The sequence below is a fragment of the Schistocerca gregaria genome, chromosome 4 (assembly GCF_023897955.1).
Source record: "Schistocerca gregaria isolate iqSchGreg1 chromosome 4, iqSchGreg1.2, whole genome shotgun sequence".
Taxonomy (NCBI): Eukaryota; Metazoa; Arthropoda; class Insecta; order Orthoptera; family Acrididae; genus Schistocerca; species Schistocerca gregaria.
This window is the reverse complement of record NC_064923.1, coordinates 504,878,318-505,008,582: the sequence shown is the minus strand read 5'-3', so window position 1 is coordinate 505,008,582 and position 130,265 is coordinate 504,878,318. Positions and strand designations below refer to the sequence as shown.

Sequence of the window (130,265 nt, the reverse complement as noted above, 5' to 3'; positions counted from 1 at the left end):
TAATGGGACTTAAATAATTCTTTGTGTATGGACATTAACATCAACGCTAATATCATAAATAAACCCAGCAGCACCCTCACAAATATCCTTCAAAGTTGCCCCTATTGGTGAATAGTGCAACATAGGTTACTACAATGACGGCATCAGTAATTGACATGTGGCCACCAATATGGACTGGGAAAAATGTCATGTAGCTGTCAAAGATCGCAGACTATCAGAGCATCTCTGTCAAATAACAACAGTGAAATCAGGTATCGAACCATTCCCTAAATTATAAACCTATGGACGACATCTATCAGAAATCAAAATGAAAGATTTTTCAAAGAAACTTGCAAAAACATAGCTGGGATGAAGCGGATAAGTAAACCAATGTGTATATGAAATTTTCTAAATCATCCACATTATTTAAACTGAACTTTGAAAAGGTATTTTCAAAAGTCTGCATGACTGTAACAATATCTCACAAAAACAGATGGATAACAGCAGGTATTAAGAACTCCTCCCAAACACTTAAGTACGTCAAATCCATGAAAAAGAGTCGCAATTATCTATAATTCTTAAATTTCTATCATAGATACAAAAAGATCTATAGGAAGGTGCTGATTGCTGCAAAAAGACATTTAATGAAAAAATAATATATAATACAGAGAATAAAAGCAAAACAGCTTGAGATGTTATAAAAAAGATAACAGTTAGAGGCAAAGAAACGCAGAAAAAGATAATGCTAAGGCAGGGGGATAAGGTAATAAATGATCCATAACACTTAGCAAACTATGTAAATTATCATTTTTCAAGTTTTGCAGAGAAGTTACAGCAAAAAAACCCGTAAACAATGTTGCACTAAATACAATGACGTTACTTCCAACCACAGAGAATGAAGTCAGTCAAACTGTTCAAAAACTAAAAAAATAAGAAGTCAGTGGGCTTAGCTGTAGTATCAATGTGTGTACTGAAACAATGTATAGAGATTATACAAGGCCCCTTAACAAATATAATAAATGAATCCTTCACGTCAGAGACATTTCCAGAGCAGTTAAAACAGGCAAAAGTTTTACCTTTGCTTAAGAAAGGTAATGCAGAAGACACAGAAAATTACCAGTCCATTTCCCTGCTGTCATGATTCTCAAAAATAATAGAAGCAATTATGAAAGACACATTAATGAATTACCTGAATAAATACAACCTTTTAAGCGACTCACAGTTTGGTTTCCAAATTGGAAAAATACAGCCATAGTAGAATTCACAAAGGTTGTACTCTTGACAAAGATGAATATGTCACAGGCATATTTTTGGATCTTTCTAAGGCCTGTGATACTGCTGATGACAAGATTCTGTTAAATAAATTAGAAGCATTAGGAAGAAAAGGGGTAGCTAATGACTGATTTTGATCATACCTAGTAGACAGAGTACAAAGAGTAGAGATAACACATATTTCAAATAGATCTAAACATTTAGTAAAATACTTATCAGAACCAAAATACATTGATGTAGAGGTTCTGCAAGGTAGCATACTAGGACCAATACTATTCCTGATATACATCAACAACTTTCCCAGTAGTGTTACTCATGGTGAAAAATTCTCTTCGCTGATGATTTCGATATTATTGCTACTGATAAAACAAGAGAACTCCTTGCAGAGGAAGCAAATGAAGCTCTCAAAGAAGTTTACAACTGGCCAATAAGCAATAAAGTGACATTGAATATGAGGAAAACTAATGCCATGCATTTCAGTTTGAATAGGGAAAATGACAATGTTAAATTAAATGTACATGGCACCTCTATAGACCGTCTAACAAATGCAAAATTTCTAGGAATGAATACTGATTCTCAGCTGAAGTGGAGCGAACACACAAAGGTACTTGCAAACAGAATGTCATCAGCATGTTATGCCCTTATAATCATATAAACAGTGCGTACCACTGTGTCTTTTAGTAACATACTATTCATATGTACACACAATTCTTAGTTACGTCATTCTTTTTTGGTGAACAAATGCACAAAATATGAACACAATTTTCAAACTCCAGAAAAGAGCCATAAGAATCATAACCAAAAATGGTAGTCGAGCTCATTGTAAAGATTAGTTCAAAACATTCGGGATTTTAATTTCTTTGTATGAATACACTTACCAGTCAGTCGTAGACATCAAAAATAACACTGGTAATTATTGCACAAACAGCTCTCTCCATGACCATGGAACAAGAGCTAGACTAACCTTACATTTTCCAAGACAAATTAAATTTAAAACCTAAAACAACATTTTCTACCAAGGAATAAAACTGTATAATAAATTACCAAAACAGATAAAAGAAATTGCAAAAACACACTTATTTAAAAAGGCAGCTAAAAAGTATCTGTTACGCAATACATTTTGTATATTGAAGGATTACTTAGATAAAACAGATTAGGAGTTTGGTAAAAAAAGTTATACAAAAAAATAAATATTATTATTATAAAACATCCAACATCAGACATAGCACCTTCACAACTATGTTTATATCCTTCTTTTTTCCTGTGTGTGTGTGTGTGTGTGTGTGTGTGTGTGTGTGTGTGTGTGTAGTGTTATGAAACAATGTGTGTACAGTGACTACTAATGAGATATGAGTGAACGGTGTGGCATTACATAATTTCTAAATTATTTGTAAAAAAAGAATTGTGTACCAGGAGTAAATCTAATGATTGTCTGTAACTAGAAACCTTTAAACGTATTTGTATACAAATTAGCTTATTTTAAATTGGTTTAAACTTGTAAATTCTTTGACATGGCCTATATCCTTGTGAGAAGAGATCTACTGATGAATAAACCTACTATTACTACTACTACAACCTGTTGGCTTTTCCCAATGACGTCATAGTTTACTCCAAGACATTAATATCTTTATTTTCGGGCCATAGATAATAAATCGGTTATCTTCTGTTGCTAGGCGTCATCATTGTAAGTTGATATAAATGGAGGTAGTGTTTTAAAAATGTACTAGACATTGTGTACTATTTGTGGCACTTGTATTAATTTAAATCATTTGTTCATTTCGATTCATTCGGTGCTGATCATTCATTCTTAATGAGTTTGAGATATTTTGGAAGAATTTTTTGATTCTGGACATATTTTTCTTTTTGATTTTCGTCTGTAGGTATGGATTTATGAGCTCAACTGAAGAATGGGATACTTGTGCAAAAAAGAAAGAAGTGACTGATGTAACTTAAGCATGGAATACCTCAGTTGTCATATGTGAGTTTTATTCCAAACTTCATTTGGACTTTATAGGTTAAATGTAGTGGGGGATGCAAATTTAATATATGTTGACTTTTCTGCTTTCGCTAGCACTACTACACTATTCTTCAGCTGACCTATGTAGGTCAGAAGTGCTAGCGAAGGCGAAAACTAGCAACATACATAAGATTTGTATCGCATTCTGCAGTTGACCTGTATATGTCAAATGAAGAAAAGTATACTACCTTAGTAGTTCAGTCGTGTTACAGGATGCCAATGTTAATGTATGTCGCCTTTTTCGTCTTTGCTAGTGCTAATATCTTACTCTTCTGATGACCAATAGTGGTGAATGGAAGTACGGGATACAAATTGCTGTTATTTCGATCTTTTCGCCTTCCATAGTACTAGTATTGACTGAAAAATTTCGTAGTAATACTAATGCTAGCGTACGAGAAAAAAAGAGGCATCTGTAAAATTTGTATTCGTCCTGCAGTTGACGAACACTGCTCTTTCATATTCATAGGAATAGATAAATCAGCTCAATTGAAGAACAGGATACTAGGACTCAAAGAAGTGATATGCTTCACATTATGTTCGAAATATGGATGTACATGCTATATGTCTTCCATATGCTGGCCAGTGTGGCCGAGCGGTTCTAGGCGCTACAGTCTGGAGCCGCGCGACCGCTACGGTCGCAGGTTCGAATCCTGCCTCGGGCATGGATGTGTGTGCTGACCTTAGGTTAGTTAGGTTTATGTAGTTCTAGGGGACTGATGGCCTTAGAAGTTAAGTCCCATAGTGCTCAGAGCCATTTGAACCATTTTTTGTCTTCCATGTGTTTTCTCTGTCCTACATTCCTTTGTTTCTCAACACGCGTCTTTGCTGTTGACTCGATACAGTGCATCATTTCTGGTAAGTGTGAGATCACTGAGTATGAACTCCTGAGTTCGATTCCACGTGACATTGAATATTTTAATTCTCCATAAGTGTTCCAAATTTCGTTTTCTTTCACACTTCTACTACGAAAGGGCGTTTTTTTTCTAGAAGGTAATATATCTTTAAAGCTTTATCCAACATATCATATACATTTATCAAGGGCTGTCCTTATAGATTTCAGTAAAAAAACTGTCAAGATAACGTCTACACAGTGTTCCATCTTCATATAAATTTGCCACTTGTTTTATGAAATCAATTTGAAGATGGGGAACACAGACATAGAAGGAGTCCTCTATGAAGAAAGTCGAACTGGAGACAAGTGTCTAACATTAAAACTTAAAGTATCACTTTCCAAGCTAGTTTAGGCCTTCTGTTAAGTTGTTGATTAGTCTGTCCACAGCAGTGATTCCAAAAACTGTATATAAGCTGGAAACAAGGGAGTGTTATTAGTGTTCTGTTTCCTCATCGTTTCTTGTCGCTCTGCTTGTACTAAAATTCGCGTCATGTAAGAAGGCGGCCCAATTTTCAGCCATTCTGCGCACTCCACTCCACTAGCCACTGGCAGCCAATAATATTCATTCATTTTATGGGCAGTTAGCAGTGAGTTACAGCTAGAGAGCGAGAATCTCCCTCCTACATACTGCACTCTAGCCTTGCAACAACCGAATTATTCATTCAACTTTCAATTTCTTTTGTTTCCTTTTTTTTCTTGAAGCAGTATAGCTGTGAATGTGTATTTGTAAATGTTTAAGTACAATTTTAAAAAAGTCAGATGACGGCATTAAATGTGAAGGGCTTCACAAGCAGGTGAGGCAGAAAATTTTACCCCTTGTATGACTTTTTCAAAAGTGAATTTGAAAGCAGGTCTTCTACTGTTGACATCTGGAAACACAAGAACGGACTGCAGAAACATATTTTGTTGGCAAGAGATCTGTAAAAAGAATTGTAAACCAAAGTGTCATAGCTGTAGGAACAGTAGAAACAGTTGGTGTTGTGTCGCTTGGAAAGCATCGAAATTGCGAGGAAACTGTCACACAAATGGATGGTTTTAACAACGGTCTCTTAAAGTGCTTCATGTGAATGATGAGTGCCCGACATCATAAAAGCTTGTTACAGTTATGCAGCTTCGTCAAGGTAAAGAATTTTAAAAGCGTTGGTTCCAGATAGGTTAAGAAGAGAGTTTTCAGTTCAAAGAAGTGACATAGTTGCAGACAAACTATATCCCATACAAAGATTCACGACACAAGAGGAGATGGTAGTTCAGCAGTGTATTACATTGATGAAACATGGGTCAATTAGAATCATTCAAAGAAGATCTGTTGGAAAATGGGTGATGATACTGGCACTTTTAAAGTTCTCATAGGAATAGGTCCTCGGATGATTATTCTGACTCTTCTTCTGGTTTTATTTCCATTTGGAAATGAACACTGTCATTTTCGTGATGTAATTCACAATTCTTGTCATACCTTGCTTTGAAGTCTGTCATTGCCAATTATAATTCAACTGTTATAGAGAAAACATCAAGTACAAACACAAGAACAGCGGATTTTTTCCCCATCTTAAAAATAAAGGTATTAAGCACCGTATAAACCAGACTCGTGCCGATCTCCTGTAACTCGTTAATTTATACAAGTCACGTGGCAGAACTTGACACAGTTTTCCGTTTACTCCCATGTCACCGTCAGTGTACCCCATAGAATTAATTTGGGCAAAGGATTTTAAGGATATGTGGGAAAAAAAACAAAACTTTCAAGATAACATACAGTGAATTGCTTGTGCGTGAGACAATAGAGAATGAGGCAATAGACAACATTCCACCTGAAGCGAGAGCACTACCTGTGCGGCATGCTGAAATGCTTCTGAAAGAAGAATCTGACAGGGGAGTGATGATGGATATAAGCCTTGAACCTATCATCGTAAATTTACTATCAGATTATTGAGAAACAGACTCAAATAGAAGTGACGATCATATCACGATATAGACTTTGGAACAAAGTCATACAATTTTTAGTTTTAAAGACTTGTGGTTTAAAAAAATGTGTTTGTCAACATGTCAGTTACATACATAATAATGAGAACTTCCTAGCCTAGATTAGGGATTTGTTTTCTTTTAGTTATGCAGACTATGACATTCAAACTATTGCGCAAGAAGAAGTTGCGCTTCTCCAACCATGTCATTTTGTATGCTTTAATAACACGTGAGAATGCAGCTGAATAAATTCGTCAGAAGTCCGATATTTTCTCTTGTAAACTTCTGTCATTTTCAAGGCATGAACTGGTAAGGCCCTAATATCACAGTAACTGTTACTTGCGAGATATCGGTGGTTTTCGATGTTATCAGTGAGCAATCCCTGGAGTTATTCCAGATGATGGTTAATTGTTTGCTTGTTCAATGGATTATAAATGCAGTCTCTCATTGTAATATCAAATGTTTTAGTTTACACGCATAATGCTTGTTAACAGCGAAAAGTGTGACAGCTTACTGACAATTTTTACAGTAGTCTTTTCTACCACTAATTCATTTCTACAAGCAGCGATTACACTTACCTATCATCAAACACATCCACACACATACACACACAAACATATTTTCAAAAATTATATTAAGTAGAAGCAATTGTCAAGCAGATATAATGATTTAGGTTTGTGCTTGAAAATAATTTTGTTGTGTATTAAATTTTTACTTATAATGCAGTTCAAATGGTAATTATTGTAAGCAGTTTCAATGACCTTACCGTTTGACTACTGTCATTTTGAGAAGAATCTTACTTAACGTCTTCACAAAGCTGTGTCAGCTGTTCTCGCCTCCCGATGTCACTCAGAGTAAATTGGTGTAGCAGTGGACGCAGCATCATCAAGGCGTGAATTAATATTTCTCTCATAACAACTGATCGAAATTGGTTTGAATATTTATTATTCCCCACATAGATTTGAACGTTTAATACTATATACCATAAGCAAACGACCCTGGCTGTTGTCCACAGCAACGCAGTTCGGCAACAAGGACTTTGTTTGGCCACTCTTTGCTGCAGCGCATGCGCAGTTCACATTCCACCAAGCTTCCTTTCCACTCTGCCTCTATGCACGGAAGCGCTGTCCTAGGTGACATGATCTATAGTTACATCGAACAATTTCTAAAGAAACCGTTGCAGCTACCCCTACATGTAATTATTATCTTTTCCTCTATCCAGACTTATCTATCATGAAGAATTGAAGAGTAGAGTGATGGGAAGCACAAGAGAAATTGAGAACAAAGAAGAAAGGCCAATCTACTTCGTGCATAAAAAGAAAAAATTATTTTATTATATATAGCAGTAACTACATTTAATAATAATGTTTAATTGATTCAACTGTAAGTAAGTTATAAATACTCCTTTTTCCACTCAGATAAATCAGTTTTCTGGATGTTTCTGGGTGAAATGAATTGTCAGAAATAATTTCTCCAGCTTTTGAAAATATTCTTTCGGCTGGTACAGATGTTGCTGGAATGCTCAAGTACCACTTGACAACATCACTTAACCCTGTCTTAAGATTTTCCCAGCACCAGCATTCCACAGGATTTGTCATCTGTGGCATACATGAATTCTCAACATACTGATGCACACATATTGTGGCATCGACTGCAGTTGACGATGGCCACTGGGCCTTTAATTTCTCTGCCATAACTCTAGTAATCCTGCACTCCAGGAACTACAACCAGTAACTGATTGCATTGTTTGCACAAATTTTATCTTCCTGCTTCTTTAGGAAGCACTGTATTTCTGACATCGCCATACTTCTCGCTTCTTCAGCACACAGGGAAGATTGAAACGCTAACTTCTTGAAGTGTGGAACAAAAAAGGTAGCCAACTTTGTGACAATGCGTGTTTAGAAGGAAACAGGCGTTTTTCAATCGATTCTTTAATAGATGTTAAATACAGTTTAGCAGTGTTGGTGGTCAGACTGTCATTCATGTGAGTGAGTTTAAAATAGACACTGTGAACTAGTGGAATAATTTGGGAGGCAGTCACATATTCACCTGAGAGAACAGTAATCATTGTATTTAACGACTACTAATTAAACTCACTGTCCAATCCTCTGCTGAAACAAAACAAGTGGGGTTCGTTAATTAAATAAATAGTAACTGGAAAACGTTATATGTATTATAATCACACATGTATAGAGACCTGTAAGAAACCGAGGACCGTTTGCCAAATGCGACTGAGCGAGGACCAATTCATCTTTCACTTTTAGCAAACGTGTGATCATAGCCAATGTGGTATTCCATCTTGTCACAACATATTGCACTTGACGTAATCGCTGTTTCCCTGCGATATCTTGCACATTTGTTGATTCTGCGTTAGCAATATTGCTTTGCCTGACACGAATTTTAAAAATTATTGTTACGCAGACATCTTACATGTGTTAGTGACGGAAATAAAAAATCTGACTTACCTGAAATAACGTCACCACAATTATATAACAGCACAGCCAGTGTGGGAGTATTTTTTATATCGTCCAACAAAACTAAATTTATTGTGTGTGCCACACATGAATATGGCAGATGGACAGATGTTTTACGGCTGCAACCATATTTTCGCCATTATCTGTGACAATGGCAGTTACTCTGCTCGAAATACACCATGTCTCCATTATTTCTTTACGTTTATCAGCGATATTATCTACCATGAGGTCTTCTTTAAAAACGGAGCAGTCATAACATGCCGAAGTCAGCGTTGCATCTTTTATGAATTATGTCGTCACTGCTATGTAGCTAACTTGCCTACTGAAAGTCCATGAGTCAGTGTTCAGCGTCACTGTTTTAACCTGAGATAAATCTATGAGTACTGCATGTTTTATAGCCATATATTTTTCTTGTAAAATATCCTGTGGAAGTAATTAGTAATTGCAAGTTAATATCACGAACGGTACTTACACAAATAGTTACATTACAAAGGGAATAATGTTTTCGAATTGTATGTTAGCCGATATAACTAGCGCCTCTGATATTTCTCGCAGTACAGCTACAGAAATCCATTAACTGTCATAAACTTACATTTTAAAGAGCATGCCTTCCAGGTAGTGCATAGCGAGTATTTAGAGCCTCCACTGATTTTTGGAATGCTCTGTTGTTCACAATTATGAATGGCTGTATTGTGGAAATAATGAAATGTGTCGTTTATTTTCTTTTTTTCGACACTTTTATTTCCATAGTTTACGACTTCTATGTTGTTTTGCACTTCATTATTATAGGAGTCATCCTGAAATCTTTTTAAATGGTCGTAAAATGTAAATGTCGTGTAACTAGGACCTCCTGTCGGGTAGACCGTTCGCCGGGCGCAAGTCTTTTGATTTGACGCCACTTCGGCGACTTGCACGTCGATGGGGATGAAATGATGATGATTAGGACAACCCAACACCCAGTCCCTGAGCGGAGAAAACCTCCGACCCAGCCGGAATCGGACCTGGGCCCTTAGGATTGACATTATGTCGCGCTGACCACTCAGCTACCGGGGGCGGACTAAACAGTAGTAAAGATTAGGTGTTCCTCCACGTGTGGCATATAGTCGTCCACACAATCTACACGTAGCTTTTGGCATCGTTCATCCCCTGTCTCAAAGAACTGCCACTTAACCGATCTACGGTTTGACATACCTAGAAACGAATTATTTTACAATTAAAAAAACAGTGATTACTCAATTAACTTCAAAATACCCACTACTATGTGGGATACAAAAATACGTCATATACACGTTTCCATCGGTTTGAAACAACCGCCTCATTTGTTTCGCCTCCTGCGCTAGTTTCAGAAAGGCCCGGGTGGAGCACACTCGTCGGAAACTCCATTTGACCAGCGATATTCCACCGCGACGCTTGTTTCCTCCGGCTACCCTTCAATTAGCTTGGCGATCACCGGATGTGGCGCACTAGTTGCACCTTCGATTTACCCGCCATTAAACGCATCTGCAGACCAGCACTAGTTTTACACCATTCTTCAGAAATCCCCAATTGGTTTGCATCTTGCAGGGATAGCTTGTATATTACAGAGGGGTGTAATGGTACCGTACTGTGGAAACTTGGGAGTAGCCAGTTACGTGTACTTTGTTTATTCCTTGCAAGTGCAGCGAACGTTAGATTTAAGTCTTTACTCTTTGACGGTTAGATCAGTTAATTTTTTTTTTTTTTTTTGCTAAGTCGGAAAAAGAAAGTATTTTTGTGCGAAGCTCTATGTGGGTTTAATTTGTTGCCTACATAATTGGTGATCCCGGGAAAAATAAGAAAAGCTCTCGGAACTTTATATTGTGCGGCAGTTTCGCCGAAAATGGAAGAAGCTAACAAAATTCTGCAAGCAACAAACGACGAGATACGATGGCTACAGCAAGAGACTGGGCCTTTGGAGCTTGCAACACCGAAGAATGGTAGCAAAACTGAATCCATTAATTTTGCAGATTCCGGTAGTAACAGCCACACCACGAGCATACTCACATGACGAAGATTTTTCAAGCGCGAATGCGCCGTTATCAACCGCGCCACGGTTGCAGTTCAGAGCGCCTCAGTTCACGCCTGCGCAACCAGACGTATGGTTTGCGATAGTAGAGAATATCTCCGAGTAACAATGCATAACCGAAGACCGCGAAAAATTCACTCTCGCAATTAGCAACCTGGATCAGAGGACAACAGCGGTAGTCTCTGATATGATCATACAGCCACCGCTCCAAAAATCATACACCACACTTAAAACGGCGTTGATCGCTAGCTGCATGAAATTACCTGAACACCGTCTTTCCCGGGTTATGTATCAGGAGAAACGCGGGGACAGAAGTCCATCTGAATTTTGGAGACATTTACGCACTATAGTCGACACAAGCATGATATTCAATGAAAGACAGCTTCCTCATCAAGTACAACTGACGTTGATTGCATACGAAGGACAGTCTCTCGACAGGCAACTACAAATAGCTGACAGAGCTTTCGCTACACTACAGTCGACGCTCTTAGCGTATGTAGCAACGTCATCTGCCACCTCTGCAACGGAAGCCAATGATGACTCATCAGAATGGGATTGTAGTATATTCCTAGTCATCATTTAAGGCTAGTTCTTGAAACGCTGTTAATAGGCTTTCTCAGAATAGTTTATGTCTATCTTCAATAGTCTTCTAGATCAGTTCCTTCACTATCTCTGTGACACTCTCCCACAGATTAAACCAACTTGTGACCATGTGCTGCCCTTCTCTGTATAAGTTCAATATCCCCTGGTACAGATTTCACACACTTCAACGATGTTCCAAGATGGGTCGCACAAGTGATATGTAAGCAATCTCCTTTGTAGTCTCATAGCACTTCCCCAGTACTCCACCAATGAAATAAAGTCTACCATCTGCTTTACCCATGACTGAACCTATGTGATCATTCCATTTCAGATCCTTACAAAGTGTTACACTCAGGTATTTGTATTCATTTGGCAATTCCAACAGTGATTCATTTATATTATAGTCATAGGATACTAAATTTTGTCGTTTTGTGAAGTGCACAATTTTACATTTCTGAACATTTAAAGCAAATTGCCAATCTTTGCACCACTTTAAAATCTTATCAACATCTGACTGAATATTTATGCAGCCTTTACTTCACTATAGATAACTGCATCTTCTGCAAAAATCCTAATGTTGTTATTATTACTATTGTCTGCAAGGTCATTAATACACTCCTGGAAATGGAAAAAAGAACACATTGACACCGGTGTGTCAGACCCACCATACTTGCTCCCGACACTGCGAGAGGGCTGTACAAGCAATGATCACACGCACGGCACAGCGGACACACCAGGAACCGCGGTGTTGGCCGTCGAATGGCGCTAGCTGCGCAGCATTTGTGCACCGCCGCCGTCAGTGTCAGCCCGTTTGCCGTGGCATACGGAGCTCCATCGCAGTCTTTAACACTGGTAGCATGCCGCGACAGCGTGGACGTGAACCGTATGTGCAGTTGACGGACTTTGAGCGAGGGCGTATAGTGGGCATGCGGGAGGCCGGGTGGACGTACCGCCGAATTGCTCAACACGTGGGGCGTGAGGTCTCCACAGTACATCGATGTTGTCGCCAGTGGTCGGCGGAAGGTGCACGTGCCCGTCGACCTGGGACCGGACCGCAGCGACGCACGGATGCACGCCAAGACCGTAGGATCCTACGCAGTGCCGTAGGGGACCGCACCGCCACTTCCCAGCAAATTAGGGACACTGTTGCTCCTGGGGTATCGGCGAGGACCATTCGCAACCGTCTCCATGAAGCTGGGCTACGGTCCCGCACACCGTTAGGCCGTCTTCCGCTCACGCCCCAACATCGTGCAGCCCAACTCCAGTGGTGTCGCGACAGGCGTGAATGGAGGGACGAATGGAGACGTGTCGTCTTCAGCGATGAGAGTCGCTTCTGCCTTGGTGCCAATGATGGTCGTATGCGTGTTTGGCGCCGTGCAGGTGAGCGCCACAATCAGGACTGCATACGACCGAGGCACACAGGGCCAACACCCGGCATCATGGTGTGGGGAGCGATCTCCTACACTGACCGTACACCTCTGGTGATCGTCGAGGGGACACTGAATAGTGCACGGTACATCCAAACCGTCATCGAACCCATCGTTCTACCATTCCTAGACCGGCAAGGGAACTTGCTGTTCCAACAGGACAATGCACGTCCGCATGTATCTCGTGCCACCCAATGTGCTCTAGAAGGTGTAAGTCAACTACCCTGGCCAGCAAGCTCTCCGGATCTGTCCCCCATTGAGCATGTTTGGGACTGGATGAAGCGTCGTCTCACGCGGTCTGCACGTCCAGCACGAACGCTGGTCCAACTGAGGCGCCAGGTGGAAATGGCATGGCAAGCCGTTCCACAGGACTGCATCCAGCATCTCTACGATCGTCTCCATGGGAGAATAGTAGCCTGCATTGCTGCGAAAGGTGGATATACACTGTACTAGTGCCGACATTGTGCATGCTCTGTTGCCTGTGTCTATGTGCCTGTGGTTCTGGCAGTGTGATCATGTGATGTATCTGACCCCAGGAATGTGTCAATAAAGTTTCTCCTTCCTGGGACAATGAATTCACAGAGTTCTTATTTCAATTTCCAGGAGTGTATATAGCAAGAACAGCAAGGATCCCAACACACTTGCCTGGGGTAGATCCGTAGTTACTTCTGCATCTGACAATGACTTTAAATCCCCCTATCAAAAAGTACTCATTCCAGTCACAAAATTTCCTTGATACTCCATATAATCGTACTTTTGATAATAAGCGTAAGTGTGGTACTGAGTCAAATACTTTTCGGAAATCAAGAAATACAGCATCTACCTGATTGCCTTGATCCAAAGCTTTCGGTAAGTCATGTGGGAAATGTGCGAGTTGGGGGTTTCATATGATCCATGTTATCAGAATCCATGCTGGTTCTCATGGAGAAGGTCATTCTGCTCAAGATACCTCATTATGTTTGAGCTCAGAATATGTAATAAGATTCTACAACAAATTGACATCAAGGAAGTTGGACAGTAGTTTTGTTGATCAATTCTACTATCCTTCTTGCAGACAAGTGTGATCTGTGATTTTTTCCAAGAACTGGGCACTTTTTTTGTTCGAGGGATGTACAGTAGATTATAGAAAAGGGGCTAATTCAGCTGCAAATTCAATACAGAATCTGACAGGTATCCTACTGACACTAATACTTATTTCATTCATGTTTTCAGCGGTAAGTGGATTAAATTGGGAGGATTCTCGTGGGTTTTCCTTTATAACGGAACATTTGCAAACGGAGTTAAGCATTTCAGCTTTTGCTTTGCAACACTCAATTTCAGTTCCTGCCTCATTCGCTAGGGACTGGGCACTAACCTTGGTGCCACTAACAGTCTTTACATACGACTAGAATTTCTTTGGGTTCGGTGAAAAATCACTTGATAATATTCTGCTATGGCAGTCAGTGAAGGAATAACGCATTGCTCTCTTGACAGCCAAACGTGTTGTCTCATGATTTATTCTTCACCTACTGTGTTGTAATCTCTGTTTCTTTAGAAGTTCCGTTACAGTGACTGTATACCTTGGAGTTTATGGACTGTTATAGTATATTGGGTGCATATTTATACAGTGAATGGGTAACATTCTTTTAAACTTGAGCCATTGTTCTTCTTCATGCTCCTGTCCTGTACTTAAAAGTTTGAAGTACCTTATTGAGATATGACACTACTGATTTTTTATCTACTGAACTGAGCATATATATCTTTAAACTTGTTTTAGTTATCCTTTGGACTTTGGTAATCATTGTTACCACAACTGCGTCATGGTCACTGACACCACTTTCGATTTAAAACATCAGCTATATTTGTTGCCATTATATTTCCATCATGAGTGGGATTCCTAGGTGCCTGTTGTAAATTATCTCTTGTTTTGCCGATACAATTAACTTTGTTATAACAAAATCCATCGATATTGCAAAACACGATACTGAATTGATAAGTAAGATCTGACATATTGTCAAATATATTAAAGAGAGCGTCAGTGCAAGTGACTAGTTACTCAAGGGACAGGTAGAGAGAGAGAACTGAAAGAGGCCAAAAGCCGGGTAAGGATGTGATTTTCTGCTGGGTTCCAGGGCACATAGGAATTCCTGGAAATAAACTTGCAGACGCGGCTGCCAAGGAGGCTTGCTCCATCCCACCTCCTGCTCGCTGTTCCGTCCCCCTGCAGGCAATAACATCATTCGTGACTCGGAAGGTCATGCGGGCTCAGTGGCTGGAAGTGAGGGATAATAAGTTGCGAGCTGTGAAGGATTCTGTCCAAGCGTGGCTTACCTCCTTCCGACAACGACGAGCTGAGGAAGTAGCCCTTACACGGCTTCGAATAGGACATTGTCCATTGACTCACGGTTTTCTGTTCCGTCGTGAGGAGCCACCAACGTGTCAGACATGTGGGACAGAGCTGTCTATACGACATATTTTAACTGAGTGTGTTTTATATGCGGATTTGAGGGAAGATTTCAATTTCCCACCAGACCTGCCCTCTATTTTAACTAATAATGAAGCGAGTGTGGCTAGAGTTTTACGTTTTTGTGTGATGTCTGTACTTCTTCCCAAAATATTGGGATTGAGATCTTAATGTGCTGTAAATTGGTTTGGTCACTCATTATTTGTACGTTGTCACCCAGACACAGTTAATTATTTTTACCTGTTTTGTACTGGTATTTTAATTTTAGTTTTATCTGCCTGTTTTGATGTGCTGTGTCCAATCTTGAAATTTGAGCATTTACAATTCTCGCAAAGATCGGCTCTGAATTGATCCTTGTTTAACAGATCTTGGCTGCACTCGTCAACATTTATTTTGGGAACGGGCGATGATAACCTCGTTGTTGTGCGCCCTAAAACACTAATCATCATCATCCAGACCGTAAAAGAGACGAGCGAAGAGACAACATTGCTTCGAATGTCATTTAATTTTTAAGAGAATGAAATAATATTCGGCAAAACTCCAGGATTACCGCATGCTTCTCAGGTGGCCAGACGAAAGGTATAAAATGCTCTCGTGTTCACCTGGCATAGTATCGTAATTATAAACAAAATGATGAAAATTCATAACTTTTTCACGGGGTAATTTTTCTGAGTGAGCTATGTGAGATGCAAAAGCATACTGCTGGGATTTCACAGTATTGTTGAATACTGAAGCCCACTACAGGTATTAATTACAGTTAGTCGTCTGGAACTCTCTTACATCCTTCCTTATCTGAATCAATATATTTCAGTTCTGGAACTATCAACTGCTACGTTGATAATGAGTCGATCAACAACAGAATCCACGAAGATGCCGCATTTTCTCCTCTTCTTTCATGACATGCCGTTGTATATCACGCCAGCGTTCGGCACTGACTTGTGACAGCTTCTTGCATTAGTTCCAGTACGTCTGGCAGTTTAATAGTCTCGTTATTTCTCACGACAAATCCCTTAACTTGGCTCCAGTTGAATTCTGTTGGGTTCATATTGTAATGATACAGTGGCAAATGTGAAAATGGGCATTTTTTACGGTGTGTTCGATGATTGTTTTTCATGTTTCTGTGACACTTATCTCACTGGTTCGTGTGAGACTACGTCAGTGGTATAAAAGACTATTTACCTTTTCATTTTGGTCCTAAAATTAAGTTGTTATGTTTTCTTAATAAAATATAGACAGTTAAGAAGTTATATTTGAAATGAAAACAGAAATTTCGCGGGCAGTATGCAATTAGGAACAACAAGACGTGTTTTATTCATAAAAAATGACGACGAATTTCGCAATTACGAGATGCAGGTATTTCAAATTGAACGAAAAAGGAAAAGGACAACCATGGCGAGACTTGAACGTGCAATCCATGAACTGCACCAGATTACCAATTCACTACGCTACCGATTCCGCTATACATGCGGGATGTATTTAAATCTCGACTGAACCAAATACAATCCTTTGGATAACTTCAAGGCCTATTTTTTTCTTATATTTATGAAAAACATATTTCTCGTCACTTTTTAACCGTGTGTCCACACGCATGTTTCACTAAGGAACAGGACGCAGACTCACTGTCAGCCATTTTCATACTGCGTATTAACGGCGCATCGATCAGAGCAAAACAGTACTGTGTCCGTACACGAGTTTTGAAATAAAAACTACATAAATAAAGCGTGATCTAGAAAAACGTTGATGCCTTTAGAATATCTTTCAGTTTCGTCTTATGTAACTTAATCTAATACCTACTTCCGAGAGCGTAACAATGCGTGTGTACGTGTGCTACGGCTTCTGACCAATCATCGCGTTTGTGTTTGTCTACACCATGTTTATTTCTTTGATTGAGGGAGTAGAGCAGAGAATTAGAGTGTGTCAAAGAAATGGCTGTATAGCCACGACCATTTGAAAAATTAAAAAAAAGAAATTTCAAGGGGAGCTTGCATTACTATAAGCAAAGTAATCCCATTAGTCTGCCATGTTCGGGACGCGATCGAAAATGCAAAACCTAGAAATGAAATTCTTGTTCAATTAATAAATAATTCAAATGCCACGATCGCTTAAACACTGTTTACTGGATGAGCGGTATCAACACAATAACGGTGCCATCATCGGATCTGTGAAGATATAACATGACAGGTTTGAGGGAAGGCTTACATGAGTTACACTATAAACATTACTATTAGTACAGCACCACATTCCTGAATATAGCTTATGTGGTGCTGTACTAATAGTACCCTGACTCGTGGAGGGAGGCGATTTTGATTCCCCTCCTCAAACCAGGGAAGGACCGAACGCATCCCAGTAGTTATCGCAGTATTGCTTTGACAAGCTGTGTCGGGAAGACGTTGGAACGCATGGTCAACCGAAGCCGGGTTTGGCTGCTCGAGACCAGGCAGCTCCTTAGCCCCTCTCAGTGTGGCTTTCGGAGATGTCGTTCCACTGTAGACAACTTGACCCTGCTTGAGGCCGCCATCCAGCAGGCCTTCCTACGTAACCAGCATTGTCTAGGTGTCTTCTGTGACAATAATAAGGCGTATGACACTACTTGGCGCCGCCTTATCCTCAATCAACTCTATGAGTGGGGCTTTCGTGGCCGTCTCCCCATCTTCATTCGGTCCTTTCTTTCTCACCGCCTCTTTCTGTATCGGATTGGAAATGTGATCTCTGATTTGTACGTGCAGGAGAATGGTGTTCCTCAGGGCAGCGTTTTAAGTGTCACCCTCTTTGCCGTCGCTATTAACAGTATCACGTCCACTATCCGGAGTCCTGCCAAATGCTCCTTGTTTGTGGACGATTTTGCTGTTTTCTGTTCTTCCTCCAGTCTTGTCACTGCTAGTCGGCAGCTGCAGCTTACGATAAAGCGCTTAGAGGCATGGACTGCAAAGACGGGTTTTACCTTTTCTGCGGACAAATCTGTGTGTGTTCATTTTAATCGTTCTCGGCGTCCTTTTACCTCCCCTGAATTGCGTCTGAGGGACACCGTTCTTCCTTTTAGGGACACTGTGAGGTTCCGGGCCTCACTTTTGATTCCAAGTTGTCGTGGTTGCCTCACCTTAAAGACCTCAAGGTGCGGGCCCTGAAGGCACTGAATATTTTGAAGTGTCTGAGCCATCGGTCCTGAGGAGCAGATCTGGCGCGTCTGCTGCAGTTTTATAGGGCTTTCGTCCGATCGCGTCTTGACTATGCTTGCACCGTGTTTGGGTCAGCAAGGCCTTCGTATCTGATGATCCTTGACGCAGTACACCATGAGGGTATCAGGCTGGCCACTGGTGTCTTCCGTACCAGTCCCATCCCCAGCCTGTGTGCTGAGGCAGGGAAACCGCCGCTCGCCATCCGGCGGAAAATCCTCATGGTGCGACGGGTGTGTCATTTCCTTGCCTGTCCTACCTCCCCTGCGTACCTTACCGTTGCCCGACCGCCTATGGAACGCCTCTTTTCCAGTCATCCCAGGGCAACGAGACCATTTGGGATTCGTGCCGAGCATTTGCTTGAGTCCCTTGGTGTGGAGCGTGTGGCCCCCCAACGACAAGGTTTTACTCGCCTGCCTCCCTGGTTGCTCCAGAGGCCCAGCATCCTTCTAGACTTGTCGGAGAACCGGAGGAGCTGCACTCCAGCGTTTGTTTTTACCTCCTTATTTTAAGATATTTTAAACCAGCATCCGGACCATGTACCTGTATTCACGGATGGCTCTAAACAGGGGGACTCTGTTGGTTGTGCTGTTGTTTTCCCTGATTGAGTTGTCAAGTTATGGCTTCCTGTGGTGTTTACCATCTTTGATGCCGAATTGTTTGCAATCTTGCGGGCATTGGAGCAGATGAGATGTGTTCCCAGTCTTAAGTTCCTCATCTGTTCTGACTCCCCGAGTGCCCTTCAGACCATGCAACACTTGTACCCAGCGGATACTGTCGTCCAGAACATCCATGATACCCTACTCCACCTGCAACGGCAGGGGAAGGAGGTTTCTTTCTGCTGGGTGCCGAGGCACGTGGGTATTAGGGGAAACGAACTGGCGGATGTGGCTGCCAGAGATGCATGTACTCTCCCTCACGATGTTGAATGTGCCGTCCCCCTCCATGCTTCGTGTTATGCGTCAGTGGGAAGAGGAGTGGCTGGCAGTTGGTGACAATAAGCTGCGTCTGGTAAAGGCCACTACGCGACCATGGCGTATGTCCTACCAGTCATACAGGCGGGATGAGGTTCTCCTCACTCACCTCCGCATCGGGCACAGTCCCTTAACGCAAGGTTTTTTACTCCGGCGGGAGGACCCCCCAATCTGCAATGCTTGTGGCGTCCAGATTACTGTCCGCCACATCTTACTTGACCGTCTTTTATTCTCTGACCAGAGGGCGGTGGTTTCTTTGCCACCGCATTTGCCCTCCATTTTGCAAGACGACGCAACGACTGTGGTTAAGGTCTTACGGTTTTGTGTCCAATTTGTTGGCTCGGATTTTAGGGAGAGGGTTTTAATGTGCTGCTGGGTGACTGGCTCACCCAGGTTTTAGGTAAGAGGTCCGCCAGTCACGATTACCTCCTTGTTTCCCTTCGGTTTCTGTTCTCTTTTCCTTGTGTTTCCTTTCCTTTTTTAGTGTGTTCCTTCTCCTCTTGTTTTGCCTCTGTATGTGGGGATTTGGAACTGCGTCAGGTCTGCGTCTTTTAGCCATTCTCCTTGATCGCTGTTCGTCTTAGTCCCTTCACTGCATGTGTTCCTGTTTTTATGTGCTTGGGCGCTGATGACCACGCTGTTTAGCGCCTTTAAACCTCAAACACACATACACACACAACTCCTGCAAGCTCTCCCTCAAAACTGTCATGTTATATCTTCACAGATCCGATGAAGGCACCTTTGCTGTGTTGAAACTGGTCATCTAGTAAACAGTGTTTAAGCAGTCTTGGCTTTTGAATTATTTACACAACAGAGTGATCGCCCCACAAAACACTGTGTGTTCACTACAGAATTGTTCAATTAAAAACGAAATTAAATTAAAAAACGGAATAAAGAAACAAGTGGCAGGAAGGTTTTGCAACTTAGAATATTTCGCCATTCTCGTAATTTCAACTCTTGATCCAAGACTCAAATTCAGGCACTTGAAATATGCCGTCGCTAAATCAGTGGTTAATTAAACAAATGTGCACAGGATTTAATGTATCTGTGATGAAGACACATACGATAATTTTGATAAAGAAGGTTCAAAGTTTGACATCTGGAAACGTTGCATGTGGTTGGAAAATAAAATCATGAAAATTAAGGTATCAACATCTGCTGGAAGCATTAATGCAGCAGAGGTTCAGATGTACCTGTCGTCCCCTGTTACACCAATAAAAAGAGACCCTCATGAAATTTGTGAGGACACGAAGCTACTTTTCCAAAAGCTGCAAAATTGTGTCTTCTCGTCATCACATCTGTGCCTGATTACTGCCGTTTTCTTCACAAAATCCATTTTATTTAGTTTCGTAATAAGATTTCTACGAAGATAGATAATCGCCGCGTCGCTCAGTAGCATTGTGCCTAATTTAAGATAATATTAGGGAAGCTAGGTAGATGTAGGTTGGTATAAAAAAAGGTTGGTGACTATTTTCAGTTCCTCAGTTCTTTAAAATATCTCTGACAGCACTGCTTAAATTCTTTTACTTTAGTCTAACAGTAGTACTTGTAAATAAAATCATTTCGATGTGCTTTTTCCAATACTTCGAAAATGTATAGAAACACTGGAAAAACATCGAAGTATTGGTTTTATGAGCGATGTCTTAACTTTGACACTTCGCCGTTTCAACATTGATGTCTCAACATCGATGTTTTTAAGAGTGATGTTGCAACCCTAGTCAAGGAGTATTTGTTTACACTAGAGAGCCAATTATAATGAAATTACTTAAGTCTGAATAAGGACCTACGACAATATATTAAAATATTTCACTAGAAAAATGCTATATTTACAAGTAACCTAAACATTGATTTAGACGTTATTTCAGGCATTGTTACACTTTTGTCATTTGTACTGTGTACTATTTAAACACCTTGCTGTACTTTTTTATTGACAGCTACAAAACAATATACTGTACCGATGTATGGTCTCTTGGTAGTATGAAGCCATAAGACCAGTCATTTAAGGTGCATCCACACAATGCCTTTCTTCTGTTGAACTTTGCACATGAGTATAAATTTCCAAGCTATGCATGCACGTTGGTGTATGCATAATTTCCTGGAAATAGTGGTCGTGCGTAAAGCACATTGCTTCCCGCCTTTCGGTAGGAATCTTTTAGTTTTTTGGCAGATGACAGGCAGCTGCGACTCATGAATTTTATTGTGTAGTGTGTCTAAGTTATGCTGTGAAGCGATTTAAGATCGATAATGTCTGTTGGCTTCAAAGAAAGTATACTTAAATTTATAGCTCGTTACAGACAAAAAAAAGTCGTGTGGAATGTCGCTTCTAAAGATTATTTGAGATGTAATGTCCTGAGCATCAAGTAATAGATAAAAAGTCTCCGGTCATACTACTTTATAGAATAAGGCACTGTCAGATTCGAAGTAGAAAATGTGGCTCCTCCTCTTTTTTATAGTCTTTCGTGGGTACTAAATTTCAGTTTATTAAGTTATCGGGTGACGATGTCTTCTATTTCCAGGGTTGTGCTCAGTTTATTTTTATTTAAAGCTGTGAGGACGAGTCTCAAACTTCATTAAAATCTCTTGAGAGAGTAATAGCGGACGTAACACAGCTTGACATCAGTATTGGGGCAAGGGAGACACCACACCAAAGTAGCGTTATCCAAGATGGAGGCGATGACGTCATCCAAGATGGCAGCCGTGACATAATCCAAGATGAAACTTCCTGGCAGATTAAAATTGTGTGCCCGACAGAGACTCGAACTCGGGACCTTTGCCTTTCGCGGCAAGCCCGCGAAAGGCAAAGGTCCCGAGTTCGAGTCTCTGTCGGGCACACAGTTTTAATCTGCCAGGAAGTTTCATATCAGCGCACACTCCGCTGCAGAGTGAAAATATCATTCTGGATAATCCAAGATGTCCGATTTTGGTGGGAAGATATATCAATTGGACTACCTTCATTAACCTAACTCCCCTCCCCCAGAAAAATTCCAATGGGATAATACATCACACCACGGTTATCTCTACCAACCTAAGAAAATTGCGGGAAGATAGGTCACTTGGGTTACCTCCACTAACCTAAGTCACCCGACCAATACCTCACCTAGGGATTGCTGGGAAATTTGAATTTTGTGGTCAAGAAAGGTCAATTGGACTATCTCTAGTAACCTAAGAAAATGGCTGGAAAGAAAGGTCACCTCCACTAACCTAAGTCATCCGACCGCCACCTCTACCTAGTAGGGATTCGACGGACTCGACCGGTGCTGGACATATGTCTTTATTATTTTACATGCACTATTTTATTTAACCCCCCCATGAACCATGGACCTTGCCGTTGGTGGGGAGGCTTGCGTGCCTCAGCGATACAGATGGCCGTACCATAGGTGCAACCACAACGGAGGTGTATCTGTTGAGAGGCCAGACAAATGTGTGGTTCCTGAAGAGGGGCAGCAGCCTTTTCAGTAGTTGCAGGGGCAACAGTCTGGATAATTGACTGATCTGGCCTTGCAACATTAACCAAAACGGCCTAGCTGTGCTGGTACTGCGAACGGCTGAAAGCAAGGGGAAACTACAGCCGTAATTTATCCCGAGGACATGCAGCTTTATTGTATGATTAAATGATGATGACGTCCTCTTGGGTAAAATATTCCGGAGGTAAAATAGTCCCCCACTCGTATCTCCGGGCGGGGACTACTCAGGAGGACGTCGTTATCAGGAGAAAGAAAACTGGCATTCTACGGATCGGAGCGTGGAATCTCAGATCCCTTAATCGGGCAGGTAGGTTAGAAAATTTAAAAAGGGAAATGGATAGGTTAAAGTTAGATATAGTGGGAATTAGTGAAGTTCGGTGGCAGGAGGAACAAGACTTTTGGTCAGGTGAATACAGGGTTATAAATACAAAATCAAACAGGGGTAATGCAGGAGTAGGTTTAATAATGAATAGGAAAATAGGAATGCGGGTAAGCTACTACAAACAGCATAGTGAACGCATTATTGTGGCCAAGATAGACACAAAGCCCATGCCTACGACAGTAGTACAAGTTTATATGCCAACTAGCTCTGCAGATGATGAAGAAATTGATGAAATGTATGATGAGATAAAAGAAATTATTCAGGTAGTGAAGGGAGACGAAAATTTAATAGTCATGGGTGACTGGAATTCGTCAGTAGGACAAGGGAGAGAAGGAAACATAGTAGGTGATTATGGATTGGGGCTAAGAAATGAAAGAGGAAGCCGTCTGGTAGAATTTTGCACAGAGCATAACTTAATCATAGCTAATAATTGGTTCAAGAATCATAAAAGAAGGTTGTATACATGGAAGAATCCTGGAGATACTAAAAGGTATCAGATAGATTATATAATGGTAAGACAGAGATTTAGGAATCAGGTTTTAAATTGTAGGACATTTCCAGGGGCAGATGTGGACTCTGACCACAATCTATTGGTTATGACCTGTAGGTTAAAACTGAAGAAACTGCAAAAAGGTGGGAATTTAAGGACATGGGATCTGGATAAGCTGAAAGAACCAGAGGTTGTACAGAGTTTCAAGGAGAGCATAAGGGAACAATTGGCAGCAATGGGGGAAAGAAACACAGTTGAAGAAGAATGGGTAGCTCTGAGGGATGAAGTAGTGAAGGCAGTAGAGAATAAAGTAAGTAAAAAGACGAGGGTTGCTAGAAATCCTTGGGTAACAGAAGAAATATTGAATTTAATTGATGAAAGGAGAAAATATAAAAATGCAGTAAATGAAGCAGGCAAAAAGGAATAAAAACATCTCAAAAATGAGATCGGCAGGAAGTGCAAAATGGCTAAGCAGGGATGGCTAGAGGACAAATGTAAGGATGTAGAAGCTTATCTCACTAGGGGTAAGATGGATACTGCCTACAGGAAAATTAAAGAGACCTTTGGAGAGAAGAGAACCACGTGTATGAATATCAAGAGCTCAGATGTCAATCCAGTTCTAAGCAAAGAAGGGAAGGCAGAAAGGTGGAAGGAGTATATAGAAGGTTTATACAAGGGCGATGTACTTGAGGACAATATTATGGAAATGGAAGAGGATGTAGATGAAGACGAAATGGGAGGTAAGATACTGCGTGAAGAGTTTGACAGAGCACTGAAAGACCTGAGTCGAAACAAGGCCCCCGGAGTAGACAACATTCCATTAGAACTACTGACGGCCTTGGGAGAGCCAGTCATGACAAAACTCTACCAGCTGGTGAGCAAGATGTATGAGACAGGTGAAATACCCTCAGACTTCAAGAACAATATAATAATTCCAATCTCAAAGAAAGCAGGTGCTGACAGATGTGAAAATTACCGAACTATCAGTTTAATAAGTCACAGCTGCAAAATACTAACGCGAATTCTTTACAGACGAATGGAAAAACTGGTAGATGCGGACCTCGGGGAGGATCAGTTTGGATTCCGTCGAAATGTTGGAACACGTGAGGCAATACTGACCTTACGACTTATCTTAGAAGAAAGATTAAGAAAAGGCAAACCTACGTTTCTAGCATTTGTAGACTTAGAGAAAGCTTTTGACAATGTTGACTGGAATACTCTCTTTCAAATTCTGAAGGTGGCAGGGGTAAAATACAGGGAGCGAAAGGCTATTTACAATTTGTACAGAAACCAGATGGCAGTCATAAGAGTCGAGGGGCATGAAAGGGAAGCAGTGGTTGGGAAAGGAGTGAGACAGGGTTGTAGCCTCTCCCCGATGTTATTCAATCTGTATATTGTGCAAGCAGTAAAGGAGACAAAAGAAAAATTTGGAGTAGGTATTAAAATTCATGGAGAAGAAATAAAAACTTTGAGGTTCGCCGATGACATTGTAATTCTGTCAGAGACGGCAAAGGACTTGGAAGAGCAGTTGAACGGAATGTACAGTGTCTTGAAAGGAGGATATAAGATGAACATCAACAAAAGCAAAACGAGGATAATGGAATGTAGTAAAATTAAATCGGGTGATGCTGAGGGAATTAGATTAGGAAATGAGACAATTAAAGTAGTAAAGGAGTTTTGCTATTTAGGAAGTAAAATAACTGATGATGGTCGAAGTAGAGAGGATATAAAATGTAGACTGGCAATGGCAAGGAAAGCGTTTCTCAAGAAGAGAAATTTGTTAACATCGAAGATAGATTTATGTATCAGGAAGTCGTTTATGAAAGTATTTGTTTGGAGTGTAGCCATGTATGGAAGTGAAACATGGACGATAACTAGTTTGGACAACAAGAGAATAGAAGCTTTCGAAATGTGGTGTTACAGAAGAATGCTGAAGATTAGATGGGTAGATCACGTAACTAATGAGGAGGTATTGAATAGGATTGGGGAGAAGAGAAGTTTGTGGCACAACTTGACTAGAAGAAGGGATCGGTTGGTAGGACATGTTTTGAGGCATCAAGGGATCACAAATTTAGCATTGGAGGGCAGCGTGGAGGGAAAAAATCGTAGAGGGAGACCAAGAGATGAATATACTAAGCAGATTCAGAAGGATGTAGGTTGCAGTAGGTACTGGGAGATGAAGCAGATTGCACAGGATAGAGTAGCATGGAGAGCTGCATCAAACCAGTCTCAGGACTGAAGACAACAACAACAACAACATTTTATTTAAACAATTAGAGGCACTACCACCATCCAGTGTGGTCGCCAAGGGGTCTGGACTCCAATTGACCTAGTACACAGTACTACCGCCAGAGGGTGCTCTCATCCCTCCTGTGACATAATTCAAGATGGTGGAGGGGGGATGGCGCGAAACAGTGTGGTCGCCATGGGGACCGGACTTCAACTGACTCAGTACACAGTACCACCACTAGACGTCGCTCTCATCTGTTACATAATCCAAGATGGTCACCATGATGCAAGTACTGTTATCCAAGATGGCGGGAAACAGTGTGTTTGCCACGTGCTCTGGTTCTAGTCCACAGTACCACAACCAGAGGGCATTGTCATCCCTCATGTTATATAATCCAAGATGGTGGTCTGGAGGGGGAAAATGGTGCGAAAATGACTCTGCCTGTGCTGGGCTGCTGAAGAGCAATTTATTTAGGGATGGAGTGTACTTATCACACTGATACAAAACACATGCTCTGACATGCTTGGAGTCACGCCATACAGCCCACAGATCTGTAATGTACTCCTAAATATTGCACTGCAGACAACTCCTAACTTACCCAAACAATTTTAGTACAGGCATGCAAACCCCCCTAAATAATGCAATACACAGATGAGTAAACACGAAAACCATCAACATAACGCAAAGCGTAGCCCACAGACCCGCTCACAAAATAATGCAACAGATACGCAAACAACGTAAGCAGACAACGCCCGCCACCCCCCTGTCCACTAGCCCACACAAGAGACTACCGACAGCCCCACGAAGTGATGCGGCCATCAGCTGTCAACCACACACAGGTGCCCTTTCGGGTCCCGCACACATGAGGCAGCGACATCCCTTTCATACTTGGTACCTGAGAAATTCCAGTCAAAATACGTGTTCACCTAGGCACTGTTCCTGACGTGACCGGATGGGAGCGAAGAACTATTTACAGAGCGCAGATGCTCCAAAGTGGGCCATGCATGCGTGTGTTCACTGCTGCTGGCGTTAACCCTGCCTCTACTTGCAGTCCGGCGAAGAGCTTATTGCTGAACGACACTGCAGAAATCAGTTCCAGAATAGTACAAGCTGCTTTCTAACAAACAATTCTAACGGACCATTTGTGATGTGTGGCTATTGCCTCGCCGTGCGTAGCTACATGTCATCACACGCACATCTAACAACATTCTCAATGTTATACTGAAGCCACATGGCTATCTAAAATAATAACCAAGTCAAACTCTAGTAAATTGCATAGTGGCCCAGAAATACTTAATGTGCGCTTTTATAGGAGTTTTTGTGATGTCTCGGCTTGTATGCATGGGAATTCTTGCCCTAACAGTAGCTCTTTACGAAAATAGCGCAGAATAACATCGAATGCACTCTTCCCAGCGGCCCTAATGTGAAACCTTGTCCATCACATGTTACCCTCCCTGCTTTCAACACACTCAAACGTTCTCGCCGCTATGTAGAGACTCCTATATCCCAGCACAAAGGATGTCTTGTGAATGAATTGAGCATTATGATTGGCTCTTATTGAATTTACCCGCTGGATTACTGATGCCGCCGATATCGAAGCACCATCCACCTTTTCTGTTTTCCTGCAGACGAGACTTTCAGTGGTAAAATTATTATGCACAGATCGCTAAATTTCATTGACAAGTAAATCCACAAAGTTGTCTACAGATCATCAAATATATACGAGACTCACAAGAATATTGGAAGCCAGGAACATATATACCAGTATATATACCAGTGAAACTAGAATTAAATATTATGATTGCTGCTACTGTTTGACACTGAACTATGCACAGGTAAAGTCTCCTAGTGACAGCTGTGCTTCAGGAATGAATCTCATTATCTGTAGCACACATAATTTTCTGCATAACAAATCTCTCCCATTCCCTAGCGGTTATCGATGTGCTGAATCTATACATCCCTCATGATAAGACATACAGTCATCTTCTCTAGTCATGCCAGAACATAAACCCCAGTAACTTTACAATGCAATACATACACATTTTACAGAACATAAGCCACAGTAACGTAACAATGCAATATACACAAATTTTACACAAACAGTACTGTATCTTTTATATCTGTACAGCACCTGAAAAAATTATGGAATGCCTACAATCACATATATGGGATGGAAAGGCAAAAGTTTAAGTTGAGGTGCACATCAGCAATGAGCTGTATAGTCTGGGGACAGATTTACCAATGGAGTCAGATAGTAAGGTACAACCGCAGCCATTGATGGCATCAGCAATGTGGTTGTAGCATCAAACTTAGTGTCAACATTGCACAACAGATCTGTGTGTGAAACAGCAGTGTCGAATAATAATGATTACAGTGTGGTAGGTGCTGAAGACACAGTTGGCATGCTCTCTACCCACAGGAATACGGATTACAATTAAAACTTGATGGAGTTGGTTCAGAGAGCACATTCATTAATAATGGCTGTGTTTGTGACAGTTGTTGTGTCAACTCATGCAACTCACAAACCAACCTTTGCACTAGCATTCTGGTTGATTTTGCACACTGTCTGCTGCTAAAGACAATGAGAACACTGAGTGGCAGCAGGTCCTGATGAAATCAGAGTAGTAAGGCCGTATGGGACGGCCAATGAAACAGGTTTCATGTCTAATGGCTGCATTGTTAATATACAATAAGGTGACAGGGGACAGTATTTCGTGGTTATCATGGTGTCCACAGACAGCGTCACCAATGTAGGTAATTTCCCTCATATAGGATAGGGGAACTTACTGGCAGCCCACATATAAGGCTTTTATTCACACCTGAAAGAACACAATGCACACATCTCATAACATATACTACAGCGAACTGCCTCTCACAATTGCAGACATTCCACTCTCCCGAGCAAGAATACTAGTCAGTTGTTATATCTGTGTTGGTGTCTCCAAGCTCCTCAACAATCTACTAGAAATAGAAATGAGCAACGCTGATCATACAAAAAATACAAAATTGAAAAACACAATGTGTATTCCAGTGAATTCAGGCAACTGTGAAATTCCCAGTTTTGTTCAGTACAAGGATGTTACTGTATGTACAATATTTGAAGATTAGAGTTATGTAAACAACTATTTTTATAAAATAAAATACAAATTACATGTTGAGAGTTAGTTAACCCTCACATAACAACTAAGAATCTCCCTTAAGTATTTTTCAGTTTCAGTAGTAATCACTGACATGCCTTATTTTGAAATGTGAAACAAATTGTTGAAACTGGTATAAAGTCAATTTTTGCCAGGCTTATTGCTGTAGTTTCCCAAGTAGAAAGCCTAAAATTTAACTGAAATTTGCAAACAAAACATTGTCATCACTGTGTGTGTTTCTCATGCATATGTTGTTTAGGTACTTCTTTGCTTACAGTCAATTTTTAGTTTTCTTTTTCTGCCACCATTTCCTAGCAATAAATGTAGCACAAGTTCCCAGGCAAAGAAAGTGATCCATACCAGACTGCTTGCACAATGAGGCAACATGTGGACATGAGAGCACCCAAAAGAGGAATTGTGTGGACATACCTTTACAGCAATACTTGATAACAGCCCAGGAGCACTCAATCAAGACCTCGTGGACATAAATAATCACCAAAAGCTGGAAGCCCAAGAAGATTTTGTTACACAGTATAATGTTGCACAGCATAGCATAAGACATGTGATCCACTCATCCAGGTGTACTACACCCAAGAGTGCAGATTAGTCTGTAACATCAATGTGTTCTTACTTTCACATTGGTAGGCTTTGCCAATTCACAGATTATCCTAGACATTGCAGCAAATGTTGGGATAACTCCTTCAGTTCCTGTCCTTGTAAAATTTTCTGTGTTTTTGTATGTTTTGAGATACACATTTTTCATTGATTTATATATGACGAATCCTATAACATTATAATGTGATACCTGTATGGATAAATAAATACATATGAGGATGTGCTGAAAAGTAATGCCACTAAATTTATTATGCTGTTCTGAATATCAGTTGAGACATTACATTTTATGCATATTACTCAGTTGACTTTTCCACTTTGCTGACACAAGCTGCAACGCTCTGCATGCTAGAGGGTCCCGAATTGTACTGTGTAACATGGTGATGTGTACCGTAACTACAGGGTGTTTTACTAAGTTTTGACAATGTAGAATTTGAATAACACACAAACTAGCTGTGAAAGAAAGCTGATCATTTTACTGAAGGTACAACACAGTGACGGCTCGTAACCAAAGAAGATGGTGGTGCACTATGCTCACGAAGGAAAACATCAAGAAAAGAGAGAAAGTCAGTACACTGCTCATGTTTTTGTAACGCCTGATATAAAAAGACCGCTCGCTCATGTCACTCCTGTATCTACTCATAATAAAACCAAAAGGTGTACACAGAAAAGAGTACTACTTTTGCAGAATAAAAGGAATTAAAATCAACTGCAGCTCTATGTACTCAAAAAGTGGTGGGCATGTCTTACGAACCTTTTTCAGCAGGACTGATGCTAACGCCGCTCGATTTTTATCTCTGAATTTGGATGTGGTGGTGATCACTTGTAAAGGGATTCTATTCTTCTTTCCTTCATATTCGCAAATCTTTCAATCACTCTTTGATTGAAATCTGCAATTCCTAAAACGAGGTCTCGGTCAGTAGAGAGCATTGTGAGTTCTGGTAGTCTTTCTAGGTCCATAGTATTCCGCAAGAAGGGTTTGATGCGTTTCAGCGAAGAAAAATAACGACCTGCTTCTGACGTGGTCATTGCAATTGTAATTATCGCTTTCAGGAGCTTCACAGATTCGCTCAGTGTATCACAATGATTATTGTTTGTTATGTAATCCACAAAGCTCAAAGCTCCACACGTACTTTTGAACTCCTCACTTTCATAAATAACAGAGAGTTCTGTTCGAAGTTTCTTTGCTTCCAAAAAAGAGTAGCATTCAATAGTAGCTCTGAAAGAAACTGGAAGAGTAAGTAGCGAATTTCTCTGGTAGAAAGAGAGAGGCTGCAGCTAGGACTCCAGTGAACTTGAATCTCTCTGCTGCCTCGTAACTTATGACATCACGTACTTCTTTTGCCTTCCACACCAGATTACACATCGCTGCGCCATCTTCAGTTCTCCCTCATTTATAGTACTAGTCTAAACCTGTTGAATTTTCACTCACTCCTTCCCTAATGATCGCAATTTCACACTCAAAAGCTGTCGACCGATTTTGAGCCTAAGTTGGGTAAATATCCCTTTTTTTTGTAGCTGGTTATACAAAATATCCACATGGATCATGATTTAATGAAAAAATAAAATCCAAAAAACTTTTCATCCTCCAAAATTGTTGCTAAGCCACAGGCTTGCAGGATCGTGTTCTCTGGCTCATATTATTCATGCACGTGTTAATATCTTCCCTATATTCGAAAACGGTATTGACGCTCCTTGACTGAAAATTCCAACTGAACGTGGCAGTCGTTTTCGTAATATTTCGTCGAGAACTGCTGTTGTTTGAGGAGATGCTGAAAAGAAGCTGCAAAGTCCCTGAAGCTTAGTGAAGAATATTCTCACATTTTTATTAATGGAAGCGGCTTTAAGCATAATGAGATTCAAATGTTGGGCATAACAATGAATGTATGAAACATTGGAAAACTTTTCCTTAACAAAAGGTTGCATGCCACATGACGAACCACTCATGACTGCTGCATCATCATATGTTTGAGCTATTAGCTTATGTGGACAGTTCCCCAAATGATTATTTATCTGTTCGATGATGGACGTTTCCAAAGACTGGGCATCATGCTTCTCTGGTGCTATGAAGTCCCAAAATCTTTCAGCAGGTTTTCCGTTAATGATGTACCTATATACTATAACCATCTGGAAAACACAAGCTACATCACTGCTTTCGTCAGCTATTATGGCCAAAAATTCAGCACTCTTAATTTCCTTTCTAATTTCCTCTTGGAGGACTTGAAGAATACACTGGAGTAGTTCATTCTGGATGGTTTTTGAGGTTCTTTTGAAAACTGTAGCTTTCGCTAAATGCGTTTTTAATACAGATTCTAATTCTGTACTAAAATTAATCAAGGAATGTAAAGCACCAGGACTGGAAGATGAATCAGTGTCATCATGACCTCTAAGGGCAAATTCCAACACACCACAGAAACGAATGCAGTTAATAATTATATTCAATATGTACCTATTACCGGTAACTTTTTGCTTGTGTAATGTTACGGACCTTCTGTGCCCACTATCTACTTGGGTAGCTATATTCACATTGCCCAGACTTGCCACATTCAAAACGTTATTTACATGGACTGAAGAAAGTTCGTGTTTTCTAATTTTGTCGTGTAGGTGTTGAATGTCACAGACTCCGTGTTTAGACCATAAAATATCGCCTCCAAATAATAAACAAGGAAAACAAAATACGTCATTTTTCATGTCACGACCACACAGCCATTCATGCTTGTTGTACAATTCAGAGTTAAATTTCCTACTGAATTGACGACTTTTCGTTTTAACGGTTTGCGAAATTGTTAAAGCAGGAGTCAGCCTACCCAGCCTCTTGATTTCTAATTTTTCTTCAAATTCCCATGAACTGAAGTGCTCAGATAGCAATGAAATTACCTCATTCATTATTTCACGTACTCATTTTTCACTTGAGCCTCAAAATTCACTGTAGCACACGCTAAAATAACTAGCACACCGCACAGGAAATAGTTAGCTCGCAGCTACACCTGAACTGGTAAGGTGGCGTGAGAATCTCGCTTTGTTCGAAGATCCGATAGTTCCGTTTCCCTTCGGAAGAGTTCGGGCCCTCTTCCTGCGGCTGGCAGGGTGGCCCGGGTGAGGTGTTTATACACACAAGGCCCGCATAGGAGTACAGCGTTGCCCCCACACCCCGCACCCCCTCCGAGACACCCAAGTTCACGTTTGCAGCCACAGTGCAACCCCCTGTCGCCGTCGGCACATTCCGTTCAACTCCGCTGCATTCGGCGTTTGGAGCCCGGGCATTTCCAAAGAGATAAACGGAGCGCTACTTCTCCACTAGTATAGAACGCTCAGAAGGCGAAGATAGTTGAACTATTCCTTGGGGGTAGCGCAAACCTGCAAATCTATACAGGAGCCGCCCCTGGTACAATATTTATTCAAATTTACTTTTGAAATACTGCATGGGACAAATGATGACCATTGGTGGCTACACAATACTGGAGTCGTTTTACCCAGTTTTTTTAACAAATCTTTTATAACTGCTGGAAGAATTATGGAATATCATCATCAATGCAGTCTTGAAAGATTCTTGGCCAGACGGAGTACAGTCTTGTACTATCAAATCAGACAAGTGAGTCACCATTTGACACAAACATATTTGGAAATTATGTAGTTACCAAATGCGTCACAGAGAACTTACAAATTCTTGTTGGATGTGTGCCATTTTCAGCATTTGGACACGTTTTCACAGTGAACGACATGGGCTTGCACGTCAACTGCTACACATACATTTGATATTCTCCGGAGTTCGAACGGTTCTCCGAGCCTGTTCAGTTCCTATTTGATGCACTTTCAGTTGCACAGTACTTTCTTATTTAATATTTTTTCATGAGCAGGAATTGGATATTGCAGATGAATCTAGAAATGCTTATGAAAGACACATTGCACATGCATGACAGATTGATCATAGTGAGAGTAGCACTGCTCCAGGAACAGATGATGTCGCTATGACCAGTATGACATGATTACTGACCTGTATATGGGATGGAATGTGAATTCCAATTGGAAACCATCTGAACATTGTGAAACAGCCTGTATGTCTGTACATGAGAAACTGAAAGCACGAATTTCAAATGTTCATCTATACATAGACCACCAGCTCCTTCAGTATGACAATGCCAGACCACTCCCGCACACACACAATCACTGAGACATTGGCAACAATCTGACACCTGAGTTCACTGTCATCAATTATTCTCCTACAGTCCCAACTCAGACCCATCTGATTTTCATGTGTTTCCAAACCTTAGAGAAGACCTTTGAAGACTTCGACTGGAATATTCTCTTTCAAATTCTGAAGGTGGCAGGGGTCAAATTCAGGGAGCAAAAGGCTATTTACAATTTCTACAGAAACCAGATGGCAGTTATAAGAGTCGAGGGGCATGAAATGGAAGCAGTGGTTGGGAAGGGAGTGAGACATGGTTGATGTTTTTCAATCTATACATTGAGCAAACAGTATAGGAAACAAAAGAAAAATTTGGAGTAGGAATTAAAATCCAGGGAGAAGAAATAAAAACTTTGAGGTTTGTCATTGACATTGTAATTCTGTCTGGGACAGCAAAGGACCCGGAAGAGCAATTGAACGGAATGGACAGTGTCTGCAAAGGAGAATGAACATCAACAAAAGCAAAATGAGGATAATGGAATGTAGTCTAATTAAATCGGGTGATGCTGAGGGAATTAGATTAGGAAATGAAACACTTAAAATAGTAGATGAGTTTTGATATTTAGGGAGCAAAATAACTAATGATAGTCGAATTTGTTAACGTCTAGTATAGATTTATGTGTCAGGAAGTCTTTTCTGAAAATACTTGTATGGAGTGTAGCCATTGTATGGATGTGAAACATGGACGATAAATAGTTTAGACAAGAAGAGAATAGAATGTTTTGAAATGTGGGGCTACAGAAGAATGCTGATGATTAGATGGGTAGATCACGTACCTAATGAGGAGGTACTGCAAAGGATTGGGGAGAAGAGGAAGTTGTGGCACAACTTGACTAGAAGAAGGGATCGGTTGGTAGGACAAAGGTCACAGCCATTGCAGCATTGTGGACCTCCTTTGCCATCTACAACTTTTATCTAAAACATTTTGCTGTATCTCATCTTCATCCCAAGTTATTCCCCATTACGGATTAATATTGTCCACTCTATATAACTCCAGTCAAATTTCTCATCACAAACATCTGCACTGCAGCCATTATTATTATTATTATTTCTGTCTTTCCTATTGACAGAATATTTATGGAATTCCATTTCTAAAATGAATAAATAATCAACTTCCAATACATTAAATCAACATATGTCCTTTGAGGCTAACACTCACACTGTTCTCTTTCACTCTGTGTAATTTTTTTTCCTTTATCATGTTACTATTTAGCATAATTGTGCAATATTTGTTAACATTTTCCTTGACCTTAGAGGAGGTCACAGAGAGTGAGGGTAATCAGCTCAACCAAAGACGGATTCCAGCAGGAAGGAGAGAAGAGCTGAGAAGCAAATAGCAGTTCCATCATATAGAGCTGGCAACTTAAGAAATGGTGACTGTGTTTTGCTCTTAAGTTTGCGCAATTGTGAATTTGAAACTAACTTGCAGAGATAAAAAACTGCTAAAAAGTAAAATGAAATGACTAATTTTCAGATGCTCAATTAAGGACTCTATATTGCTGCATCAGAATATTCTTAATATGAAAATTAAAAATAACAATGTACATGCTTGTCATCACAATACCAAAGCAAGAAAATTAACAATAAAAAATAATCATGATCAGTTATCACCATCATTGTCTGTAGGTGATTCCTCATGGGAGGAGGCACTTTTGTGGACAACAGTTTCACAAAGTAATTTATAGCTCCAGTGTTGCTCTTGTAGTCACAACATTTTTTCTTAGGTAGTCTACCTGTGTTCTGTAGTACCAGCTTGGTTAGAATCAATTGCAGTTTTGTTACTGACTTGTCTCCTGTGTTCCCAAATAAATTGAATTATTGCCCATGCTAATTCTACTGTCATATGGCAACAAATGGACAATTCCACTGCCTTTTTCTGGAAGTGTGCTATTGAGTAGACAGAGCTTCTAAGTTTATTACCTTATATCAACACAAACATGGCCACTTTCCTCATTATGAGGATACCTCTCCTTTGTAACTATTCATTCATCTTTAATTTCATGTATTGTAGAAGCCCCAATAAATGATTTGTCATACTTTACTACGTTTTTTCTCGTATTTGACGGAATGGTGCTGTTTTATGTGCTGTCAAACTGTGTATTTGAGGTATATTTTGACTGACAGTAAATGTGACTAGATGGCGGACATTGTTTATTTTAAGAGTTTCACCACATATGCAGTGGCAGAATAGTGTGTGTGGGGGGGGGGGGAGAGGGGCGGGGGTGTCCCGCCCCATACCTCTGGTCCTGTGGGCCTCAAGGTTTGAAGGCCCTCCAGGATCAGGCCATTTTTAATCAAATGCCAAACAAGGTCAAAATATGCTCAGTAAACAAGTTTTTAGAGTTTGAGGCCCCTTATATACGTAAAATATAAACATGAGTACCAAGTGACCTATTGTCAGGCCATGAATTAGACGATTTCCCCCTACCACCTTTCCTGCGGGTCCACTTTCATGCGCCTCTGTGGTCCATACCTCAGCTACAGCTTCGCCTGGATCTATCACAAGGCCCAATAAGCTCCATTCCACCTGAGTTCCTCCAATGGTAATTTCTCTTTCTTCTCGCCAAGTTCCAGGTCTCACAAATAGTCTACACTGATCGATCAATGGTCGACAATCTTGTTGGCTTCACTTACACTCACGATGGACATACTGAACAGCTTTCCTTGCAGGGAAGCTGCAGTGTTTTCACTGCAGAGTTGGTAGCCATTTATCGTGCCCTTGAGCTTATCTGCTCCTGCTCCAGTGAGTCCTTTGTCATTTCTTAGTGACTCCTTAAGCAGCCCACAAGCTCTCGACCAGTGCTTCCCTCGGCATCCTTTGGTAATGAGTATCCAAGAGCCTCTTTATGCCCTCAAGAACAGTGGACATTCAGTGATTTTCATCTGGACCCCAGGATATGTCAGGATACCAGACAATGAACGTGCTGACCACCTGGCCAAACAGGCTACCAGTAAACCAACTCTGGAAACAGGTCTGCCAGAGAACGATTTGCGATTGGTCTTCCGCCACAAAGTTTTTGCAATCTGCGATACTGAATGGTGCACCCTCAATACACCAAATAAACTCAGTGTTATTAAGGAGACAACAAATGTGTGACAGTCATCCATGCAAGCCACTTGTAGGAAATCTGTTGTCCTTTGTCGGCTCTGTATCGGCCATACGGGGCTAACACATGCCCAGCTCCTCCGTCACGAGGATCCACCCCGATGTTGCTGTGGCTCCCCTGTGACTGTCGCCCACATCTTGTTGGACTGCCCAATTATAGCCCCTCTGCGGTGGAATTTTAACCTTCCCAGCACCCTGCCTATGGTGTTGGGCGACAATGCCTCAACAGCAGATTAATTTTTACATTTTATTCGTGACAGGGGTTTTTATCATACTATATAAGGGTGGGCATCTGGCCTTCTCTCCAAGGCCTCCACCCTCCCTACGATTTCACTCACTGTCATCATTTCTGTGCACTTTGTTTGTCTTGTTGTTCATCTTTTTCCTATGTGTGTTCATCTCACCTTGTCTTTTTACTGGACATTTTCATGTGTCTAAAAGTGGTCAGCGGACCCAGCATGACCCAGCATTGAAGGAGCACTGTTTAAAACTTAAAGAGTCTGCTGATGAGTCAGACTGAGTTCTTTCTTTTTTTATACAATATGAATTTATTATTATTTGGCGTAAACTAATTGAAGAAAAAATTATTACAGATATACAAAAGGCTAAATGTAACGGAATAATTTTTGATGGCACTCCCGATTAAAGCAGAACTGGCCAAATAATTACGTATGCCCTTAGACACGACATCATCATAGAAGTAATAGAATCCTTCTTAGGTTTTTTTAATGTTGGGAAAGACTACAGAAGATACGTCAGAAGATATTTAACAGCAGGTGGAAAAAGATGAACTGAATATTGTGTTGTGCAGGGCTCAAGATTATGTCAATGCCATATCAAATTTAGCTGTACAGGGAGGAGTACAAAGAAAAATTCGAGACATCAATCTAAAAGCGAAGTGCAATCCCTGAGCTAAGTAATACTTCAATCTTTGTGTAGTTCACACATTCTCACGTGTTCCCTTTAGCGTCACCTTTTTTGGAACTCTAGAGAAGTTCTTTCCTTCTTCTACATATAGATGGGAATTACTTGTAGAAAAAATAGGAACAAGTATGAAATGATCAGGATGTATACGCAGACAAGGAAAAAAAGTTTCCGGATTCCCCAGTTAAAAATACACTTTCTCCTGGGTTAAAACATACTTTTCCCCTGTTAACTGACAGTATATTTTCTCTCAGAACTGTATAAGTTATCATACCTTTGAATGGTTATGATTTTATACATGGGCGTAGAATTTCCTGGCGCTTTAGAAAAGACACGTTTTGGAAATATCTTTGACGTGCGGTAACATGTATGCTGCACATTTTCGTGTTACGAAAGTATAAATTCAAATTCCATCAAACACCACATTTTACTTTCTGAAGCATTGAAATCGAGACTGTGATGCGCTTTTGTGATCTCGCCAGCTGATGACTGCAGATATTCAGAGCTTAGGACACATGATGTAGTCAGCCAATAGCAACATTACTGTTAAGTAGCTCGAACACACAAACAGGAAATTCTAATGGTTTAAATTAATATACATAGAGCTGCTACAAGAAAAGAAAAGCTTTCACACATAATGTTGGTATTTTATGCACGTATTACACTAAGATATATCACACAAATGCACCCGAAAAATTTCGATAACGACATAAATGTCTGCCCTTCTGGGCTCGAAATTCGTGTAAATGGCTAGTCATCAAAGAGTTAATTTTTAAATCAGAGTCAAACGCTTTCAGATCTACGAAATTCATCGTACATTCTCGCTGATAGTTTAACTTGCGTAAAAGGAAATTTACTTCGAAAGTAACGCTTTTCAAACCATCACCCGCAATATTTTCCCGCGACATGTTACAAATACGTTCGTTTTAGCAGTTGCCGAAGAGTGCAAGGTAACAGGCGCCACCGCGCTTGCGCAGCTACGATGTCGTAGGAGGCCCATATGTTCGTACGTCTTAAACATTAAAAGATCTCACATTATGTCATAAAAGAAACAAGACATCAGAGGATACTCAAAGAACATCGGAATTTCGTGACCCATACTGAAATGTGCACATTTAAAGTGCACATTAATATGTCAAGTTTCCCACTGCAGTAAGCCTCGAACTGATATTAAACTTTTCAGTGAGGTTTTCGGGATGTAAATTTTCTTGGAGTACCAGTACTGTATTATGCTTGGTTCTTTATTATGGCATATACAGGATGGTCCATTGATCGTGACGAGACCAAATATCTCACGAAATAAGCGTCAAACGAAAAAACTACAAAGAACGAAACTTGTCTAGCTTGAAGGGGGAAACCAGATGGCGCTATGGTTCGCCCACTACATGGCGCTGCCATAGGTCAAACAGATATCAACTGCGTTTTTTTTTAAAATAGGAACCCCCATTTTTATTATATATTCGTGTAGAACGTAAAGAAATATGAATGTTTTAGTTGGACCACTTTTTTCGCTTTGTGATAGATGGCGCTGTGAGAATCACAAACATATGGCTCTAAATTTTAGACGAACAGTTGGTAACAGGTAGGTTTTTTAAATTAAAATACAGAACGTAGGTACGTTTAAACATTTTATTTCGGTTGTTCGAATGTGATACATGTACCTTTGTGAACTTATCATTTATGAGAATTCATGCTGTTACAGCCTGATTACCGGTAAATACCACATTAATGCAATAAATGCTCAAAATGATGTCCGTCAGTCTTAGTGCATTTGGCAATACGTGTAATGACATTCCTCTCAACAGCGAGTAGTTCGCCTTCCGTAATGTTCGCACATGCAATTGACAATGCGCTGACACATGTTGTCAGGCGTTGTCGGTGGATCAAGATAGCAAATATCCTTCAACTTTCCCCACAGAAAGAAATCCGAGGACGTCGGATCCAGTGAACATGCGGGCCATAGTATGGTGCTTCGAAGCCCAATCCGCCCGTCATGAAATATGCTATTCAATACCGCTTCAACCGCACGTGAGCTATGTGCTGGACATCCATCACGTTGGAAGTAATCGCCATTCTGTCATGCAGTGAAACATCTTGTGGTATCATTGGTAGAACATTACGGTAGGAAATCAGCATACATTGCACCATTTAGATTGCCATCGATAAAATGGGGGCCAATTATCCTTCCTCCCATAATGCCGCTCCATACATTAACCCGCCAAGGTCGCTAATGTTCCACTTGTTGCACCCATCGTGGATTTTCCGTTGCCCAATAGTGCATATTATGCTGGTTTACGTTACCGCTGTTGGTTCCAATAGTTCTGAGCACTATGGGACATCTGAGGTCACCAGTCCCCTAGAACTTAGAACTACTTAAACCTAACTAACCTAAAGACATCACACACATCCACGTCCGAGGCAGGATTCGAACCTGCGACCGTAGCAGTTACGCTGTTCTGGACTAAAGCGCCGAGAACCGCTCGGCCAGCGCGGTCGGCCGCTGTTGGTAAATGACGCTTCGTCACTAAGTATACTCCTGGAAATTGAAATAAGAACACCGTGAATTCATTGTCCCAGGAAGGGGAAACTTTATTGACACATTCCTGGGGTCAGATACATCACATGATCACACTGACAGAACCACAGGCACATAGACACAGGCAACAGATCATGCACAATGTCGGCACTAGTACAGTGTATATCCACCTTTCGCAGCAATGCAGGCTGCTATTCTCTCATGGAGACGATCGTAGAGATGCTGGATGTAGTCCTGTGGAACGGCTTCCCATTCCATTTCCACCTGGCGCCTCAGTTGGACCAGTGTTCGTGTTGGACATGCAGACCACATGAGACGACGCTTCATCCAGTCCCAAACATGCTCAATGGGGGACAGATCCGGAGAGCTTGCAGGCCAGGGTAGTTGACTTACACCTTCTAGAGCACGTTGGGTGGCACGGGATACATGCGGACGTGCATTGTCCTGTTGGAACAGCAAGTTCCCTTGCCGGTCTAGGAATGGTAGAACGATGGGTTCGATGACGGTTTGGATGTACCGTGCACTATTCAGTGTCCCCTCGACGATCACCAGAGGTGTACGGCCAGTGTAGGAGATCGCTCCCCACACCATGATGCTGGGTGTTGGCCCTGTGTGCCTCGGTCGTATGCAGTCCTGATTGTGGCGCTCACCTGCATGGCGCCAAACACGCATACGACCATCATTGGCACCAAGGCAGAAGCGACTCTCATCGCTGAAGACGACACGTCTCCATTCGTCCCTCCATTCACGCCTGTCACGACACCACTGGAGGTGGGCTGCACGATGTTGGGGCGTGAGCGGAAGACGGCATAACGGTGTGCGGGACCGTAGCCCAGCTTCATGGAGACGGTTGCGAATGGTCCTCGCCGATACCCCAGGAGCAACAGTGACCCTAATTTGCTGGGAAGTGGCGGTGCGGTCCCCTACGGCAGTGCGTAGGATCCTACGGTCTTGGCGTGCATCCGTGCGTCGCTGCGGTCCGGTCCCAAGTCGACGGGCACGTGCACCTTCCGCCGACCACTGGCGACAACATCGATGTACTGTGGAGACCTCACGTTCCACGTGTTGAGAAATTCGGCGGTACGTCCACCCGGCCTCCCGCATGCCCACTATACGCCCTCGCTCAAAGTCCGTCAACTGCACATACGGTTCACATCCACGCTGTCGCGGCATGCTACCAGTGTTAAAGACTGCGATGGAGCTCCGTATGCCACGGCAAACTGGCTGACACTGACGGCGGGGAGCACAAATGCTGCGCAGCTAGCGCCATTCGACGGCCGACACCACAGTTCCTGGTGTGTCCGCTGTGCCGTGCGTGCGATCATTGCTTGTACAGCCCTCTCATAGTGTCCGGAGCAAGTATGGTGGGTCTGACACACCGGTGTCAATGTGTTCTTTTTTCCATTTCCAGGAGTGTAGAACGCATGCAAAAAATCTGTCATCGTCCCATAACTTCTCTTGTGCCTAGTAGCAACACGATATCGACCTTTTCCGCAACTGGTAAACGGTCCATTTTATCATGCATGATGTATCGTGAAGCAAATACCGTAGGCACTGGCTGAATGTTACGTGATACCACGTGCTTATACGTTTGTGACTATTACAGCGCTATTTATCACAAACCGAAAAAAGTGGTCCAACTAAAACATTCATATTTCTTTACATATTACATGAATATGTAATAAAAATGGGGGTTCCTATTTGAGAATGTAGGCTTTCTCGGCGAATCTTGATGATAAAATCTTCTCGGGTTGACAGCCGAGTCAATGCGTTGTTCTCCAGCAACGTTTCAGCAAGTTTCTTACTTGCCATCTTCAGGCGAAGTGTCGGGTTCACGTCTCGTCCAGGTTTTTATAGCCGCTGGACCACGGGCATCTCTGCATCCTTGGCGCGGGTCGGGCCAATCAGGTGAGAGTGGAATCGGCGCGACGGCTCGTGGTGGGGGGGAGCTGCGGGCGCCTGGCCCTGGCGTCTCGTCTCTGTGCGGCCTGTTTATTCCATACGCCGCCACCGACCTACCTCCATCGGAGCGCTCTCGTCTCATTCTTGATAATGTTGTATTTCACACGCTGCTGAGTTGGAAGCTGAGTTGTCACTAACCCGTATCTCTACTGCTTCTTTAATAATTGAGTCCCAGAAACCTTTCGCTCTACACAGTCTCTTGGTTTCTTCAAACTGGAACGTGTGTTCTTCACTGAGGCTGTGCTGCGCTACCGCGGATTTTTCTTTTTGTCTTTTTCTCACATGCTCAGAGATGCGTTGCGTTATGCAACGCTGCGTCTGCCCAATATATTGTTTCCCACATTCACATGAAATGCTGTAGACACCCAGAGTTCTTAGACCCAAGATGTCCTTCATTGAGCCCAGCATATTTCTGATTTTTGTTGGAGGATGGAGGATGCCTTTTATCTTGTTCTTCTCCAGTACCCTGGCAATCTCAGCCATGGGTGGTCCTGTGTACCTTTGTTGTTCTCATCTTCCTGAAGGTTCTTCTCCTTCTTCTTCTTGCTCATATGGAGAGCGATTCTAATCTGTGTTTCGGAATATCGATTCATCTGGAAGGTTTTCTTCAGGTGCTAAGTCTCAGCAGATAAACTGTCCTTGTCACATATGTCACGAGCTCTGCGGACCAGGGTAGTGAGCACGGATTTCCGTTGTGCTGGGTGATGGCAGCTGTTGGCGTTGAGGTACAGGTCTGTGTGCATTTTCTTTCGGTAGACCGAGTGCCCCGTGTGCCATCCGTTTTCTTCTTTATAAGGATATCGACGAAGGGTAGGCACCCATTTTCTTCCATTTCCATTGTGAACTTGATGTTCTCGTGTATGCTGTTCAGATGGTTTAGAAATTCCGTCAGAGTGTCTTCGCCGTGAGGGTACACCGCGAAAGTATCGTCCACATACCGATAAAAGACCTTGGGTTTAAGGCGTGCTGTTTCCAAGGCGATATCCTCGAAGTATTTCATGTACAGATTGGCAATACATGGTGCCAGTGGGGATCCGATAGTGACTCCATCCACCTGTTGGTAAAACCTGCCACCACACTGGAAATATGTGGTCGTGAGTGCATGGCGGAATAATTACACCGTGTCTTCATCGAAATGATTTTCCAGTAGTTTCAGGGAGTCCTCTAACGGTACCCTTGTGAAAAGGGATATAGCGTCAAAGCTGACCATAATATCATTTTTGTCAAGACGCCACTCCTTGAGTGTCTTAACAAACTCCATAGAATTCTTGATGTGGTGGGGACATTTACCCACGAGAGGCTTAAGTAGTAACGCCAGGTGTTTGGCTACACCATAGGTGGGAGAGTTGATCGTGTACACTATCGGTCATAATGTTACCTCCCTCTTGTGTATCTTGGGGAGGCCGTATAACCGTGGTGGAACCGGAGCGCTGGGGTAAAGCCTTTTTATCAGGTTCTGGTCCAGACCTGAGTTGTTAAGAAGACCAATGGTCTTTCTAGTTACATCTTTTGTAGGGTCCTTGTCCACTTCTTTGTAGGCCTGGTCCTGCAGCAGCGAATTAATCTTGTTCCAGTAGTCAGCCGCTCTTAGCAGCACTGTTACGTTGCCTTTATCTGCTCGTAGGACGACAGTATCCTCATCTTCTCTGAGGCTGAATATCGCCCTGCATTCCGCCGCCGAGATGTTGGTTTTCGGCATTCACGCTTTGTCCAGGATTCTGCAGGTCTCCCTTCTCACCTCTTCAGCGGCTTCAGACGGCAGCCCACGTATGGCCTGTTCGAAGCTGCTGATGATCTCTAGTTTTGGTAATGTGCTTGGAACCGGTGCAAAGTTAAATCCTTTGGATAACACGGAAATTGTCACCTCATCCAGTTCCTTGCTGGCCAAGTTGACGATGGTCCTCGAGTCCTCGGTGTCAGCCTCCTGCCGTTGTGCACCTGGAAGCCGCTGGAACTTGTTTTGTTGTTTCGTGGTGGCCTTCCGCTTGCTGGAGACGAAGGTATTGCTATCCACCCACTCCCATGTGAAAGGTGACAGTGTCGAAGCCAGTTTCAGATGACATGCGAGTAATGCGCGACCAATTTTGTTGAGTTCAGACCGTGTGATGCGTATGTGCTCCCTCACCAGTGCCGAGCTGGCTCATTGCAGGATGCGTTTGGTTCTTGCCATATTTATAGGATGTCGCAGGTGTGTGAACTGCAGCAGTACGTCCTTTTCCCGGCACTTCGCCTGAAGATGGCATGTAAGAAACTTGCTGAAACGTTGCTGGAGAACAACGCATTGATTCGGCTGTCAACCCGAGAAGATTTTATCATGGGGGTTCCTATTTTTAAAAAAACGCAGTTGATATCCGTTTGACCTAGCAGGCCAACCATAGCGCCATCTGGTTTCCCCCTTCAATTTAGACGTGTTTTGTTCTTTGTAGTTTTTTCATTTGATGCTTATTTCGTGAGATATTTGGCGAGGTCACTATTAATGGACCACCCTGCATATATGTGCTAGAAGATGAAAATGTGCACATTAAATGCAGCGAACAGTTGAAATTAGCCTACAGTGTGGAACTGAACACTTCGTTTCAAATATATTGAATGACTCAGCGGAAAAGATTAATAAAAGAAAATTTTTTTCAAATCGACAAAAATTACTTCACTGTTCTGCAAAGGAATTAATGCTTGACTGTCAGAAATATGGAAATAATATAAAATCTTAAACTAGTATTTTAGCCCTCCGTAATTATGTGAATGTATTTTAATTCACTTGATAACTTCCAGCCACAGAAAACCGTTTTGTTTTCATTTGACGTGAGAGCCGTAAACGAAGAGGAAACAACGAATAAATGTAAACACGGGTCACTTGGAGACTACCCATTTCCCCACTATAAGTCAGACTGCTCTGCGCATCAGCCCCGGATTTACGATATTCCGAACTGGGGCAATACTACATAGTGGCGCCCTCCCCTCCCCCCCCCCCCCCCTTCCCACATTTCTCGAGCGTTTGAGATAATACGTCAAAATTAAAAAAAAAAAGAATTTTTAAAAATACGTTCATTTTGTGGGGCACATCTTTCTGAAAAGTCTGATGCATAAAACATATGTGGTCGAGGAAATGTAAGACATGTTATTTGGTCTTAAGTGTGACAAAGTGCAGTGCCACACCTCTTAAAACAGCATTCTTCTATCGCAAGTCACTGTATTTTGCTTTGTGAAATTAAAACGTGTATATTTTGTAATGGATGCCGTCAAACTATATTCAGGACAGAGGAAATTAAAATGTCCCATGGTGCCTCTCCTGCTCCCAGTCGGCCAGTTTGACAGCCTGCCCCTCTTTCTTTTAAAAAAAAAGAACTATTCAGAAAATTTGCACTCTTTATTACCTATTAGCTAACAACTTGCCGCTTTGTGAGACATAAAATTAAATACAGGATACATAAAACCAGTAAAGACAAGAGACAAGCAAGACAATACACATTTCTTCAATCCTTAGCTCCTACAGTTTTCTTCTCTCCAATCTTGCTACAGCTTTACATGGCATGCTTTCCTTTCTGCGAAAGAATCTATTACCTCAAAGTTAGTCAAACATTTTGCTACATCAAAAATTGAAATGTCGTCGTCTAATACTGAAAAAGCTTTTAATACAAATAGGACCCAAGATTGGTGTGGTTTCTCCACCTGATTAGTCTATTTTGTCACTGTCTGCTGTATAAAACAAAATAGGCCTTTCTAATACTGCAGCAATTGTAACACACACCAAATAAATGGGACTGTTTTGGCACAAATGGTCATTTTTACAACTCGACAGAATATAATCCACAAAGTACCAATATCAAATGCCAATTAGGCCTACTACAAGCAAAAAACTTCATGTAGGAAATAGTTTTACACGCCTTACATACGCTCCAGTTTTTTATATAAAATTAGAATCTTCATATTCTTCCATAATTTAAGTGATGTCCCCATTTCTTCTCCTTCCTCATGCTAACAAACAGTCTTGTCATAACTAATTTTGTAACTATTCCTGCCAATGTCAAAGCTTATTCGCCAGTTAACTTCACTAACTCTGCCAGAATCACCGGTTTAGGTATCCAGTGATTATACTCCGGTTAGGCGTTGTTGCATGTTCGTACAACGCGTTTTCCATGCTACTTCTGGAATAGAACTTAAAGTGGCTGCTAGCCGGGTACTGTACAACTGGCCCTTACTAGTCTGGCCAAAACTTTTCTGTCAAAATTTCATTTTTTGGATACACCGAGAAGATAATGCGTAATCTTTCTTACCTGTTATTCCTGTTAGTCGTTTATTTCCACTCCAGTGGTATGAATCTGTGGATTTCGCTAGCAATTACAACAACGCTGATCATTCGCAAACCCAATCAACCACATAATGAGACAGCGCTTGGCATTCATCCGTCGGCTTTACTCCGCTGAGTTCATATAGCCCATTTTGAATACAGGAAAGTTTGTTGCTAGATTCCCCTGACAGAGCCACCACGTACACTATGCACCCATTACAAATTAACTTACGATTCATTAAGAAATCAACTTAGAATGTGTTCAAAAACCGACAGGGATGCGTTTCAAAGTCATATGAATAATCGATAGACCAACGTGCAGTGGATGCTAGGTGCTTTGCAAAAGCATTTTTTCCCGGTAGCATCTAGCTGCTTGCTGCAACTGCTTTCATTGCCAACGCCCAACAGCCACAATTCTGTAGCCAGAAGCGGGAGGAGGTACTACTCAACTGCGCATGCGCATGATCCCGCCTGTGAAACGAATCTAATGTAAGCACTTGTGTTGCCACGCACTTCGGAGGCAATTTGTTTTTACGAAGCATTGCATAGTCTTCCTAAAGCCTTGACACATTTTGCTGTTGGCAGACGCTTGTATGAGCACTTTTTTGTTGATGTATATGGCGCAATTCATTTGCAATGTAAGTTTTATTTTCGTTTTTCCTCTAATTCATGTTTTATTGGTGCATTTTAACTGAAAAAAAAAGAAAAATTCCCAGGTTTTTCCCGGTTTTCTCCCGAAAAAAATTCTGTGTTTTTCCCGGATATCCCGGGTCATATACACCCTGAATGATAGTTACTGGAGAGCTCATTACAATTCTACTTACGTCATAAAAGAAAATATGGAAAGAACTGTAAGCACTTTGGAAGATATGCAAGATCTACCCAAGGCAAACATGGTAACTAGCCATTCCGTGAGCTCCCTCCTTCCAGCCATATTTGTTTTTACCTTTTTGACCTTGCATCAACTTTTGGCACACAATACTGGAGGAAGTAAATGTAGTTCAGCAATATCTGCTGTCTCCAAAGATGACTTTGGGTAGACGATTCACCAAATTAAAAACCGTGAATGAGTTTTTAGTGTCAGAATAAACTAGAATTATAGGCAATGGTGTCACTATAAAATGCATGATGTGGACATCATCAATGACCAACAAGAAAGGAGCAGCATAAATATAAATAAAACAATGCTGGGTGAACTGGTTCATGGTGCTGGATTATCAGTACCAGAAGAAGTTTGTTACTTACTGTTTGAATGTGCAAACTGATTCATACAATAAGTGTAACAATGATACAATGCCGCAAAGGAAGTAAACTAAATTTGCAAACAGTTGAAATGAAATTTATGCTTGAAGCTTCTGATGACACTCTGGCTGCAGCACTGAAGAATCTGGTAGAAATTTAAGATGAGTTTGATAAGAAGCAGGTGCTGCAAGTGATAAAAAGGTATCATATGCATCTATGTGCAACTGATACAATTGTGGGCTGCCACTAGACAGACAGCCCACGAATACTTCAATTCATAATTAAGTGGGACTTCAGTGAATAATCACCCTGTACTTCACTTATAATCCAATTCTTATTGACAACTCATGTATTAGTTGCAGCATACAAGAGAAGTTCTTCTAAACTGAAACTAATAAAAAGTTATCTTTGCTATGTGATGAATCAAGAAGGACTAGCCAGTGTCCATTTTGTCAACTGAAAAAAAGTTTCAAATGAAACCAATTTGGACCATGTTATTGAGAATTTCAGGAAAATAAAGGCATGGAAACATGTGTTATCAATAATAACTACTATCTTGTACTAATGTTATGAAAATAACAGATATTTTAACTTTTACAAGCTTTGTTTTCAAACATATAAAATCAAAGGTAATTTTCTTATCCTATTCTTCATTATTTTTTTGCTCTCTAGCAAATAGTTGCTGTGCCAAATGGAGTTTCATATTCTAAGTTTCTCACTTGGACTACAAATTGTAGAATACAAACATTGGTATTTTGTCAGCCATTACATGCATATTATTCATATTATGCAAAATGTACTCTACAAATACATATTTCTAAGCATACTGTGAGTCTCATTTAGTTTCGCCATCCTGGGCCTCTGACGGGCTTAGTCCGCCAGTGCACATATATTTAGTGAAAAATGGTTGCATTGCAATTTATCTCACTGTATTGTGAGTTTTCACAACTATGAAAACTATAATCAAGGACAGAAACCAGGCACCATTGGCAATTGCCAAAATACACTCCTGGAAATTGAAATAAGAACACCGTGAATTCATTGTCCCAGGAAGGGGAAACTTTATTGAGACATTCCTGGGGTCAGATACATCACATGATCACACTGACAGAACCACAGGCACATAGACACAGGCAACAGATCATGCACAATGTCGGCACTAGTACAGTGTATATCCACCTTTCGCAGCATTGCAGGCTGCTATTCTCTCATGGAGACGATCGTAGAGATGCTGGATGTAGTCCTGTGGAACGGCTTGCCATGCCATTTCCACCTGGCGCCTCAGTTGGACCAGTGTTCGTGTTGGACATGCAAACCGCATGAGACGACGCTTCATCCAGTCCCAAACATGCTCAATGGGGGACAGATCCGGAGAGCTTGCAGGCCAGGGTAGTTGACTTACACCTTCTAGAGCACGTTGGGTGGCACGGGATACATGCGGACGTGCATTGTCCTGTTGGAACAGCAAGTTCCCTTGCCGGTCTAGGAATGGTAGAACGATGGGTTCGATGACGGTTTGGATGTACCGTGCACTATTCAGTGTCCCCTCGACGATCACCAGAGGTGTACGGCCAGTGTAGGAGATCGCTCCCCACACCATGATGCCGGGTGTTGGCCCTGTGTGCCTCGGTCGTATGCAGTCCTGATTGTGGCGCTCACCTGCACGGCGCCAAACACGCATACGACCATCATTGGCACCAAGGCAGAAGCGACTCTCATCACTGAAGACGACACGTCTCCATTCATCCCTCCAGTCACGCCTGTCGCGACACCACTGGAGGCGGGCTGCACGATGTTGGGGCGTGAGCGGAAGACGGCCTAACGGTGTGTGGGACCGTAGCCCAGCTTCATGGAGACGGTTGCAAATGGTCCTCGCCGATACCCCAGGAGCAACAGTGTCCCTAATTTGCTGGGAAGTGGCGGTGCGGTCCCCTACGGCACTGCGTAGGATCCTACGGTCTTGGCGTGCATCCGTGCGTCGCTGTGGTCCGGTCCCAGGTCGACGGGCACGTGCACCTTCCGCTGACCACTGGCAACAACATCGATGTACTGTGGAGACCTCACGCCCCACGTGTTGAGCAATTCGGCGGTACGTCCACCCGGCCTCCCGCATGCTCACTGTACGCCCTCGCTCAAAGTAAGTCAACTGCACATACGGTTCACGTCCACGCTGTCGCGGCATGCTCCCAGTGTTAAAGACTGCGATGGAGCTCCATATGCCACGGCAAATTGGCTGACACTGACGGCGGCGGTGCACAAATGCTGCGCAGCTAGCGCCATTCGACGGCCAACACCGCGGTTCCTGGTGTGTCCACTGTGCCGTGCGTGCGATCATTGCTTGTACAGCCCTCTCGCAGTGTCCGGAGCAAGTATGGTGGGTCTGACACACCGGTGTCAATGTGTTCTTTTTTCCATTTCCAGGAGTGTAGTATAGAGGTGACACATTTTACCCAGTCATATATATATATATAAACGGTATTCTACATACAACATACAAGTGGGAGTGCAATAAAATAAAGTATAAATTCTCTGGCTCTTCCACAGACAATGTTGGGTATTCACTTTATTGTTTTTTAATGACATGTCACAAGAGGGCCAAGCAGAAGATAATAATTTTTTGCATAGTATCTCTAAACAAATTGTCAAAAGTTTCACTGTCCATTCTAAGAAAGTTGGTGTAATCGTCATTCTAAAAGTGTAGCATTTCCTTTAACAGGTTTTTATTTGTTTACTTCTTTTAAACCATTCCCTGGAACAGCACTGTCGTCTTCAAGCACAGTGCCAGAGTCAAACATTAGACATGTTTTATCTGCATTTATAGCCATTCCCCCTAGTGTCAAAATACAGCATTCAAAAACAGCATTGCTTTAAGTCTGAGTTTAAATTGACAAACTTTGTTGGTACCCATACACGCTTTTTGACAAATCTGAGGCTAGGTAAGAGCACATTTGACTAGCAAGTTTCATCATTTATGAGGGCCTCAATGGTATCCCCTCCTGATGTATACTTTGATATGGAGTAGTGTCCATGATAAATTAAGATGGAAGATTCAGCAGCAGAGTTTGTTCAAAACTTCTAAGAATAGTGATTTCATCACCCACGGTAACCACTTTGAGTTGATCTTGCCTGGAACAATACTTGGGATAACACTCCTGAAACCCTCCATTCATGACAAATTTTCACAAGGAATTTCACCACATGGTAGCAAGTAATACAGGCCATCTTTCTGCACTTTATATAGTATCTTCCAAGGAGATGTGTGGATATCAGTGCCAACTTTTCTGATACTTTCTTCTGCACTATAAAACTTGACAGCTAGTGCGCAATGACCACCTGGTCTAACAATAAAATTTTATATGTATGTGATGTCTGTTCTTTTGGATATATCCAAATGCACTACATATATCCAGATGCACTACATTAGAAGTATGCGGATGAGTTTAGAATTTGGGTCTAACAGAAGGCAAGCTAGGGTAGTCCACGCAATTGCAATGAACCACTGTGTTCGGTTGGCTTAGTGGTCAGAGCACATGCCTAGTAAGCAGGAGACTCTGGTTCCGTTCCTGGTCCAGCACAAATTTTCAACTTTTCCCATTGATATAAATCATGCTCACTCACTCACAGCCAATGTCTGCACTTCTTCTGTGTAACAAAAGTTTATTGCTTAAGTTTTCATCTCCTCCACCCCCCCCCCCCCCCCAAAGCTATTCTGATTGCTGTTACATCTTCTCTCTCAATATATGCAGAAGTTCACACAAACTTTTACAACAACCTGGACCATGTAGGTCGTTCCACAGTATTAACAGTACTGTCTCTTATGATTCACTTTGCAAAACTAGCTTATATTTTTTCTGCATGTTATCAGCCTGTCAGAGAGAGATAGATAGAGAGAGAGAGAGAGAGAGAGAGAGAGAGAGAGAGAGATAGTTAGTTTTTAAGGCTCACAAGAATGAGTTTTGAAAAATTAGTTTACACCCTTTTTACATGAAACATGTTTCAGTGTGTGTGTGTGTGTGTCTACTTGCTTTATCATTCAACAACCTTTGCTATTATTTTCTGTCATCTTGTGAATTGTGTACTTCATTCTCTGAAGAGGAGTGGTATGTGATGCCTGCTATCGAGCAGCATCTTTGTACAAGTATCAACAGTCATTTTTCACCTCATAATATTCAAACACTAAGAAATGATAGACAACCCGAACAAATTCACTAACTTCATTACCACACCATTACATTTTTTTAAACAGTGGCAGGGCACATCTATTGGTTGCCCAAAGATTAGACTATTTTTTTCCTAATCTAGTTTCTCAAGGGCTACAGAAAAAAGTGAACCAAAAAAAATTGTGTCACGATCTTGCAGAAAATATTTTGTAACTGCAATAACTACACAATCTGCACTGGAAATAGCTAGAATCATATTTTTATGAACAATATGTAATGAAACCATAGCCACATATTACAATACCAAGATCCATAAATTTCCATTGAAGGTTTAATACATTAAACATTTACGCATTTCTCTAACTGTTAACTTTACCCTTTACAGATGCTCAACAAGAAACATGAGTAAAGATTATCACTGACTCCAACTGACCTATTACCATGAGCAACTTCTCCAATTCCCATGTTCATTTCTGAAAGTTGCAAAAGAAACAGTATGCACATAATATTTCATACTTATTTACTTCTGTCACATTACGCTAATGAACGCCTGAAACTTCAGCATGCAGTACACACATTACTTACAATAAATAATCTTGTTTGCTCTCACTACAGGTAACTTTAATTACATTCTGTAATACTGCCTCCAACAACAGTGGTGGTTGAAATGGTGTGTTTTCTCGTAAAGCAGTTGATTTTAACCTCGTACACGTTTGCTCATATGTTATGTCATGTCGAGATTTCTATAAATGCAGCATTTGCTCGTCTGTTATCCCACTGATATTGATCTATGCCTGAGGTGGATGTTTTGCTCAAGAATGCCATTATTTTTTTATTGGTTGAAATTTATATAGATCTTTGTCAGTGTATGTTGTACACTATCACTTGCAGTCCATCCACATTTTTCTGAAGTATTACTTGATCATAGGTTTTAATATTCCATCAATGACTAGGTCATTAAAGATTGAGAGTAGCTTGGATTTGGAAAGGATGGCAGAAGGAAACTGACCATGTCCTTTCAAAATAGTCATCCCTGCATTTGCCTTAAGCAAATTAGGGACATTACAGTAAAGCAATATCAGGCCACCCAGATGATAATTTGAACTCCCTCTCTCCACAGTACAAGTTCAGCAGCTTATCACTGTGCAAGCACACTCAGTTTGAGCACAGAGTAGTGTGAGTAACTGTAGTTGTCCAAGAGGGAGTCAGGTTCTTGGTAAATAATATGGATGTTAAGTAGTTTGTAAATAACTCCAGTGACAAAGAAGATAATACCAACTGAAAACATGAAAATTCTGGAGGCCTCAAAGTGGCAACCCCACCATGCAGTGTGCACTAGTTAGTTACATGATCCATTGATCAAACACTCAGTAACCATTATGATGTGGAACATTTCAAGTGCATAAGAGATGCACACATGAATCAAGATTCTTTCTTTTTTCTATCCCCATTCCCTTAAACAGCACAAAATTCCTATTTTAGACATGTGGATTCATTTATTACCATTCAAGAATTCATCTGTGATATGGAAGGAGTTGTCAATGAGATATGATTTCAATTTATTTTTGAAACTATTACTGCTGTCTGTCAGAGATTTTATTTCATTTGGTAATTTATTAAAATGTTTTACAGCAGTATATTTTACACATTTCTGTGCTAGAGATATGTTAAGTAGAGGATAGTGTAAGACTGTCTTTCTTGTGGTATTATAAAGATGAATGTAACTGTTTTTAAACTGGTCCATGTTGTTGAGAACAAATTTCATTACTAAGTAAATGTACTGTGAGGCTGTTGTAAGAATTCCTGACCTTTTAACAGATGCCTGCAAGATGTGTGACTATGAGCCCCACGCATTATTCTAAGCAAATTCTTTTGAATTGTCAGTACTTTTTGCCGAAGTGCTGAGTTGCCCCAAAATATTATTCTGCTTCACATCGGAGTGTAAAAGTATGCGAAGTATGTTAGCTTACTAATTTCTATATCCTCAAAATTGGCAATTACTCTGACAGCAAAAGTTGCTGAGGCTAGTCACTACGAGATCCAAAATATGAATTTTTCTAATTAAGATTCTCATCTACAGCGTGAGGCATAATAAAGAGCGATTTTTAAAAGGCTGTTGAGTAAAAACACTTTGTTAAAATTTTCTATTTCATGATCTTAAAACACATGAAAAAGCATTTTCTGCAACAGTAAAAGATCGGTTATTTTTTTAAGATAACTCTAGTTAGATGGCGTCCGTTTTGACGCACACATTGCTCCAGCTGGACCTTGAAGTGACTCCTCATATTGCACAGCAACGCCACTGGGATTTGAACAACTTCTTGTTAGATCCACTCTTTCAGAGCTTCAACTGTTCGACGAGGGGTATCTTGTTAACTTTGCATCACATGTCGTGAGGTACAGTGAACGACAGGGCCATGTAATATCCCCTTTTCGGGAGATGATTTGGAAACAATGAATTGACAATATTCATGCTTATTCGAACAGTGTGGGCCATGTAATATCCCCTTTTCGGGAGATGATTTGGAAACAATGAATTGACAATATTCATGCTTATTCGAACAATGTGGTCGGTTGCTCCCTCCTGCTGGAAAAACATCTCATCATTCACTTTGTAGTGTGCAAGTTGTGGAGTAAGAAAGTTATCCAACATGTCTGCATATCTCGGCAAAATCACTGTTACAGCATTTTCAAGGCTATCTTCAAAAAAAGTATTGCCCTATGATCCCTAATGAAGACTTGGTACACAACAAGTAACTTTTGTGGAGTGCAACAATTGCTGATTCAGTTCTCTAGTATTAACATCAGTCCAAAATTGAAAGTTCTGCTTGTTCACATGACTGTAGAGATGGAAGTGAGTTTCATCACTCATCCACAAAAGGTTTACAATGTCCTTGTCTTGATTAAACATGTCCAAAAATTCTAAGCAGAACTGTCTTTGGCTACCAATCTGTTTCCTTCAGGGCCTGAACCATTTAGATTTTGTAGGGGGTGAAAGTACAAATCTTGGTGTAAAATTGTTCTTACCTTTCTGTTTGAAATCCCAAGTGTAGCACTGTGCTGGGGAGCTGAGCCATAAGGGCTTCTCTCAATGGCAACTCTTACATGTTCGACGTTTTCAGGTGAGTGCACAGTTTTCGCTCTCCCAGTTTTCTTCTTTGTTGTTGACGCCATCTCCTCCAAGTTCTCAACCCACTTTTTAATTGCTCAGGCAGATGCCACCAGCCGATTCTGATTAATGTTGAAGTGGTTGTGGAATGCATGACGTGCCACCTGGTATGACCTACATTTTGATAAAGTGCTGTGGTGTCTGGCACTCCATTACCACTAAATCCTATTTTGCGCCAAATGTAACTGACACTATCCCCTTCACCTCTCCAACGCAGCTTGATTCGCACACTTTTTAAAATTGCTCAATATTGTGCCTCACTCTGTATATGTATATCCACAAACTTGGTATGTCCTACCCTGGATACTGACTTCTGTTGATGCGTTATATTTATTGAAGGAACTTTACTCCTTACAGCAGACAATTGGATCAGTAGTACCCCCCCCCCCCCCCCCCCTACGGGGGACTTTATACAACATACTTTCATATACAGCTTTAGTTAAAGGGTGCATACTACAGTTAAAGAAAGTAGAAAGGAAATCTGGACCATTATCAATATCAGAATCTATAAGCAGCCACAAACAAGAGATCCATGTACGATGATAATTTACGGTATCTTTCTAAATCTGATATCAATTAACTGCTGTAAAGAGAGACAAAATAGAACTGAAAGCAAACTTATATTTCAGAAAGAGTAGGCAAAATATTTTGTTCCAGAATTTCATTTGTATACATAGCAGAATAGCAAGTAATACATAAATTTAAGGCCACTTACAGTGTTCATCATATACATTAATATTAGATAAAACATTTAAATTTTAGAAATATGACAGTAAAAAAGGAAACATGATTGATTATATTTTTCCCTTTTCTATGAATGGATAACAACAAGTATACAACCCATAATACAACAAGTAAACAATGATTATTATTTCATATTTGAAATAGCACCAACATGTTTTCTTCACAAGTTATCAAATTTTATACATATAGTAGGCAAAATTCATTGTAAATCAATGTACCACTCAAGCCAGCAAAGTGAAGTAATATGTTTAATTAAAGCTTAATAAATTAGCTTTATCCAGGTCAATCTGGAATTTCTGGATACTGGATAAACAGCAATCATTACAACATCATGTGATACTGCTCAGCCAAAATTTCTGCATTAAACATATCTCAAGTGGGCTGATACAGAACTACTGTAGCACATTCTATGTAAGGTGTTGTATTTTTACATCAAATAATGAAAATGCAATTTCACCATACAATACAGTTATTACCCAAAAAAGCTCAACTTGTTAATTACATCACTTTATCACATAATTTTATGGAACTTAGATTAAAACTGCATGCTGGAATGGTTCTTGAACCCAGAATATTTCTTCCAGGAGTGCTAGTCCAGCAATGTAAGCAGGAGATCTGTGAATTTTGGAAAATAGGAAAAAGATCTTGGCAGAACAGAGGCTATGGAGACAAATCGTGAGTCATACTCAGATAATTCAGATGGTAGGGGCATTTCTTGCTAAAGGCAGGATTCCAGGTTTGAATCCTAGACCCAGCACACCATTTCAACCTCTCAAGAAGTTTCAAAACAGAGCACACACAACTACAGAGCGAAATATTCATTCAGGATACAGTTTTGTTTACATACAGTGAAGAATTAACACAGAATGCTGAGCACCCAAACAACTGACCTTAATTGAGGGGACAAAAAATGTGACAAATAATTATTTGTGCCTGCACATGCACTCAAGCACAAGACATGAGTACCGTTATACCTACTGTGAGACGTTATACCTACTGTGAGAGGACACATTAAATTGAAGACTATAACATTATTGCAAGGGCAGGAGACTCAGAGGGAGGGGAGCAGGGGACGCAGAGAGTGAAGCGCGCACGCACACACACACACACACACACACACACACACACACACACACACACACACACACACACACACACACACAGGTTGTGTTCTCTGGCAATTAAAGCTGAATTTACAACAATACAAATGATTTTCTGGGGGAAATATGGCTGATATTCTTCCCTGTGTGAAATTAATACCAAAATAACAACACCTTTTTTACTAAATAAGATTAAATTGTCACTTGTGTCAGAAACACAATTCCACCATGAATTCAAACAATTTCCTCAAATATTAATATATTAAAACGGTGGCAAACTGTATTGGAAGTGACAGAATTGGATTAAGTGGCCACCTTTCAAGGCACTCATGCTAGTGGCAAAAATTTTCAAAATCTTAAATTTGAACACATACAACTTCCTATACTATCAAGTAAACACAGTGTATAGCTTTATAGTGGCTTCAATCAACTTTTCCCAAAGGTTATCTATAAATTGATTCCAAAGAGGGAACTGCTCGAAGTGGTTAATAGGAGTGGAAGAGAAAGTTCAAAGTTATGTGTAGAGGTATGGAAGGTTATGTGGTTATGTGCAGTACTGTGGCAGCACTTGCACCATGTGCTCACATTTGTCAAAATCACAGCAATTGTGTGTCACTGCACTGAATAGGGTATGAGAGCTTTGTGGATAGCTGTTGTGATCTACATTGCTACAAAAATTTGTGTTTGTGAGCTTTGACTACTTTTCTCTTTCCCATCAGTATTAAATATAAAAGAAAATTATTTGTTCGGACTTTAATTCAGTAATTCTGAGTGATGAAAACTGTAATATTTCACAGAGGATGTGCAATATTTCACAGAGGATGAAGATAATATTTGTTGCAATATTTGTAATTAACATTTTATGTATGTTGCGAATAGCACAGTGGGATTGCTTCACCATAAAGTTAAACAATATAATGAGCTACAAAAAACCTTTAGTTTGTAGATATTTACATGTCCTCATGTAAGGCAATTCAGGCAAAATATTCATGTAAGTGTTTTTATAACGAAGTATTGCTTCCGAGACAAATTTAAATTTGGTATTTCCCTCCTCAGGGGGGAAAAAAGAGAGTAGCATCAAGACTGAATACACTGCCAGTGTCTGACCATGATATATGTGAAACCCCTACCCATCACTCAAATTCAAAAATGCAATCCCAATTGTTTCATAACATGTAAATATTTATCTTGATGAATGTCAAGCAAGTAAAAGCACAAAAAAATTGCAGTATATCTGACACTGTGTGAACTCTTCTTTAAGTACATATTAACGTACAAAATTATTATTTGACATCAACTGCAATGAGAATAGTTAAGCAGAAGTCCCTAAAAATTCTGCATTAGAATAAAATCCACTATAACAACATTTAGTGAACTATAATGGTCTTACTACAAGCCCACTTTGCTGCATAGGCTGCAGTGTGATGCCTTGTGTACTTATTTCACACAGATTTTTAAGAGAGCACAGTTCCATGGGAATGAAATGCCCAAGAAAGTCTCAAGCACTTCAAATGAACATAAATGCTACTTCTATTGGAGTGTACAATCTTGGAATGTACAATGTTCCATGGACACTGAAACCTTTAGGAGAGAGGGGATCAGTTTTGGGTTAAGTACAATTACACACAAAAAAAGGGAGACAGACTACTGGTCTGGCAACAATAAATCCATACAATGAAAATATGCAAACTATGCAGATACATGAACGGCCAAGTGACAAACAGAGAGGTAGAGGGAGGGGGAGCTATGAGACTGTGAGAGGACACAAACCCATAATTAAACAGTATACAGTGTTTTCACAACTATAAAAATGGGTCAAACTTACAAGCTGCAGAAAATACAGGACATGAGCAACATAACATGTAAGTGAGAAGGGGAAAAGATGGGGAGGATAGAGGATAAGCTTGAACTTTTAATGAATTTTTCATAAGATGTGAAGGCATACGTGAAATACGACAGTATCTTTCTTCATCACATGTGGAGAAATTGAAAAATTAAGATGGGTAGTCTCATGTTAGATATATTTGAGTGCAGTTAATCACTTAGTGTCATTACTTTCCTTTAGTGGTTACACGGAATAAAAATGCTTACATTTTACTACAGGATTCACTCTTTCTTTTTTAATTCATGTTATTTGTCAACATTTGTCAAGATACAGTGTAGGAACTGTACATATTCAGCACATTCTGTGAAACATGTATACAAAAAATATTTTGTAAAAGTCATGTGACTAGGGCCTCCCATCGGGTAGACCATTCGCCGTGTGCAAGTCTTTCGATTTGATGCCACTTCGGCAACTTGCGCGTTGATGCGGAAGAAATGATGATTAGGACAACACAACACCCAGTCCCTGAGCGGAGAAAATCTCCGACCCAGCTGGGAATTGAACCCAGGCCCTTAGGTTTGACATTCTGTCACGCTGACCTCTCAGCTACCGAGGGTGGACAGCAAAAATATTATAAACAGTGTGTGATAAGCATTACCTGAATGTGCAAGAATTAGATTTTATTTGTAGAGGACTCAGCTTTTATAGACCTTTATTTTATGCAGCTGATATGTTATCTCAAAATTAACATCAAAGAAAACTACTTTCAACATTTCTGAAAAATGATATGGTATTCACAACAACCAATGAACATGTGTCCCTGCAGAATTTGAGGTATATGAGCACGATTAGGTATGTTACTGTGTATTTGTGTAGCTCCCACAGTTTGTACAAACATTAAGATATGCCATAAAACTTACTTTCTGTTTTACATTAAACATTACTTTCATAAGGAAGTGACAGCCATTTGAATTTCACAACTTAAATGGTAAAACTACCGAAAACAACTTATTTAAATAGAATTTTGATTTTCTGGATAGTTTAACTGTAAGCCAGAGAAAATTAAATTGCTAAAACAATAAATGACAATTTGAGTTAGTCATGAAAACTTACATCATGCATAAAATACAGAACTTGGAAGCCCATAAAAGCTAAAATATAGTTACAAGAACAATTACCATAATATAAATGAGTAAAACCTAGATATTTACGGGTTAAATGAAGTGTGTTTCCATCAAGATGTCTCCAGTGCAGTCTTTATTATGAAACAGATGTGCTTGCATTCATAAAGTATTCCATATCTTGCAATTCCAAATCTTCAAAAGACAAAAATGTGATAAACAGTAAACTTCAATCTCTAAAACAATCTTATTAGCTTTTTATCAATTGTGCTGCAAAGACTGACAACTGTTAATAAATGCTGCTGAATGAGATTTAATTAAAACTGAACAAGAGTTCTTCATAAATTATTGCACATCACAATGGAAACTACCTAGAGCCAACTACTGTTACCATAATTGTGGCCAATAAGCCCTCATTTCATTTTGTGTTATTTATGAAAGAGAATATCAAGTCATAAGGCTATACTAGATACATACAGGATTACTTCTCTTAACAAAATATTCACACACTGTTTTTTTTATTTTAGTGTGTTTAAAAATGAGCCATAAACATATGAGCAAAATAGTTACACTACCACAAACTATTCTTGCAAAGTAAATACCAAGATGAACACAAAATCTATATAATATATAAAGATAGTTATGAAAAATCCATACACAAATGAGCAGAATCAACCGTTAACCCAACACTATGTCAACCCCCACATCAAATGACACATGTAAATATGTTATGGAAGGATAGAGTGCTACTCACCATGCAGAAGATGCACTGAGTCACCATCACAGGGAAAAGACTGCTATACAAGCTATCAACCAGAAGGCCTTCTTCTAAAGTGTTTACACACACACACACACACACACACACACACACACACACACACACACACACACACACACACACGACCACTGACTGGCGGCTGAAGCTCGACCATGGACTTCAGCTGCACATGATGGAAGGCGGTCCATGGTTGGATCACAGTGTCCAGAGACAGACAGACTGACAGAGAGAGAGAGAGAGAGAGAGAGAGAGAGAGAGAGAGAGAGAGAGAGAGAGAGAGAGAGAGAATTTTCTTCTTTGAAACTAAGCCTTTTGTCCAAAAGCTTGTATAGCAGTCTTTTTGTTGTACCTGTCTGTGACTGTGTCTCCTCTATACAGTGATTAGCACACTGTCATTTCCATAATACTGTTGCTATTCCATCCTGGACTTTCCGATGTGTGCATATTCAGGTGTACATGATAAATTAATTTTGCTGATATGAGTTCTTGTTACATACTATTTCATTTATACTTCTGCTGCTTCTTTGTGCCTTCCATTTCCCAATTTTTGTAGGATTGAGAGTGTTATGGAAGCTCAAAGCTATTATTATTGTGTGCTGCCGTCTCTATGCTACAACTGTTTGTTTTACGTGACTGTAGCTTTTCAATCTACCTTCATACATGTATAAATTAATTAGTATGGACACAATATTTCACACCAAAAAGTAAACAGAGTATTATATAATGTTAAATGGATATTTTTTAGAATCCATAACAGCCTGATAAAGTAACTTTCAAAACAATGTACACATTACACTAGTAAGAGGGCATGAAGATCAAGAGATTAAAACAGTCAGGATCCAATAACTGCGCAAAAGTCACTGGAAGGGTATCCTGAGACAAAAATATGTTTACAGTAATTACAAATCTTTGTGTAGTGGCAAAGCAAGGAAATTGCCAGTACCATGGATATATTTCATTAGTTCACATATTTTCAAGAGGACAGCAAGTTATATTACCAAAAGGAGACTACAATCACGTGTTTTGCCACTGTCAAATGTATTTTGGTATACACACTAAAAAGATTGTATTATTTAGGAGAATGAATTATTCTTCTTCTTCTTCTTCTTCTTATTATTATTATTATTATTATTATTGTGACACACAAAGAGCTGCCAATTTTTTTTCCTGTAAGGGGGTGAGATCAAGGACATTTTTAAGATGATCACTGCCCAAAGCCAATGAAAGTAGACCTATGACTAAGAACTATGCAACAGCACAGTTCTCAAACAGAGCTGCTGTTAAAGATATAAAAATACTTTTAATCCCAGTGAATATATTTTCTGTGTCAGAGAACTTGCAAACATTCATTTGACAATGATATTTATAAGCAAAGACACCTAAAAACAGCCAAAAGCCTCTACACAAGAACTACTCAATTAGAAACACAGTAAGGAAAAATGGAAACTTCTTATAAAAATATATGACATCCCAAAATGACAGCTCAACATTAAAAATTACACTGACAGCGATTTTTAATCAGCTTTAATTTTGTGCTGAAGCATATACTGCTGAAAAATACCAGCAATAAATCTATTATTTAACAGGTACTATTATATGTATGTATATATATATATATATATGCTTAGTCATTAATGGTTGCAGTGTCTCACTGAAATGACACTGCAGTTCAAAAAGTGTAGTAAAATAAAACTACTATAATGAGTATTGCATTGGTGAGTATTAGAAATTCAATAAGCTTTGTTTATTCATAACTCATGACCCAGAGTCTAGCATTATCGGCGGTAGCGTCCCAGATATGCCTTGCAGTTAGGGCATGTGTGATGAACGTCCATACATTCATCAATGCAGCAAGGTATGAGACAACATCCAAGCCAACAGCTGCAAAAAGAAAAAAAAAATAATTAGGCAATATACAGCAAGTTTCCTGTAACCATGGTTATTTCATACATACAAAATAAAGCTATCTTTATTAATATAAAACCTGATGTACTCAACAATATCCTGGGTGGAATACAAATAATGAAATGAGTACAGATAAACAGTAGAGATGGCGGTGTTTATTTGATAGTTATTAAACTGTTTAACAATACTGATTTTTGCCTGATGTTATCAAACCGTGTGCTGTTTGATAAAATAAATGTTCTGGGAAAAAAGGTTATGAATACCTTAGAAAACAAATGTAATTTTAAAGATGCTATAATTGTGCACCAATTTGGACACACTAAGATCTGAATACCCATTCTCACAACCCTTCTTCTTCCTCTTCTTCTTCTTCTTCTTAAATAATCATGGAGAAGAAGAAGAAGGTGTAGAGTCTTAATTTTAACCTTCTTTATGAGAATTTAGGGTTTTTAATTACTATGCTGCAGTAAGACACAAGCAGCTTCAGATACAACCAATCTAAATTGTTTTGATCACTTTTGAGCCTCAGTGAGACAGAGGATGAGCCCTTACTTATAAACTGGAACAATAAAAGCAACCACAGTGGGGTAAACTGAAGCACAAAGAGAGAAAACATATCAAATACCAAGCTTTATGACCTTTAAAACTTATTACTTCATTACTGGTAAAATGAAGACATTAGAAATGGTGAAAAAAGAGACAAAGAGATTGATGGGAAAAGAAAAAGTCCTGGATATGCACTGGAAATAGTTGTATATTGACAACCAACAACTAATACTAACTGCTCATCACTAAACCATCATCCACAGAAAATCAGGTTTGGTTATAACTCAAACCCATGCCAATTATTATATGTGTGTTTTTATCAAGCCACTATTCTCTTTTAAATGAAACATTTTTTGTTCATAGATGTTGAATGGATTATATTTCCTAGCAATAGCACATATGTTTTTCAGTGAGTGACAGTAAAACTAGCTTATCCAACTTCTTAATTTCTTCAAGTTCTTATAAATAGCCAAGAAACTTCAGGTATGTACTCCACTACCACAGCTTCACCACTTACGTTCTGACAATGGCCAGGTCAGAATGCAGTGGTTTATCATAAATGCCCATGCAGTTTGTTTTCAAGGGTCTCATAGGTTGAAATTTTTGGAACCACCACAAAATGTTTTCTCAATTTGCTGAAATGTTCCCAGCTCCCAGCACTGCATTTAAGTCAAGGTTAAACTTGAAATTGTGCGCAATGGTTCTCATCTGATTCCACACTACTTAGTGGTGGAATACAATGTCTCCCAAAATTGTGAAATATATATATTTTTTCATGCCCTGACAGTTAGCAGCACACCATCAGTCAGTCTCCTTTGAGCATTAGTGGCAATAGTATTGCTGATTTAGTGCACCTCTGTTTTGAGATCACATCATGGCATATACTTCTGTACAATGTTGGCAATCAAGTTCAGAACAAAACTCAACAAAAAAGCTACAGAAATTCATAAACTGCTTAAGCAAGCCTACAGAGAATAGGAAAAAGGAGTCTCCTCTCTTTCATATGTGCAAGTTATGTAGTGAATGAAGAAGCTGGGGAGGCAGAGGGGGGCAGGGGTGAGAAATGGGTGGGCAATGACCACTTGCTCTGCGCTGCCGATGACAACCCAAACTAATGAAAATACGACTTGTGTGCAAGGGCTGTTTAATACTTATCGTCAAGTGAGTGTTCCATGGTCAGCTAGTACTCTTAACGTTCTGTAAACCATCATCTGTGAGTTAAAAAGACATCACTGCTATCTGGCTGCTGCATCACGACAATGTGTACAGCCACAAATCTCTCCGCATCCATGATTTCCCGGCAAAGCACAATGTGGCAATGCTGCTACAGCCCCCTTACATTCCCAACCTCACCCTGGATGACTGTTCTCCAAGGTCAAAAACATACCCAAAGGACATTGCTTTGACAGCACTGAAGATATCAAAGCAGCTGTGACAACATCTTTACAGGAGATTCCCATTGAGAGCTTTGAGGGGCACACCAGGAGTGGGAGAGTTGGAGGGAAAAATGTGCAAATGCTCGTGGTGAGTACTGTGAACAATATGAACCTGTTATACAGAAATTGTAAATAAATCTTTTTTAAACAGTATATATTTCATGAATTTTGGGACACAGCTTGTATACTTATGACTTTCTACTACTCTAATAATGGTATCTAGAAATAGTTGTTATAAACTGCTTACAACATATTTTCATAAAATTTTCCTCATAATTTGCATAGTCGGTATTTTTTGATTGGAAAATATCTTTCTCAATACTCTAGAGCACAGGAAACTGCTAAATACAGCCACATGTGTAAGGAAAGTGAAAGTAAACCTGCATTCACATGAAGTTCATTAGAGTGCACTTTGTCTCAAGTTGTGAATGGGACAATATGACTTATTTCCACTATTCAGCCCATCAACACACCTCGAAAGCTCATTTCAAGCTTAGACTGTATGTGTACTGTCACTTTACTGCAAGAAGGGTTGTCAGCAAGAGAAGCTGTCCACTAAATTGGCGCACACGCGCACACAAACAGTACCTACATATGAACATCCAATTGCCAGTTTGTGACAAAAAACTGAAGATCTAAATCTCCCTTGTCACCCATAGTTCACAACATCTACTGATTGCTTACTTAAAGATTAAGGATCATAAATGCCCTGAGGAGAATGCAAATGAAATGCATGTTGCCTTTCTGAAGGCAACAAGAAAGGCCGTGCCAATCTAGAGAGCATGCAACCATTTCCACATGATTGATTTTGGCTGTAGGTACATACTGTAAAAACAGTTCACACGAGCACTGTGCTACATGAATTAGGAGGGCAACAGAATACTTGAAATGCAGCCTGGATCATAGCAGCGAGTTCTCTTCACAAATGTGTGCAGGATTTGTCTGATTCACAACAACCATTGTAGAAGTGTGCAAGTAGTTGGGTCAATCACTATTCTGGTGGGGTATCATATACAGATGCCAGACACCTCATCACAATCAAGGGTAATTTTTGGGCTGCGCACTACTGGAACAGATTCTCAGATCTGCCCCTTTCACTGTAATGTCCATATTTCAAGATGATCTCATCTATCAAGGAGATAAAGCACAAGCACATTGTTCCCATGTCCTCACACACAGTAAGATATGCTGATGATTCCTACTATTTGTTTCGCAGTGAAACATGGAAGAATGGGGATGGACAAAATAAATCTGTTGACACATTTTTTAAAATAAAGTTTGCGATACCTGTATCACATAATTTATTTATTCACAGGGAACAACTTTCAACTTTGATTACAAACATATGAATTAAAGAAAGATATTTGTATGCTTGAGAAACTGTATTTAACTATTTTGTGGTTAAACTGCTTCAATATTCATGAGAGTATCCAACTGCACAACAATTCATCATTGTCAGATCATTAACACACAACAGGATCTAGATTTCACAGCCTTCACCCGTAAAAACTATTAGTTCAGTAAAAAGTACTTGGTGAAAAATTGCTGAAGACATCTTAGTGATCTTTAATTTCACTATAATGTCACGGTAATTTGTTTTACTATACTTTCATTGTTATTGTAATTAACTTTACGTAACCACACTTTGTAATGTTAATGGATTTGTAAAATTCTTGTGATACATTATTGTTTATTGTGATACATTATTGTTTATTCCACCACTGAATTCATTAAATTGACAAAAGTCTAATTGTAATGTGACAGATTACAAGTATTTAACAATACTATTAAATATGTTAATTGTTAATGTGTATTTATCCTGCAGTTGCTGTGCCAGTAGTGCAGTGTGGAGTAGGGTGAGTTTTCTGTCTGTTGAAGCAATGTCATACTCAGTTTTGTTCATGGTTGTATGTAGCCTCATTTTCTTCACCAGGGACAGAACGCCAATATAATAAAAGGCCATTTAATAAAACAGTCAAATTATATGAGATGGGAGTTGACAGTATATGCAGTATCTTGCCAACTGATGATGTCAACATCAAATTCCTTTGTATCTGCCTAGACAAAAACCTGGGCACTGGTTTTTGCCTGCTCTACCAGCTATCAAAATCAGCTATCAACAAAATATTAAAATAGTGTATTATTGCACAATTTACCCGCACCTGAACTATGGTGTGGAACTGGGGCACTGTGTTGCAGGCACACATCTCAACAGAATATTGAGATTCCACAGAATAGCAACTAGGCTGATGTGACTCTTTTCATAAATCATACGTAAAACAGAAACATCTAATAATAAATACTGTAACTGGATAGATTTAAAAAAAATCTTCTCAACAAGCAGCAGCAGGAGGAGAAGACACACATAATGGAATTTAATCTGCACACTTCTGGAGCCAGAGGCTTCTCCTCCTGGTAGAAGGGTTCAAGGAGAAGGAAGAGGGGTGAAGGCAAAGGCCTGGTGAGAGATAGGAAATGGGTACAGTTCAGGAAAATCACCCATAACCTGAGGTCAGGGAGACTTACTGGACAGGATGCGAAGGAAAGACTGTCTCATCTTGTCTGGTAAATCTCACTTGACCTAGTGTTATGGGCAGTTCTTCTGAACTCTACCCTTTTCCTAAACCTCACTAGCCCTTTTCCTTGTTCCCCATTCCTTCCCCTTTAACCCTTCTGCCAGGAGGAGGAGGCACTGGCTCCGAAAGCTTGTGTGTTCTCCTGCTGCCACATGCTGAGTAGATTTCTCTACCCAATTACCTTATATTTTCAAAAACTGATTATTTTTATTACTGTAATAATATATTCTTGTGTTTAAACAAATTGATCACATTTTTGTATGAAATCTAAAAGGAATAAACTAATGCATTGATGTTCATGACTGACACATTAGAAGTATGGCGAATTACTTTAGACATAGAACAAAATTGAGAAAACCAAATATAGTTCACATATAAACAGTGACGTGGTTTAATAAGTTCACATTCACTATAAGATAGCATTATACAAAATTATTCATACTAAAATTAAAATTATTTCTGTTAAAGTTAATATCACTTGTTGACTTAAGTGTCAGAATTGTTAATTCACTCCTCAGGGTATGTAACTATTTCTATCTCAGTATGGAGTTAGCTTCTACATATTAATTTGGGTACCATTATTATTATTATTATTATTATTATTATTATTATTATTATTATTATTATTATTATTATTATATTATTATTATTATTTTCGATTATTCCCATTTAAGAAAGCGTTTGAACTTGAATTCCTTTATGATGATTGTTTATGTTTTTTCTGAACCCAAATTTTCTTCATGTGTTCACTGTGTTGTTTCTTTCGCTCCGCTGTCCATTTGCATCCTGGTCTCTTCTTTGTTGTGGTGTTAAATTTATGTTTTTTGATGGTGTTCCTGAATTCAGTTCTATTTTCTGCATCGTTTACAGTTATGTGTGCTTGTCTGAGGTCCTCTTCAACTTCTTTTATCCATTTTGTTTTTCCCCTGCCTGAGTTTATGACTTTAAGAATTCGCTTTGAAATTCTGTTTTCATTCATCCTGTGGATATGTCCTTAGAACTGCATTCTTCTTTTCCTTATTGTATCCGTAATCTTGTCTGTGTATTTATATAATTCTGATGTTGGTCTCTTCTTCCAGATTCCTTGCTCTTGTATGATGCCAAAAATTTTCCTTAGAATTTTCCTTTCTTGTTTCTCTATTTCTTTAATTTTAGTTTGCCCACCTATTTGTGTTGTTTCAGATGCATATAGTGCCTCCGGAAGTACGACAGTGTTGTAGTGCCTCAGTTTTGCGTTAATGGACATTGACTTTTTGTTATAATAGTTCCACTTGAGTTTATATGCTTTCTGTAGTTTTTTTGTTCTTTCCTCATTGGCCTTTAGGTTGATCCCTGATGGCTGGATGATTTCTCCCAGGTACTTAAAATGTGGTACTTGTACGATTTTCCCATGGGTTGTCACAATAAGCAATTTGTCTTGTGGCACTCTTTCTATGTACTGGGTTTTCTCATATGAGATTTGCAGGCCAGTTCTTTGTGCAATTTCGTGTAATTTCTCTATGGCGTTAGTGGCTTCTTTTCTATTATTTGTGAGGATTGCAAGGTCATCTGCAAAAGCTAAACACTTCACATTGAATCTATTGTCTTTTCTATTGCCAATTTGGATTCCTTTGGCTTCTTTTTCCCATGTCCTGATAATTTTTTCAAGAATGATATTAAAGAGTAATTGTGAAAGTCCGTCACCCTGTCACACTTCAGTTTGGATTTCAAATGGTTCCGAGATATCCCCCATAAATTTAACCTTGGAGACTGTGTCAGTTAATGTTTCCCGAATGATTGCTCTTGTCAATGCTGAACTCTTCCAGCGTCTTGCAGAGCGCTAATCTGTCTATTGAGTCGAAGGCCTTTTTAAAATCTATGAAAGTAACTACTGTGTTTCGGGTGTTTCTCGTCTGGAGAATCATTTCCAGATTCCAGATCTGCTCTATGCATGATCGTCCCTTGCGAAAACCAGCCTGGTATTCTCCTATTTGTGGGTCAGCTTGTTGTTCTAATCTATTCATGAGAACTTTTGATAGGATTTTATATGTGACCGGTACGAGTGAGATACCCCTGTAATTATTTGGTTCAGTTTTGTTGCCTTTTTTGTGTAATGGATGGATGAGAGCGCATTTCCATTCAGAAGGGATCTGTTCTGTTTCCCAAATGTTTAATATGATTTTGTGAATTTTTCCTGTTAATCTTTCATCATTTAGTTTCCATAGTTCTGCAATAATTCCACCTTCTCCTGGGGCTATATTATTTGAGTGTCTTGATAATTTCTATTTCATTGATGGTTGGCGGTTTAGCGTCAGGATTTGGTGTAGACGTCTCATAGTGAATATATTCTATAGGTCTTTCGCAGTTGAGAAGTTTGTTGAAATAGTCTGCGAGGATTTGGCAGTTATTCTTCGTGTTAGTTTCTAGTGAACCATTCGGTTTCTTGAAACAAAGATTGGGTGGCTGGTATCCTGAAATATGTTCTTTAAAAGTCTTACAAAAATTACTGATGTTCTTTTTAAAGTCTTGTTCTATCTCATCTAGTCTCCGTTTGTCATAATTTCTTTTTTACCTCCGAATAGTTTTCGATGTTTGTTTTCGGATTACTAGAAATTGTTGCCATTTTTCTGATGTTTTGCGACTATTGAAGTTTTTCCAGGCATTGGTCCTTTCTTCTATTGCTTGGTCACATATTATATTCCACCACCTGTGTTTTCTCCTTCTCGGAGGTTGACCCAATTTCATCATGGATTTGAGGACGTCCACAAGTTCTGTCCAGTTTGTGGTGTTTGTCTGACTAATTTCCTGTAAGATTTTTTCCTTGCTGAGTTTTATGTATTCAGGGTCTGGTCTCAGCACTTTGTTTAGTTTTGGCTTTTTTCTATTGGGTTGTAATCTGGTCTTTATCTGTAGAAGATGGTGGTCTGAGTCAAAAAATCCTCTTGTTTTCACATTCAAAATTTCTGCTGTGTTACTCTTCGAGATGTCCACATGGTCTATCTGGAATTCACCCAACATTGTGTTGGACGACTTCCCAGTATACAGTTTCTTATTGGGTTTTTTGAATTGTGTTGACATAATTATGAGGCCGAAATTTTCACAAAAGCTTATCAATCTTTCCCCATTCTTGTTAGTTCTCTTGTGAGCTGTATGGATTCCGGTGATTTTCCTGTTTTTTTCTCTTTACCTAATTGTGCATTAAAGTCGCCTAACAAGATTATTACATGGTGTTTGGCAATTTTGTTATTGTTGTTATTATTTCTTTCCTTTCTCAGACGTTATGTCTGGTTAAAAATGGAAAGTGACGTGGACCTTTATCAAGTGTGACTTCCTTTTAGCTGTACGGTATGTGTTACATTGCATTTAGAAACTTTCGGGTAACTGAATATGTATCAATAATTACAGATTTCTGTAGTTGCATATATACGTTTGGATGTAGCTGTATTGCGTTGGTGTACTGGTGGATACTGTGTGGTACGACTCCTGTAGTTGATAGTATAATTGGTGTAGTGTCACCTTTATCCTGATTCCCCATGTCCTTGACTTCCACAGGCAGTTGGATGTATTTTTCAATTTTTTTTCCCTGTTTTCTTCTGTATATTTGTCATATTGGGTATGGATATTTCGATTAGTTGTGTTAATTTCTTCTTTTTATTGGTGAGTATGATGTCAGGTTTGCTGTGTAGTGGTGTTATAATGGTTCTGTTCCAGTATAATTTGTATTCATCATTCTCCAGTACATTTTGTGGTGCATACTTGTACGTGAGAATGTGTCGTTTTATTAGTTTATGTTGTATGGCAAGCTGTTGATGTATTATTTTTGCTACACTGTCATGTCTTCTGGGGTATTCTGTATTTGCTAGTATTGTACAGCCACTTGTGATGTGGTCTACTGTTTCTATTTGTTGTTTGCAAAGTCTGCATTTATCTGTTGTGGTATTGGGATCTTTAATAATAAGCTTGCTGTAATATCTGGTGTTTATTGTTTGCTCCTGTATTGCAATCATGAATCCTTCCGTCTCACTGTATATATTTCCTTTTCTTAGCCATGTGTTGGATGCATCTTGATCAATATGTGGCTGTGTTAGATGATACGGATGCTTGCCATGTAGTGTTTTCTTTTTCCAATTTACTTTCTTCATGTCTGTTGATGTTATGTGATCTAAAGGGTTGTAGAAGTGGTTATGAAATTGCAATGGTGTAGCCGATGTATTTATATGAATGATTGCTTTGTGTATTTTGCTAGTTTCTGCTCGTTCTATAAAGAATTTTCTTAAATTGTCCACCTGTCCTTAATGTAGGTTTTTTATGTCGATCAATCCCCTTCCTCCTTCCTTTCTGCTTAATGTGAATCTTTCTGTTGCTGAATGTATGTGTTGTATTCTATATTTGTGGCATTGTGATCATGTAAGTGTATTGAGTGCTTCTAGGTCTGTGTTACTCCATTTCACTACTCCAAATGAGTAGGTCGATATTGGTATAGCGTAAGTATTTATAGCTTTTGTCTTGTTTCTTGCTGTCAATTCTGTTTTCATTATTTTTGTTAGTCTTTGCCTATATTTTTCTTTTAGTTCTTCTTTAATATTTGTATTATCTATTCCTATTTTTGTCTGTATCCTAGATATTTATAGGCATCTGTGTTTTCCATCGCTCCTATGCAGTCGCTGTGGTTATCCAATGCGTAATCTTCTTGTTTAATGCATTTTCCCTTGACTATGCTATTTTTCTAACATTTGTCTGTTCCAAAAGCCATATTTATATCATTGCTGAATACTTCTGATATCTTTAGTAATTGGTTGAGTTGTTGATTTGTTGCTGCCAGTAGTTTTAGATCATCCATGTATAGCAAATGTGTGATTTTGTGTTGATATGTTCCAGTAATATTATATCCATAATTTGTATTATTTAGCATGTTGGATAGTGGGTTCAGGGCAAGGCAGAACCAGAAAGGACTTAATGAGTCTCCTTGGTATATTTCCCGCTTAATCTGTATTGGCTGTGATGTGAAATTATTTGAAGTTTTTTGTATATTAAGTGTGATTTTCCAATTTTTCATTACTACGGTTAGGAACTGTATTAATTTAGGGTCTACTTTGTATATTTCCAATATCTGTCGTAGCCATGAGTGGGGTACACTATCAAAAGCTTTTTGGTAATCAATGTAAGCGTAGTGCAGCGACCTTTGTTTAGTTTTAGCTTGATACATCACCTCTGCATCTATTATCAGTTGCTCTTTACATCCTTGTGCTCCTTTGCAGCAGCCTTTTTGTTCCTCATTTATAATTTTGTTCTGTGTTGTAAGTGTCATTAATTTCTGTGTAATGACTGAAGTTAATATTTTTTATATTGTTGGTAGGCATGTTATGGGGCAATATTTTGCTGGGTTTGCAGTGTCTGCTTATCTTTAGGTTTCAAATAAGTTATTCCTTGTGTAAGTGTATCAGGGACTCTGTATGGGTCTGCAATGTAATTGTTAAATAATTTAGTTAGATGTGAATGTGTTGAGGTGAACTTCTTTAGCCAGAAATTTGCTATTTTATCATTTCCAGGGGCTTTCCAATTGTGCGTAGAATTAATTGCTCGGGTGACTTCATATTGCAAAATTATCACTTCAGGCATCTGTGGTATCATCTTGTACAAGTCTGTTTCTGCTTGTATCCACCGTGCATGTCTGTTATGTTGTACCGGGTTTGACCATATGTTGCTCCAGAAGTGTTCCGTGTCTGATATGTTTGGTGGATTGTCTATTTTAATGTGTGTTATCTATTTTCTGGTAAAATTTCTTTTAGTTTGTGTTGAATGTTTGGTTTTGTTTCCTTCTATTTTCACTTTTTTTGTATCTTATAGGTCATTTGGCCAATGCTTGTAATTTCTGCTTCTTTTCATGTAATTGTTCTATCACTTCTTGTGAGATTTTACCTAATCTTTTTCGTTTTTTGTCTGATATTTCATTTCTTATAAATTGTGTTAGCTGTCCAATGTCTTTTCTCAGTTTTTCTATTCTGATCTGTAGCCTGTGTTGCCATGCTGATTTTGTGGGTTTCTTCTGTGTGTTGGTTGGTTCTGATCTCTGCCAAGTGTGTATATTTAGTGTAGTGAGTGCTCCTACATAAACCAGTAGTTGTAACTCTTCCATAGTTTTATTTTCATTTATTTTGTTGTGTATTATTGTGTTATTAGTTGTTGTTGTTGTTTCGACTTGTGGGTTATTTGGTGGTCTATGCAAGAATGGGCTAATGTCTGTATTTGTGTCTTTGTACTCTATATATGTCAACTGACATTTTTCTTCTATATCTAACATGTGTGTCACTTCCTGTTCTATTTGTGCTTGTTCTGGTGGCTGTCTTAAGATTTCGTTTTCCTCTGATTGTTTAATTGATGCGTGTTGTTCGTTGTTTGTTTGCTCTGGGATGTTTGAGTCAATTACTGTATTTTCTTCTTCTTCTGATTGCAGATTATTTTGTTCCAGTATTTGTTGTACTTGTTTGATGTTTTCTAATTGTGACTGGGGTATCGCTGTTATTTTTTATTATTACATGGATCTGATCAGCTAGCCGTTGTTCTGTTAAAAATTTTAGTTCTGGGTATCTGGTAATAAATGTTGTGTATACTTCTGATCTGTATCCAGTTGTGTTGGTTCCTAAATTTGTTGCTTCATAAAAACAGAACATGAGGTGTCTGTTAACTTCATTTGACCATCTCATCCTCTGTCTTTGTTTTCCTTCTAGAGTGGTTGCAGGAAGCATATCCTGCAAATCATTTGCCGTGTGGCTAGCAGTGTCATTACCATTGTGGACGGGCATAGGGTTCAAGCATCGTCCCCGACTATGACAGCGCTTGTCGGAGGCTTCATTAGTTCTGTCCTGAACCAACTAATCCCATTAAAAGGGGGGTTAGCCCTATTAGTGGTTTGTTCTTTTCGTCACCTTTTATGACTGGCAGAACATACTGGATACCTATTCTTTTCCTGGGCCTCCACGGGGATTACTACTACTACTACTACTACTACTACTACTACTACTACTACTATTATTACTATCACTAGCAATATTATGTTCAATATACTATTGAAACACTGTTAATCGTAAGCAATTCACCACCACCACATTCTAATTAATAAGTGCTGTAAGATCATTGGATATGAAGCATGACATTTGCAAAAGCTATCAGTAAAAAGATTGTTTTCAAATTTGTCATCCAACAAAACTGCAACATTCTTAGAGTCCCCATAAAAATAAATCAGCAGACTACTGATATAACTTTTATGATAAACATCACATTATTTGAATTATTTAAACTTCTACCTCCAAACATTTTTTATTCATCTTAGCATTTCTTAAAGATTCTGGTGCATTCATTAATTTAACAGAAGTATGTTTTTTAATATTCAATGTTATGTGTGCGTAAGAGCGAGCTCTCTTACAAGTGAGTGTGTGTTATTTTGTGAACATGCCATGGAATATGGACCATGAATTGCAAGAATGGTTCTCTGAGCTGCATCCATGTAAACTGTGGAGATAATGTGATAATGAATGTTATAAATGACATGCTGATACAAGTAGTTTCACACATTCACTAACAAACAGAGGAAGTACTGGAGTTCTGTGGCAACTTTCATTTCTTAATCTGACTGAAATACAGACATTTCAACAAATTGTCTAGTTTATCTGCAAAAGCAATTACACACGTTTTTGGGTTCTACATGCACTGTAAATGTCTAATATTGTTGTTATAATTCAGATGAGAAGGGCACATAAAATATTGTAGATATAACTGGAATGGCTATTGTACCATGGATGAATCAACAAACACTGTATAATTAATTAAAGTTGAGATGACAGAAGACTATAATTTATCCATGAGTTTAACTACACGTTTTTATTTCTCATTGTTAATACAGCAAGTATAATAATCCCAAGCATCTGCATATTGTATCACACAGAAAACTATTGCTGCTATTCAAGAGACAGCAAGGACCCCATCTATGCCAAGTCCACATAAAACAATGTAAAGTCCAGGTTGGGATATCAACAATATTAGGAAAAGGATACACTGCTACTCACCGTAGAGATGATGCACTGAGTTGCAGACAGGCACAACATGTACCTTTTTGCCAGGCATAGCTTTGACATGCCATGGGGGTGGGAGGTGGCTGGGTAGGATGGGGAGAGAGAGAATGGAAGTGGAAAAGGAGATTAGCATTAAAGTAGGTGTGTGTGGTTAATACAGTATTATTGTACAAAAGCACCATGCAAACAAATGGTGCAGCATTTTGCTAATGTCATCAGCACTTAATTTTCAGAGTAGAACAGTATCTGGTAATGTGAAAACAAGGTGAAACAGATAGGGTGGCCTACTTCATTGAATAATATTGGGACTTATTCCAAGCTCAACTGTGACAGTGGGTCACTGCCAGGTTACGAGCAGATCAAACGTAGAAATGGCCTATCATCCTGTTGCTCAGACAAGTGAATCACAACAGCAGACACAGACATATCATTCACACACATCATTAAATGCAACATATTGAATATTCTTTTTTATATAATTATCATCATCATCATCATCATCATCATCATCGTTATCATTCTCCTCCTCCTCCTCTGCCTCCTTGTCATGCAACTTTAAGTAATATTATAGAAATGGAAGAAGACATAGATCAATGGAGGTGGGAGTTACAATTCTGCAAGAAGAATTGGACAGAGAACTGAAAGACCTGATTCGAAACAAGACTGCAGTAGTAGATGATATTCTGTCAGAACCACTGATAGCCCTGGGACAGCCAGCCATAATGAAACTCTTCACTCCGGTGAGAAGATGTAGCAGACAGATGAAATACCCTCACACTTTAAGAAGAATATAAGAAATCCCAACTCCAAAGAAAGCAGGCACTGATAAGTGAGAATATTACCAAACTATCAGTTTTATAAGACATGGTTGCAAAATGCACAAATTCTTTACGGAAGAAAGGAAAAGATGGAAAATGCCAACCTCAGGGAAGACCAGTTTGGACTCCGGAGAAATGTAGGAACACACGAGGCAACACTGGTCCCAGAAGATGGGTTAAGGTAAGGCAAAACTACTTTATAGCATTTTTAGAATTAGAGATAACTTGTGACAATGTTGCCTCTAATATTATCTTTCAATTCTGAAGCTAGCAGGGGTTAAAATAGAGGAAATGAAAGGCTATTTACAACTTGTGCATAAACCAGGCAGCAGTTCTAGGGTCAAGGGACATGAAAGTGAGGCAGTGGTTGACAGAGGAGTGAGACAAGGTTGTAGGCTATCCATGATGTTATTCAGTTTGTACACTGAGCAAGCAGTAAAGGAAGCCGAAGAAAAATTTAGAGTAAGAATTTAAGTCCCACGAGAAGAGAGGCAACCTTTGGGCTATGCCATTGTAATTCTGTTGGTTGGTTGATTGGATTAAAAGAGGGGGAAAGGACCAAACTAAGAGGTCATCAGTACCTTGTTCCTAATAAAACAATGCCACAAGTGTGAGAGTAAAACAAACGAGACTGACAACACAAAACAGAATTAAAGGAAAAATCACAAAAACGATGAAGGCAACAAACACGTAAATGGATGAAAGGGGGACAAGAAAACCACACACATGCAAGAAACGGGATGAAGAGAATAAAACAACAAAGCAGGTGACCATGGCTGGCTGACCATGAGAATAAAAAGGAGAAGCCAGCCACTCAGCAACATGTTAAAATAAAACCTCCACCCTAAAAGCACTAGGGTGGAGCATACAGACGGCCAAAGGAAATGCGCTAGAACTTAGATCAAATGATAAAACTCACCCTCACCAATAAAAGTAAATCAGCAAATGAGGCATTGTCGCACGGTGTATAAGTGGACAAGGAAAGAAAATTCCTTGATTTCTCCCGGATTTTCCAGTTAAAAATAGATTTCTCCCCACTTTTTCCCTGTTAACTGACAGTATATTTTCTCTCTGAACTGTATAACTTATCACTTTCGAAAACGAAACTCTGGGAAAAAACACATTTTGGAAAGATCTTTGATGTGCAGCAACATTTACACTGCATATTTTCATATTACAAAATATAAATTTGAATTCCACCTAACACCGCATGTTACTTTCTGAAGCAATGCACTTTTGTAAGCCAATCATAGGTCATGTCATGTGATCTCGCCAGTTGATGATGGCGGATATTCAGAGCTTAGGACACATGACTTAGTCAGCCAATAGCAACATCACTGTTAAGTAATGTGAACACACAAACAACAACAGTTAAAGGTTTAAATAAATATACATAGTGCTGCTACAAGAAAAGCAAAGCTTTCACATAATATTGGTGTCTAAGTTTAATATGCTGCAAGAGAAGCTAAGCTTTGACATATAAAGTTCGTCTTATGTGTGTACTACACTTCAAGATATATCACACAAATGAGCCAATAAAATTTTTAATAATGACACAGTCTCATCTTCTGGGTTCAAAATTCTTCTAACTGGCTCGTCATCAAAGAATTGAGTTTTAAATGAGAGTCAAACGCTTTGTGATTTAAGAAAATCATCATACATTCTTGCTCATAGTTCAACTTGCGTGAAAGGAAATTTACTTTGAAATTAATGCTTTTCAAACCACCATTCGCAGTATTTTCCTGTGACCTTTTAGAAATAGGTTCGTTTCAGCAGTTGCCAGAGAGTGTCAGATAACATGCACCACTGTGCTTGTGTAGCTATGACGACTTAGGAGGCCTGTATGTTTGTACGTGTAAAACACTAAAAGATCTTACATTATGTCATAAAAGAAATATGACATCAGAGGATACTCTAAGAGCATCAGAATTTCGTGACCCATACTAAAATGTGCACATTTAAAATGCACATTCGTATGTCCAGATTCCCAAAGAAGTAGGCCTTGACCTGATATTAAGCTTTTCAATGTGGCTTTCGGGATGTAAATTTTATTGGAGTACAAGTACAGTGTTATCTCATGTTTGATTCTTTATTAAGGCATAACACCATACATACTACAAGATGAAAACGTGCACTTGAAATGCAGTGAACAATTGAAACTAGCCAATAGTGTGGAATTAAACACTTCGTTTCAAATATATTGACTGACTCAGTGGAAAAGATTAATAAAAGGAAATTTCTTTAGCAAACCGACAAAAGTAGCTTAATTGTTCTGCAAGGCGATTAATGCTTGACCGTCAGGAAAGTGAAAATAAAATAAAATCTGAAATTAATAACTTATTTTTGCCTTCTGTAATTATGTGACTGTATTTTAATTCACTTGTAGCTCCCTGCCACAGAAATCCGTTTTGTTTTCATTTGACGTGAGAGCAGTAACCGAAGAGGAAACAGCAAAAATCACTAAATGTAAACACAAGTAACGTGGAGATTACCCACTTCCCCACTATTACATGGACTGCTCTGCGCATCAGCCCTAGATCTACCATGTTTCTGAACCAGGGTAATACTAGATAGTGCCCTCCGCCAAACATCTCCACCCCCCCCCCCCCTCCCCTTCCTCCCTTTAGTGTTGGAAATTAAATTTAAAAGAGTGCTGATGACCTCGACGTTGAGTGCCCATAACACACACACACACACACACACACACACACACACACACACACACACACACACACACAAGAATTTTAGAATTTAAACAAAAATGTAGCGCACGTCTTTCTGAAGAGTTTGATGCATAAAACATACATGTTCAACGAAATGTAAGGCATGTTATTAGGTCTTTAGTGTGCCGAAGTGCAGTGCCACGCCTCTTCAAACAACATTCTTCTATCGCAGGTCACTGCATTTTGCTCCTGTAGAATTTAAGCATGTATATTTTGCAATTGGTGGCATCAAACTATATTCAGGACAGTGGAAAGTAAAATGTCCTGTGGTGCCTCTCCTGCTTGTGGTCAACTGGTCTGACATCCTGAATTTGCACTCTTTATGCCCTATTAGTTAACAACTTGCTGCTTTGTGAGACATTAAATTAAATACAGGATACATAAAACCAGTAAAGACAAGAGACAAGCAAGACAATACACATTTCTTCAATCCTTAGCTCCTAGAGTTTTCTTCTCTCTAATCTTGCTACAGCTTTACATGGCATGCTTTTCTTTCTGCGAAAGAATCTATTACCTCAAAGTTCGTCAAACATGTTGCTACATCAAAAATTGAAATGTCATCGTCTAATACTGAAAAAGCTTTTAATACAAATAGGACCCAAGATTGGTGTGGTTTCTCCACCTGATTAGTCTATTTTGTCACTGTCTGCTGTATAAAACAAAATAGGCCTTTCTAATACTGCAGCAATTGTAACACACACCAAATAAATGGGACTGTTTTGGCACAAATGGTCATTTTTACAACACGACAGAATATAATCCACAAAGTACCAATATCAAATGCCTACAAGCAAAAAACTTCATGTAGGAAATAGTTTTACACCTCATACATACGCTCCAGTTTCTCATGCATGAGATCGAAAAGTAGTAGTGTGAAATTTTTATATAAATTTAGAATCTTCATATTCTTCCATAATTTAAGTGATGTCCCCGTTTCTTCTCCTTCCTCCTGCTAACAAACAGTCTTTTCATCACTAATTTTGTAACTATTCCTGCCAATGTCGAAGCTTATTTGCCAGTTAACTTCACTAACTCTGCCAGAATCACTGGTTTAGGTATCCCGTGATTATTCTCCGGTTAGGCGTTGTTGCATGTTCGTACAACGCGTTTTCTATGCTACTTCTAGAATAGAACTTAAAGTGGCTGCTAGCCGGGTACTGTACAACTGGCCTTTACTAGTCTGGCCAAAACTTTTCTGTCAAAATTTGGATACACCGAGAAGATAATGCATAATCTTATTCCTGTTAGTCGTTTATTTCCACTCTGGTAGTCTGAATCTATGACTTTTGCTAGAAATTATAACAATACTCATCATTCATAAATCCAATCAACCACATAATCAGACAGCGATTGGCATTTATCAGTTCGGCTTTACTCCACTCAGCTCATATAGCCCCTTTTGTCTGCAAGAAAGTTTATTTCTAGATGCGCCGAGGATTCCCCTGACAGACATCACATGCACTCTGCACGCATTCACAAATCTTTCAGAAATGAACTTAGAAAGTGTTCAAAAATGTCCAAAAACCGACAGGGATGCATTGCAAAATCATATGAATAATCGATAGACCAACGTGCACTGCATGCTAGGTGCTTTGTGAAATGAGGTTTTTTTCCTCGAGAATATGAATTTAGACCACCAAGAGCCTGACATGCTGCACATGCATAAATCTGGCAACTTGGGTGCGCCAGTAAAATTTTCCCTAGTAGCGTCTAGCTGCTTGCTGTGACTGCTTACACAGCCAACAGCCACATTTCTGTAGCCAGAAGCGGGAGAAGGCACCACTAAACTGCGCATGTGCACAATCCCGCTCGTAACTGCTAAAATGAATGTAATGTAAACAACTGTGATGGCACCTGTCGGAGGCAATTTGTTGTTACGAAGCATTGCATAGTCCTCCTCTCATTCATGTTTTATTGCTGCAGTGTTATTCTGCAACAGCAGGATACAGTAATATCCTTTGTAAGAGTATTGGTTCTTACCAATCAAAATTACAAAGATGTAACTGAAAAGAAAAAAAATGAAAAATTCCTGGAATTCTAAAAAGTTCCCGGGTTTTTCCCAGTTTTTTCCTGGACGAAAAAATGCCCTGGTTTTCCCCCGTTCTCCCGATTGTCCCAGGTTGTATACACCCTGTGTCAGATAAAATTAGCAGCAACGAGCCTGATAACCCAAGATTCTGTTGCTGGGCAGTCAAAGTAGGACAGTGCACCAGAAGATGGGCCACTGTCAACCAGGTGCCGCACTGACAGTGAGGTGGGTCTTCATGGCATAGGATGTAACCATGGGTCGCCCAAGCGTGGCCAATACGGAGCCAGCAGAGGTCAACTGATTCCCTGCAAGAGGCCCGCATGGAAGACTTCCACACATTTGTGGTCTCTTTAATGACATGCAGTTAGTTCAGTTACTTGTGCGTACTGTTATGCCATTCCATCTCCCAAAGCTGAAAAACCCTGCGGTGTAAGTCAGAATGCAGGTCAGGTTCAGAGATGCCTATCTTCAGAGATGGTTTCCACGCAGCCTGTTTGGTCAGCCTGTCGGCAAGTTCATTGCCTGGTATTCCATGACCTGGGGTCCAGACAAACACCACTGAACGACTGGACTGTACAAGGGCATAGATGGACTACTGGAAGGTCGCTATCAAAGAATGACGAGGGTAGCACTGGTTGATAGTTTGTAGGCTGCTCAAGGAGTCAGCACACAGGAGAAATGACTCGCCTGGGCATGATCGGACGTGTTCAAGAGCAAGAAATATGGCCGTCAGCTCTGCAGTGAAAACACTGCAGCCAACGAGCAAGGAGTGCTGCTCTATATGTCATCCATGAACACAGGCAAAGTCAACGCGACCATCGGCCATCGAGCCATCAGTGTAAAAACACTTTTTGTCCCCGGCACATGTTGAGAATCGAGAGGAAGTGACAGCGGAGAGGAGTCGCAGGGTTAACCGAGTCCTTAGGGCTACGTGAAAGGTCCAGGCGAAGCTTCACCCTAGGTGTACATCATGGAGGTGTATGTGATGGACTTCAAGTACAGGTGATAAACGGAAGGACTCCAGTTCAGACAGAAAGGATCGCACGTGAATCACGATTGTTAGCCCTAATCTGGGCCACCGATACGGGAGATGGGCTGCCGTGGGTGGGAAAAGGAGACGGTAATTCGGATGCGTAGGAGAACTATGAATGCGTTCAACTTAAATGGTAAGCGTGATTCTTGAGTTTCTCCCGGCGTACTTGATAATCAAAATATCCACGGGTGTACTGCCGGTCTATAGTGTCCAACGGGCACAATATTTCGGCGATCAAACATGTCGCCATCATCAGGTGAACTGACGGACTGAGCTCCTGTGAATGTGCCGGCACGGAGATCCGTACGCTATGGCTGCTCAGGGGGAACTGGGTTCGGTCGCGGCGGCGGCCGATTTAAATACCCTCCGCCCGCGGCGCGCTCCCTCCGCCGTCCGCGCCCCGCGCCACAGTAGCGCGGTGGAACAGATTGCGACGACGTCTGAGATGACGTCGGTGTGATGGCTCTGTCCGCCGTGGTCGTCACAACTATGCGTTTGCTCGATTTAATCTTGATTAACCCAATCGCTGGTTCCCAAGCCTTGCTAAGATTATAGCCAGTCATGGTTTATGAGGTCGTCATTGGTGCGAATTTCGATGGCCTCTCTAACAACGCTCTCGACGTCTGTACCAGAATCCTCGTGCGGTCATACTCCATAGCGTGATTTTCCGACAAACAATGTTCATCGACCGCTGACTTGCTCGGATACATCAGTCAAGTGTGCCTCTGGTGTTCACGGCATCGATCCTCGATGGTACGCATCATCTGACCAATATACGACTTGCCACATTGACACGGAATCTGGTACACGCCGGCCTTCCTCAAACCCCACCAGTGCAAGAGTTTTATTCGGAGGACAAAACACAGTTCCGACCCGGTGTATCTTCAGAATGAGGGCGATTTTCCTCGAGAGTGCGCCTGTGTATGGAATAAATGCAGTGCCTACCTCCTCCCTCGTGACTTCATCCATCTCAACAGGTTGTGCTTCAGTGGTTGGGTGGAGAGCACGTTGGATCTGCCACTCTGAGTACCCATTTTTTCGAAACACAGTTCTCAGATGTTCCATTTCCTGGAGTAGACTCTCTGTGTCAGAGATAGTGCGCGCCCTATGTACTAGAGTTATAAGTACCTCATTCCTCTGTGAAGGGTGGTGGCAGCTGTCTGCATGCAAATACAGATCAGTGTGTGTTGTCTTTCGATACACCCCATGACCTAGGGTGCCGTCAGCCCTTCTCCTGACCAAGACGTCAAGGAAAGGTAATTTACCCTCCGTTTCAGTCTCCATAGTGAATTTGATGTTGGGGTGTATGGAGTTTAGATGTGTAAGGAAGTCAAGGAATTTATCCATACCATGTGGCCAGATGAATACTTGCTTTTTCCGTTACGTGGACGACACGTTCGTCATCTGGCCACATGGTATGGATAAATTCCTTGACTTCCTTACACATCTAAACTCCATACACCCCAACATCAAATTCACTATGGAGACTGAAATGGAGGGTAAATTACCTTTCCTTGACGTCTTGGTCAGGAGAAGGGCTGACGGCATCCTAGGTCATGTGGTGTATCGAAAGACAACACACACTGATCTGTATTTGCACGCAGACAGCTGCCACCACCGTCGCAATCTGTTCCACCGCGCTACTGTGGCGCGGGGCGCGGACGGCGGAGGGAGCGCGCCGCGGGCGGAGAGTATTTAAATCTGCCGCCGTCGCGACCGAACCCAGTTCCCCCTGAGCAGCCATAGTGTACAGATCTCCGTGCCGGCACGTTCACAGGAGCTCAGTCCGTCAGTTCACCTGATGATGGCGACATGTTTGATCGCCGAAATATTGTGCCCGTTGGACACTATAGACTGGCAGTACACCAGTGGATATTTTGATTATTAAATGGTAAGCATTTGTGCACACCTAACCTTCAATGGAGAGACTCCAGCCAACAGCAGACACTGGCCACCGGACTCATTCTAAAAGAACCTGTCACTAGGTGAACGCCACAGTGGGGCACTGGTCGAGTAAACGCAACACCGATGGCCTCGCCGAACAATAAACTATGCTCCCATGGTCAAGGCAGGATTGAACAAGGGCTCTGTACAGCTGCAGCAGTGCAGAGTGATCTGCACCCTAGTTGGGGTTGCTCAGGCAGCGGAGGGCATTGTGGTGCTACCAGCAATTCTGCTTAAGCTGACGAAGGTGAGATAGCCAAGTCAATCAGGCATTGAAAACCAGTCCTAAGAATTGATATGCCTTCACTACAGTGAGTGGATCATCAGTAAGATTAAGTTCTTGTTCCGGACGAACAGTATGACGCCGACAGAAGTGCATAACACACCACTTCACGGCTGGAAACTGGAAGCTGTGGGCTAGAGCCCATGACTGCACCTTGTGGATGGCTCCCTGCAGGCACCGCTCAGCAACACCAGTACTAGGGCAGCAGTACGAAATGCAGAAGTCGTCTGCATACAGAGAAGGTGAGACGGATGGCCCTACAGCTACCACTAGACCATTCATGGCCACTAAAAATAGAGAGACACTCAATGCAGAGCCCTGCAGGACGCCATTCTCCGGGATATGGATGGAACTATGGGAGGCACCAATTTTGACGTGGGAAGTACGAAGCAACAGGAAATTTTGGATAAAAATCTGTAACGGGCCTCAAGAGACATCATTTGTATAATGTGGCAAGTATGATGATGTCGTCAGATTGGGTCATACCCTTTTCTTAAATCAAAAAAGATGACAAATAGGTGTTGGTGTCTGGAAACGGCTGTGCAGATGGCAGACTTGAGGGACACAAGATTATCAGAGGTAGAGTGACTCTGGTGGAAGCCGCCCTGACTTGGAGCCAGTAGGCCACGTGACTCCAGAACCCAATAACTGCTGACACTCCATATGTTCCAGTAGCTTACAAAGAACATTGGTGAGGCTGATGAGCTGATAGGTATCCACATCAAGCAGGTTTTTACTGGGTTTGAGCAATGGATTGTTGGTGCTCTCCCGCCATTGCAATGGAATGACGCCATCGCACCAGATCTGGTTGAAGATGACATGGAGATGTCACTAGTAGTCAGATGAGAGACGACGTATCACCTGACTGTGGATCCGATCTGGCCCAGGAACTGTGTCGGGGCAATGTGCCAGGGCACTGAGGAGCTCCCACTCTGTAAATGGGGTATTATAGGATTCACTGTGGCTTGTAGTGAATGAAATCACTTTCCCTTCCAACCGTTGTTTGACAGTGCGAAAGGCTGGAGGATAATTCACCGACGCAGATGCTCGCCAATCACATTATCAGTGGTTGATAACACGCCATTCATGTTAACACGGGAACACCTGTTGGGGTCTGGCAAACACGTATGATCTTTGCCAGACTTGGGAAGGTGTCGTATGACACCGAATGGTCGAGACCTCTCTCTCTCTCAACACTCCTCTTCCATCATTTGATAAGATGGCGATTTAACACATATGGAAGGCGGGGCACATGGAGTATTGGGATGTGATGGACATCCACAATCTTGACATGTGGCACTTGTAGTACAGCGGGAAGATATATGGCCGAACTTCCAGCATTTAAAGCACCACATAGGGCTTGACGTCACAGGGGTAAACCATTACCTTGACCTTCTCGGGTAATGTGTCACCCTCGAAGGCCAAGATGAAGGCACCAGTGGCAACCTGATTATCCCTTGGACCCCGATGGATGCACCGGACAAAATGAACACCTCGTCACTAAGTTGACGCGCAGCTCAGCGTCAGACTGCAAAAGGTCCCTGTAGAATATAATAGCCTGGACCATATTTATGCTCTTATGGAACGTTATGGTAATGGAAACATACCCCAGCTCGTCACAAGTGAGTAATGCCAGTGACTGGGCAGAGGATACTGTTTTTGTCACGACTGACCCTCACCGCATTTTGGACAAGCCCTCCACTTCCCCAAACTTGTCCTCAATGTTCTACAAAAAACTGTGGCTTCATCAAAATAAAGGAGTCCCTATCAGTTCTTGTACATACAAGGTACTGGGGTGAATAAGATTCACTGCCCTCCTTAGCCTGGCGTTGCTCCCATATTGTGGCTAGTGACGGGAATGATTTTGGGTCATACATCCTTGCATTGTACTGAGACTTAGAACGCTTTGAGACTGCTGGTGTTTCATCACCAGCAAGTGATGACGTTGTACTCTTCATCGCATGTCATCCACCCTGATGCCACCCACTTTGTCCAGGGGCCCTCCCCTGGCAGGAGGAACAAGACTTTTGGTCAGGTGAATAAAGGGTTATAAATACCAAATCAGATATCAGTAATGCAGGAGTAGGTTTAAAAATGAATTAAAAAAATAGGAGTGCGTGTAGGCTACTACAAACAGCATAGTGAAAGCATTATTGCAGCCAAGATAGATACAAAGCCCACATCTACCACAACAGTACAATTTGATATACCAACTTGCACTGCACGTGCCGAAGAAATTGATGAAATGTATGATGAGATATAAGAAATTATTCAGATATTGAAAAGAGACGAAAATTTAATAGTCATGGGTGACTGTAATTCGATAGTAGGAAAAGGGAGAGAAGGAAACATAGTAGGTGAATATGGACTGGGGCAAAGAAATGAAAGAGGAAGCCACCTGGTAGAATTTTGCACAGAGCATAACTTAATCATAGCTAACACTTGGTTCAAGAATTGTGAAAGAAGGTTGTATACATGGAAGAAGCCTGGAGATACTAGAAGGTATCAGACAGATTATATAATGGTAAGACAGATTTAGGAACCAGGTTTTAAATTTTAAGACATTTCCAGGGGCAGATGTGGACTCTGTCCACAATTTATTCGTTATGAACTGTAGATTAAAACTGAAGAAACTGCAAAAAGGTGGGAATTTAAGGAGATGGGACTTGAATAAACTGACTAAAACAGAGGTTGTACAGAGTTTCAGGGAGAGCATAAGGGAACAATTGACAGGAATTGGGGAATGAAATACAGTAGAAGAAGAATGGGTAGCTTTGTGAAGGCAGCAGAGGATCAAGTAGGTAAAAAGATGAGGGCTATTAGAAACCCGTGGGTAACAGGAGAAATATTGAATTTAATTGATAACAGGAGAAATATTGAATTTCATTAATGAAAGGAGAAAATATAAAAATGCAGTAAATGAAGCAGGCAAAAAGGAATACAAACATCTCAAAAATGAGATAGACAGGAAATGCAAAATGGCTAAGCAGGGATGGCTAGAGGACAAATGTGAGGATGTAGAGGCTTATCTCACTAGGGGTAAGATAGATACTGCCTACAGGAAAATTAAAGAGACCTTTGGAGAAAAGAGAACCACTTGTATGAATATCAAGGAGCTCAGATGGAAACCCAGTTCTAAGCAAAGAAGGGAAAGCACAATGGTGGAAGGAGTATATAGAGGGTCTATACAAGGGCGATGTACTTGAGGACAATATTATGGAAATGGAAGAGGATGTAGATGAAGATGAAATGGGAGATACGATACTGTGTGAAGAATTTGACAGAGCACTGAAAGACCTGAGTCGAAACAAGGCCCCGGGAGTAGATAACATTCCATTAGAACTACTGACAGCCTTGGGAGAGCCAGGCCTAACAAAACTCTCCAATCTGGTAAGCAAGCTGTATGAGGCAGTGAAATACCCTCAGACTTCAAGAAGAACACAATAATTCCAATCCCAAAGAAAGCAGGTGTTGACAGATGTGAAAATTACTGAACTATCAGTTCAATGATTCACAGCTGGAAAATAGTAACGCGAATTCTTTACAGACGAATGGAAAAACTGGTAGAAGCCGAACTCGGGGAAGATCAGTTTGGATTCCGTAGAAATGTTGGTACGTGTGAGGCAATACCGGCCCTACGACTTATCTTAGAAAATAGATCTAGGAAAGGCAAACCTAAGTTTCTAGCATTTGTAGACTTAGAGAAAGCTTTTGACAATGTTGACTAGAATACTCTCTTTCAAATTCTAAAGATGGCAGGGGTAAAACACAGGGAGCAAAAGGCTATTTACAATTTGTATGGAAACCAGATGGCAGTTATAAGAGTTGAGGGACATGAAAGGGAAGCAGTGATTGAGAAGGGAGTGAGACAGGGTTGTAGCCTCTCCCCGATGCTATTCAATCTGTATATTGAGCAAGCAGTAAAGGAAACAAAAGAAAAATTCAAAGTAAGTATTAAAATCCATGGAGAAGAAATAAAAACTTTGGGGTTCGCCGATGACATTGTGATTCTGTCAGAGACAGCAAAGGACCTGGAAGAGCAGCTGAATGGGATGGACAGTGTCTTGAAAAGGGGATATAAGATGAACATCAACAAAAGCAATATGAGAATAATGGAATGTAGTCAAATTAAATTGGGTGATGCTGAGGGAATTACATTAGGAAATGAGACACTTAAAGTAGTAAAGGAGTTTTGCTATTTGGGGAGCAAAATAACTGATGATGGTCGAAGTAGAGAGGATATAAAATGTAGACTGGCAACGGCAAGGAAAGCGTTTCTGAAGAAGTATAGATTTAAGTGTTAGGAAGTCATATCTAAAAGTATTTGTATGGAGTGTAGCCATGTATGGAAGTGAAATGTGGACGATAAATAGTTTAGACAAGAAGAGAATAGAAGCTTTCGAAAAGAGGTGCTACGGAAGAATGCTTAAGATTAGATGGATAGATCACATAACTAATGACGAGGTACTGAACAAAATTGGGGAGAAGAAGAGTTTGTGGCACAACTTGACTAGAAGAAGAGATCGGTTGGTAGGACATATTCTGAGGCATCAAGGGCTCACCAGTTTAGTACTGGAGGGCAGCGTGGAGGGTAAAAATCTTCAAGGGAGACCAAGAGATGAATACACTAAACAGATTCAGAAGGGTGTAGGCTGCAGTAGGTACTGGGAGATGAAGAAGCTTGCACAGCATAGAGTAGCATGGAAGCTGCATCAAACCAGTCTCAGGACTGAAGACCACAACAACATTGACCCAAAAGCGTCAAAATCAAGACTATGTAGAGTTTGCAAGGAAAATAAAAAACAGATGTGAAGTTCCAATGCAAGAACCTGTATGTTTCAAATGATATCACATCCTTCAAGATTACTGACTTGTGTTGTACCTTTCTGGATGAGTGCTAATTATGTGAATTGTTAATGTACTCAAGAATTGGAGATAAATGGTATTGATCTATATTATACTGTATAGATAGATGATAAATCTTTTGAAGTATTTCTAACAATTATTACATGAGGTTGTGAGTGAATTGGCTCTTAGGCATGTAGTAATATTCTGTAAGTCGTGCACGATTGGCACATCGAACAGATTTGCCAAACCATGGAATGGCCCAAAAGCCTGGCAATATTTTTTACATTTTGGGTCCAGGCTGCTTACCTTAAATCTTAGGTTAACGGATAATAAGATAAACTGTGGTGGAGATTGCTTCTCCCCAAAATTTCATAGGTAATTTCGCATCCAACATCATCATCTCACTTTTTCCATGACTGATCTACCGAGTCTCTTGGTTGGTTGGTTTGTGGGATTAAAGGGACCAGACTACTAAGGTCATCGGTCCCTTGTTCCATAAAAACTAAAACCACCCAGAGAGAATAAAAAATCAACAACAGGAAAGACAGCAGATGAAACAGGACATGAAATACTCTGACAGAGACCAGACAAAACAAATTAAAACACACAGTGTGACGGTGGTTGGCCGACCGTAGAGAAAGAGGAAAAGCCAATCACCAAGAACACTTTAAAAACTCAGTTTAAAATCAGAGGCTAAAAGCCAGAATCAACACAATAAATAAATAAATAAATAAATAAATAAATAAAAAACCACCACCAACAACAACACCACTCGGATTAAAGGATAAAAAAACCCTGCCCGAATAAAACACAAAACCAAGTCCACCATGGCAGAGTCATCTGATAAAAGAGCAGAGAGCGTGTCAGGCATTGCAAAAGTCTGCCTGAGCATGGTTAAAAGGGCGCACTCCGACAGAATATGGACCACCGCCAAGGACGCCCCACAATGACAAAAAGGGGGATCCTCACGACACAGCATCCCAAAATGAGAGAACTTTGCGGCGTAAGACTGCCCGCAAATCAGCCGCCAGGAGGCCAATCTCCAGAGATGGCGCACTGGTGGCCTCTTTCGCCAGGCGGTCAACAGTTTCATTGCTGGGTATATCAACATGGCCTGGGGTCCAAACAAAGACCACAGACCTGCCGCTATGGGCGAGAGTATGCAGGGACTCCTGGATAGCCATCACCAGACGAGAACGAGGGAAACACTGGTCGAGAGCTCGTAAACCGCTCAGGGAATCGCTACAGATAACGAAGGACTCACCTGAGCAGGAGCGGATATACTCTAGGGCACGAAAGATGGCGACCAGCTCAGCAGTGTATACACTGCAGCCAGCCGGCAATGAACGTTGTTCAGAATGGTCCCCTAGAGTTAGTACATAACCGACTAGACCAGCAACCATCGAACCGTCGGTGTAGACAACGCCTGAGCCCTGATACGTGGCCAGGATGGAATAAAAGCAGCGTCGGAAGGCCTCCGGAGGGACTGAGTCCTTCGGGCCATGTGCCAAGTCGAGCCGAAGGCAAGGGCGAGGCACACACCACGGGGGTGTACGCAGAGGGGCCCGGAAAGGAGGTGGAACAGGGAAACACCGAAGCCATGAAAGAAGCTGTTTGACACGTACGGCGATCGGACAACCCAACCGGGCCCGACGTTCTGGCAGATGAACGACTGACTGAGGGAAGAGGACACGATAATTTGGATGCTCGGGCAAGCTAAAAACATGGGCAGCATAAGCAGCCAGTAATTGTTGGCATCGTAACCGCAGTGGAGGGACACCTGCCTCCACAAGTATGCTGTCCACGGGGCTGGTTCGGAAGGCACCAGTGGCAGGGCGTATCCCGCTGTGGAGGATTGGGTCCAGCACCCGCAACGCAGATGGGGATGCTGAGCCATAAGCCAGACTCCCGTAGTCCAGACGGGACAGGATTAACGCCTGGTAAAGCTGTAGGAGAGTAGATCGGTCGGCGCCCCACCTGGTGTGGCTCAGGCATCGCAGAGTATTTAGATGCCGCCAACACGCCTGTTTAAGCTGCCGAATATGAGGCAGCCAAGTCAACCGGGCATCAAAAACCATCCCCAAAAAACCTATGTGACTCCTCCACTTTAAGAAGCTCGCCGTCAAGATAAAGCCGCGGCTCCAGGTGAACAGTGCGTCGCCGGCAGAAATGCATAACGCAGGTCTCGGCTGCGGAAAACTGAAAACCATGCACTACAGCCCAAGACTGCGCCTTGCGGATTGCGCCCTGTAGTTGATGTTCAGCAGCTGCAATGCCAATAGAGCTGTAGTAAAGGCAGAAGTCATCAGCATACAGGGAAGCGGAGGCAGTATTTCCCACGGCCGCAGCGAGCCCGTTAATAGCTATTAAAAACAGACACACACTGAGAACAGAACCCTGTGGCACACCGTTCTCCTGGACTTGGGAGGAACTATACGAGGCCGCGATGTGCACGCGGAAGGTACGATACGACAGAAAATTGCGGATATAGATCGGCAGAGGGCCCCGAAGACCCCATCCATGAAGCTTAGAAAGGATGTGATGACGCCATGTCGTATCATACGCCTTCCGCATGTCGAAAAAGACAGCAACCAGATGCTGACGGCGGGCAAAGGCAGTACGGATGGCCGACTCCAGGCTCACCAAATTGTCGGCGGCGGAGCGGCCTTTACGGAACCCACCCTGAGACGGAGCCAGAAGGCCTGGAGACTCCAGTACCCAATTCAAGCGCTGGCTCACCATCCGTTCAAGCAACTTGCAAAGAATGTTGGTGATGCTAATGGGACGGTAGCTGTCCACCTCCAAAGGGTTCTTCCCTGGTTTCAGAATGGGGACGAGACTTTCCCGCCATTGCGACAGAAACTCACCCTCGACCCAAATGCGGTTGTAAAGATTGAGGAGGCGTCGCTGGCAGTCCACTGAAAGGTGTTTCAGCATCTGAGAGTGGATGCTATCTGGCCCAGGAGCGGTATCAGGACAAGCGGCGAGGGCACTTCGAAATTCCCACTCACTGAATGGAACATTGTACAATTCAGGATAGTGAGTGCGAAAAGAAAGACTCCGACATTCTATCTGCTCCTTAATGGAGCGGAAGCCCAAGGGGTAGTTGGCAGAAGCGGAATTCATAGCAAAGTGCTCTGCTAAGCGATTTGCAATGATGTCGGAGTCAGTACAAACTGCTCCATTCAGTGAGAGCGCTGGGACACTGACAGGGGTCTGATAGCCATAGAGGCGGCGAATCTTGGCCCAGACCTGCGATGGAGTGACATGGAGGCCAATGGTGGACACATACCGCTCCCAGCACTCCTGCTTGCGTTGGCAGATAATGGAGTGGGCTCGTGCACGCAGCCGTTTGAAGGCGATAAGGTGGTCGATTGAGGGATGTCGCTTGTGACGCTGGAACGCCTGTCGGCCAGCTTTAATCGCTTCAGCGATCTCAGGCGACCACCAAGGCACAGTCCGCCGCCGAAGGGACCCAGAAGAATGGGCAATGGCAGATTCGGCGGCAGTAACAATGCCGGTGGTGGCCGATTGAACCACTGCATCAATGGCATCGTTAGAGAGAGGTTCAATAGCGGCATTGGAGGAGAACAAGTCCCAGTCAGCCTGATTCATAGCCCATCTGCTAGGGCGCCCAGAGGACTGATGCTGTGGCAGTGACAGAAAGATTGGAAAGTGGTCACTACCACACAGGTCGTCATGCACTCTCCATTGGACAGACGGTAAGAGGCTAGGGCTACAGATGGAAAGGTCAATGGCAGCGTATGTGCCATGCGCCACACTGAAGTGTGTGAAGGCACCATCATTTAAGATCGAGAGATCGAGCTGCGCCAATAAATGCTCAACGATGGCGCCTCGACCTGTTGCCACGGACCCACCCCACAGATGGTTATGAGCGTTAAAGTTGCCCAGTAACAGGAAAGGTGGAGGCAACTGAGCTATCAGAGCAGCCAGCTCATGCTGCGCAACATCACCATCCGGTGGAAGGTACAGACTGCAGACGGTAACAGCCTGTGGCGTCCACACCCGAACAGCGACAGCCTCTAAAGGTGTGTGGAGAGGTACAGACTCGCTGTGAAGAGAGTTCAGGACATAGATGCAGATGCCACCAGACACCCTTTCATAAGCTGCCCGGTTCTTATAATAACCCCGATAGCCACGGAGCGGGGGTTCGCATTGCCGGAAAACAAGTTTCCTGCAGAGCAATGCAGAGGAAAGGATGAAGGCTGATAAGTTGGCGGAGCTCAGCTAGATGGTGGAAGAAACTGCTGCAGTTCCACTGGAGGATGGTGTTGTCCATGGCTGAGAAAGGCTTGACGGGACTGGGAAGGGAGATTACGCTGCTGGGTCACCTGCTGCCTCCGATTTAGCACCTGTGATAGTGCTTTCCATGGCGTCTGATGGACCGGCGAGATCGAGGTCCTCAGCGGACGCCAGAATCTCCACCGCATCCTCAGACGCAGAGCTGGAAGGTTGCGGTGGGATGGCTGCCACCGCGAGTTCCTTGGGCTGAGAGCTCTTCTTGGGTTTCTCACGCCGTTCCTTGGGTTGCACCGGCTGGGAGGGCTTCACCGATTCAGTCTCCGGGACGGAGGAGGATCGTGAAGCCCTACGACCAGCTGATTGCGGGCACTTAAGCCATTTTCGGTCATCAGGCTTCTCGCTGGCGGAAACCTGGGAAGGGAGGGACCCAAGGGACCCCTTGCGAGCGTGAGAAGCCGAAGAAGTTGGACACTTCTCCGGCTTAGAAGTGGGGACGGACGTCCCCGATGGGTGGGATGGTGATGCTCCTGAGGTAGGTGGCGCAGGAGCAACCCAGTGGGTAGAGGCCCCCACTGGCGAGGCGGCAGGAGGAGTTTTACTACTCGTTGATCCGGCCACAATTTGAGAAACAGACGGGGCTAGCACAGGTGTTGTAGCAGCAGCGTAGGAAGATGTCATTCTCACAGGATGGAGTCGGTCGTATTTCCTTTTGGCCTCAGTATAGGTTAGTCGGTCCAGGGTCTTGTATTCCATGATTTTACGCTCTTTCTGGAAAATTCGGCAGTCTGGCGAGCAAGGTAAATGGGGCTCCCCGCAGTTGACACAGATGGGAGGCGGGGCACATGGAGTATTGAGATGTGATGGGCGTCCGCAATCTCGACATGTGAGGCTGGAAGTGCAGCGAGAAGACATATGGCCCAACTTCCAGCACTTAAAGCACCGCATCGGGGGAGGGATATAGGGCTTAACGTCACATCGGTAGAACATCACCTTGACTTTTTCCGGTAATGTATCCCCTTCGAAGGCCAAGATGAAGGCACCGGTAGCAATCTGATTTTCCTTCGGACCCCGTTGAATGCGCTGGACGAAATGTACACCTCGGCGCTCTAAATTGGCGCGCAGCTCTTCATCAGACTGCAAAAGAAGATCCCTATGGTAACTAACTCCCTGGACCATATTTAAACTCTTATGGGGTGTGATCGTAACGGCAACATCCCCCAACTTGTCACAAGCGAGTAACCGTCGTGACTGGGCAGAGGATGCCGTTTGTATCAGTACTGACCCAGAGCGCATTTTTGACAAGCCCTCCACCTCCCCAAACTTGTCCTCTAAATGCTCGACGAAGAACTGAGGCTTTGTGGAGAGAAAAGACTCCCCATCAACCCTCGTACAAACTAAGAAGCAGGGCGAATAACTGCTACTGCCATCCCTGTGGCCAGGGAGGGGAACGTTTTCGGATCGTACTTCTGAGCGTTAAACTGAGCCCGAGAACGCTTAGAGACTGCTGGTGGCGTGGTGATGTACCACGCTTCATTGCGGGTCATCTGCCCTGATACCACCTACTCCGACCAAGGGCCCTCCCCACGGGCGCCACCCAGCCACGGCAAGAGCCACCTGGCAGGATGGCCGTTGCCAGGAGTCTTGATACCCCAGGAGGATAGGCATCTACTCCTTGGCATACGTGGGGAGTTAACGGCGCAGGCATCAGTAGAGCGATCCCTGTGTTGTCAGGGGGCTACAACCAACAAGGTACATGGTGGCCCCACCACAACGGACTGGCTACCGTGCTGGATGTTAGGTAACATGTGGTCCATGGTCGCCGTCAGTGCAGAAAGAGGCACTGCACAGTGCAAGGTGTTATCTGCACACAGAAAAAGTCATGCCCAAGAGATGGAGAGCCGACAGGACTGCAGTTCAACGGTGTATAAGCTGGCGAAAGGTCTGATCGCAAGATGGACACAATGCACCAAGTAAGGCGCCCTTCCCCAATCGGTTCGCTCTTCGGAAAATTTTGAGAGATGGAGGTCAAACCCAACAGGGGACCATCATACAAGGCTGAAAAGTTTGAGACTCCTTTTAGTCACCTCTTACGACAGGCAGGAATACCGCAGGTCTATTCTAACCCCCGAACCCGCAGGGGGATACTGAGTCTCTCTGCTACATCATTTTGTTCCAGAGCGTGGAGAATCATGGTTTGATGTTTAATTCTTTCGTACTTTAAGAATTTCTTTAAGTCTCTTGTTTACATATTTCTTTCATTATCATTTCATAAGAAATAACATCTTTCACTTTTCCAATTCTCTACAAACCTTTAAAAATGGTGAATAATCTTGAATACTTGGTATTTACTGCTAACAATGCAAAACAAAACAGAAGAAAAACTGTCAGAAAATCATTAGTGCTAGAAAATATTTAGCTCCTCAATTGATAAGGTTTGCGTTTAACTGCACAAATAAAGTACTAACCCCAAAACCCATTTAGATTTAGAAGTGGACTGTGTGAAGTCCTAGTTTGCAGTGAGAGATACAATGCACACTATCAATGGATCTACTTATCTGAGGCCACTTGCCAAACTTTTTCATAATTCTTCCATCAAATCTGATTGAAGAAGGACTAATCTTCTATGCCATAGGTTTCACTGTCAGACAAGGATGCACACTTTGGTTCAACATAGTGATGACTTCGTTGATCCAGTTTCCACATTCCACTGATTAATGATGTTCTTACTATCAATTTCTTCTCTGTATCACGAATGTGACAGTATCTATAATCTATATTTTCCAGCTGTCTTGCTTTTACTGTGTTAATTCTTCGCTACGAGCACATATTTGTTGAGTTGTAATAGCTAGGACTGCTGGGAATGTAGTGTGGGTCATTGCAACTGTGCTTTTCATTTGCCTGAACAGCTGAGCCATTAAGACTAATTGTTGCACACCTCATTCTTTCCTTCCTGTAGTACTTTGTTTTTAATGGAATTTCCCATTATTGGCATGTTGGAGATTCTAAGCGCCTTATGACTGATGTTTACTCATTAGGCTGGTCTGCTTGTAATATACACTACCGGCCATTAAAAGTGCTACACCACGAAGATGGCAACAGACGCGAAATTTGACTGAAAGGAAGAAGATGCTGCCATATGCAAATGATTAACTTTTCAGAGCATTCACCCAAGGTTGGCGCCGGTGGCGACACCTACTATGTGCTGACATGAGGAAAGTTTCCAACCAGTTTCTCATATACAAACAGCAGTTGACTGGTGTTGCCTGGTGAAACGTCGTCGTGATGCCTCGTGTAAGGAGGAGAAATGCGTACCATCACGTTTCCGACTTTGATAAAGGTCGGATTGTAGCCTATCGCGATTGTGGTTCATCGTATCACGACATTTCTGCTGGTGTTGGTCCAGATCCAATGACTGTTAGCAGAATATGGAATCGGTGGGTTCAGGAGGGTAATATGGAATGAAATGCTGGATCCCAACAGCCCCATATCACTAGCAGTCGAGATGACAGGCATCTTATCCACATAGCTGTAACAGATTGTGCAGCCACATCTCGATCCCTGAACCAACAGATGGGGACGTTTGCAAGACAACAACCATCTGCACGAACAGTTCTACGACATTTGCAGCAGCATGGACTATCAGCTGTGAGACCATGGCTGCAGTTACCCTTGATGCTGCGTAACAGACAGGAGTGCCTGCGATGATGTACTCAACGACGAAGCTGGGTGCACAAATGTCAAAACATCATTTTTTTTTCGGATGAATTCAGGTTCTCTTCACAGCATCATGATTGTCACATCAGTGTTTGGCGACATCGCGGTGAACGCACATTGGAAGCATGTATTCGTCATCGCCATACTGGCGTATCACCCGGCGTGATGTTATGGAGTGCCACTGGTTACACGTCTGTCACCTCTTGTTCACATTGACGGCACTTTGAACAGTCGACATTACATTTCAGATGTGTTACGACCCGTCACTCTACCCTTCATTCGATCCCTGCGAAACCCTACATTTCAGCAGAATGATGCACGACCGCATGTCGCAGGTCCTCTACGGCCTTTCTGGACACAGAAAATGTTCGACTGCTGTCCTGGCCAGCACATTCTCCACATCTCTCACATATTGAAAAGTCTGGTCAATGGTGCCACTGGCTCTTGACAATACACCAGTCACTACTCTTGATGAACTGTGGTATCATTTTGAAGCTGCATGGGCAGCTGCACCTGTACGCGCCATCGAAGCTGTGTTTGACTCAATGCCCAGGCATATCAAAGTCATTATTTACGGCCAGAGGTGGTTGTTGTGGGTACTGATTTCTCAGTATCTATGCACCCAAATTGCATGGAAATGTAATCACATGTAAGTTCTAGTATAATATATGAGTCCAATGAATGCCCATTTATCATCTGCATTTCTTCTTGGTGTAGCAATTTTAATGGCTAGTAGTGTACATACTACCCACCTGGCCTTTCACTTACAAGTTAAGATCATTCACAAATTATTCTTGACACACATTCTTACACAGTTCTCCAATCTAGATGTTAAGACTGTTCTCAGGAGACCATTCACTAAAGTTCTTAGTCATCGTAGATTTGTTTTAATTTCTCCTATGTTTCTTTCACAGTCATAGTGTTCTGTAGAGACACATAATTAGAAGGGTCAACTGACAAGATTATTTTAGCCCTTGCAGTACATATTTTAATCTCAACTGTGACCTTGCCCAGTATTTATTGCTGCAGATAACTCAAGCCAACGGTGGTGTTTTGTAATTTTCACTTGCTTTTAGTTTTTGGAACTCATGTTTGGGTTCAGTGAATGTGTATTGAATTGAGATGGACTTTTTTTGATTTAATGGATACATTCTTAATTTTCTTTGCTTCAAATAAACAGCAGTTTTGTGTAATACTGGTTCAGTGGGTGGACTGGGTCCATAACCTGTTGTTTTTGAATCTTTATTCAAACACCTGCCTTTCTTTGAAACCAAAGGAAAAAATTTACTTTTACATAGAACTAACAGCACACAAAAACTATTACTAAATATGAAAGCACAGAAAAAAGAATGAAAAGGTCCATACCAACAGCCTGAGCAATGGTTCGAAGGTGGTTTTCTAGTGCAGGTGTGAATTCCAATTCATTATTTCCAACAGAGTCTAAACTACAACAACATCCTAATTATGATTAATTAGTAAGACCTACAAACAAAGTGTCAGATTTTGCCATAAGTATAGTCTCTGCTGAGAAAAGTTTATATACAGGTGATCTGCTAACTGTAATGAATAACCACATTTTAACTGCATTGAATCAATATTGTAAATAACATTTTTACTGTTTATACTCACCCAAGAAGAGCAATAACAACACCAGAAATATATGCAATTAATCCTGGCTCTGTCTTTGTAGCAGTGTCAACCTCAGCATGGCAATATGGACAAATCATGTGAGTTGGCTGTGGGCCCACAGGAACCACTGTTGTGACAATTGTTGGCCCTCCTGATACTACAGGCATGCAATAAAATAGATTTATCAGCTTTGCATAAACTATCACAAAATCTAACTTGAAAACAAGAAATGACTATTGTATTGCACACATAATATGTTGATAAAATATGAATCAATGTAAGCGGCAAGTAGAAATATCAACAAGGGTTGCTGCTTACCGTAAAGAAGACACGTCGAGTTGCAGACAGGCACAATTTCCAGCCCAAGATGCTGGAGTTGGCAGTCGTGTGCACATGAGGTGTACAAATGTTGTTTGTGTGTCTCTTTTACTGGTGAAGGCTGTGGCCAAAACCTGTATGTGAGTGTCTTTCAAACATGCCTATCTACAACTTGACGTGTCTTCTGTACAGTAAGTAGCAATCTGTCTTTTCCTACATTGTCAGTAAAATAGGAGCAATTGTAGTAAGCACAAAGAAATTAAAACCAATTTATCAGAGCTACACATTTCTTATGGACTGAAATAAAATGATTTACCAGACTAGTAATTCAGAAAGTAAATATTAAATTTACATTTGTATCTCTGTTTCCACATCAATTATTACCTATAATGTTTGGCTGGACATTTGATATTAACATCAGCTCACTCCTTAGTCAGCATCAGTATAAGATATTCTTGCAAATTGTGGTGGAAGCACAAGCAGTATTTTTGTTGAGAGAGCAATAAAATTCTGTCTTCATTAATTACAAACCACAACCTGGACTAGTATACACTTTGAGGGACATGCTAAATCCACTACAGTTGTATTTTATGAATCTTTTATTTGGATAAAATTGTACACATGGCCTGGGCTTCAGGATGTAGGGCAGGAGAAAAAGCGAAGAAATTGTATTCTTAATGTGAAGTACTTTGTACACTGACAATTTCCACCATTTAGTTTAATATGAGGTACGTTGGTTTGGCCTCTTATAATTTTTATTTCTTGAAAATTTTATTATATATTTGTATTACTTTAATTTCATGACAATTGCATTTTACATTGCTTGTTTTCCTTTTCTTGTTTGCTCTGTATCGGGCCTGTCTTAATTAATGCCATTCATGCAGTAATATGGTTGTAGCACTATTAGTTGTGGATAGTTTTGAGAGAAATTGTGGTGGTGTAGGCATGTTTTTAGCTACGATTTTTTCGTTTGTCCCACCCGCTGACCGTTAGTATTAGTTCTGGCAGTAGCCACTTCAAGACGTGTTTGCTGAGGCATCTCATTGTGATTTGTGCAACAGTCTGCTGACTGATCTTGCTGGGTGTCCACAACATTCTGCACGGCTGGACATTTGTATGGTATGCTACTTTTAAGATTAGTAAAATGGCATTCTATAGCATTTATGCCTCCACTTTACTTTCTTAAATCTGTGCCACACGACCAGCCAATCACTATTGGTTCATAGGTTACATTAGGCTTGCAATGAGAGTTTATTTGTTGATACATTCATGGCTTCTTCTGTTAGGCCCCATTTACCCAGAGTTGTGCTGGTCCACTCAAAGAACATTTTCAAGCCTCACCTGCGTACAATCTTGATAAATTCTTGTATGCAATCAAGTTACGGCCTCATGTTCACTTTTATATTTACCGTTTCATGTTAATTCTATGTAGCATCCCTCTTACTTTTCCTCTAGTGTCTTAGGTGGAATTTACATCCCAAAACGCATTTTATGTGTGTGATTTTATATTTAAAAAGAAAAGGATTTGTTAAGTACAGCTAGAGCAGATTTATTCATCATGAAAAAAAAAAAAAAAAAAACCTGGACCTCTCACGTAAGTATTATTCTCTCTATGGTTATTTCACACACAGTATTCTTTTGTCCAGTCAAAAAAGAAAAAATAGCACTATTGTTAAAACTGTTTATGAGGTCAGCATTTGTCTCTCTCTGATCTAAATAGGAACAGTTTCAAATCTTCTAAGGCTTCCAGCCAAATCAAGTGGCTTTAGATAGTACTGGTACTACAGCTACATAAGGATGAGGCCAGCAAAAACATGGCAGCAGCCAAGGACCATTTGGCTAAAAACTCATTGGTGTTTACGTGTTTCACAAGGCTGGATCTTATTCAGACGAATCGACACAAGACCATGCATTTTTGCAAGTAACAGTACAGTATATGGGCATCTGGCACATGGAATAAATTTTATATGGTTGCTGCATGGAGGTGAATTAATGCCCAGTGTCAAAAAGTAACTCACTAGTCAATGTTTTCAAAGCGTCTAGTTGACTGAAAGAAATGGGCCTTTAAAGTGCTTGCGATGAGCATAATATATATTTCCATATTTCCAAGGATGAATGCTTATTTGTTGATGTTTAATTGTAAAACACCTACTGCTTCAAATGGTTCTTGTCCATATGTCCATATAGCTGAGTGATACATCTCTTATTTGATGCTCAATCACTATATGAGAAATATCAGCTATCTTCAACATCTTCAAAATAGTGTAATATCGCACACCAGGAAGCACTGCAATGTAGGGATTGATGCTGGGACTGATGTACACTCCAATCCACAAGTTGCAAATCAGACAAATATTTATTATTATTATTACTACATTAAATTGCTTTTGTAGAACATTCTGGTAAATTGACATAACACTGGCTCTCCTTAACAGCATTTTCAGACTGTACATTTGAAAACAATTGTAAAATATTATTCATTTAAAGAATAATCTATGAAAATGTTAGTATTAAAAATGAAAATATAATTAAAAAGTATATTACAATTTTCTGTCTCAATTGTTTCAGAGAGATACTTTGATGATTTTGTAATAAAACTTATTTCTACTGAGGTTTTGTTTATATAAAACAGTCAATACACTTTGAAAAGCAAAACTGTGAATCTGGACTCTTGCAGAATTGTAAATTTTCTTAATCATGTTAATAAGACATACAAAAATTTAATTACTGTAATGTACAAATAACCCTGTACTCGAACCAAGTTCAGTGTGTGACAGTGTCGGAGACAGAATACTTAATTTTGGAATTAATAATTCTCAGTTTTTGTCAAAACTGATGACATACTGTGAGAACTTATGTTTCAGTACAGTCTCAAAATGAATATAAACCTGTCTTTGTTATTTATTAGAATGTGCGAATGAGATCCTACATGCACGAATATCCAGTTTTTATTATATGTGGTGAAGCAATGACAAACACATGATGATAAATGAATCAGAAGTTAAATAATAACATCATAGCTACCCACTACAATTTACACCAGCAACTGTAACAAGCTTTAAGAGTTAGTTTGAAGCAAATTCGCATTAGTTTTAACACTAATTTATTGTACCATTTGTAGTGGGTTGTTACCACAGGGCAAAGTAAGTGACATAGTCTGAGTTCTAGAAAAATATGAGGAGTTGCTACGTATATGATGCTGACAGTTACTGTCAATAAAAATAGTCAAGACTGAAGATTTTTCTTTCTCACAGATCCTACAACACCTTTAATGTGCAGCTAGTTAAGATGTCATGTTACATACCTACAAAACACAATGTCTGTTTGGTAATGAGTATAATCAATGGTGGACTGGAACTGTCTAAAAGCAAGAGAGATTTTTATTGTCTTACCAACAGCCAATGCATGTTTAGGTACATACATCAGCCTCTTTACACGAGGGAAAATGTTAGACGTACCAAGAAAGATATTACTTTATGACATGAAGTACGCTGCTGAAATTGTGAAAGTTTTAAAAGATGTTTTCTGTTTAACATTAATAATGGATTATAAAAATATATATTTTATTTTATCATCACTTTAAATTTCATATATTCAATTATGTAAAGCTAACAGTCTACACAAAAATCACTAGCATTTTTTCTAAATTAATTACACTATCTTAAGTCAAATCTTAGAGTCATCTTGCCATTAAAATTTGTGTGTTGCAGGGCACTGCCCACTTGGCACTTGAGGTAACACCTTTCTTATGTAAAAAAAATGCATTCAACGTTAGCTCTTGTGTGTGTTGCATTTACTACTTCAGTATAATATGGAAGACTGGCCGCCTTTATTTTTGTTCTACAGTAGCTCAAATTTTTTATGGTGATTTGATATGTCATATCCTTACAAAACAAGTACGGTAAAACTTACATGAATGTCCAGGAGTGAAGGGGCTAGATGGTGGTACTCCACCCACAGCCTGGGAGTAGCTTGGAGGTGCAGCTGGAGGTGGCCCATATTGTGGAGGTACAGGTCCTGCTTTGTTCATTTTGTTCTCTGCAGATGGCAAAAATGCAAATAGACACATACAGCTTTGAATTAAAACCAAATTATCAGGACTGTACATAAATAAGATTTCTAAGGTGGTCATCTAATTGAATATTTCTTGCGTGACATTGGCACCAAAGGGGTGGGGGGAATGAACCCACTTTGGAACTACTGTATGACTGCTTGTTACTTGAAGTTTCCTGTGATTAATGACGTTTCACAAACTTCAACACAAAGGACACCAAATAAGTCAATCACACGATGTACACAATATACAACCACTAGACTTTACTGCACACCAACGTGATTCAAAAGTGAAAAAACTTCAAAAGACTGTTTAGAATAGTAATTAATACTATGTTTTGTTTGAATCTCACTGTGCTTCAAAAGGTATGATCCAATTGGTTTTATGCCCTTGCCTTCATCCAACAAAATCAGCTATTGACACTTATGAAAACAGTGTTTTTCACTTACATCTACACCTCCATCCATACTCTGCAAACCACTGTATGGTGCATGGCAGAGGGTACCCTAGACCACTACATTCATTTTCTTCCTGTTCTTTGCAAATAGAGCACGGTAAAAATGGCTATATATATTCCACCATACGCGTCCCAATTTCTCCTATCCTATCTTTGTGGTTCTTGTGCAAAATGTATGATGATGGCAGTAGAATCGTTCTGCAGTCAGCCTTAAATGCTGGTCCTCTAAATTTTCTCAATAGAGGTTCTTGAAAAGACCACCAAACCACCACCTTCCTTCCAGAGAATCCTATTTTAGTTTCTGATGTATCTCTATAACACATGAATGTTGATCAAATCTACCAGTAAAAATCTAGCAGCCAGCCTCTGAATTCCTTTGATATCTCTCTAATCCAACCTGTTGCAGATCCTGAACACTAAGAGTACTCAAGAATAGGTTGCAATAGTGGCCTATATGCAGTCTCCTTTACAGATGAACAACGCTTTCCCAAAATTCTCCCAATAAACCAAAGCTGACCATTCACTTTCCCAGCCACAATTATCACAAGCTCATTCCATTTCATACCACTTCGTGATGTTGACTTGCATACTATTAAAGCTGTATTCAAACATTACAGAATTATTTTTTTATTCATCTGTATTAACCTACATTTTTTCCACATGCTTCTAACTCAGTTAACAGTCTGCAGTGGGGCAACATATCAAATGTTTTGGGAATCTAACAATTGAAAATCCAGGATGGAAGGTAACAATACAAGAGAAGGAAAGTTGCTACTCACCATATAGCAGAGATGCTGAGCCACGATAGCCACAATAAAAAGATTCACACAATCATAGTTTTCGACAGTTACGGCCTTTGTCAGCAGTAAGCGCGCACGTGCGTAAGTGCAACTTGCACACACATCTGCAGTCTCTGAGAGCTCTCAGCAGATGTGCATGCAAGTTGTGCTTGCTAGAGAGAGAGAGAGAGAGAGAGAGAGAGAGAGAGAAGTGTGTGTGTGTGTGTGTGTGTGTGTGTGTGTGTGTGTGTGTGTGTGTGTGTGTGTTTTCTGCTGACAAAGGCCTTAATGGCCAAAATCTATGATTGTGTGAATCTTTTTATTGCACCATTCACGGCTCAGCATCTCCGCTATATGAGTAGCAACTTTCCTTCTCTCGTATTGTTTTGGGAATCTAGTAATGTGGATTCTTACTGCTGTCCTTAGCCCATGGTTCGCAACATATCATGTGAGAAATGGGCAAGCTGAGTTTTGCATAAGTGATGCTTTCTAAATCCATACTGATTTGTGGACAGAAGCCTTTTGGTATCAAGGAAATTTAGGATATTCAAACTGACACTATATATTCAAGAACTCTGCAGCAAACCAATGTTAAGGGTCTTGATCTATAATTTTGCATGTCCATTCTTTTACCCTTCTTAAATACAATACTGTTCTAAGATATTGCATGCCCTTGATTGCACTGATGTTCTTTTGCTAGTTACATATCTTTGTGCAGAAATGTAAATGTATTTTTTTGGTGGGGGTGGTGTGGGGAGGGGGGGGGGGGGTACTTGGCAACAATGTGATCCCCTGCTGCCAATTATTGCCTCATTGCTCTGCATTAACTGAGGTTTGGCATTCACTAGCTCTAATCTGAAAGCGCTACTGGATTTTTTAGACATTTTCTTCCTATTGTGCCTGTTTGCGTTTAGCATCATGGTGTCCGAGCTCAAGCTCAACTGCGAGTCAAAATCTGCAGAAGTTGATGGCCGAAGCAAATATGGAAAATTTACCACGAAGAAGGCGTCCATGCATTTTTTCACCCTGGGGGGACAGAATACTTTGACGAATAAGCCTAAGGAACAGAAGTGCTACTTCACTTGAACTGGCAAACCATGGCAAGAGGCAACGGGAGCTGATTCCAGCTTATCAGTCATAAGGAAAAGACTGTGCAATGTGAATAAGAACTAGAGATGCCAAGACAAAGCCATTTTTAACAGCTGCAATGAGGAAAATGACGCTTGCATGGGCCACACTGCATGTACGCTGGACTAAAGAGCAGTGGAGAATTTAGGTGTTTTCAGATGGAAACCGATTTGATTTTTTGGGCACAAAAACAACTAGGGTCATACGTGTCCCTGTCAGAACCATACAACATAAAAAAAAGGAGTTTAAAATGATTCAAATGACTACACACGAAGCCCAATCAACGTAAGGAAAGACAGCTAAAAAGCAGGAACTTTAAGTAAGTCCATAAAATACACTGTAGAGAAACAGAGGTCCTGAACTAATGATTAAATGTCCTTCGCCTTATTGACATGACAGATAAAAAGCAAAATGTGTTTGACAGCCCGGGCACCATTCACTCCAATGGCCAATAACTCAGACGGCAAACATAAATGAGAACTTAAGTGGTTAAAAAAAGGGCAATCCATCAAGAAATGGCAAACCATCTAAGGTTGGGGGCAATGAGCACAAAGTTGTGTGGGAGCAGCACTTAACAAAGGTGATGGCTAAAAAGACAGTGACCAATATGCAACCAAGTTAAAATGATCTCACGGCGAGAGGGCCGAGAGGAGGTTGTCCAAGCTGATGAGAGGGGCTTAATTCCCCAGAGCTTGTTCCCATGAAGCAAAGACCAATGGTGATGCCAAAGTGATACCAGCTGCTGACAGACAACACAGAGATCATTGGAGGGAATGGAAGAACTAGCAGGCCAAGGTATGAGGACTACAGCCTTCACAGCAGCATCAGAGGCCTCATTTCCCGTCAGACTGATGTGACCAGGAAACCACAAACATCACAGTGACACCATCAAGAGTGAGAAAGTGACAGTTTTCCTGGATCCACTGCACTAACGGATGAATGGTGTAGCGTGCACAGAGGCTCTGTTGTGCACTGGGAAAGTCAGAACAGATGACACAATTGAATAGGCTGTGTCTCCAGACATACCGCGTGGCCTGAAACAGGTTGAAGAGCTCTGCTGTACATACGGAGCAGTGTTCTGGAAGCCGATACCGAAAAATACCAGTGCCAATGACGAAGGCACTCAATATTGTGGTCAGTCCAAGAGCCACCAGTGTACATAATGGTACTACCATGAAGTTCCATGTGAAGGTCGTGAAACTTACAGTGATAGAGCAAAGATGGAGAAGTGTCCTTAGGAAGCGAATGAAGGCCAAGGTGAACAAGGGCCGCCACATAAAGCAAAAGTGGTGAAGGGTTCACACCTATCAGAAAAGAGGCAGGTAGCACAAAGTTAAACTGCCGGAGCAATGGCCAAAAGTGAACTCCAGGAGATAACAGAAGAGGGATGTGCCCCATTCTGGCGATCAAAAACTCACTACTACAGGGCACAGAGGCTGGAGGATCCTGCTCCATGAGATCGACAGATGTTAGCATTCTCCTTTTGTCAGTCTACAGAGTCCATGGCAGAAAATTGTTGGAGATGTACACCGGTGATACGGTGGTCAACCAGGCGAAGGTATCACGTGGCAACACTGCCAAAGAGCATCTCAGAATCGGTGAAGGAAATGACCATTTGCGGTTGTTTGATCTCTCTGAGCCTTTTCAGTTGGCAGAGGAAGACTAAGGTGTTTGTTGGCTGGAGGAACATAAGTCTTCGTGGGAGTATTCTTTCTGTCCTTTCCAGCCTCCCAGTTGTGTAGCAGGTGACTTCACTTTGCTTTAGGGCACAAAAACAACTGGGGTCATATGCACCCAAGTCAAAACTATAGAACATGAAGACAGAGACAAATTAAAAAACGACTATACACCAGTCCCAATTGACGTAAAAGATGACATCTAAAAACTGGGACGTGGAGAAAACGCTAAAAAGACACCCTATAGAAACAGAGGTCCAAAATTAAATGGCCTTAGCCATATTGCTTTGGCAGATAAAAAGTAAAACGCGGTCAAAAGTCTGCATGTCTTTTGCTAAAGGAGTTGATAACTCAGACGGCAAACCCAAGTCGCAATGTAAACGGTTAAAAAAAGGGCATTCTTTCAAGAAGTGGTGGGCAGTTAAAACTTGGGTGCAATGAGTACAAAGTGGTGGGGTAGCGCCACTTATTAAATGACGATGGCTAAAAAGGCAGTGCCCAATATACAGCCTAGTTAAAATGACCTCCTCCTCCTGGCAGGAGGGCCATGAGGAAGTCGTCCAAGCCGCTGGGAGAGGCTCAATAAGCCAGAGCTTATTCTCGTGAAGGAAGGACCATTGGCAATGCCAAAGGGACACCATCTCCTGACAGATGGCAACACAGAGATCATCGGAGGAAATATAGGAACTAGTGGGCTGACGTACGAGGACTGCAGCCTTGACAGCAGCATCAGCAACCTTGTTTCCTGGCAGACTGAATGACCAGGAACCCACACAAACATCATGGTGGCTCCACCAAAGAGCAACCAAGTGACAGTTTTCCTGGGCCCATTGCACTAAGGGGTGGGAGGTGTACAGCACACATAGACTTTGAAGGGTGCTGAATGAGTCTGAGGAGGGGACACTATTGAAAAGTCTATATCATTGGATGTATTCCGTGGCCTAATACAGGGTGAAGAGCTCAGCTGCAAATACTGACCAGTGTGCTGGAAGCCTATATTGAAAGACACAGGTGCCAATAACAAAGGCACACCCGACCCCATGGTCAGTCCAAGCACCATCAGTGTACACAAAGGTACTAGTGCGAAGTTCTATGCAAAGGTCGTGAAACTGAAGGTGATCAAGCAAGGCTGGAGTAGTGTCCTTAGGAAGTGAATGAAGGCCAAGTTTAACATGGGCCCCTCCACAAAGCCAAGGTCATTAAGGGTTCACACCCACCGGGAAAGTTGCAGGTAGTGTGAAGTTAATCTGCCATAGCAAGTGCTGAAAGCAGACTCCTGGAGGCGACAGAGAAAAGGGACGCGTTCCATACTGGTGGTCAAAGGAATGATCAAAGAAGGAGGCGTAAGAAGGGTGCCCATACATGGCAGACAAATGGCATGCATACCTGCTGAGGAGAAAGTCACAGCGGTAGGACAAAGGTAGTTCAGCAGCTTCAGCATACTGACTCTCAACCAGGCTAGTGTAAAAGGTTCCAGTGACCAAACGGATGCCACAATGACAAATGAGACAGCGTAAGAGGGACGGATGTGCAGACTCATAAACAAAGCACCCGTAGTCAAGTTTCGAACGGACAAGAGACCGCTACAAATGGAGCAGCAGGGTGGTTCAATCGGCACCCCACGAAGTAACATTGAGGAACTGAAAAATACGGCGGGCTGACACTTAAGACACATGGGAGGACTAAGAGTTTCCTATTAGGCATGAGCCCCAGGAATTTTGTCATTTCAACAAATGGAAGGGCAACAGGCCCAAGATGTAAAGATGGTGGGAGAAACCATTTGCACTGCCAGAAAGTCATACAGACAGTTTTGTCAGCGGAAAAACGAAAGCATTTGTCGATGCTCCAGTAGTTAAGACAGTCATGGCACCACTGAAGATACCGCTCAGTGAGACAGGTCTGTGGAGAACTGCAATGTATGGCAAAATTGTCAACAAAAAGGGAGCCGGAGATGCCCAGTGGGAGACAGGCCGTTATAGGGTTAATGGCAATAGCAAAGAGGATGACGCTCAGGACGAAACCCAGAGGCACACCATTTTCCTGGATAAAGGTGTCTGACAAGACAGTACCCACATGCACCTTGAAAACTCAGTCTTTTTAAAATTCCTGAATGAAACATGGCAGGCAGCCACAGAAGCCCCATGTGTAAAGAGTATAGAGGATACCAGTTCACTAGCAGGTGTGATAGGACTTATCACAAATCGAAAAATACGGCCACAGTCTGGGGTTTCCACAGAAAATCATTCATGACATGAGTGGACAAAGTAACGCGATGGTCAACTGCAGAATGCCGTGCTTGAAATCCACACTGTGCAGTCGTTAGAAAATTGTGAAACTCAAGCTACCATACCAGTCGGGCATGAAGCATACATTCCATCACCTTGCAAACGCAGCTATTGAGAGAGATAGGGTGGTAGCTAGAAGGAAGGCTTTTGTCCTTAGTGGGCTTCGGTATGGGTATGATGGTGGCTTCATGCCAAAATCCAGGTAATGTGCCCTCTGGCCAGATGTGGTTGTACATGTTAAGCAGAAAGTACTTGCCCGCAAAAGAAAGATGCTGCAACATCCGAATGTGGACAATGGATAGCCCTGGGACAGAGGATCGAGATGAACTGAGAGCATGATCAAGCTCCCTCATAGTGAAGGCAGCATTGTAGCACTCACATTTCTGAGAAGAGAAGGGCATCGCCCGAGCCTCCCCCACTTGTTACTGATGCAGAAAGGCATTCCAAAAAATGGCAGCCAAAGGTGTTGGAGATAGCAATAGGGTCCACGACAACATAGTCTTCTACGGTCAGGCCGGAAATTGACAAATGGATCTTGGTCCCAGAGAGCCGTGGGAAGTTGGAACACATGACAGAGGAAGGTGTGGAACTGTTAAGGATACAGGGTACTTTTTATGACTAATAAATTCTATAGTCTCTGCTGATTACATTGATACATACATTATAAGGTTTCACATGAAAAATGACCTATATATACCAAATTTTAAAATTTGGGTCATGTGTGCCACCATGTCCCCTATATTTCTGTTACAGAAACCAATATTATTAAAAAAAAAAAAAAAAAAAACTGGAGTTCTTGTTTCCAGCAATTATATACACAATATATTGTACATGTTGGTAACAGTGCAGGTTTCTAGTGTTTGTATATGATAATCTTTGCTAGTATTTGCTTTTGTTTCACTGCAGCAGTTCGTTCACATGTAACTGAATGTTTGTTGCCCAAGTGCTACATATATTTTTGGAAGTACATATCCTTTTAGTGTGCAATAAATAGTACGAACTATGCCACGCATCGAGAAATCCAACAAAAGGGAATTCCGTGGTAACCACTTCACAAAGTAAGCAAGCCACACTGTTGAAAGTAACCTATGTATCAGTTCTGTGAAGAAACTCCCACATGGCACGCCTCCTGGTGATTCAAATTTTTGTGTTAACAATGACGCTGTTTGTAGTGGATTTTTGTTGTTGATGTGGGCACCTTATCTTCTTTGACAAAGGAAGTGGTAAATGTAAACAATGCAATGGTGTAGGCTGTCTGGAAATAGCTGAACAACAAAGTAGCAGGAAGTGTTCAGTGCCAAAATTAGTTCTGTGTAGATCCTGCAATAAACCTACCTCGAAAATGACTTCGAACATTGTGCGTAATTCATATTATGTGACATGATGTGAATTTGAAATTAGTGTAAGCAACGCGTGCAATAGGTAAAGGAAATAAAAAGACTGCTCAAATGTTTTGTGGATTGATAGACCTTCCTCCACCTCCCAGTAGGTTCAGCAAGTACATAAAAATACTTTTAGGTGCCTTGACGGTTGTGTCTAAAGCATCTATGAAACATGCAGTAGAAGAAGCTGTAAATATTAGTGGAACCAGGGACATTGCTGTTACACTTGATGGGACATGGCAACGTTGAGGACATCATTCCATGAATGGTGTTGTAAGTGCCATTTCTCTGGAGAATGGAAAAGTAGTTGATGTTGAGTGCTTATCTAAGTACTGCCACACCTACCATAGTGACACTGAATGACATATTGAACATCAGTGTCCTAAGAACTATGATGGTTACGGTGGAGGTATGGAGTGTGATGGAACTCTAAAAATATTTCAGAGGTCAGTGGCTGTTTATAACGTTAGATATACGAAGTACCTAGGCGATGAGGACACTAAAGCTTTCTATAAAATTAACGAGTTCAATTTTATGGTGATATCTTGGTAACAAAACTGGAATGTTGTGGACATGTGCAAAAGAGGATGGGTGCTAGACATAGGAAGCTATGAAGATAAATGAAAGGAAAGTTGCTATATGTTGGAAAATCTGTCTGGACGAGGCAGGTGGACAGAAACTGAAATAGACCTCCTTCAGATTTATTATAGACTGGCCATTAGACGAACTGCACCTCTGAATGATGTTACAGCAAATGAGAAAAGCTGTATGGACAACCTACTTTCATAAGTTGTCCATAGGTGACCACCCTGTACACACTTTGTCCTAAAGGAGCAGATTCTTGGTGTGGTTACAAAAAGCAAAAGAAAGTGGTTCAATATACCATCATAAGCATTCTGTTCCTGAGCCTGTTATGAATTAAATAAAACCAATTTTTTAGAGCTGAGTGATCCTGTTTTGCTTAGTAAATGTCTTCATGGGGGCACTCAGAATACAAATGAAAGTTTCAACCGTTGCTTATGGGAAAGATTACCCAAGAATGTTTTTGTAGGACTAAATACATTAATAGTTGGTGCACTAGATGCAGTGATGTGTTCCAATGATGGAGTGATAGGAGGGATGGAAGTCCTGAGAAATTTAGGCTTAAGATGTGGCTCTAATATGGAAGATCAATTTCTTTCATGTGGAAGACAACGGGAGCATGAAGCTGAAAGATTTGCTCTTTAAGTTATCAAAGAAGCAAGCAGTGCAGAAAGAAATGCCAACAGGAAGCTAGAAGATGAAGAAATACTGCAGGATGAAGACTGTGCTTCAGGAATGTTCTGAGGCACAGTTTAATTGAGTCATATCTTCATTCACGATTTCCCCACAAGTTGTATTTTTCAGGTACAAATATTTCCTAAAGTTTATAAAGCATTGCTTTATTTTTTTCTGTAACTTCAATAGTCTATACTTATGTAGAACCTAAGCTTTACTGCATAATCAACTAAATTATGGAAAAATAACATTTTTATTGGAAAAACATTATAAAAATTAAAATGTAAGATATGATATTTTTTATCCTTGTAATATACAAAATAGGTAGAATTAAATAGATCTAGTATCTCAGCCATCACGTCATGCATATCTGGTAAATATTTGGTCTCCTTAAAATGCATAAAATTGGATTAAATGGTACCTCAATTTGAGAAAGTCATTTGGGAAAAAAAGCATCAATTTCTTTATAATTTTTTTAATAAGCCTAAGAAGGTTCAAAAATATTCAAAATACTTTAATTTGTTTAGAAAGTGTGCTGCATTACCTGATATCAACAAAAAATCTGTAAAACATTTACATTATAAACAGTGCCTGAAAGAAATAGGTGTTGATTTTTACATAATATTGAGCCAGAAAAGTACCCTGTATCTTTAAAAGAACTAGTGAATGAAATCCAGCTAGCTGTTATGCTATCCCGAACAACGCGACATCACTTTGCATGCATCTATTTATAATGAATGCAGTTTGCTATTGTAGGATAATTGTTCAAATTGCGGAAAGCATGTCTCCTTGCACGAATCGCATTGCAGCACGCCTCAGTCCACCAAGGGACTGGGACATAGCATGGTAAAGAGTAAGTGCAAGGAATGGAATGTTCTGCAGCAGTAAGGTGGAGTAGGAGTCAGCAAACAGATAGCACATGGGAAATGGCCGCTTAAGTAGGCCTCAGAAAGAATGGGCAAGTTGGGCAGTGCAAAAGGATAGGTGCAAATGGGAATAGGTGTGTGAGGAGTCAGGAAGGAAAGTGGCTGCTCCAGTGTTAAGGCAGAAGAGGCTGGGTTGATGAAGATCAGCCAAGAGGGCACCTCTGAGACAGGTTCTGGGAGAACCCCAAAGGGGATGACGCACATTAAAGTCACCAAGTAACAGAAATGGGGGAGGTAGCTGCCTAATAACCTGAAGGAAGTCTGCCCTGGTGACATTGAAAGACAGAGGGACATAAATGGTACAGATGGAAAAAGGCAGGTGGGGAAGGAAATGGTGAACTGCAACATCTTGAAGATGTTTAATCGGGGAGATGAGTTGTCTATGAACATCATCTTATTTGAGCAGCATGACGCACCTATGAGATGGAATGCTGACCTCAGGGGGGAAGGTCAAAACAACCCGGCAAGAAACGTGAAAGCTCAAAGAGGTTGTGAGGGTGCAATTCATTTCCTGGAGGCACAATACAAAGGGACACTGCAATGCTAAAAGCAGCTGTAAATCCTCTTTGTGGGAGCGAAGGCTGCAAACGTTCCATTGGAGGAGAGTCATGATGATGAAGAGGAGTCACCTCGGCAGATGCCAAGTGGCAGCCTGTGGAGAGTCACTACTACAGGGAACAGACACAGGAGGATCCTGCTCCATGGGGTCCACAGAAATATCGGATCACCTGTGCTGTAGGTCTGTGGGTCCATTGCTGAGAAACAGTTCGGGGTGCGCACGGAGGCCAGCCGGGCAAAGGTATCATGTGGCAACGCCATCAAAGAGGATCTTCGAGTCGACGAAGGAAAAGACAGTTTTCCTTTGGTGGACTTCTTCAAGCCATTCCGGTTAGAGGAAGACTCTGGCATTGTTTGGCTGGAGGGATGTATGAAGTCTTTATGGGAGTGCTCCTTCTGTCCTTTCCAGCCTACCAGTTGTGTAGCTGGTTGGTTGGTTGGTTGGTTGGTTGGTTGGTTGGTTTGTTTGTGGGATTGAAGGAACCAGACTACTAGGGCCATTGGTCCCTTTTTCCACGAACTTTAAACACTCACGAAGAATAAAAACAAACAATGGAGATGACAAGACATGACACAGGACAAGACAGACACAGATAGAGACCAGAAGACAGGAATTAAAATCACAACGAGAGTGTCAGTGGTTGGCCGACTATAGAAACAAAAAAGGAAAGCCAACCACCAAGAAACGCACTAAAAACCCCAATCTATAATCGTACACTTAGATCAAGCGATAAAAGCCCCCTGCACGAATAAAACTCAAAACTAAATCTGCCAGGAAGCGTATCAAGCAGCGCAAACATCTGCCTGAGTGGAGTTAAAATCGGGCAGTCCAAAAGATGTGAACCACCAGCAAAGCTGATCCGCAGCGACAAAGTTGGGTCCTCACGCTGCAGTAAATATCTGTGTGTTATCCAGGAGTGGCCAATGCACAGCTGGGCAGAGGACAACAGAGTCCTTGCGAGAGACCCATAAGGACGAGCGCCACGCACCAGTAGCCTCCATGATGGCCCAAAGTTTGTTGGGTGATGGGATGCCTACATGACCAGGGTCCACACAAAGACCGTAGAGCGGCCGCAACAGGTCAGAGTATGAAGGGACTCCTGGATAGCCATCACCAGACAAGAGCGAGGGAAGCACTGGTCGATAGTTCATAAACTGCTCAGGGTGTCACTACAGATAACGAAGGACTCACCTGAGCAGGAGTGTATATACTCTAGGGTGCGAGATATAGTGACCAGCTTGGCAGTGAAAACACTGCAGCCAGCCGGCAATGAGTGTTGTTCATAATGATCCCCTAGAGTAAGAGCATAATTGACATGACCAGCAACCATCGAACAGTCAGTATAGACAATGTCAGAGCCTTGAAACGCGGCAAGGATTGAAAGAAAGCGGCAGCGGAGGGCCTCAGGAGGGACTGAGCCCTTCAGGCCCTGTGCAAAATCGAGCCGAAGGCAGGGGCGGGGCACACACCACGGGGGTAAACGCAGAGGGGCTCAGGAAATAGGTGGAAGAGGGAAAACCTCAAGCCCAGAGAGAAGAGCTCTTATGCGAACCACGATCTTTCACCCTGATCGGGGCCGCCATTCTGGAAGACGGACGATCGACTGAGGGAACAGGAGACGATAACTGGGATGCCCGGGCAAGCTACAAACATGTGTAGCATAAGCGGCCAGTAATCGTTGGTGCCGAAACCGCAATGGTGGGACACCTGCCTCCACAAGTATGCTGTTGACAGGGCTTGTCCGGAAAGCTCCAGTGGCGAGTCAGATCCCGCTGTGAAGAATGGGGTCCAGCAACTGCAATGCGGAAGGGGATACCGAACCGTAAGCCAGGCTTCCATAATCTAGATGGGACTGAATTAACGCCTGGTACAGCCATAGAAAGGTACACCGATCGGCACCCCAGCTCGTGTGACTCAAGCAATGAAGAGCTTTAAGATGCCACCAGCATGTCTGTTTATGTTGCCGAATATGAGGGAGCCAAGTCAAATGGGTATTGAAAAACCAATCCAAAAACCGATGTGTCTCCACCACAGCAAGAGGTTCACTTTCAAGATAAAACCATGGCTCAGGGTGAAAAGTGCGTCGCCGGCCGAAATGCATAACGCAGGTCTTGGCAGCCGCAAACTGGAAGCCATGCGCTACAGCTCAAGACTGCACCTTTCGGATAGCGCCCTGCAACTGCCATTCAGCAACTGCAATGCCAGTGGAGCTGTAGAAAGGCAGAAATCGTCAGCATATGAGGAAGCTGAGAGATGTTCCCATCGCCACAGCGAGCCCATTAATTGCAATCAAAAAGAGGCAGACACTTAAGACAGATCCTTGCGGTATACCATTCTCTTGAACTTAGGAGGAACTATGGGAGGCCGCAACTTGCACACGGAAGGAACAAAGCGACAGAAAATTTTGTATGAACATTGGGAGCGGACCCCGAAGACCCCCCAACCATGAAGCGTAGAAAGGACGTGATGTCGCCATGTCGTATCGTATGCCTTCCACATGTCAAAAAAAGACAGCAATCAAATGCTGATGGCGGGTAAATGCCGTACGGATGGCAGACTACACGCACACCAGATTATCGACAGAAGAGCAGCCCTTACGGAACCCACCCTGAGACGGAGCCAGAAGGCCCCGAGACTCAAGTAGCCAACTCAACCTCCGGCTCACCATGCATTTGAGCAACTTGCAAAGAACATTGGTGAGGCTAATGCCACCTACAGTGGGTTCTTGCCAGGTTTCAACACGGAGATTACGACGCTTTCGTGCCATTGTGACGGGAACTCACCCTCAACCCTGGATACGGTTGAAAAGGTCTAAGAGGCGTCTGTGGCACTCCACAGAGAGGAGTTTGAGCATCTGACAGTGGATGCAATCTAGCCCGGGAGTCTTATCAGGGCAAGCGGCTAGGGCACTTTGGAATTCCCACTCACTGAACAGAGCATTGTACGATTCAGGGTGGTGCGTGTGGAATGAAAGGCCCTGACGTTTCAACTGCTCTTTCAGGGAGCAGGAGGCCAGTGGGTAATTTGCAGAAGTGGAACTCTGAGCAAAATGCTTCGCTAAGCGGTTTGCAATTGTGTTGGAGTCAGTACAGACTGCTCCATTCAGTGAAAGTGCAGGTACACTGACGGGGGTCAGATAGCCATAGAGTCCCTAATCTTGGCCCAAACCTGCATGGAGAGGTACGGAGGCCAATGGTAGAGACATACCTTTCCCAGTACTCCTGCTTGGGTTGGCGAATGAGGCGGTGGGCTCGTGCACGGAGCCGTTTAAAGGCGATGAGGTGTTCCAATGAGGGATGCTGCTTGTGATGCTGGAGTGCCCGTCTGCAATCTTTAATCGCCTCAGCGATCTCGTGTGACCACCAAGGCACAGTCCTCCTCCGAGGGGACCCAGAAGAACAGGGAACGGCAGATTCTGCAGCAGTAATGATGCCGGTGGTGACTGAGTCAACCACCACATCAATGGCGTCATTGGAAAGAGGCTCAATAGTGGCAATGGAGGTTAGCAAGACCCAGTCAGCTTTGTTCATAGCCCATCTGCAGGGGCGCCCAGAAGAGTGACGCTGCAGCAATGACAGAAAGTGGTCATTATCGCACAAGTCATCATGCACACTCCATTGGACAGATGGTAATAGGCTACGACTGCAGAACAAAAGATCGATGGCTGAGTATGTGCCATGTGCCACACTGAAATGTATGAAGGCACCATTATTTAAAAGAGAAAGGTCGAGCTGGGCCATACTTGCTCAATGACGCTGCCTCAGCCTGTTGTCACTGATCCACCCCACAGAGGGTTAAGGGCAATGAAGTCGCCCAGTAACAGAAAAGATGGCAGCAATTGGACTGTAAGTACAGCCAGGACATGCTATAGGACACCACCGTCTAGTGGAAGATGGAGACTGCAGACAGTAACAGCCTGAGGCGTCCACACCCAAACACTCTAAAGGTGTTTGTATAGGGACAGACTCACTGTAAAGGGAGAGAAGGACATAAATGCAGACGCCACCAGATACCCTCTCATAAGCTGCACGGTTCTTCTTATAACCCCGATAGCCATGGAGGGCGAGGGTTCGGATCGCCGGAAACCAAGTTTCCTGAAGAGCAATGTAGAGGAAAGGGTGAAGGCTGAGAACTTGTCAGAGCTCAGCAAGATGGTGGAAAAAAACTGCTACAGTTCCACTGGAGGATGACATTGTCCATGGCCGAGAAAGGTGTGATGGACCGAGGAGGCAGATTACACCATTGGGGTACCTGCTACCACCGACTGAGTACCTGTGCGAGTGACATCCATTGTGTCTGAGAGTCTGACGAGATCTAGGTCCTCAGCGGACATCAGAATCTCTACCTCGCCCTCGGACGCAGAGCTTGTAGGGTGCGGTGGGGTGGGTGCCACTACAAGTTCCTTCGTCTTAGAGGTCTTCTTTTTGGACTCGTCTCGCTGCTCCTTGGGTTTCACTGGCTGAGAGGGCTTCACTGATTGAGTCTCCGGGACGGAGGAGGATTGCGAAGCTTGTGGGCACTTATGCCACTGCCAGGCGTCATCCTTCCCACTTGTGGAAACCTGGAAAGGTAGGGATCCAAGGGATCCCTCACTAGTGAGAGGAGGAGAAGAAGAAGAAGTTGGACACTTCTCCAGCTTAGAAGTGGGGATAGACATCCCCGATGGGTGGGGTATCTTGCCCCCAAGGTAGGTGGCGCAGGAGCAACAGGGTGGGTTGCGCCTCCCATGGGCAAAGGGGCATGTGGAGTTGTACGGCTCGGTGAGCCCACTGGAATTCGCTGAAGTGATAGGGCTATTACGGTTGTCGTAGTAGTGACATATGAGGAAGTCATTTGCACAGGATGGAGTCATTCATATTTCCTCTTAGCCTCAGTATAGGTCAGTCAGTCCAGGGTCTTATATTCCATTATTTTCCACTATTTCTGTAAGATCCTGCAGTCTGGTGAGCAAGGTGAATGAAGCTCTCCGCAGTCAACACAGATGGGAGGTGGGGCACATGAAGTATTGGGATGTGATGGGCGTCCACAATCTCGACATGTGAGGCTGGAAGTACAGTGGGAAGACATATGACCGAACTTGCAGCATTTACAGCACCCCATCAGAGGAGGGATATAGAGCTTGACATCACAGCGGTAGACCATCACCTTGACCTTCTCCAGTAGTGTATCACCCTCAAAGGGCAAGATGAAGGCACCAGTAGCAATCTTATTATCCTTCAGACCCCAATGAACGCGCCGGATGAAATGAACATCTAACACACTAAATTGGTGCACAGCTCGTCATCAGACTGCAAAAGAGGTCGCTATGAAAAATAATACCCTGGACCATATATAAGCTCTTACGGCGTGTGATGGTAATTGAAACATCCCTCAACTCGTCACAACCAAGTAACCTTTGACTGGGCAGAGGATGCCATTTTTATCAATACTTACCCAGAGCGCATTTTGGACATGCCCTCCACCTCCCCAAACTTGTCCTCTAAAAGCTCTACGAAGAATTGGGGCTTCATAGACAAGAAAGACTCCCCATCAGCTTTCGTACAAACTAGGAACCGGAGCGAATAAGTGTCACTACCATCCTGAGCCTTGCACCCCTCCCATGGTGTGGCCAGGTAGGGGAACGATTTGGGGTGGTATTTCTAAGTGTTGAATTGAGCCCGAGAATGCTTAGAGACTGCTGGCAGCTAGCCACCAGCAAGAGATGAAGTATCACACTTCATTGCGGGTCATCCGCCCTGATGCCACCAACTCCGACCAAGGGCCACCTGGCAGGATGGCCATTGCCGAGAGTCCCAATGCCCTAGGGAGATAGGCATCTACTCCTTGGCATATGTGGGCAGTTTACAGCACAGGCATCAGCTGAGCGATTCGTGTGTTGCCAGGGGGGTACAACCAACAGGGTACATGGTGGCCCCGCCACAACGGACTGGCTACCGTGCTGTATATTAAGTGCAAGAAAGTCCATGGTCTTCGCCTCCGCAAAAAGTAACACTGCGAAGTGCATGGTGTAAATCACACCCAGGAATGTATCCTCATCCAAGAGATGGAAAACGAGCGGGATGGCAATGCGACGATGGGAAAGCTGGCTAAAGGTCTCAATGCACGATGTAAGGCGCAATTCCCCAATTGACTCGCTCTTCAGAAGAATTTCGAAATATGAAGGTGAAATCTGAGAGGGGACCATCACATATAGGCTGAAATGTTTGAGACTCCTTTTAGTCACCTCTTAAGACAGGCAGGAATACCGTGGGCCTACTCTAACCCTCGAATCCGCAGGAGGCTGTGTAGCTTCACCCCTTGAGGTGAGAGTTTGATGGCTTGTTGCACTGCTGGACAGGGGGATGGCTATGCTACCTTGACACTAGATGACTTTACAGCCTCAGAGCTGAATTTGAGGTCACATGTCTGCGTGGCCATGTCTGTTATGGAGTGAGGGTTAACAAGAACAGAACAATAGGTGCCAGACGGGAGAATGAATGGTTTGAGACTAGCCAATAACTTGCAAGTGACTTTTTCCTTTACCCAGATCCCCTGGACAGCCCGCTCATCAATCCGAGAGAAGGCAGGATAGCCACCATGCAGTTGATACAGTGGGGAGGAGGAGGTGGACAATCGCCCTCATGCGCATCCCTACCACAGGTTACACGTTTGGCTGGGCATCAACAACACATTCCAGTGGGGTTGAAACAATGACGCTGGTAACATCACATCGAGTTCGGAATGTACGACCAGATTGTGATAATTTTATAGCCTGCTTTGTTCTTGGACAGACCACTCTAACACGAGAAAAAGAGTGCGGTTGGGCACTAATGGAGAATCTACCTTGCCCATCACCTGATGGACGGCAATGACACCCTGATCTGAGAGGTAAGATTGGATTTCAAACATGGTTAGACCATCAAGCAGCCTAATGTAAATAACACCACAGAAAGAATTCAAAGTTCTATGGGCCTCAACACAAAGAGGGTAGCTATAGAGAAGTGAGGCAGCAAGCAGTCGTCGTGCTTGAGAATCAGAAGTAGTCACCAAAAGCAAAGTGCCATTCCATAAACGAGAGCAAGATTTCACAGGGCCAGCAAATGCATCAACAACTTTCAGAATAATAAACACATTTTATTGTGGCAAAGGACTGACCGTCTTCAGTACATGAGATCATGAGCAACTGTGGTGCAGCAGAAAAAGTCTTTGAATCATTAGCCTCATTACGTTTACATTTCATAGATGTTGATTGTGAAGATGATTGGCTCATTGCGAGAAAATCCCCATGATTGCCAGAATGTATAATGATTGAATGGCACACTCCTTCCAACTGAGGCGACTGTTCACACCTCAGGTCGCACCTCCCGAACACCTGACACAGGAACTAACCAGCAAGTTGGGAAGGTTGCAGCTTAGGTAAGCACCCCGCCCTGGGCCTGGCTTGTACCAGGGGGGTACGTGCGAAACCTACCTGTCGATCCGGGGCTGGGAATTACATGTTGCCCAGTCACCAGTTATGCGTCAGACGCATGGGCCGGCCTTCAGGAGTGCACATTGAGGAAGAAGTAAGAGAGAAACCTCAAACGCTGAAGCGGAGTAATGAGAGGAGTAGGGAAACAAAAGAAAGGAAAAGGGAGCAAAAAACAGTGGTGAGACTGTTCTTACAACAGCAACAGACAATGCACAACACTCAACAACATCCCAGATGCGTTCCCCAAGGGACTGAAAAAAAAATAGCAAGAGGATAGATATGCATCATGGAAGGGAAAAGATGCTGCAAAAATTGGGGTCCCGTGGTAGCCAAGCAAAAACCTGTCAAAGAGCTTTGGGCCCTCTGGGGGAAGATGAAAGCTGATGATGAGTGGCAAACTACAGCTCACTTCAAGTGTAAACCCAATGAAAGGATGGATCCTGACTGCCTTGTACAAATCATGAAATACACATTATTAATAATGGTGTGGGGAGCAATGACGTACCAAGATGTTGGATGGCTGTACTTTGCTCAGAGAGCAATTAACAGTGATCAATACAAAGTTATGATTTGGCACCCTCTGCTGTTCATTGCAAGTGATACCTTCCGGATGCACAGTGGATTTTCCAAGAGGATGTGACTCCATGCCTCACATAAACAAGTTGAGTTTTGGTTATTTTTTGTTTGTAATATAATTTTCAAGGTTACCACTGTTACATATCATACAAATCTATAATTTCAGATTCGTTCTCTGATGACTGAATTGGGTATCAAAGAACTTCTGTGGGTGAGATATTTGCCAGAACTTAATCCAACTGAGAATTTGCGGTGGCTGGTTGGGAAAGGAACTCAGAACAAGAAACCTGGGAAAAAGAAGAAGAGGAAGATGTTTGAGGTGACTGTGAAAATGTAGCATCGTGAAATTTACATCAGTACCATTAGAAAATTGATCTACCCCAAGCCTGGGAGTGAAAGCTGTTTTAAGCACTAACCAGTGGGACCAACAACATACTAAGATATATACGTACTGTTGATATATTCCCTTGCATTAAAACACTAGAAAATCTTCATTATAACTTTCCTTCTCACTTGCAGAATATCTTTCTTTAATAAATATTTCAAATTTCAAAGACAAATGGGTTTTTAGACGTTCTGCACCAAAAATCTCAAAATTCTATATGGATGTGTAATACCTTAGAACAGTAGTGTAAAGGAGTCTTGCACTTTTTTCCAGTTGCTTGGGACTTTGTGCTGGGTGAGAAATTCACGATAAATGCCAAGAACGAGGCCACTGCCAAGTACTCTTCATTAAATTGAACTGACATTCTATCTGGACCTGGCGACTTATTTGTTTTCCGCTCTTTCAGCTGTTCCCCTGTGCCAGGGAAGCCTGTTATTATGTCGTCCACATTAGGGTCTGTGTGATGGCATGTTTGTACAATTCTCCTGTGTGAAAACTTTCTTCACCAAAAATTTAAAACTTCGAATTTCGTTTTGCTGTCTTCTACCTCCACTCCAGACGGGTCAACAAGTGACTGGATAGAAGCCTTAGAACTGCTGTACAATTTTACATAGGACCAGATTCTTGACCAAATCTTACGCTACGGTATTATGGTTGTGGGGGTTGTATGCTTCGCACATGGATCTTTTTTACAGATGTACGAATCTCAGTGCAACAGCCTTTGCTTCCTCAGCATTTTCCAAATTCCTTTGTTAAATATGGTGGGTCTTTTTGCTCCTTAATCCACTTACCTCTCCAGAGCGCTATTTGCATTCTGTTCAAACACTGCCTATAATTCCTCTGTGTCAATTATATTGGGAACTAAATGATGTCAATTCATTATCTAAGTGAAATGCTAACAACTGCTAATCAGCTCTGTCTTGTGGAAAGACACAAAATGTCCATAGGTGAAAGTACCGTTGCATTTCAAGTACTGGTAGATGTAGCTGGTCACTGATAGTCAATTACATGTAAGACAATTTCTGACAGCCACTTCCTTTTGTTAATTTATACATAGACTTGCCCAACATTTAAATTAGAAACAAGAAAAGGACACTATAGATACCATCCCAGTACTGTTGGCTGAAATACGTGCCTGAAGATAAAAACATTACAATTTGAAGCGCACAAACAGGGAAAAACTGGATTTTCTAATGAAAACTTCAGTAGAAAACGTGGGAAAATAATGAGAAGTGGAGTTACAGGATCTGACTGCAAAACAAAACTTCACTTTCTATATATTAAATATGAACCTAAATTCTATAAGTAACGATTTCATTGTGATGTCAAAATGTGATAACTGCAGCAGCTTATCAAATAAAGATAACCTAAAATGCAATGACTGGGAAGAGTCAAATTTTGTAGCAGAAACAACTGCAGTAAAACATTTTACTTCACACCCACATAGTACATTTTAATGACTAAAGACTTGGAAAATATTAGTGACCACTCTTGACAGTTTTCCCTTCTACTTTCATGACAAAAGTCTCCTTCAATGTTTTAATGTTTTCAACACTGCAAGTTACCAAGTCAGTATCAGAGAAATCAATGTAGTGGACACCACCACCTCGAGAGTTGCTGTCACTCTCTCCCATTTGACTGAAGAATTTGATTGAATGTGTGCTTTTTTGGTAACTGCTTTGATCTTTTGTCTTTTGCTACTGCATCTAACTGTTGTTTGACAGGTGTACTGGTAAGGATAGTTGATTTTCGTTTCTTTCTACCACTTCCTCTTTTCCTTGCGTCTGTCTTTACCAGTACGCCAGTCAAACAACAGTTAGGTGCAGTAGCAAAAGACAGAATATTAAAGCAGTTTAAAAAGCATACATTCAATGAAATAAACCCTTCAGTCAAATGCCAAATACTGGAAGAAAGCAACAGCAACTCTCAAGATGCTGATAATGTCCACTACATTGATTTCCTCCGACACTGACTTGTGCACAAGTGGTGATGAAAATGTTGAAACAGTAAGACGGGGAATATAGTCACACTTACACACAATGTGTAATTTTTGTTTGCAGATCTCATCTGATGCCTAATATTTTCCACACTGCTATCTGCAGGTTTGTTAGTATCTACTGCCAGTGAGCCACTGGCTGTTTCTTACTGAAATGATAGAGGTGTCCGTTGCATATGATAAAAAATCTTTTTCAGTAAGTATGTTTTAACTGAAAGGTTCAATACCACTAACGTTATAGCCTTTCAAGGTATTGGACACAGTAGAAGCCAAAGAATATGCTACCCCTACAAGACTGCAATGTCTCTCACAGTAATTCTGGGAACATTAGGAGGTGTTCCTATTAACATCATATTCTTTCATCAGCAGCTTGCTGGTGTTAACTGAACCGGTCCATTTTAACCCAAATTTTTTGGTCCAGTTAACCCCACCGTCACTTTATCAAAAACCTTCAAAATAATGGGAAAATAGTTCATTGTGCAGCTTATATTTCACGGAGTATAATAAAGCAATAAACACTCAAACTCACAAGTGGTGTACTATTGGTAATTAAAATTTTAATGTCATTTCTTATACATGGGGGAAAATTGCACATTTTAATGTCCATCTGCGAATGAAGCTAACTTACATTGGCCATGTAAATTCGAATAGTACTTCCAACCTAAGCAAACAACTTTATAGTACGAAAACAATTTTCCCTCTTGAATTGTTAATTTTGCGATAGTCCAATTAACACCGCGGTTTATTTAACCCCAACCTACCCTACATCTCAACTGCACTGAAAATTATATGCTGTGTACATTTGATGACAAGTATTCTGTAAGGTTGCATCTCAATGATTTTACCACAAGTCATCGTGTTATTCGCCCAAGAGGCAGCAGCTGTGGAATCATAAAGTCTCGTTTAATTTACTATCAGTTTTACACAGTTATTTGTGCTTACAAGATTTTAGTTAACACAGGCATAAACATAAAAACCTAAAGGAATGTACACAGTGTTCCTAAAAAAAGCTTCAGTTACAAATTATTCGTAGCATGTAACAGCATACCGTTGTTTACAAGTCTCCGTCAAGTTACGCCCCAAAAACACTTTGCACCCCTCTCCACTGTTATTAATGTGTCCTGTCCTCAATTATTCCTGCTCAGAGATAGAGTAACACGTGTACATTACAATAAGGTCTTTGCTTATTTGCTGTCGTCATACTTCATGTTTTATATTATTTTGTAAGGCCAATTTACACTGGCTGTCACGTCATGTCAAAGCATTCTACAATGCATTTCAAACATGATTTCAAATGACGGCATTCACACACGCAATGAAGGGACCATCACGTTACGTCAAGTCAATGGCTTCTCGGGAAGATAGTTTTGACGCTGTCATCCTTTGCTAACAAAGAAAGTTAACCTATTTTCGCCGCGCTCACACGTAATCCCTAGGTGTGGATTTTGCGCTTTTGTGTCTAATTAATATTTTTTATTATTATGCTTTGTTTTCGTATCAAACTGCAGTTGTTCCTAGTCGACTTTTGTCTGTTCTTCCAAAACCGAGGTCAGATAGGTGAAATCGAAAAATTATTTAAGTTTTATAATAAAAGAACAGAGCTGATACCACACTGAATATAAATAAGAACATAAGCTGGTGAAGCAGTAATCATTAAATAACCTTTTAAGTGAAAAAGTCAGCTCTAATGAAGGAGAAAAAGTAGTCACTTGTAACGTAATTAGTTACGTAAAAAAGTATATAACAGCCCAACGAATACGGCAATGCTTGACAACTGTTAAATGTGGCTGGGAATTGGATATCTGTCCTAATCTCCTTCTGTCCCTCTTTCTGCGTATCTCTTCCTCACCCTTATCTTTGTCCATTTCCTCCTCTCCCCCCGCCCCCCACTCTGTCGATAACCTCATTCCCCTATCTTCCTCCATTCCATCCTCCCTTTCTCTCTTTCCGTTTCCTCCTTCCCGTCTGCCTATCGCCTCTTCAACCCTTTCTCTGACACTGTGCTCTGTTTACTGTTATTTCACCAAAACTCTGGTTGGGAGTTCAGTTCCCTTATAATGGAAAGGGGAAATGGGTGGGATAATTGGTATGTGAAATCCAGTTGCTGGATCTGTGAGGATAGTAGCATCAATGATAGTATTTTGCCTAGTTTTAATCTCTGAATGCCTAGGATCCCAATGATTTGATGATCCAGGTTCCATAGTAGTTATCTAATCATAAGTCAAAAAGCCATTGAAACTACTTTCCTGTTTTGTGTTAAAACTAACTGCAAGGCAGAAAACAAAACAGCACATTGTTGCATATATAATTTTTGTTTCAAATTATATTCAAGGATAAAGAATATATTTGACGCAAACCATTTTGTAACAGTTTCAATGTTCTGCTGTCATATCCAAAACTGACTGTCAAAATGTTAACAAAACTGCACATTTTGACATACAGCTTTTCTTCCTTACAGTTAGTTTTAACTGAAAAACTGGAAATTCTTGTTTAAAACATATTTAGCCTGTGTCAGTATGAATATTTATTAGAGCAATGTGTAAAAATTCGAAGTAAATTGGTCAAGCACTTTTCGAGATTTTTGCTAACATCGTTTCCACTTTATGTAAAAATATGTTGTAAATTGATACAGAACATGTGGTGTTACCGCCAGACACCACACTTGCTAGGTGGTAGCCTTTAAATCGGCCGCGGTCCGTTAGTATACGTCGGAACCACGTGTCGCCACTATCAGTGATTGCAGACCGAGCGCCGCCACACGGCAGGTCTAGTCTAGAAAGACTCCCAAGCACTCGCTCCAGTTGGACAGCCGACTTTGCTAGCGATGGTTCACTGTCTACATACGCTCTCATTTGCCGAGACGACAGTTTAGCATAGCCTTCAGCTACGTCATTTGCTACGACCTAGCAAGGCGCCATATTCAGTTACTATTCTGAACAGATAATATTGTGAATCATGTATCGTCAAGAGCGACGTTCATAAATAATGGATTAAAGTTAAGTATCAAACTAATTACGTCTGCTTTCTGAATTCTAAATCCTTGTCATGTACCAGACCTCACGTCAGTATAGTCCTTCCCTCCTCACGCCAGCCTGCCTGAGCTAAAACGCGTGCATTTCGGCCTCCACTAGTAACACGGTGTTGGTTCTTCTGCCAACACAACAGAACATTTCGGGATTTCTACTATATTTACTCCTTATATTTTGTGTAGTTTTGTATTCTAATATAAGAATATGTTGCCTACTCCATCCAAGTGTTTATTAGAGTATCATGTTTGAAGTACACAATTCACAAACATTTTGAGAATTTTCTAGTAAAGTGTACCTTTATATATTGCGTGTATGTATTTGTAAATTATATATAATAAAAAATGCAACCTATGTCTGTCCAAATTTTTGTTATTTTAATATATATACAAGATGTACAACTTTGTTTCCGCCGTTTTCCGATAGGTGGTGACAATGGTAAGCAGTGATCGAAAGAAACAGATCACAGTCGTCAGGAGTTAGCTTGGACCTCGATCAACATAACCTCATTCAAACATTAGTTTATTTGTGTTTGCGTCATAAAGTTGTTATTGATTGAAAATGTCAGTTCACGAGCCTAATTCTCGTCATTTGCTGGGGGTGTTACTGTTTTGTTTCAATATGAAGAAAGCAGCAGCTGAGTCTCATCGAATGCTCTCAAGTACCTATGGTAAGGACGCTATTAGTGAAAGAACGTGTCGTGAGTGGTTTCAACGCTTCAAGAAGGGCGAGTTTAACGTCGCAGACCGGCATAGTGGTGGAAGAGAGTATGTTTTCGAAGACGCAGAATTGGAGACGTTGCTGAGTGAAGACTCGCGTCAAACACAAGAAGAATTGGCACAATTAGTGGAAGTGACACAGTAAGCAATTTCAAAACGTCTAAAGGCTATGGGCATGTTTTAGAAAGAAAGAGCATGAGTCTTGTGTGAGCTGAAACCAAGAGACGTTGAACGGCGTTTGTGTATTTGTGAACAGTTGCTTCAGAGGCAAAAACGGAAGGGATTTCTGCATCGCATTGTGACTAGGGGTGAAAAATGGGTTCATTACGATAACCCTAAATGCAAAAAATCATGGGGATATCCTGGCCATGCTTCCACGTCAACGGGCCAACCGAATATTCATGGCTCCAACATCATACTCTGCAGTTGGTGGGACTATGAGGTGTTAAAACCAAGTGAAACAATCACAGGTGGTCGTTATCCAACGCAATTAATGCTTTTGAGCAAGGCCTTAAAAGACAAACAGCCACAATACAGCGAGAGGCACAATAAAGTGACTTTGTAGCGTGACAACGCTCGACCCCACATTGCAAAAGAGGTCAAAACATACTTGGAAACGTATTCTCCAGACAATCCTCCCTCTGACTATCACCTGTTTAGAGCAATGGCACATGGCCTGGCTGATGACCACTTCTAATCTCGTGAAGAAGTCACAAATTGGATCAATTCGTGGATCGCTCCAATAGAGGAACAATTTTTTCGATACAGGATTCATACACGCCCAAAAAATGGGAGAAAGTAGTGGCCAGCGATGGAAAATACGGTGAATGATACATATGAAACCAATTTGTTTCATTAAAATCTCAAATGTTGAGGAAAAATGGCGGAAGTAAAGTATGTGTGTGTGTGTGTGTGTGTGTGTGTGTGTGTGTGTGGGTGGGTGGGTGTGTGTGCGTACGTGCATATGTGTGTGTAATTTATGTATCTCTTAAAGTTCTATCATGTAAAAATCTGAAGTAAATCGGATGAGAACTTTTTGAGATTTATGCTAGCAATGTTCCCTGTTATATACTACACATACATTTATGTACCATATATATTAAAAATATGTACAGCTTTTATATGTGGGTGTCCCACTTAAAATTTTCACTGCCAATATCTTTGAAAACAAAATAGATATTAACAAATGGTTTGATGGGTATGAATGTATCGCAGGAGCTCATAAAAGTGAATACTATAAGACATTCCAAAGCATGTGCAAATATTGGTTTCAACACAAACTTATATTTTTAAATGAATAGCCCACATTATTCTACATGCAATCAATAACATGAGAACAGCACTGGTTAGCATTGCAATACGTCAATTACATCCCAAGAAATTGGAATGCAAAGTTGACATGTGAAATGAACGAGATTCATTGCTAATGCATTTTCCACGATGCAAGTGTGAACAGTGCATTGCTCGTGATTGTGATGTGATTGACGTACCATGATGGGACAAATGCTGTACTTACATATGATTGCTATGAGCACCGTTAGCATGTGACCTAGGAAACATATATGTCCAGTCATCCACAGTGAAAACAAGGACACGTGTTACTCGTACATGCTTTATTGAACTTTTCGACAGTACTACAATGGACATAACCTGCAAGCTTCCTACTTTCGATTGCAATCACGACTTTAACAAAAATAGGAAAGGTAATGTTAATCCGAACACTGGGAGGAGCTGTGGTCTCAATAACAATAGATTTATTCATACTTAACATCACAGGACAAAAACATAAAAAAATGGCTAAAGAAACATTTTTTATTGGGCAAACACTTTCAATGATATGTGGTCTGTGGAGAACAAAGTGATCAGCTGGGGATAAATACACAATACTAACCAGAACTAACCTCTTTACCTGACTCCATGTATGTGAATCTGTGGTATGGCCCAAAACCTACGCTGTCAATCATCTATACTGCACTATTACATAAAGAAGAATGTGGCTCCAAAGAACAGAGGCTGAGAAGCATATATTGGAGCCCTACGCTGTAGCAGCGAATACTTTACCCTCCTGGTAGTCGGGGGGGGGGGGGGGGGGGGGGGGGCACACCACGATGCTCTTGACGACTGGAGTCACGAACGGCAGCAATCTGTTGTCAGTGGCGCTCGCTCGAAGAAATGCCACTACGCGGTCTCACTTTTGGCTAATTCGGAACGCAGGTACTTCCCTATGAATCTCTGAAACTTTGGTGGATTCCAGTGTGCAGGTGGACCCGTTTACTGGTCTGCCAAATCAATTTGACTCCGTGCCACGACTATGCGTGACAGAATATGCCAAATGTTTAGACGGACGACTCAAAACACATACGTACACCCATGCATCACTTGTTGTGTGCGTGATGTTAGAAGCAGTACCTTTGACGGTTGAGATGGTGTCTGGCACAAGCTCTAAGTGGCACACTAGCAGAGGACACAAGTCTCACCGTTTAGGTAAAGACCTGCAGTTCTTTACTAGCGAAGCGCCAGTATGAGGGTGTCCTCTTCTCTTTCTCTCAGCTCTCCTCGCCAGCTCGGTAGCCTAGTACATTTACATCTTAGACTAATCCCACTTTAGCCCAAACCAATCACAAGCTGGAGCGCACCACTCGAAGCTGGGAGACAGTCTCTTGCTCTGCATACACAGTTTTGAGCAATCCGAGACTTTAAAAATTAATTGCGAGAAAAGGAAAAAAGATTCAGCTTCGCGGCCTCTTTCTCACGCGTTTACGTCGTATCTTTTGCTAAAAGCATGACCAGGATGGAACCACAATCCTC

The 130,265-nt window shown here is 41.5% G+C and overlaps 1 protein-coding gene and 1 long non-coding RNA gene across 2 annotated transcripts; both read right to left on the bottom strand.

The window, feature by feature from the left end:
- Positions 1–8,151: 8,151 nt before the first annotated feature.
- LOC126268108 (uncharacterized) lies at positions 8,152–8,669 on the bottom strand. Its single transcript, XR_007549091.1, has 3 exons — positions 8,582–8,669; positions 8,314–8,504; positions 8,152–8,224 (listed from the first exon to the last, which is right to left on the bottom strand). It is a non-coding gene; the product is annotated as an uncharacterized LOC126268108 (long non-coding RNA).
- Positions 8,670–55,722: 47,053 nt separating this feature from the next.
- LOC126266800 (LITAF domain-containing protein) lies at positions 55,723–125,029 on the bottom strand. Its single transcript, XM_049971342.1, has 4 exons — positions 124,761–125,029; positions 102,715–102,840; positions 98,485–98,641; positions 55,723–62,570 (listed from the first exon to the last, which is right to left on the bottom strand). The coding sequence occupies exons 2-4, from the start codon at positions 102,830–102,832 to the stop codon at positions 62,465–62,467; spliced, it is 381 nt and encodes a 126-aa protein (XP_049827299.1). The 5' UTR covers positions 102,833–102,840; positions 124,761–125,029; the 3' UTR covers positions 55,723–62,464.
- Between the last annotated feature and the right edge of the window lie 5,236 nt (positions 125,030–130,265).

What these genes read in the sequence shown, in the direction of transcription:
- LOC126266800 (XM_049971342.1), bottom strand. Translation starts at nt 102,832, where the DNA reads ATGAACAAAGCAGGACCTGTACCTCCACAATATGGGCCACCTCCAGCT. An exon ending in CTTCACTCCTGGACATTCAT is followed by an intron (nt 98,642 to 102,714) that starts GTAAGTTTTACC and finishes GCATGCCTGTAG; the next exon opens with TATCAGGAGGGCCAACAATT. An exon ending in GTTGTTATTGCTCTTCTTGG is followed by an intron (nt 62,571 to 98,484) that starts GTGAGTATAAAC and finishes TTCTTTTTGCAG; the next exon opens with CTGTTGGCTTGGATGTTGTC.